This window comes from Sturnus vulgaris, chromosome 2, assembly GCF_052056855.1.
Source record: "Sturnus vulgaris isolate bStuVul1 chromosome 2, bStuVul1.hap1, whole genome shotgun sequence".
Classification (NCBI taxonomy): Eukaryota; Metazoa; Chordata; class Aves; order Passeriformes; family Sturnidae; genus Sturnus; species Sturnus vulgaris.
In genome coordinates this window covers 33287775-33428870 of record NC_142244.1, presented here as the reverse complement: position 1 = coordinate 33428870, position 141096 = coordinate 33287775, and the positions used below count along the sequence as shown (strand labels likewise).

At 45.6% G+C, this 141096-nt stretch overlaps 6 protein-coding genes and 1 long non-coding RNA gene across 10 annotated transcripts in view; 4 read left to right on the top strand and 3 right to left on the bottom strand.

The window, feature by feature from the left end:
* The window catches only part of LOC106859818 (homeobox protein NANOG-like), a 6037-nt gene extending 2285 nt beyond the window's left edge, over positions 1 to 3752 (bottom strand). Inside the window, exons 1-3 of the mRNA XM_088159274.1 lie at positions 3620 to 3752; positions 3174 to 3350; positions 9 to 283 (exon numbers count right to left, since the gene is read on the bottom strand). Coding sequence (XP_088015400.1) covers positions 9 to 283; positions 3174 to 3350; positions 3620 to 3752 — 585 coding nt within the window. The remainder of the gene's footprint in view (positions 1 to 8; positions 284 to 3173; positions 3351 to 3619) is intronic.
* An 18975-nt stretch (positions 3753 to 22727) lies between these two features.
* On the bottom strand, positions 22728 to 33745 carry LOC106859854 (solute carrier family 2, facilitated glucose transporter member 3). The gene is made up of 10 exons (XM_014887385.2): positions 33528 to 33745; positions 30557 to 30652; positions 29107 to 29267; positions 28578 to 28818; positions 28245 to 28407; positions 27419 to 27606; positions 26945 to 27049; positions 26397 to 26498; positions 25960 to 26163; positions 22728 to 25459 (listed from the first exon to the last, which is right to left on the bottom strand). Exons 1-10 carry the CDS (start codon positions 33540 to 33542, stop codon positions 25256 to 25258), a joined length of 1479 nt encoding a protein of 492 aa, XP_014742871.1. The 5' UTR covers positions 33543 to 33745; the 3' UTR covers positions 22728 to 25255.
* A 19341-nt stretch (positions 33746 to 53086) lies between these two features.
* Positions 53087 to 54750, top strand: LOC148224716 (uncharacterized). The gene is made up of 2 exons (XR_015801290.1): positions 53087 to 53363; positions 53872 to 54750. It is a non-coding gene; the product is annotated as an uncharacterized LOC148224716 (long non-coding RNA).
* Positions 54751 to 68234: 13484 nt separating this feature from the next.
* FOXJ2 (forkhead box J2) lies at positions 68235 to 95150 on the top strand. 2 transcript variants are annotated; one of them, XM_014887376.2, is made up of 11 exons: positions 68235 to 69405; positions 83864 to 84216; positions 84728 to 84802; positions 86704 to 86772; positions 87122 to 87262; positions 87630 to 87825; positions 89690 to 90004; positions 90390 to 90491; positions 90951 to 91151; positions 91880 to 91978; positions 92556 to 95150. In XM_014887376.2, exons 2-11 carry the CDS (start codon positions 83884 to 83886, stop codon positions 92642 to 92644), a joined length of 1620 nt encoding a protein of 539 aa, XP_014742862.1. In that variant the 5' UTR covers positions 68235 to 69405; positions 83864 to 83883; the 3' UTR covers positions 92645 to 95150. The 2 variants fall into 2 exon arrangements, with proteins under 2 accessions (XP_014742862.1, XP_014742859.1); XM_014887373.2 differs by having other exon boundaries at positions 68247 to 69405; positions 87627 to 87825.
* A 983-nt stretch (positions 95151 to 96133) lies between these two features.
* Positions 96134 to 106368, bottom strand: C3AR1 (complement C3a receptor 1). The gene is made up of 2 exons (XM_014887377.2): positions 103641 to 106368; positions 96134 to 97638 (listed from the first exon to the last, which is right to left on the bottom strand). Exon 2 carries the CDS (start codon positions 97629 to 97631, stop codon positions 96528 to 96530), a length of 1104 nt encoding a protein of 367 aa, XP_014742863.2. The 5' UTR covers positions 97632 to 97638; positions 103641 to 106368; the 3' UTR covers positions 96134 to 96527.
* A 129-nt stretch (positions 106369 to 106497) lies between these two features.
* NECAP1 (NECAP endocytosis associated 1) lies at positions 106498 to 113156 on the top strand. Its single transcript, XM_014887380.2, has 8 exons — positions 106498 to 106686; positions 107969 to 108069; positions 108220 to 108324; positions 108699 to 108780; positions 109183 to 109291; positions 109378 to 109564; positions 110675 to 110768; positions 110885 to 113156. The coding sequence occupies exons 1-8, from the start codon at positions 106589 to 106591 to the stop codon at positions 110931 to 110933; spliced, it is 825 nt and encodes a 274-aa protein (XP_014742866.1). The 5' UTR covers positions 106498 to 106588; the 3' UTR covers positions 110934 to 113156.
* On the top strand, positions 111811 to 131821 carry LOC148224715 (C-type lectin domain family 4 member A-like). Of its 3 annotated transcripts, XM_088159177.1 has the most exons (8): positions 111811 to 114953; positions 115475 to 115620; positions 117770 to 124254; positions 126963 to 127079; positions 129598 to 129690; positions 130014 to 130165; positions 130394 to 130515; positions 131210 to 131821. In XM_088159177.1, the coding sequence occupies exons 3-8, from the start codon at positions 124188 to 124190 to the stop codon at positions 131358 to 131360; spliced, it is 702 nt and encodes a 233-aa protein (XP_088015303.1). In that variant the 5' UTR covers positions 111811 to 114953; positions 115475 to 115620; positions 117770 to 124187; the 3' UTR covers positions 131361 to 131821. The 3 variants fall into 3 exon arrangements, with proteins under 3 accessions (XP_088015303.1, XP_088015304.1, XP_088015302.1); XM_088159178.1 differs by lacking the exon at positions 129598 to 129690; XM_088159176.1 differs by lacking the exons at positions 111811 to 114953; positions 115475 to 115620; positions 117770 to 124254; positions 126963 to 127079 and having other exon boundaries at positions 128274 to 129690.
* Positions 131822 to 141096: the final 9275 nt, after the last annotated feature.

The following is a 141096-nucleotide window of genomic DNA, read 5'->3' as shown; positions in this document are numbered from 1 at the left end:
CTGTTCACCTGCTTGTAGGTCAATCCCAGGGCCACAGCCAGCTCCCGGATCTGCTGGGGGCTCAGGTACTTCTGGCTCTGGAAGCGCTGGTGCAGAGTTTGCAGCTGCTCCTTGGAGAAAGCTGTACGGCTCTTGGTCTTCCTCATCCCCTCCACGCCATATTCTCTGCCCTTCTGAGACTTAGCTGTAGGCTGTGGGGACGAGGATGATGAATGTGGACTGGTGGCTGAATCTGGTGTGAATTGGCTGAAATTCCCAGAACTGGATGAAGCTGGGGACACTTCTGTAAATAAAAAGACAATGAGAAAAGGTGTAAGAGACAAAACGTTTAGCTGTAAGTGTATAAGCATGCTCCCTGCCTGCTGTAGAACTCCTCGCCTACCAGACAGGAGCTTTCTTGAAGCAAAGGCTTGTGTGACCCTCCTTTCTTCATGTATCTGTGAGCACAGACAAGTGTACTGAAACCAGCTCAGTTCTGTCTGGGATGCTCGTGGCTCCTTTTTGCCAGGCAGAAAAGTCAGGGCAGGGAGTGGTGCAAGAGCACAGTGCACATCGGTTCACAGTGAGCTCTCCTCCTCCAGAAGGCTTCAGTTATATTTCAGTCTGATTGTGGTGTAAAAAGGCCTTGTCATGACTGCAAGCATAGCTCTGGGTTGCTGGCTGGGCTCCCCAAAATTGCCTGCCCAGCAATGCCAAGGCACTCAATAGAGACAAAACATCCTCTGACCAGGGTATACAGTGGGGCAGTGCAGCCAGTGCTCACAGTGAGGGCAGCAGGTGGAGAGGATCAGGCATTAGATATTGGCTCAATCCTGTTTGCCTTTGTCTCCCACCACAGAGACTGGAGACACTGTAGGTGGAAGGACCTATTTGTCTGAGAGGGGCTTTTGGTGAGAGAAGAATGAAGGAGAGAAATTTCACATGGAAGAGGAGAGGGAGAGGAAAGGTAGATTTGTGAAACAGGTGAAAGGAGGCAGCAATTCTGTACTAGGGACATGGGGGACAAAATTCAAGAGTGCAGAGGAAGGCATTCAAGCCCCTTCTCATTTGTCCTGGTACATGTTTTAAGGGGTCTCTGTTGATGACAAAGTTGAGATTAGGACGTAAAGGAAAAGCTTCCTGAACAATCTGGGCTCCTAGTGAAGGCAAAACCTGCCAATATGCAAAGTCATTCAGGCTGCAGCAATAAGAAAATGTGTCGCATTCTAGATTACTGGGGTCTGAGAGAGCCTGAGACCTTCTCAGGCCAACCTGACTGCAGGGCTGTTTTACCAGTCACTACTCTTTCCCCTAACTACAATGATGAATCTGCCCATCCCTCCCTCCTCCAGCTACTCCTCTGCAAACTATCCTGCATGGTCCATCCCCCCTCCTCCTACTAGAAGCGCAGTGAATGGGGCAGTGCCATTTCAGTACACACCTTCTGTCTTCTGAGCCCAACCAATGTCTCCTAACCTCTTTATCAGTCACCCTGAGAGCTGTGACACTGAGATACCCTCCTCAATCTCCAGAACATATGTCCAGAGCAAAGTCCTGATGCCTCCCAGAGGAATGGGCTTCCCACCCGTTCTACAAAACCTTTCCTTCTTCTGTCCTAAGATGAGAGTCTACTAAACAATCACTCTAGCACTGGGGAGTGGGGCCCTGAGGATTGCAAAGGGATTCTGTCTACAAGCAGGAAGAGGCTGTCAGCAGAAGAGGTGCAAGGGCCTGCGGTGGTGTTATGTGCATGGGGCTAAACTGCAGAGCCCTGAGGAAGCTGAACATCAGTGCCCCGGCTGAATGGAAGCTAAAACTCCGTGTGGTATCACAGGATGCTTGGCTCCTGCAGGCTGTGCAGTAAAAACCTTATAGGGAAGAAATGAGTATGCTGGGAACGTGGGCCTGGAAAACAGGAAAGTCTCCTGTTAGACAGGAACCACAGCGAGACACTGTAGAACTAAAGCTCCCCCAGGTTGCTGCTTGACCTGTGATCCAAAGCTCCATGAAACTATCGTGTGCAGCTTGAGCTCAGGACAAAAGTGTTCCCTCTCCCATGAGAAGAAAGTAAAGGAGAGAGGAAGCAAGAAATACTAACAACAGTGCAACAGACATGATGAACACAAAAGCCTGTGACAGACCCGCTCCCACAAGTCCTTGACATCTGTAGGCCTTGACTTCCACAACTGGAAGAGAGAGGTACGAGGGGAGAGTGCTTGAAGATGGGTTTAAAGTCTACATACCAAACCCAACAGGGGCACAAAGGAGTCCATTTGCTTGCTGCCTTTGTCGGGCAGGCAGCATGCAAACAGCTTAAGCCTTTCTCCAAACTACATGGAAGGTAGCCATGTACTGAGTAGCCAGAGTCACTCTGCCTGAGCCTGCAGCTTTCCATAGCAACCGACAGCTTGAAAGTGGCACCTCAAAACCTGGCTCTCCTCCCACCCATTCACCTTGCTAGAGTGTTGCCCTGCTGACCATAATGTGGGACTGGGCGAAAACCTGTTCTTACCAGCTCTTCTATTGCCACTCACTGGAGTGGGAGAGGAATGGCAGGCACAGAAAATGTCACTGTGGGACTTTCTGGTTCAAAAGTGGAAGGTAAAGCAACAAGAGCACAGAAGCAAGATGGAAATAGATGAAAATGGCAAAATGACAGAAGCAGTGAGTAACAATGCTAGATTTAAAGAAGCAGATCTCCCAGCACCCAGTTATTCAGAGCAGGCCTTCGATCATGATTAATAAGCACGTAAGAGGCGCAAGGAGTTTGTAAGGGGTATCACAAGAAGTATCTCCAGGATCTGTTTCTCTCGATGGCACATATGACAGCATTAAACTAAAAGGAGGCGCAGACATTCCTGTACCAAGAACTTCCATAAGAGCAAGCTGTCACACTGCCCTTCAGCCTGGAGCACAGACCTGACAGTGCCTGGACTCTTGCAGGCTTTTTTGAGGTTTAGGAAAATTAGGAAACAGGTTGGCAGTCACCTCAGAGAAGTAGCATGGAAAAGTGGTGTGACTGACCAAGGTCACCCTCCCCCTTGCCTCCCACACCGCAGTTTGTCTAGGTCACACACAAGGAAACCAAGGCAGGGAAAGAGAAAAACCCGCTCAAAGTCATTTGAGCCTGACCTGGGAGCAGAGGTATCCCGGGGATCAGCGATCAGTTCCAGGATTTAGCTGCAAGGCCTTACCTGCTGTGTGCCTCCTCGCTCCCGCCTCAGGACACTGCCTGGCCGCGGCGATGCCCGCGGGCCCGGCCGCTGTGGGCGCTTGCCGTGCCTCGCCCCAGTGCAGCTCCAGGAAGCCCATGGCAGCCCCGCCGGGGCACGCCTGGTACATGGGGAGCAGCGGCAGGGTGGGTCCCCCACCTCACGGCAGATGTCACCTGCACCCCGGGGCAGGTCCCACCGCCGAGCTGAGGTGGCCCCGGAGCGCAGACAGGCCTTTATAGCCGGCCATTCCCGGCCTGGGACCGCAGTATTCGTCGCGGCCCGCTCCTCCGGGCTCTTTGTCATGTTAAAGAGCCTGATCGGTGGGGTGGGGACAGAGCAGGGGGCAGGGAAAGGAGCACACGGCATCAGGGCTGAAATATGTCCCCCTCTGAATTCCTCCCATTCTGCAGGTTCCTAGGTCACACCTGAGCAGGGTCTGACCCTGAGCCCCAGGACAGCTTCTGCTGCTCGCTCCTTTGGCCTCTGCTGGACTTGTCCCGGCTCAAATCCCCGTGAGCGCAGATGTCCTGTACAGTTCACTGCCCTGGGAGAACACATCCCGGCCAGTCTCTCCCACGGCGGTGGACGAGGTAAACCTGGAGGTAAACCTGGTGCTGAGCTGCTCCGAACCGTGCCGGCCAAACCCACAGCCGGCCCTGGGGTTATGGGGAGAGTTCTGAGACCTTTACTTTGTGGCTTGTGTCACATTGACACCCCCCGAGAGCCGCAGAGATCCCCCGCTGACCTGGCAGCACTTCCCATAGTCTTGGTGCAGATGTCAGAGATGGGAGAGGGGGGAAGGAGTAAGAATTAGAGCTGGGGACTAGAACACACCTTTTTTTTTTTTTTTAATTAATTTAGTTTAATTTAATTTTAACTGAGAAGGAATTTCCTTCATACAGGCCTTGGAGAGAGCCAGCTGAAAATGTGCTTGGTCCTTCTTCAACAAGCCTGTGCCAGAGCAAACTCAGAAACACTGGGCAAGACACATCCAACACCAGATCTCACTTTGCAGAGCAGGCTGAGGAGTCTCACCTGGCTGATGTCCAGGGGGACAACCAGCAGAGATATTTTCATTGTGGAGCTAGGAAAAGATCTAGTGCATGTAAGGTGCACAGCTAACAGATTTGCTTGCCCGTGGCCTTTCAAAAGCATATCCCTTCTTTTATTTGTGTAGCCTTGGCTGTGGCCTTTGCCAGGCTGCTGCAGGTTGGTTGGAATAAAGGAGATGAAGAGTTTCCTTTAAGACAGGGTTAGCTGATGTTTCCTGACATATGGCCTACCCAAGGGGGACAGGCACCTGCAGAGCTGTTCATTAAATAATTAAAGATAAGCGAGTGAGCTACAGAATTCAGCTGTGGGCCTGCAGATTGGGCTTGTTTTGGTCCTCTCTCATCAGGAGGTTTTGCTCTACCTGTATTTAAGAAAATTTTATTAGTTTAATCTCAAAAGACATTGTCAGTCTCTCACTAATGTCCATTTCTCAATAGAGAGATAGAAATCCTAGAGTTAATTAAAATATTTCTTGCTAGAAGCAGCCCTGTGTTGTCACCAGAACATGTGCATGCCTCCTGTTAGAAGCTCAGAGCTGAAGGTGCTGACCCACAGAAGTGTAAAATGATTTCAAATGGACAGTCCTTTCCCCACTCTGTACTTCATTACTTCACAAATGCTTGTTGCTGCTTTCATCTCAAGCCTGTGCTCATCCCAAGCATCCCAGCACCTGCCAGGAGGACAGAGAGGGGCACCTGCTTGCTGTGAGTGTTCAAGTATCAGCAGGGAGAAGATACAGACAGATGGGGGAAAGCAACAGAAATAGGAAGTAGAATTTAGATGAGTTAAATAGGACATAGAACACCACTTCTACCAGGACTTGTGCTGCTGCTCTGTGCCTCATGACAGGTCACTAGTCCTGGCTTCCCTGCCTGTAGAGACACTTTCCCATGAGGTGCAGACTGGAGGGAGCTCAGGACTTGGCTAGTCGCTTTAACTTGTCACTGAGTTTTATGTTTTCTGTTTGCATGAAGCACTTTTTAATTTTACAAACTGCAGGGATTGACATATCTCTGCACAAGAACGGCAGGTTTTTATGTTAAATTTACTTGAAAAACTTAAAGCAAAAAAGGGCCTTTGAGCACATCTGCCTCAACAGAAACCCAAGAACATCCTGAATATGTCAATTATGCTGCAACAGCGCCTACAATTTGCTTTGGCTAATGTCTCCCTTCTGAATCATTCTACATTTCAGAGCTGCAGTGCCACAAGAGCTGAGATCACTGTCCCTCACGTCTGCCTTCGAGCCCTAGCCAATAAAGCACCAGTTACATGAGCTGTACAGAGCTTGGGACCCCACTGGGCAGCTCCAGTGCCACCAGTCAAGGTGAATATTATGCTCTCCTTCTTACTCATGCCTGGCCTGTTAGTGTATATTGGTGTTCAAATTTTTCATGGCCTTAGGTGCAGTTAGGATATGAAACCAAGGCAGCAGACTTGGAAGGTATCACCATCTCTTAGGATTGTTGAAGGTGTGGGTGCTGGTGTGGGTTGCAGTGGGTGTCGGTGTTGCTTTTGGGAGTTTCACTTGCTGAGCACTTCACACTTGATCTCATTGATTTCAGCTGCTTCTGAAGGTGTCTGGGATCTTTCCTACAAAGTGCCCAAAGGCCATAATAAACCGGTATAGTCACTTGCACTACAAAGTCCCTCTGGGCTGCAGCTGGGGAGGAGAATAGTGTCACTCCTGGGAGCAGAGCCACCCCCCCAGCTGGACCAGCAAGTGGGGCAGCACGGAGGGAGTCACCTCCCTGGGGGCAGGAGGGGGAACCGAGGGGCAGAGGAGCTGAGGGGACCTCAGGGCCTCATTCCCTGTGGTTTCAGAGCAGCAGCATCTCTGAGGGAGCAGCTAATGTCCCCCACATGTGACACAGATGTGGCTTGGCATCAAACCAAGCCTGGTCTGGTACAGTTTTGTTCCAAATACTCACTGTTATCTGACAATGCTGAATATGGTTTTGGTTAATTATTCGAAGATTGTTAATACAGTTGTTTTAAGAAGAAGGCTTTGATAGTACTGTTTTATAATATTTCTTCTTTTTTTTGAAGCCTAAACAAATGCCCTGCTTTGTTTAAACATTTGTAGGGTTGTTGTGATCGCTATTGATACTAATGGCTTAGTCAAAAGACACTTTAAGAGCAAAAACTGGAAAAATAATGGAGTTTGAAGGATAAGAAGCAAAGTAGCGAAAACATTCACACACTGCAATGTTACTACTCTGTTCCCCTTTTAACCACTTCGTTCATCATGTTAATTCTTTAATCTTAACTTGAATTTGAATTTGCCTCTCTTAAAGCACCTTGCTTTTCTCAGAAGACTTTTCTTTCGGTGACTTATCATTTTCTACATTTTTTCTTTGCTTTGTGTGAGATTGTGCTGTAATCTAGTTAGATACATGTGCTTGCCTGGTGTCACAATGACCTTGTACTCTTTATAAATATTGTTAATGAATCATGCCAGAAAATGAGGTTTTTCCCCTTCTAACACACATGCCTTTGCTGAACTGAGAGTAGGCAGGGGAAAGGAGAATTTATTCCAAAAATTATAAATGTGCTGCTACTTTTTGGGGGTTTTAGGTGTGTCATACTGAGCTGAAAAATTCTGAAAGGGGTAAAATAACTTCCCATTGAGGGAATAGAGCCAAATTTCATTTGGGTAATCATAAAAGGGAAAAAAAAAGGAAAATGATTCCTTTTCTCTTTTTCCAATGCTCTCAGCCTAAGGCTGGTCAGAACTGGTACTTTGCTGTATATAGCAGTCATCCAGAAAAAAAAGTAAGTTAAGACCCCTCAGGGCAGAAAGTTGTAAGGGGATCTATGGTAACACCTACCTAAAAAGAGCTGGGGAGGGTCTAGAAAGTCTGCAAACCTTAAATAACATTCGTAAGTATTTCCTAGCTGCCTTCAATTTTTCCTTCTGTAAATGTAATTTAGGACACAACTTCACATGTTAAGTGCTTTTGGATCATGAAGGAAGGGAACAGAGGGCCCCTTCTCTTAAATTACTCAGAGTAATAAAAGCCCAACTTATTTTACTGTGTAAATTTTTTTAGTAAAATCAGTGAAAGGTAAAAATTAAAATCTGTGCCACACCCATCCATATATGTATACATATACATTTAAGTCCTCTTCTTCTCTCCCCTCCTCTTTTCTGTTTTTTTGGTTTTTGGGGTTTTTTTTCTGTGTAGAGAAAAAATTGTAAGGATAAAGAAATTAATGGGTTTAGTTTCCAACAAAGCAGTTTAGGACAAGCTGTTGTTCATTATTGTGAGATGGATTTTTCTGCTCATACATCCTTCCTGGAGTCCTTCACACAGTCAGGCCCTCAAAGAGAAGTATAGTTTGGCACTTACACCAAGGGGAAGATGAAACTGGAAAAAATGATCTGTCAGTGTTGCCAGCACTCCCACAGTCTCCTGGGTCTCACTTGTAGGATTTTACTTCCCATTTTGCCAAAAAAGGTGTGATCAGTGTAGGCAGAAGGCCTGGACACTATTGCCATATCTACCACTTTCAGTCTCATTCCAGCATCTCTTGGAATGTAGTAGACTCATCTGCTCTCACACATGCTTCACAAAGCCCAGCCTAGCTTCTGTCTCTTGTCTTCAGGTTTAAAAGGCACCTGTGGTTACTAGCCAAAGCAATTTCTCTGGCTACATGGCTACAAGTTATGGCAAATACAGCTAATTCTTGTCCAGCCTGATGCTGCTGTGTGTTTTCCACTTCCCAAAGTGTCTGTCCATGCCAGGCATGTGCCACCAACTAAAAGAGAATCCAGCATCAGAAACAGAAGGTGGAGTTTTTTCCCTATTCAATACGAGTTTTCACTTTGGAGAAATAAGTTTGCATAAAATATTACACCAAGGCTACCCTCCAGATCCACCATGTCTACGTTTCCTGCAATAATGGATCTTAACTGCTGTTGATGTCATCTATGGTATATTTTCTCCTAGAAAGGAGGGGAGGGTTTTTCTAATGCTTCCTTCTTTTTTAGTACTTGAACTGTTTCCCCTTCTCTATAACAAAAGCTATGAGGATTTTTTTATGGTGATTATTGCCACAGCTCCAAGCTGTCTGAAGTCTTGAAATCTCAAATCATGTTTAACCATTTTGCATCACACATAGAATTTTAATCTAAGTGTGCATATGGAGAAAACAGTCTCCCACCACTGGAAAACTCATCTAGTCCTACAGAGATGTAGTCCCTGTGTGACATTCCCCAAACTTCCTCCTAGGCAAATTTTCCAAAGAATTCCCACTTAAGTAGAATTTAGAAAACTGCATGTCCCCATGGCTCCTCTGCCAGTTCAGTTGTCAATACCTGGCAGTACATCCCACTCATCCAGCACTTTGATATTAAGTTTTGACCATGACATTTGAATTGGACTTGGCTCAAGATACGTTTTCCATGTTCCTTCCATGGTTTTCACTCATCTTGCTCCATGACCAGTGGATCAGTGCACAGTCTTATAAGGGAATGGTGAAAAGGTCTTCAGTATCTTGTGAGGATGTGGCAGACAAGTAGAGGGTGAGCTGGTAGGGAAAGCTGCCCATGGAACAAGGCATCAAGAAACTGTTGGGACACCTCTGCAAGGGTGTAAGTTACAGAGAGAGCAGGTGATGGATTTTGGCAGGGGGGAAGAAAGTTAGAGGTTTTTCAGTTGCATTAAATGCAGACAAAGGCTTCCTTAAAGGGGTTATAGGCCCTGGAATATCAAACCTTGAAGACCCTTTGACATATCTAAGGCTGGAAGAAGAATGTAATGTTCTCCTTTTCCAGTCACCGGCTCTGGTATCTGGGATTCCACCAGCCCAAATGTGCCAGGAATTAAGTCTCCTCGGACAGAGATAACATAGCAGAGCTCTGATCAAGGGACTGATATCAAAGGAGCAAATCTTTCAGCCCCGGGGATGAATCATCAGGGCAGTTTATTCCTACCTTTTCTCCTCCTTTCATGTATCAGGTTCAATTGCAGCAAGGCAGGACAAAAAGCTTCGTCATTCTAGGTACTGAAAAGGCAGGGAAAACACAACCGGGAGGAATGGAATTCACAGGTGATACAAGGCTGGGAGGGTGTTGCAAATACCACAGAGAACAAAGAAGTGATGCAAAAGGAACATATCTTGCTTGGGCAGGGAGGAAGAAGAAAAGATGGGGGCTGGTCATGCACCTAAGGAGAAAGGAAACCAAAGGGTAAATATTCAAAGGGAGATGTCTGTAGCACAGCATGGGAGGAAATTAAAAAAATGGTAGGCAAAAAACATGCATGTTTACCAGCTGAGGTATACCAGATTCAAACAACAGCAATATTATTTTGCAGACATTCAAGCATTTGACAAAAATCCTTATAATCTTATTTTCCTGAATGGGCAGACTGAGGCTGCCTGCGGGCTCAGGAAAGGGCCTGTAATTGTACAGCACTGGCCACTCCTTGGTTAAGCAGAAACAGCTTGTCAGTGCAGAAAACCTGTGCTTAAAGCTAAAAGGCCCTGCTAATACTGCCCAGAGTTATGGTAAGATTACCCAAAGGAGGTCACATTCTGTTTTGTATGCCCTGCAAAATGTGGGGATGAGGAGAAAAGAGAAGCCCAGGGAAGAGCAGCAGGCACAGGAGTGTTATAAACCAGTTTCTCTCTGCCAAGCAAGTATCAAACCAGAACTGCAGCATCTCAGCCTCTCTTCTCAGCAATCTGTGGATCTAATCTCTGTTTACACACGGGAGAGATCTGTCTTGTCTGAAGGCATTCCCACTGCTTGTTCCACTCAAGTTACCCTACTACCTACAAAGCAGGTGAGGACAGGTGGAAAGGGCTGAACTGGAAGGTACAATTCTGGGAACTCTGATGAAAGTAGATGAGGTTGTGTGTCACTTCAGCTCCACCAGTTATTCACAATAATCTCACCTGTACAGAGATGAGCTGGAGGACCAAGCTAGGTCTGGTCCTCTGCCTCATCAGTGTTGGTTATGTCAGCTGATCCTTCAGCAGGTTTTCCTGGGACATCAGTCACATCATTGCTGGATCTTAATAAACTATGTTGTCAATGGGTCTGCTTCCCCCATGAAGCTGAATTAGCTCTGCAGGGAAAAAGAGCAAGACCATTGACAAAGCAGAAAGATCATTTATCTCTGAAGCCCAGCTCAGGTAGCTAGGTAGCTCAGGTGCACGCCAGGAGCCACAGAATTGCTGCTGAGCTGCAGTCTGGCTTGGGCTGTGGTTTGGTGTTTGGGGATTTGGGTGGGAGGGAAGGAATTGCAAGTTTTGTGGAGTGGTAGCATGGCACTCATATTTCAGAGTGCCCTATGCTTTGGCATGTCACAGTTTACCCCTGTGAGTTGTCAGCTGCCCTAAAAGACATTTGCTGATAATTACATTGCAAATTAATCTAATCTTTGTGAGAATTATGGGTGTGGGAGTGAATGTCAGCTTTATATATATATATATATGTATATGTATACACACACGCACGGCCTCTTTGCAACTATGAGGCACCTGGGAAACACATGCTGCCAGCGTGTTGCCACATAACCAGGCACGTTTCCATGCCTGGAAACAGGAAAGCACGGAGTCAGCACACTCCAGTGAGGCTGAACTCCATAGCTTATGTTCCCCCGAGGGCACTATGCTGTAGCAGGAATGAGGCACCTCAGGAGCAAGGAAGAAATTCATGGCCCAAAGGTAATCAGCTTGTGGGGATGAAATGTTAAACTCATTGGGAAGACAAGACGAGGTGGGGGGTGGGGGGTTGGCAGCCTGTGAAAATGTCAGCATGAGAAGAAACAGGGAAGGTTTTTTTTATAAGATTGTGGTATTCTTCTGGGAAACTATCACATAGTAGAAGGAAGGACCAAATGTGTTCAGGGGCACAAGAAAATTGTTGAGGTACGAGAGAAGACCCAGAGATGGCCAGGTAATGCAAGCCCATCTTCATCCACACTTTCAGTTTGCCTTTCTCTGTGCCGTTTCGACCCCTTTTTTTGTGGTAGCTGGGCCACTGATGTAGACAAATCACCCAAAGACAGTGTTAGCAGGGAGCATTCAGTCTTTTCAACTCTAGAAATGGAGGCTTCCTTGTGCAAACATGCAGTCTCAGGCCTCTGGCTGCTGCTGGAAGAGACCTTGGCACTGCTTTGCATTATTCCTGCAAGGCACTAAGTACATCAGAGGCAAACCACAGGCTCAGCAGGAATTTTGTGTCTCCTTTGCTACAGAGATCACTGGTAATTTTGTGTGGGGGCTAGATCATTCAGGGAATCTGGGTGAGAACCTTGACTCTGTCTGTTGCAAAGCTGGGCTTGTGTGCATGGCTGTATGATTAGAGTAATTCAGCTTTTGCCTTTAGTTTCCCAGCAGAAGAAAGGGATTTGCAGATCTGCAAGCTGTGATCAAGGCTGTCAGAAGGCCTCTCTAGATGAGGCTGGGCATGTGGACGCTTTGTACCTTTTCATTACACTACTGGCAAGAATCAAGCAGCGTGTGTGCAACCAGAGTGCTCACACCCACAGCTCACACTTCGTATGTGTGCTCAGCATGGCTGTGCTCCAAATCCTTCCTGGAAGCACCAGCTTCAGAGAGATTGGGAACAGGGGCAGTACAATTGCTCTGACTCCCAGATCTTCCGGTCAGCTGGCACTGCAGCTGCCCAGCACTTCCAGTCCTGCAGTCTTTTGCACTGTGCCAGGGAGATTACAACCCCTTTCCCTTGTGTCCCTCTTTCACCTTCTTTCCCTATCATGTTAGGCATGATAAGGACATGAGGAACCACAGTTTGTGTTATGCCTCTGCAGTGTCCTTCATGTCAGGGCACTGCACAAGCAATGGCAACCAGTAGTCTGCACATCCAGTGTGCAGCACAGCTTCCCAGGTGCTATACATTTCCATGGTCTCTATTTTAAAAGTGTCACTAATGTCCTGAACCTGCCTTCAGCAGGACAAAGCATGGTCTCTAAGCTCAGTTTAGTTAATAAAAAGGTTAAGTCCCAGTCAAGGAGAAAAAAAGAAATTATCTTTTCAAGAACTAACACTGTGCACTGAATCTTTGCTAAAGCCTAATTTCTAGTCAGCCCTGATGTTTGTGCTTTGGCTACTCTAGTCTCACATACATAGTCAGTCAGGAAGTGGACTTTCCAGTCACAAGGAAAAATGTTTCTCTTCCTTTACTTCTACTTTTTTCCCCATTTTTATTTTCTTTTTTCTTTTCTCTTTTTTTCCCAATTTCATTTGGAAAAAGAAACCAGACTTGCTTGCATAAAAAGATGGCTCTAAACAATGTGTTTGGAAACACCAAAACCTTACACTAATATGACACTTTTAACTTTTTTTTGTGTGTATGACCAGAGCATGACAACACACACCATTACCTATGAACTATATGATCAGTGTGAATGTCACCCTTGTGTCAGAATGAGAAAAAGGAGGAGCACAAAGGTGGTGTGATGCTGCCCCACAAAAGTTTTGTCTCTTTCATGAAATAAGGAAATATACTGGCAAGTATTTCTCTCAACATTTTTGCATGGAGAAGTTTTTCTGAGATGAACAAGCCCGTGCAGGTTTCAGCAGTGATGGTGTCTGCCACATTGGGCTTTGCTGATACTGGCCTTGGCCAGTTCTGTTTGGATCTTGTCTTACACTACCTAACACAGATAGGAAGATACCTCTGCTTTGTGCTGATGGCCATGCTGCATCAGATTTGCTACTGTGAAACCTTCAGTCCAGCTGAGCCAGCTGTATCTTGCATGCCCATCAGTTCTACCTGCTCGTGGCACTTAAAAGGTCCTGTGCATTTTATCAGTTTCCACTGAGCCCTTTATGCAGGTCGCTCTGAATGGCAGCTGACAATAAATTCCAATGGCTGATATTCTGTGTAAAATGCATGTTTTAGTCATGTTTCTCTTTGAGATCATGCGAAAAGTCTCATTCTGCAGACAATGGTGCATCCTATTTTCTGTTTTGCAGGATGTGAGTAACTTTCTGTGGACGTTGATTGCTCACATCCTGTGGGGCAGTTGCAATCTAGTCTATATGGATCTAAGATACACACTTAATGGTGTTGCTTTCATAACCCAGAGAAAATATACCAATGGTGTGCTTAATTGAAATTTTCAAAGGCCATCCATCATCTCTCACCACACCCAGCTCCCTCATCCTGGTGGTTGTTACAACTTGACAGTGCTGAATTTACCAAATCGAGTGCAATCTCTGTGCCAATATGATGCAACCAGATGGCTGAAAAACTGCTGTGATGCAGCTGGAGATAGCAGCAGGACAGGTCCCTACGAAAAAAAACTCCACAGTTAATAAATAAGTCACACGTGGGTGTAGAAACTCGGTAAGAAATATTGAAGCAACATTTGTCCTTCCTGCTCTCCTCCAGCAGTGACTGTCTACCCGAGTGTAGCTCTGCACTTTTATTTGGCAGTGTGAAGATCTGGCTCAGGTGGATATGAACTTTGCTCACCGACTTCCCTGGGGCCATGCCTTTGCTGAAAATGAAAATATCCAAGTGCAAGGAAGGGCAGGCAGTGTTTTGCCCGAGATCACCCAGGCGGTCAGCAGGAGAGTGAGGTGCGAGCTGGTCCAAGCCCCTGCTCTGCCCAGGAGGTGGCACTGCCAGCTTTGCTGCCTGCAGCTGGAGATTCTTACGCAAACACAGCCCGGCCAGCAGTTCCTGTTCGAACCCCGCCTGCCGAGCACCACCCGTGATAAAACCTAAGTCATCTACCCTGTTCTGTTTGCTCAGCTTTCACCCTGATTATCCCTTCTTCCAACAGAAGCCCGGAGAAGACATTGCACACTGGCACAACTTCTTGCTGCACCCAAGACTCCCAGCTACCTTTCCTCTCCTTATCTTGCCACCCCCCTCGCTTTTCTGTCTTTCCCTACCTCTCATCTCTGATCTGTCAGAAGAAGTGAGTAGATGCTCCAAACATGTGCTGTGTCTTGTAGTATTGCTGTCTTCTTTTAATTTGCATATCCAAAATTTTTGCAAGTGCGCTGGTGTTTTCCCAGCCTTCTCATCAATGGCTATCAAGCTGTGCTTTATCCGCAGGAGAGGCCCAGAGCACACCAAGTCCTGTTTCTAGCTGCTGAAACAAGATTAGCCTTCAGCATGCCACTTATTCCAAAGCTGTCAGCATTTTTTTGTTCATTCCCACCATCTCATTGTGCTTGGCAGCCATCTCTGTACCCACAGAACACTCTTGGATGAACATGAAAGAACTGTTTTGGAGGGAGCATGGTGACAAAAAGACAAAGGCTGCTGGGTGACAGCAAGTGCTGAGCTGCACATTCTTGGTGGATATAGGCTAGAGTTTATTTATCTCCTCTGCCTCATGGCTGCCTGTTCCCAGCCCATCTTGCAGAAGTGATGTGCTGACTAAAAAGTGGAGTCTCACACCAAGACACCTAAATAGTTAGCTGAAACTACCTGATGGCCTCTCCACCTCACTTCAAACAGCTCCACTCATAGCCACACCACTATAGGATCCTCCTATAAAATGTCTTTTCAACCACCTTTGCCTTCAGAGATCTGACCACTCTTCACTGCATACTTCTCTCTCCTTATCACACACAGCTCCCTCCTGCCTCCTGCTTTAACTGCTAGACATGCTGCCAACAAGTGACCCAGTGCTCTGGGTATATGATAATCCTTCTGGCTACCTCACTACAGGGACCATTTCCTCACAGCTCTAGGACTCCATTCCAGAGTCACTCACTGTCTCTGCCACCTTTTCTGCTGTGTTCATCTCTCAGTGATTCACTCCATTCCATCCTTCCTTGGCTTCCTCTTGTTCAGTTCCCTAAACATCATCTTCAATATCAAATCAACCTTGTCCCGACCCACCAGTGCCATGCTGACTACTCTGAGATGGCAGAAAGTGCTTGCTGGGCTTTGGGAATGCAATGGCCTTCTGCAAGGACAGCCTCCCTCATGTCCACATTCATGTAACAACACCAGAGAAGGGCAATGATTTACATGCCAGAAATCCAGAGTTCCAGTCGTGCCATCAGTCACTTTGATTTCCCTGGCCAACACTGTGCAAGACAGCATCTTCAAACCATTTTTTTTGTGCAGGGAATAATTTTGTGCATCTTCAAACCTCTTTTTTTTTTTTTTTTTTTTTTTGTGTGTGTGTGTGTGTGTGCAGCAAGTCTGGTAATTTTGAATGAAACTCATCCTAACTAAGGAAGGAGCTTCACAATGAATTCAAGTGCAAAAAGCACGTGTGCGTGAGCTGGAAAAAAAGATAGGCTATGGAGAAGGAGGATGGCAGCATTACTTGGGTACAGAAGGACAAAATCAGAAAGGCTTTAGAGACCAGATAGAGGAGAAATTTGCATGGAATAGGATGGGTGACAAAGAGATTGTGCAACTGTCCTAGTAACCAGTCCAGGGAAAATACAGGTCTGCTGAGGAATGAGGAGACAAAGTAGTGATGAATGTCTCAGCCTTAGATGAGGCTGAAATACTCAAAGTCTTCCTTGCTATAGTCTGTAGAAGCAAAGCCTGCTCCCAGATTTCCAAACATATCATAATGGTTTATAAAACTGAGGGACAGCAAGGCTTGATGGTACTTAGGGAGGTTGGACATATTACAGTGCTTGAGATTGAATAGAATACAATTCAAGGGTGCTAGGACATTTCTGAAGCTGCTGAAAGAATTGCCTGATGTGATTATGAGGCCAGAGTTTTTCATCTGTCATCCCTGGCAGCTGAAAAAATGCTAATATTACACTCAGCTGTGCAGACCAACCAGGATGAGGGGGTGAGCCCCAGACCAACCATCATTAACTCAGTGCTGTGTCCCCTTGGCACCCAGCGCCACGCGTGCCAAGGACAAGAATGTGGTCAGGAAAGGGTGATGCTGGTTTACCAAGGGCAAACAGACTGCCTTTTGAAATGAAAGGACAGGCTATATGGGTTAGGGGAGAGTGGCTGATGTGATGCTCTTTGACAGGAGTCACACTGTAGGCACAGCATACTCCTTTGGAAGGAGGGGGACGTATGGCAGCAAACCACTACTCAGCATACCAGGAACTGGGAAGATGCAAAATATCCCAGTGATTGTGAATGACGCCATCAGCAGCTCCTCTAAACACCAGGCTGGTGTCCTGTCACATTGCCCAAAGACTGCCCTGAGCAACCTATCACGCTCTTCACACCCTGACACACGGCAGAACACATCAGAAAGAGTAAGTGCTGCACCTACACAGACTGGCTGTCCAACAAAATGTTCTGTAGCACTGAACGTTGCTCTGGAGACGGAAAAAAAGCTTGACAGACTATACAAAGTCATAATTAATTGAACAAACTTTAGCAAATGTACCCCTTTTCATGAGCAATATCTGGAAACAAAAGACGCATCCCCCATTTATTACCACCACATACTTCTGATGTTCTGCTGATGTTCTACATCCACTGAATGTTGCTTTACTTGAGCACGTGATTTGTAGAGATGCATTTGCCCATGAAATATTTGGCACCTTCAAGAGGCCGGATGAGATGTCGATGGAAAATTCATAACCAGGGAGACAGAGTGAGGAAGAAAGTCTTCACAAGAGTTTCAGCTTATGTCTAATGGTTATGAGCTATTCCCTACAAGCTATCCAACAGCACATCTATCTAGGCAGAAGACGCTGGGCCCAAAGGGCCACTGTTCTGGCCATGCTGGGACAGCCAACAGGATGCCTCAGTGCTGAGGACAAGATCTAAAGGAGCAGGCCATACAGGTTGCCTAGCATTTTTCTGTGCACTGGGGCGTGGAACTGGCTGGAGTGATACTGGGAGAGCTGGGTCAGACACTGTGAGGTAGAATAACAAAGTGCAGCATGCCAATATCTGCAGGTTAATATGGATCTGGACTGGCTGGAGATGAGACCCTACAGTAGCTACTGGTCCATTTTCTGTCCCATGGGACAGGGTGCTTCAGAAAACAAGGCATTGTTGTTTCCTTACTGCAAAGTGCCACGTTCAGATTTCTGTCCCAGTCCACTGGGAATGAGGAGGTGGCATTACAGGAACAGACAAGACAGATGAAAAGGAGGAAGCTTACGGCTTCCAGTTCTAGGGTGATAAAACTAGAATGGGAAACCCCAGGTAGTAGGACTATTTTGGAGGAACAGTTGATTTTAATAGGAAAATAGAGAGAAGGAGATAGGGTAGGGTCATGAGGAACTGTTCTCCAGTGTTGACATCTGCTCGCAATTCACTCATAAAAACCCACTGCCTGCCCCTCATAAGCATCCCTTACAGACACTACTTCACATTAAGCACAGGCCTAGCTGTTAAGCACTCATTTTCAGTCCCTCACCACCACTCAGACTCCGGAGTTCTGTAAGAAAGGCAATAAAAACTGTTCTGAGGGTTTCATATCTGTCCGTCAAAGTTTCAGTGTGAATCAAAGGGGCAGACATGGGGGACATAATTTCAGATGATGTTGTTTTAAAAAATGGGAGTGATAGGAAGTCTGGCTTAATCACAGAAATACCTTCTATCCCAGCTGCACTTTTAACACCGTACTACCTTGAGCAAGCAACGGTATCTGTGCAGCCAAAGTGCGCGCACCCACAAACCACACATCAGGTAAGTTTTTATCTCATAAGAAAGACCTGGACTCTAATATGAATCTCAACTGGGGTTTGCAGTGTTGGTGGGAAGCCACTTCAAACACGGTTTTCATGGCCATGCTCCAAAAACCTTCCCGGGAGCACCCAGTTCAGAGAGTCCAGGAGCAAGAGCAGTATAATCCCTTTGGATCTATCCAGATCTTCCAGTCCTGCAGTCCTTTGCATTAGTATCAGGGAGAGATCAACCCTTTCCTTCGTGTTCCTCTTTCCTCACCTTGCCCTTCCAAGTCAAGCTAGATAAGGAGATGAGCCATGCTGGGCTGCCGCACAAGCAGATGTGCCCGGTGACTGCACATCTGGTGATATGCCAAGTGAGTGCATTTTGGACCATTCCCATGTCCCTTTTGGCCTCCAGTCCAGAGAGGGCTGCCAGGAAACTGAGGTGTGTCCATCCTGCCCAGTTCAAGTTGTAATGGCTGGTTATGGATCCTAAGGGCTGTCAGCATTTCCAGGCATGTGTCCCATCCTTTCCTCCCTGTCAACCTTCTCTGCAGAATTCACTCCTTTGAGACTTCCCATGAGCTTTAGATTTCCTCAGTCTCTATTTTTAATTTGTTTTGACCCTGCCTTCAGCAGATTAAAACCTGTTAATAAAATTAAGTCCCAGTCAAGGAAAAAAAATGAAAGTATCTTTTCAAGAGTCAACACTGTGCAGTAAATGTTTGCTAAAGCATAATTTCTAGTCAGCCCTGGTGTTTGTTCCTTTGGCTGCTGTATTCTCACACACAGAGCCAGTCAGGAAGTGAACTTTCCAGTCACAAGGAAAAATGTTTCTCTCCCTTCACTTCTACTTTTTTTCTCCCTCTTTTGGTTTTGCTAGGTTTTATTTTTTGTATGTTTGGAAACACCAAAACCTTACACTAATACAATGCTTTTAACTTTTTTTTGGGGTATATCTGTGTGACCAGAGCATGACAACACTCACTATTACCTATGAACTACACATGATCAGTGTGTGTGTGTCACTCTTGCATCAGAATGAGAAAATGTCAGAGCATAGAGGTGGTGTGATGCTGCTCCATCACTCAACAAAAATTTTGTCTCTGGAATGAAATAAGGAAGCTGAAAAGTATTTCTCTCAACATTTCTGCATGGATAAGTTTTTCTGAGATGAACAAGCCTGTGCAGGTTTCAGCAGTGATGGTGTCTGCCACATTGGGCTTTGCTGATACTGGCCTTGGCCAGTTCTGTTTGGATCTTGTCTTACACTACCTAACACAGATAGGAAGATACCTCTGCTTTGTGCTGATGGCCATGCTGCATCAGATTTGCTACTGTGAAATCTTCAGTCCAACTGAGCCAGCTGTATCTTGCATGCCCATCAGTTTTACCTCCCTGTGACTCTCCAGAGGCATTATTAGTGCCATCTTTCAAGCAAGCAGAACTCAATCTTTGGGGACCAAGAGGCAAAGTCATACTGCAAGCAATACTGTGACTCTGACATAACTGTTTGTTTCAGCTGCAAAGGTACTTGTGGACACGTGGTGGAGATGACACCTCTATTTCTCTTTCCCTCAAGAACCGATGACCTCTTGCCTGTGATTCATAAGCTACTGGAGCCCTATTGGGTTTCATTTTATTTTGAGTGCAGGTCAAGGGCCCATACTTCGGTTGTCTTCAGTCTTTCACATCCTTAATCTCTCACCTGCTTCTTTTGAAGTTCATATTCCTCTCTTTTAGGTCCTATCTCACCTTTTCATACTTATAAATATGTTATCTTCCTTTCAGGTCATGGGCATTTTTCGTTGTTTTTTTTTCTCTTCCCTCATTCTCCTACTACATTGCTGTGTCCATATCCCTCCACACCGTCACCACTGCTCCTAGCTTTCATCCTCTCCTGGTTCTGCATCCTTATGCCTTCCTCAGTGGAAAATTATTCTATTAGCTTTCCTCTAAACCTTGAGGACTCATATACTGGACTCAAAGCAGAGTTATTAGGTTAAGACCTGTCACTATGGGTTTTGATCCATACCAGAGAGAGCACTTTGCAAGAAATAAGCAAAACAAAGGCGAGATAAAGCTAGTCCAGACTCCAAAGGATTTAATGTAACAAGATAATATGCAGGCTGGGTGAAAATGGCACTTGGTGACAAGAATAGAAAGGAAGCAATAAACATCTGAGTTTGTTTGTGATGGAGAATCAAATTTGTTAATGGAAGGCAAATTTGTTTGTAATGTAGAAGACTAAAAAACAGGATGAAACAGAGACCAGAGATGGAAAAACAGGGTGCTGTTTGATCAGGTTGATCACTACATGGATGACCAGTTGCTGGTTCAGAACAGGATCTGCAGTGGTGCCACAATGCATGTCACAGTGACTGGTGCACTAGTATGACTGCCTTACACAAATCCATGTGACTTCTTGCTAAACAGAAAATGGTTGTGCAACATAAGCAGAAAACAGACTTAGCAGGTCAGTCATGTGTCTATCAGGCCTGCTGAAGTTTATGGAAGAGACCGTTCTTGCAAACACTGTGTAATTTAGTGAGGTATAGCATAGAAACAAGATATATCACAGCAAGTGAATTGTTTTAAAAGTTACAGTCTGCCTCCACCAGAAATGGAATACTTTCAAGTAACGCCAATTAAATTGTCATAGCAATATATATTTTAGGAGACAAAACCATATTCTTTCCTTGTCTGACAGCCTGAGTGCTGCCTTTTCCCAGCAGCACATTATGAAGACAACTGTCTCTTGTCTGTTAACACACACTGTAAAGACAGAACCAGGCTAAGTGACAGACCAGACCCCAGGTTTTCCAGCAAGCATCTCACAGGTCTTCAAAGAGTCCTTCTAAAATAAAATGTTAGAATTGTGTCCTTGGTTTGATCTGCAGGAAATCTGGAAAAAAAAAAGCCAGAGAGACATAAATTTTCTGCGCAACAAAATGAGCATTTGATTTACCTGCTGGCAGGACCTTTCTCACGATGTGTACAGTGGGAGAAAAGGTTGTGGTGAGTCACCTCTTGATGCATCGTGGCCCATCACAATGACATTGGCAGTGTGTCCATACCTTCTTTCCTCTCAAATGAAAGCAGTGATGGCACAGTCCCCCACCAAACTAGCAAATGTTCCTTCTCAGAGTAATCCTCAAAGAAGGTGTTAGTGACTTTGCTTGGAGGTAAGACTGCAGTCTCTTGCCTCTCACTCAAATACCTTCCCAAGGGAGAAGCTGCCCCACATTGCCCCAGCTACTGAGGTGTCTAGAATGTGTCCTCTTTTCAGAACACAGAATCAAATAAAGATTTTTGCAATGGAGGAGGGGAATCTGCCTCCAATAATATGTTGTTTGCTGGAGGTATTTTTCCCACGTTTCTTCTCACAGAAATAAATTGCTGTTCTTTGCTGGTATGCAAAGACATTCACCAGAAATAACACAAGCAGGAAGTGATAAATGTTGGTAGTGATGTGACACTCTATTATGCTCCAGCCTCTAAAACAGCACTGAAACCTTTGACGTGGCTGATGTTATTTGGGACCCTTGGGGTTCTTCTGTCCATTCAGCAGCAGTTTAACTCCAAGAAGGCTCCAGTGATTCATTTCTGTGGGGTATTGTGGTGGCTACCAGAACTGCCTACGTGCTCACTTGGCTGTGATGAAGACTTTAAGCTGAAAATAACCCATCCTCAAACCATTTTAATTGGAAACAGGTTTTCCTTTTGAAACTTCCTTATAATTTTAAGAACTAAGCAGATCTAAACCAAAGCCTTGTTCCCTAACTCAAAGCTTATCACAAAAACTACACAAAATATTTAGTGCTTAGTGAATCACATGCTTTGGCCCTAAATAATTTTGTTCTCCACTTCCACTTTTGACAAAGAAAACGGAAATGTTAAGAGTTAAGTTTGAGCTGGATATGCTTATGAGTTTGGATGGCTGGGCTTTATTTTTATAGTTGAGCTAGAACTGAAAAACAATCCTAGACAGATTAGCCCAGGGCACTCCCCAGCTCCAAGGCTCGTTGCATACCAAGCTTAGCAAAACACAAGCATGAGCTAGGAACACACAGCAGCCAGGAACAGCAGCTTTCAGAAAGTCTTCATGAGATCACTGCTCTGCTGAGCTTTTTCAGACTTTACAGTGCTCCCTACTTTTTCCTTGTTTTAGGCTTTAGCAGCCTGCTGACTCTGGAGTTGTATAAGCCATATTCCTGCTCTAAGGGACTCTGGGGTCTACCATCTTTTCCTTCCTTTCACTTCATTCCATCCTCTTCCACTGAAGGCTATTTTGTTCACATATTTTTTGAGAGCAGCCCAGAGACCTGAGCATGGTCCAAGGAATGCTGCAGTCCCTGAGCTATGGGATCAGCTCCTGGGGAAGTGGGTTTACTTCTCCATCCCCCTGCTCCTTTCTAATATCCACTTTTGAGTGTACATAGGCAATCCCACAGGACATGAAGGTCACCTCCCAAACAGAGGGAGTCAAACATCAGCTACGGGGGAAAGGAGTCCTTCTCCCTCGTGGCAGAGAAGGTGAAGATCACAGTGGGAACAGAGCAAGGGCAGAATACAAAGAAGTGTCAGTTTCTTTAGCTCTGGGCAGGATTCATAACCTCCAGACACTTCTCTCTCCTCTCCCTTTCTCTTACACAGGGAAAGTATTTGCACACAAAAAGGATTTGGGCAAACAAGAACCAGAGAAGCACGTCTTTTTAGTTTAAAAACTGCTAAGAAATAATAGTGAGGGAATTAAAGGTGATTTCCATAGAGGCTGAGATAAATTATCACTTCCATTAGGATAAAACAGTAAATCCAGAGTGCTTAGCTACCCAAAAAGGTTGCAGGGTAGGTGCAGTTGACATTTCAGGGTGCAGTTCCAGACTGTGATAAAAGAATACACGGTGACCTATAGGATAAAGGTAAAATTCAAATCAGGTATTTATTTCATATTTTTTATTTGAAAACCAGGAAACAACCACCTTAATAAGCATATAAAATCCATCAGAAATATTCACAATGCCATTACAGAAAAAGAAAACAAAGATACCATGTGAGAAAGGCCTACACATTTCGGTCCAAGCCAACACACATCTGATGCAAACTATGGAATGCTCTTATGCACAGCTGTGGGGGGAATTTCCTAACATACAGATACCCATATAGAAATATCATATCTGGATGTGCTGGAGGGTCAAAGGAAGGGCACAGAAATCTATGTAACTGAGCCAAAATATCAAAATTGGGAGGGAAGTCTTATATAATACTTCCAAGAATAAATACCTGGCATGTCAGCCTGATAAAAAGCTGGGGAAAACTGGATGTAATATGATTGCATGGTGCAAAGCTAGGGCATTTCAAATTAATTCACAGGAAGCATTTAATAGCCGCAGATTTAACTGGTATTTGCAACTGTTTCTCATTAGGGAAGGTAGAAATGTCATCACTAGATACTGAAAATGTCACACAGACCCCTCAGAATACACATCAATGGGAATTTCTCTAACCTGCTCTGAAGCATTATGTTGGCAAGAAAGCTTGGGTTATCCATGCTACAAAAGTCTTGCTGTCATTCCAACCTAAGCCTTTCTTCCTTTTACCACCTCAGAATCTGTGGGTCTGCCTCTCTTCTAGGATATCCAGTAATGAATTCCAGCAGGTTGACCTGAGTTTGACCATGTCCAAAAACTGCAGCTTGATCTCAGAAGAGCAGGAGTTTAAATTGGATCTACCTCTGTGCTACCTTTCGATATTTTGTGCAGGCACGGGCCTGGAGCCTCTCACAGAATGCTGCAGTGATTAAAGCTGTCCCTCCTTGACTGCAAGTGTACCCTGTGTGCTACTGTTTGCCTGCCTGAGCTGTGCTAGCTCGGCAGCAAGGCTGGGGGACACTCAAACTCAGTTGCCCAGGGGAATGACAAGCAAGGAGACGAACATTTACTGATGAACAATTACTGCCTGCCACATCCCTTTGAACAGAGGCACTATTACAGAGCTGTACGTATCTACAAAGCACACTGGTGAGCACCACAACATCATGCAGACCTTCCAGAGACGATATATGGGGCAAAAAACATCTAGCCTTCAACCAAGCAGGGGACTGAGCACTACAGACATTTTGCACTGCTAAACGAGCAAATTCCAGCAGCTCTGGTGTCTAGTCCTGCACCTCTACCCTTATGAACTTATATGTACCACAACTGACCATGCCTGTGTCCAGGAGGGTCATGCTACGTGCCTCTGTAATATTTATAGGAACAACTGCTAAGAAAATACAGCTTTGAAAAATAAGTTTTATTCTCGCACTCCTTTTAATGACAATCTGCAAATTTCAGAATTTATGACTTACTAGACTATAACAGAGAAGCTGAAAAGAAATAAAATTAAGAGAAGGCAGGAAAAATTACCTTCTGGTTTGCAATCACCACCCTCAATCATCCACAGAATGCCTTAAAACCATGTCTGAAAATATAATCCAACAACACCCCTTGTAAGATGCAATATCACACTCTCATCAACACTTGAGAACAATTATTTAAAACAGCCACCAAAAATCCCTAATAACAGAGATTTTGGTGCAGAAACATACCTCTTCCCACAAATATACAGCTCTTCGAAATTCCTTACAGAGGGCACAAATAACTTCAAGGTGATGTGCATAATTGGCTCTGCTGTACATACCACCTAAAAATGCTCAATCTCCTTTACAGCCTTATTGCACCTCAAGTCTACAGCATCTTTTGTTAGAATAGCTATTTCTCTTAAACTTCTCCAATTTCTATCTGTACATTTTTGTACACTGTTAAAAAAATAAATATTTACAAAGTGACATACAAATAAATAAACTGAAGTAAAAGTATGCTTTCAGTCTGTCTATACAAAAAATAAAAGAGCAGGAAAAAATATGCATGTGACTTGGTCCCCTTTTTCCTGAGGCTAAAAAAAGTGCACACTGGATAGGAAAAAGCAAGATGGCTTTTTGGTAAGCTTGCTAAATTCCAGTGTGACACCATATACACGCACACAGAGTAGACTCAAAGGGCTGGGGACTTGTTTAGCAGGTCACTTCAACTCACTACAAAAATAGTAATTAGGTTCAAATACACAATGGTCACTGTGTGCATAAGTATGTTAACCCCGAATGGCAATTTTACATGAGAAAAGTAAAAATATTGCCAGCTCTTCTCTGTTCTTCTGATGTTTGTGGCAGGAAAAGATGAAATTATTTTTGCAAGTGCCAGGTGCTTTCCAGTATGGCAGATCACCCATATCAGATTTGCTTAATGCTGGCAAGCCTGGCAGAATGGGCGAGCATGTGGGTGAAAAGAAGAATATAGCAGCAATTGAGGAGGGGAAAAATGTCCCAGTTCTCATGGTTTTCTTTGCGCATTCCTTTAATGACTCTTTAAGCATGAACGAGTTAAAGAATGGGTGTGTCATGGATCTTAGACAGCTGCTTTGTCCAGCTCCACCATGGGGGTCTTCTGGGGTGACGAGGCGGTGTTGTTTGCTCCTCCTCGTCCTTCAAAACCCCTGGAGATGTCTTCAAAAGTCCTGCCCTTGGTCTCTGGCACTTTGAAGAAGGTGAAGACAAAGAAGATGACCAGGAAAACAAGGAAGATGAGGAAGACATAGGAGCCACATAATTTCTGCATGGAAGACAAACACAAAAGGTTTTATTTTCAAATGACATGTAAGGTCATTTGCTGCTGACAGGTTAAAAATCCAACACCTTTCTCCAACAGTGCCCTTACTGACTTGTTTCTCATCACAGCATTTTAAAAATTGAAATCACATTCCTATGGGCTTCTAAAGGTCTTTAATCTTCCTGAGGGTGACCAAAATTGATGCTTTTAAAGCAAAAGCCCTGATGGGTTAAGATGGCTCTTCCAAATTATTTGTAAGCTGCAACCAGTTAAGACAGTAGAATATAAGGTGAGCAACAGCCTCCAGTAACAATCATAACTCAAACTGCTGGAAGACTCACCAGCCCTCTTGTCAAAGCAGGGACAATATCCAGGAGGGGTTGGGTTATTAAAGGTCATGTAGTCATGTGTCAAAGTATTCAAAGATGCAGATTCTACTCCTGTTCTGGACAGCTATTCCAATGCTGCACTGCTCTCACAACGTTTTATAAACCAAGACTTACCTCTGCATAGGGGAAAAGCATTCCCACCAAGAAATTGGAGGTCCAGTTGGAACAACCAGCTACTGCCATGGCTGCAGGTCGGGGGCCCTGGCTGAAGAGTTCTGCCACAATGAACCACGGGATAGGGCCAGGACCAATCTCAAAAAGAGCCACAAAGCCAAAAGTGGCAACAATGCTGATGTATCTGATCCAGTCCACAATGTCCTGCAAGGGAGCAAAGTATCATCAGCACAATGCCATCTCTAGTGTCACAACTTTCTCAGCTGCACTGTGAACACTCTAGCAGTTCCCAATGTTATAAAATTGCTCTCTCCACTGCACATTTGGCTCTAGCCCCAGCTCTATCTGCCTACAGGGCAGCATTGCAGAGCAAAGCAGATGTGTTTTCTTATAGGTTCGTGCTGGGGTCAGCCTGGACAATGACACTGATCACTCACCTTCAGAGCTAAAGCTACAGTCATAATAGCAGCACACACAGCCATGCCAGCCAAACCAATTAAATGGAGGGTCCGGCGCCCTGCACGCTCCACCAGGAACAGCTGGAAAGGAGAAGGCAGAAGGAAAAAAAAAGTTCATTACTTTTACAGCAAAAGCAGGACAGACTTCCTTGCTCAGTATTTCCTGCACCTCTTCCTCATCTGCCTGTAAACCTCAGAGACCATGGTGACCTCAGTGCAGGTCACCAGGCTGCTCCATTGTCAGCACAAGCTCTCCCACTCTGGTTCTTGCTACTGCTTTCTCTCATCACTCTCTTGCCCACATGCACCCCTTTTCCACCTTCTCTTTCATCAAAAGACAAAGACAACACCACCACCACCTTTTTCTGCCCATCTCTCCTCCCACCGTGCCTTTGATGCACTCTACTCTGGTCTTTGCTCCTGCAGATCAGTGCATAGCCCAGTGCCTTGCCACTGCCTGGCTACTTGTCTGCAGTACCATCTGCCAGGGACGGGCCCAGGCAGGCACACAGCCCTGTTCCACTCACCGACACCACAGTGAAGACTGTGTTTACCACGCCAGCTCCAATGGTGGCATAGACAGGTTGTGTGATACCAGCTCTTTCAAAAATCCCTGTAGAATAATAGAATACCTGGGAAGAGAAGAGAAAGTTTGACAGTCACAATTCCATGTTTGAAAGCATATTTCTCATCCTCTGCCTAACGGCTTGCACACCCAGCAGAGAGTTTCTAATCAGCACTCCATGCTATAAAACAGCATGCTTCCAGGCAAGGTTCATTCACTTGGTGGAAGGCTGCAGTGTCTTGCCAGGGCCTGGTGCATGTGGAGAAACTGAAAGCCGTAATTGCCACTTTCTATCTCTGCCAGATGGCCAAACAGTGACCTCCAATCAAGGCACAAAGATGTTTTGGGACTTACAAGTTCTCTGCACACCAGTAGCAAGTGCAGGTTTAGCCAGAGATAAGGGAGGCGCAGAAGATGAGACAAGAAGAGAACTCACAGCATTGATGCCTGAGAGCTGCTGGGACAGCTGCAGCATGATGGCAATGATAATGGCTTGACGGTAGTTTGGAGAACGGAAGAGCTCTGGAACAGTTGCTTTCTTTTCCTGGGACATTTTTGCACTTTCTTCTTTCATCTCCTGGATGTCTTGAGACACATCTCGATCGCCACGGAGTTTTTGCAGAACTGGAGGGAAGAATCCAAAGATGTCAGGTATGAGACACACGCCTAGAGGCCACAGGGGGTGTGTGTGTCTCATCCTGCTGTTGCAGGGAGGGCATGGAAGGAAGACTGAACACCTCCAGCTGGTGTTGAGGCCTGCAGCATGGGAAAGACCAAGCCTCTAGTAGGAGCCTTGCTCTTCTTTCCAACCCAGAGGTCAGAGTGCTGTGAACAGCACAGAGACCAGGCCCAGGTCCTGCTCATATTGATTGATCTCCAAGCTTATGTTTGGTCCTGAAATTCTGTTCACACTCTTGCAAGAGCCAACCCCAGCCCTCCAAGCTCCCCGAAATGCCAGCCTATTTCCTGCCTTTCAGGAGTAGCAGGCACAGTAGCAGCAGCTGGTCCTGCTACATCCCACCAAGCTAGGTGCCACTCCTCATGTCTTAATCCCACCTGGAGCCTCTGTTGGGATGCCAGGTTTCTCATGCTTCCTGGCATTGGTACAACCTAAAGGATGGGAAGGTAAGCCAGGCCTGATGCCCTCCGGGAGTCACACCCTAATCCACCATAGGCTCCAGGATCAGTCCTGGCCACCCACTCAAGTTCAGTGCAGGCTGGGAGACAGAACACTGCCCTGCCCTTTTGGGATGAATTCTCACCTGCTTGGGCTTTCTCCTCCTCCATCTTGTTGATCAGTAGGAAACGGGGGCTTTCAGGGCAGAATAGAAGACCTATACACTGCACAATTGCTGGGAGGACTGTGAACCCCAAAAGCATTGGCCAAAGTCCTTCAGTGCCCATGATTGCCTCCAGCCCAAAGATCTGAGAATAGAAGAGAAATAGGAGTGACTTTAAACACTTCAATTCCTCACCCTCACCCCAGTATGACAGGATCCACATACTGCACACCTGATGGCAAGTAAAGCCCTCCTTGCCCTTCTCCAGCCCTCCTTCCCCCACCTCAGGGCAGGATCAGGTTGTACCAGGCTTACCTGAGCCACCAGGATGCCCACCACGATGCCCAGCTGGTTGAGGGTGCCGAAGGCTCCGCGGACACTGGTGGGTGAGACCTCACTGATGTACATGGGCACGAAGCCCGTGCAGAGGCCACAGAAGGCACCGATAACAAAGCGGCCAATAATCAACATCTCCACTGCCTTTGCTGCCTTAGAGAAGGCCATGAGAAGGCCTCCAGTAAAGGCCAAGACATTCACCAGCAGCATGGAGTTCCTCCTGCCAGGGTAAAGATGTCCAGACTGAGTTTAAACTGGCAATATAGCAGGATAATCACCAGGAGAGGGGGGTAAAGGTCAATCTGCCCATGATCTCCCATCTCAGGGGTGGGAAGAGAATAGAATGATTCCCATTCAGATCCTGCCTTGGCCTGCTATCCTTCTTTTTGCAGCCCACACATCCTTGCTTCCTCCCCAGACATCTCTTCCCACCTGTCCTCTTCCTCCCAATACTCCTTTGTGAAGGGAAAAGTTCTCCAAAAATCTTGCGTCCCTCTTCCCAACTTACCTGCCAAATCTGTTTACAAATAGACTGACTGAGAAGGAGCCAATCATGCCTCCTACTGAGAAGATGGCCACAGAAAGTGACCACAGAGAGGTGAGGAGTTCTTGGGAGACAGCCCTCCCACTCCTTTCTGACAGGGTTTTGTTGAAAAACGTCCGGATGATCTGCAAGAGGAATCAGGTAGAGAGTTACAATCCAGAGGGAGGCATTTCACAATGCAGAGAGGGGACACTACTGTCCCCTTTCTGCTTCCATGAAAGCAGAGAGAGACCCAAAAAGGCAGCAACAAGTTATATAAGGGAAAGATGAGGACACAGAAGGAGGAGCTTTCACTAAGAAGCAGCAGTATGATGAGGGAGAGCGCTTCACTGAGTGGAGGGGCAGGCAAGGTACCCACAGGACAGCAGTGTTTATTAAGGAAAACAGGCTGTCTTCTGCATATTTCAGATTATGTGAGTCACTGCTGGTTCTTGGGAGGAGGCGGGAGACAGTTGGGAATGAAAGGGAACAAGAAAACATGACCAGTGAGTGGATGGGAACATTTCTGGCAATACCAAAACCCTGACAACAGGGACAGGATTTCTGGTATAGAAATAGTTGGGAGACACACAAGGCTTCACTGAAGTAAGCCTGAAAAATTGTTTATTTTTTACATAATGCTGTCCCAGGGGGATGTGACAGGGCCACTTTGCTGATTTCCCAGGCATCTTCTTAGCTAGTGGGGTAAATTCTGGCATGGGCTGGTGGGGCCAGAGTGCCTGCCCCCAGCAGATGGCAGCAGGACATTAGCAAGGGAGGACTGACCCCATCCCCCATCCCAGTGTGTGAGTTGTGCACATCGCTTCCCGGAGACAGGGTGGATGTGGTATTCATGACTCAGTTCTTGACAGAGGAACCATGTTAAAGTTGCATGAAAACCACATCTCTCATTTTCTTCACCTCTTGTTTCTTAGGCTACAGTCATGGGATGATTTGGTCAAAAGTCCAAGTCACAACCCTTTTACAAGGACTGAATCTATACTTAACACAGAAGGAATGAATAAACAAGTAAAATAAACTTGAAATAAACTAAATTAGGGCAGCTGTAATTCCTACCAACCCTTAACTGTTTTCTGTACACTGCTCTCTACATTACTTCTGCCATGGTTGGTTTATTCTGACTCAAAGCTGAAGCAGCTCACATTCCTCTGCACACCACATATGGCAGATGGAGCCCTCCTGCCCTTCCTGTGCTTCTAATTAAGAGAATTAACCTCTTCGTTTGCTCTCTCTCCTCCCCAAAAGTTTGTCCTTCCTGTTCAATGTTGTGTTTCAACGGGGGTTTTAAATGCCTTACTAACTTCATAAACCAAAACCAAATTATTGGCTGCTTGGGAGACAGTGCCTCTCCTTTCTACACCATTGTCTTCCCACCAGCCCCTCACTCATCCCACTTCCCCAGCTCATTCCTCACCTTCTCAGGTGCATTAATGACACCAGTGTTGTACCCAAACTGGAGAGATCCGATGGCAGCGATGCAAACAGCATAGATAAGAGGTGCTGTGATTTTCTGTGGAAAGAGAGGGAACAATTATTTAGTTACTGTGGCTTTCTACACAACTTGAGTTTCTCTTCAGCATAAACAGCAGCTGCAGCTCATAGGTGCCATGTGCAAGTGCTCTGAGGGCAGGGAATGGGCTTTTATCCAGCAAGAGTAAGTACCAGCAGCATCCCTTGGATTCCCCCTCCCTGGAAAGGAAGATGCAACTTGTACAGCAGGAAAAGTTCTGTGGCTACAAGTAGGAGGGCTTGTCAGGGCCTCCCCTTTATTATCTCCTGACCTTCAGCAACTGTTCTCAGCTCATTAGTAATGAATACACTGGCTGCATTAGTGGCTGTTATTTTGGGTTGATCTGCTTTACAGAAGCTTTTGCTGATCTCTGGCATGTCATGAAAGAAGGGTCTAACTCTTCCCCGAGCCAGCTGACAGGTTCTCATAAATTGAGTCTCAGATCTGCCCATGAGCTACACTGGCAGTCACTCATAACAGTTACAACACACCCGCTTCAGCAACAGGCTTGTTTTTCCCAGGCTAGAGCTCCCCAACCCTGCCCCAGGGCACTGGCACAGCAGCCTGCCTCAAGAGGTGGCAGCAGTTGCTACCAAGTTTCCCATCTATTTTTCTTTAAGCTGTAGCAAGAGTGGGTATTTTAAATGAAGCACATTCCCTGAAGTTTCAGTATACCTGAATCTCTATTAAATAAAATAAAAACTGCTGAGCCCTCAGAGCCATAGAGAAAGCTTGAAGGCCCAACCTCAGAAGTCCTACAGACTGAGAAACAGAAGTGTCAGCAAAAAGCATCTGACATTTTATTCATTTTTAAAGCTTGTGGCATTTAAGCCAGCTCCGAGTGAGGGAGGTATGGGGGAGCAGGTGACTCAGGAGTTGGCACTCAGGCAGCCAGTGCCTGAGTTGGCACAATTTGGAAAGATTGTGTTCCTTCCCGTCTCGGGAGGTTTGGAATATTTTCCAAAAATATTAACAGTTCCTTTTCCAAGACTTTCCAATTATTGTACTTAAGCCTGGCAGAGTAAACTACTTGGTGGGGCCTACTGTCACAGCAATTCTAGTCTCTCACTTTCTAGCTCAGCTCCAGGAGTAGTGGCTCTCAAAACCAACTGCCCGAAGGTTTTGGCAATAAACTTCTGTCAGTGCTCATGCCACCTCCTCCAATCTTTTTGTGTTTCTAGCCTGCACAACCCTCAGACACAGCTGAGTTTGTAAACAGTTCAGTAAACGGAAACTGGGGAAAGGACTCTCAGGCATGGTTCCCCCCCACCACTACATCATGCAAATGTCCTCCTGCCCAGGTCAGTGGTAGAGACAAAGTGGACGGGGGCAAATGAGCATGGAGGTAGCATTCACACCTGAACACACCCTAGGCAGTCCAGGCATTCTCCTTGGCACCCTGCGACTGTTCCCCTCATTTTTATCTCAAGGAAATTTGGCACAAAACCACAAGGACACAAGTCTTTCAAAGCCTGCAGAAATGTATTATAGTATCTAAGTACTTTTGGGACTCCAGGCCAGGTCAACTCTAACCAGCAGGTATGGCAAAGCTGCAAACAAACCCCAGCTCTCCACATGGCTCACACAAGAGCGCCTTTCCCCCAGGACTCTGCTTTGTCATGGCTTACAGTGACCACAGCTGGCCTTTTCCTTCTAGATACTGCAGGGACCACAAGGTGCCTGCTTTGTGGGCACCTCCCACTTACATGGTACATAAATAAGCTACAGGGTTAGTTGTTCTACCCTCGTTCATACTTCCTTCTCCTGGCTGCTGTTTGCTACTCATCTCCTTCCCAACCTCCCACCACCTAGACATCACATGGCATGACCCATCCCCTCCAGTGAGCCAGACTGTGATCTAATGTATGGATCATTTGTTAATACTGAAAGCGCCTCGCTTCCCAAAAGGCAAACAGGGAGCTCAGAAATAGTTCAGTTACACCCACTCTATCTGAAGACTCAAGGCTGAGGTCTGTACACCAGCATGGAATTCAAACCACCACCCCTCCCTCCCACCACAGGCATCAGCAGCACTCATTTCCCAGGAGATGCTCCTCACCGGCTCCCCTCCTTCACTGCCTCAAACCCCAGAGCTGTACAACTTGTTGAGCCCGGCAGGAGCGGCTTCCCCGCGCTTTGCTGAACGACCTTCACCACACGCTCTCCTTTCCTCTGCCTCATCCTCTCACACTGCCCCCATCTCCCATCAATATGGCGATGAGAGCCCCGGCCTCCTCCAATTCTGGCTGTCCCCGTGTTATTCCCCGGCATCCCGCACCAGGTTCCGGTGGGTATTTGCCGTCCCCCGTAGTACGTTCAAACACACGCAGTCATGAGCTCACTCCACTGCTGCACGAGAGCGGATGCCGACAAATATCCTCTCCTCTCCATATGAGAAGGAGGGGAAGGATGTGCTCTGCCACGTTCTTAAAATTTAAAAATGCTTTTGTAAGTCATACTACCATCACCCAAAAAAATGCCTTTCACATCAATCCTCCGTTTAGCATCCTAAACGCTGGGACAAATCGAGTGCGGCACCGCCAGCGAAGCAAACCTCGTGATCAATACCGTAAAACGCGGAAAGCATCATGTGCATCATCAGGCCACGCGCACGAAACCAAAATCGATCTCGCGACCTGCGACAACCTCTCCCAAACAGCGCGGTCCCCCCCACACACACACCCGCCCCGCGGACAGAACCGCCCAAGGGCCGAGCAGCGGCCCCGCCGGGACCACCAGCGCATCCACCCCCAGTGCCACCCGCAGACGAACGCCGGCCGCCGCTGCATCCCTCCCGCATCCCTCCGAGGAAGCGCCCGGCCCCCGAGCGGCGGGGGGAGAGAGGACGAGAAGGAGCCCGCGCTGGCCTCCCTACCTTCTTGGTGTCCATCGTCGGTGGCTGGCGGTGCACGACTGACTGACTGACTGCCTGACTGCCTGACTGCCAGCGAACGGCCGCCCGTGCGCACCTAACGGAACCCGCGAGAGGCGGCGACGGCTCCGCCCGCCCACCCGAGACTGTACGAGCCCGCCCCGCGCACGCCTCCGCCCGCCGATTTATGGGCTCAGCCGCGCCAGGGGCGGGGCTGGGCCCCGACCGAGCTCCAAAACACAGCCATCGCCAATCACGGCCCGGAGCTCCCGCCCCTCCGTGACGGGAATCTGCGTGCGGGGCTGCGGGGCGGTGATGGAGCGGGCCGGGCAGGGCGGCCGGGGGCGGTGGCCGTGGGGCGCTCCCCGTGGGGCGCTCCCCGCACGCCCGCAGGGACCGCACAAGGACCCGCCGCACCTCGGATGCCACGCGCGAAGCGTTGGCTGATGGCACAAGAGATGCTTTCGGCGATTTGCACCGACCGCGGCTGCGTGATGTACAGCGAAGTCTTTATTTATTATTTGTTCTTTAATAAAAATAAATTAAGCTAAAGCAGCAAGGCGGGCAGTGACGGTGCAGGGGCAGCCACACAAACAGCACGGGCAGGAGCCTGAAGTCGGATGCTGTGCTCTGCGGGTGCTCCCACCACCCCGCAAAGCTGTGGGTGAAGTACCGTTCTGGATAGCTGCGTTTTGGGGATTTTTTTGTTTGTCTGGTTGCCAAAAATACATTTTTCACACGATGGTAGAATCTATGGGGGCAAAGCTGAAGCTCGATCTAGTCCCAGACTTAGACCCTTCCTTACAAGGGCATGTAGTGACAGGTCATGGGGGAATGGCTTCAAAATGACAGAGGGCAGATTTAGATTAGGTAATGTGAAGAAACTCTTTACTGTGAGGGTGGTAGGGCACTGGCAGAGATTGTCCAGAGAAATTGGGGATGCCCCATCCCTGGAAGTGCATAAGGCCAGGTTGGATGGGGCTTTGAGAAGAAAGTAGAAAGTGTCATGGCCCATGGCAGGGAGATTGAAGCAAAATTATTTTTAAGGTCCTCTCCTATTCAAACCATTTGATGAGTCTATAATTCAGTCAAACGCCACTGTGCTCCACATTTACTGTCCATCCTTCAGGTCAAACAATTGCCAGTTACTTCCAGGAGAATAATGAAGAGTTGTGCTTTGAATCAAGCAAAAGTGCTGCCAGACAATAAAAGTCTTCACTGAATTAAGAATCTGTCAAGGACTTTGAATCAGAAAACAACAGCAGTTGAGGGCTGGGGGCAAGGACAGTGGGGAGAAAAGCTGACTTGCCCTGTTTTTTTTTATTGTTAGGAAAAATACCTTGAGACCAGATACCACTTTTGCCATCAAATTCTGGGGAACTGGAACAATCCAATTTTAAATTCGATTCTGCTATTTGGTGGTGTCACCTGGCTACACATAACTGGAAATTAACAGGTCAAAGCTTTCTTTCACTCACTCTCAGAAATACCCGTTTATTTTATGGCATTTATCAGGGTGAGTGATAAATACCCTCATGGGGTGTTAATGTGTTATATTTATTTGATAAATATCTCATGGGTGTTCTGTGTGTTGCTCTTAAAATATTATTGCCAGCAGAAAAAGCATGGGATGCCTGCACAGTCCCCCTCCTCCAGCTATGTGACAAAAGCGCCTCTTCACACCCACAGAGGGGCACAGAGAGAACGAGGGCCCCAGCTAACACTCTGCCCCCGCCCCTCACAAGAGCCATTAGCACATCAAAGGTTCCATTTTCATTCACCCGGAGGAAAACAGGAACACAATGCCAGGTGACAACCCAGATTAAGGACACCCTGCCTGGGCAAGCAGCTCGGGAGAGCCATCAATCCAGGTGTGAAATTCATCACAAAGCCGAAGCTGGAGCACCTTTCAAACTGTGAAAGAGGAGGCGCTGCGTACAGGGCACGGACACCTTACAGGATGCACGGGAAGAACATTTTGGGATTGTACAAGACTTACTATGGGATGTTTAAGGGAGGAAACAAAGAGGGGAAAGGGAGAGATATGGGGGAAGAAGGGACAGTAACTTGAAAATTCTTGGCTGACCACCAAGTGTCCAGCACTTGGTTAGCACAGTTTTTAGTATCTCGTTATTAAATCCTATTTTTAGCTCTGTAGTGCTCTCTGTAGGGGTGAGTACCACTGGTGTCTGCCTGTCTCTAAGGGTGAGGCCATGCCAGGTTGGTTCCTGGGGGTCCAGGAGTGTCCTGGCCATCCTGCACACACCTCTGTGTGTGCATACCAGCAACAGGAGTGGGGCTGCAGCCTTGTGCCAGCATCAGAGAGACTGGTGTCTGTTATCAGACTGTCTTAGCCTAGCTCCCACCTTATCATATTTACATGTATATTCCCCACTGCTGGAGCTCTGTCCTGCTCCTCCTGTGAGGTCACTGGTGCTGTTTGTGTCTGTGGATCTCTGTGCAGCGTTTATGTGTGGGGTTATGCATGTACCTACAGGTACTACAGGGTCATTCTTGCTACTGGGAGTAAGGAGCTGTGCCAGCCTCATCTCTGTCCAGCCTAATTCCCTGACACTTTTGAGGAATTCTGGCTCACATTTTTCTTTTTTCCTAGCTTATTTTCCATTTGTTTACAAGCATAGCAAGCTCGGCGTTGAATCTGATCACCCAGCTGTCCCAAACTCTGGCATTAGCTCTGGAAACATTCATTTACTTGTTAGTGTGAGAAATTGCCATATTTGTGGAGGCTTTAAGCACATTCACATTGCAGAGACAATCTTTGGACTGTATTGTTCTGAAACGTCCTCATTCTTTGTTTATTCTTAACCCACATAAGTCTGTTGCAAATGCTGAGCAAACCAAACTTCAAGATTAGATTAAATACATACATAGCTACCGGTCCAGTTTAGAAGCAATAGAAGTTTAGCTGGAAATTAAATCTCTAATACATAATGCAGAGCATCATGGGTAACACGTCTTTATTTAACAGAGTTGGAGAAGTAAACAGTAATGAGAAAGACTGTTTCTTTCTAAAGCTCAAAATGCACCACTGAAACCCCAATTTCCCTAAGAAATGTGAAGGAAAATACCAGTTTCAGTGAGTTTTGCGCCGTGTGCTGATGCTCAAATATTTAGAGTTGAAGTTTGCATCACAGCCTGTTCCTCCTAAATACCAGTTTTGTTTCTGTCCCAGGACACACACCTACCTCCCACATCACGGGGAAGTACCTTTAACACCTCCGTAGCAGAGCTATCTGATGCTGCACCAAAACTATTCATCCAATCTTTTCTTGAATATAATACTCGTATATTATACAAAGTGCAGTAGCTGTGCTAGGATGGAGGCCCACGGCATGTGGGCAGCCAGACCTAAGTTTGCTAGAGGAAGGGCCAGGCAGAACCGGTTCCAGGTAGAGCTTGATGCTGGCTGCCCCACATTAAACACCGGTATCCTAACCACAGAGCTGTGGGGATTGGGAAAGGCTTGTCTTTTGCTTCACAAGCCTTTTTTCTTTTTAGCTTTCAGAACGCTTGCATGTCTAAACTAGTGCATGCCAACTAGCATTTCACTTCCAGGGAGCTTCCATTTTCTGAGGAAAGCTGGTTTAATCAGAGAATCCCTGTCTAACATTAAGCAAGAGCTCCAACAATGGGCAAGCCTGTTCTTATTTTAATTTATCTCAGGGACTGGAGCTGGCATGTGGCCCCACAGAAGCACCTTTCTGTGGCTTTTTGAGAACGTCAGTGGAGGTCCAGCAGGCACAGTTCTCTGGCAAACACATTCCATATACACAAGGCCTTGGCTCAAGGCGCAAATGAGGAGAAGGTGCCAAAAATTAGGCGTTAAAAAAATTAAAAACCTAACATTTTTTGGTCCTGTCCATGCCTCTACAACCTAATGGGAACACAGAGTGATCAACGGGGATTGATCAACCACGGGATCATCACATTGCTGTCTAAACTCTTGGCAAGCTGTATTTCACCTACTTTATTGAATCTGCCCAAGTTGCAGTTCAGCGGTGCTGCCCCATACGACGAAGCTCTTTCCAGTCTCTCTTTTGCTTCCAAATTTGGTGAATCCTATCTCATGTTTCTTCTTATTTTGCCTGAAGAACAAATTCTTCAGAGATAAGAGAGGCAGGGACAAGGAGGATTATTATGCAGTGTTTGCCTTGAGAGCTGATTTTGTGCTTTTCTGTTTGTTGTGTTTATAACAAAAGAGCATTCAGAACAAAGGAGAGAGAATGAGAGCCAGCATGAGCCAGATGCTTCCCCCTCAAGCCATGAGTAATTTTTATTGTTGAGAGGAGGTTAGGAGGAAGGGGGGGAAGAAAAGGAGGAAAGATAAAAGAGTGAAACAAGATGATGGGTGGGATGTAGGTTGGCCTGTAAACAACAGGAGGTTAAGCGGGTGAGAAAAGAGCCAATGGAGAGACAGAAGGCAAAAACAAAAGGACATAATGAGGTGAAGAAAGAAAATACTAAAGCAGATTAGAAGGGCAAGGCAGAGAAAAATAAGTGAAAAGGAAGAAAAAGGCAGCAGCCAAGTATCAGAGGAAAAAGAATAACTTGTGAATAGTCAGAAAAGATGAACAGACAGAGAGGTAGAGGAGGAAGCTGCAAAATTACGGAACTAAAAAAGCACAGATGTAGCCCTGGAGAGATCACGGCAGTGAACCAAAGCCACCTTTAAATTCTATCCTTATCCACGGTGCAGTGTAGGCTGAAAACTTTGGTCGTTAAGCTGGCTGGTTAATCTGATGTAAATTTAAGTTAAAAGTTTTAATACTTTTCACCGTTGCTTGCAAAAGGGGAAGCATCCATCGTAAAAAAAAATCAGCGGAAACCAATATTTAATGCTTTAATAATGATTCACAAAGAGAAACTAACCTTATTAAAAGAATGAATAGTTCTGCAGACACCCACATGCTGGAGAGGAAACCAGCATCCCCTTGAAAATTCTATCCTGGTGCTATGTGAAAGACGTGACAACTCCCTGAAATTCCTCTAATGTTTCCTAGTCCCATTTCCTATAATGCTTCAGGCCTTGTCCTCTTCTTTTGTTCTGACTGGAAAAAGACTCCTGACCAACATCTAGGCCACAAGCCTGCTTTTAATCCTGATTGATGTTAGCTTGTGTTATGAGGCTTTCTAGAAAAAAAAGAGGAGCTATATGCCTGTACATTTGCCTTTTCTTTATTTATTTATTTTAGTCTAACACTGGTCCATATCTCAGAATAGCAGTAATAAAGTATGTGCATGTGACTCCTAGAGAATGTTATAAATATATTTTTTTACCACTGCATTTCTTTTGATCTCTCTCCATTTTTGCCTCCTTTTCTCTGGAAGGTACAGGTGAGCTACAACAGAAACTGTCCCAGAGCCCATGTCCCAGTCGTGAACTGGGATGCTGCAGCATCTGGCATCCAGCATCTGGGGTGGTGGAGACAGCAGCAGAGCCGTGCTGGGCTCAGGGGTGAGCTATCAGGAGGCTGCAGGCTGCAAGAGCAAGAGCATTTGGCCAAAACATGTGCTGTGGGTTTTTCTGTATCAGTCACTGCATCTCACTGTGGTTTTTGCCACTCTGAGCAAGAAACTAAATTTGAAGGGCAATGTAAGAAACCAACCTGGCTAATGAAGTTCAATTAAAGCCCATCAGCATAAGCAGAGAAAAAAAATTGTACCAAGTTGTGAAATTACAAAGAGAATTTCCTAGCAAAGTATTATAGGAAGATAAACCCCGTTTAGGAGAGTGGTTGGACTAGGGGTCGGTTCATGAAAAGGAGAGGAACAGAAGGTATGGGATGGAGAGAATTAGGGTTGCCAGTCATCTGAGCCTCCCTTCTTTTCTTCCTTCTTTCCTTCTTTCCTTCTTTCCTTCTTTCCTTCTTTCCTTCTTTCCTTTTCCCACGGGCTGAGCAGTACATGCATAAGGACCGCGTTGTTTCTGCTAAATCTCCGCAAAAGTAATCTTTACTTGAGATTGGTCAAGGAATGACTATATTCAGGTGGTAAAACGTGATTTCTTAAGGAGGGTGGGAAACTTTTTTTCTGCGGAAGGCATAAGGGGAAACTCTTTGGTACGTGCAGGGCACTGTGCCAGCCTGAGGGAAGGATGACGGGAAGTTTGACGAATGCAGCTCTATGGGCAATGTGCTCTGGCTGCTTAACCAGCTGCAGGGTTTCAGTCGCGCAGATACCGATCAGAAAGCACAGGCTTCCTCACATTTTATGCCCAGCCTGGTCAATCCAGCACCAGTGGAATGGGTGCTGGGGAATGCTGCCTGCTGGCACGCAGAGCCAGTCTGGGCCTGCACCCATGGCACGGAGTGGAGGTGTTTCATCAGTGTGAGCTGCCTTATCTCACGTCCCCATTTCGGCATGTTTCTCACACCCCAACATTAGCGAGACAAAACTACACGCAGGGCCAGCACACGCACCCAGAGCGTGCGGAGCCGAACCCACCCACTAGACCTACACACGCCCCAGCAAACACACACATTAACACACGTATCTCCACACAGCAGCTCAGACATGAACACACACACACACCGGGCACGAGCAGAGCTGCTGATTCACAAACACCGCTTCTGGAGGCATTTCTCACCAAGCCAGGTTCTGTTTCCAGGTGCCTGACCCGAAACACACTGCATTTTCCAGCAACAGAGCGAAGGATTGTAGCCTGGGGCAGAGGGGAACAGAGACTGTGAAAATGGCTGAAATCACATGTAATTACAGCAGCAGGATTCCCACGAAAAGAACAAAGCCCCTGGCTAACCATCCTCTACTCCCCTGCTATTGCAATCTAAAGTTTGCTGTAAACACTCAGTGGGACCTGAGCCTCCCCCTATCCCAATGCGGGCTAACAATGGCTAAAGCAGACCGGCGCACCGGGATTTATCATTCCTGTCCCAGCAGGAGATGCTCTGAGCTGCCCCGGGGCACTGCTCCCCTCTCTCCCCAGCACAGCACTCCGTGTTTGCTGCTCAGTCACCAGGAGCACAAGGAGCAACCCAAGCAGGTCAAAGAAGGGGCCGACGGGAAGAGTGTTCCAAAATCGCACACACTGCTCGTGTGCTGAGATCCAGGCAGAGCAGATGAAAGACGAGATTAAAACGCTCTTCAGGAAAAGCTGCCTTATGTACCCAGTCCTGCTCTCTATTGCCATCAGGGTCAACCACCAGAAAGGGGGCAGAAGGGATTCCAGCATGCAGCCTCATCATCCCATCCCATCCCATCCCATCCCATCCCATCCCATCCCATCCCATCCCATCCCATCCCATCCCATCCCATCCCATCCCGGCAGTTCTGTCCCACTCTCCCTCAGAAACAGGTGCCAGCAAACCAGGGTGGGTATCTCCCCTAAACTGTCCCCTCCATACTTCTTCCTTTTCAGGGGAATATCATGTTTCCTGATTCATGCTCCCTTTTCTCTTCCCCAGCCTCCTTTCTCACCCTCCAGTGATGTTGCCCTGCTCATGTAAACCCATCTGGCTCTTGTATTGCTCCCTCTGGGTGCTCCACATGCCCTTTGTCCTCCCCCAGGATCATTCCTTCACCCTTTCATGGCTCACTTGCACTCCTACACGCGCGTGTACCTGCTTGCCCGTGGCCCTCCTCACCTTTTTGAAAACCAGAGTTGTTGCATTCAGCCAGCCTAGCTGTGCAGGGATGCTGTGCACAGCTGCCCAGGTGTGTTTTGGTGGGCAGGTGGAGGATTCTCTCAGGCCTCTTGCATTACAGTTGCATTTCTATATAAAATGTTCATATCTGAGTAACTTTATGTTCTGATGCATAAACAGACACATAAGGTGTGATGTTGCATACGAGTACAAACAGTAGCATGCCTGAGATTACCAGTGCATGAATTCATAATTTTAATAATATCACCATATTAAAATATGTACATAATACTTTATGTCCATATATGTCCGTTTGCTTTTATTTCCGAGCTTACATTCAAATACCTGAAGATTATTTGCATACATGCTACTTACATACAAAGCTATGTAGACACACACATGATCATGAGTGTATACATAATATATAGCTGTATTTTTGTTTCTGTTTGCATATTTCTGTTTGTTTGCATTCATATATATATATATGTTTTTATATATGCATCTCTGTGTACTGGTAGTCACCTATTCCCTCTTTGAAAGCCTGTATTTTTATTTTTTATTTCTGCTGGGCAAAGTTTATCCAAACTCCAACTTTCACATTCATAAAAATAAAAGCATAATCCTGCAGGAGAACTTCTGTAGGTAATCAAGAAGGACTTTTTTTTCTTCATGATTTGTTTTGCAAAAAATATCACTCCTTACAGTGATAAGGTCTCAAACCCGGAAAAAAGGAGAGCTTGAACAGTAAAGATAAGATTTTGCTGAAAGCATTAAGAAAGTTAATGCTACTGACCAAATTCTCAGAAAGAGAAAGAAATCTGTACCTTTCCAACCAGATGTGAAGGGCAATACTTTTAATATTTTGCATGACCATTTGCAAAAGGGTAGGCCCAAGTGCTGCTCTGCACAGCTTTACAGTGAAGTGTAAGGAGAGCTCCTTTGTACTCCCCAGTGGCAATTCCCTGCAGAGGTTTCTGGGGAACTCACACAGGAGCTATGGCTGCTCTGGCCCAGGCCTCTCCAGAGAAAGCTCTGGAAACTGGAGAGGTCACAGACCTGGCTGCATGGCCTCCTCCTTCCAATCCACGTAACTGCAGCAAGTCCTCTTCCATAATACTTTTGTTTGCTCTGAAACAGCTCTGGCTGTGGCCCTGTTTATCAGCAAGGTACAGGCCACCTGCTCAGAGGTCAGGGGCCAGGAATAAGCTTTGACAAACATCTCCAGTACTGAGAAGCTTTGGATTCAAGTTCCCCAGAGACAAGACAGCTTGTAGGAAACAAGCTCAGCACCACTCCACGGCTTTTGCTCTATGAGAGCAACAGCATCCACGAGAAAGCATCGATAGCATTTGTTCCAGTAGGGGCTTCATTCAGGCAGGCTGTACAGGAATGTAGTGCATGGAAAACACCATCACAGCTGGGGCTGACCCTACTGCAATCTGCCTGAGCAGACTGGCAGTGGCTGGCACAGCAGGGATGAGCTGCCCATCCCACAGCTCCAAGTAGGGCTGAGGTGGTGTTCACAGGGAAAGTCACCACACATCTTTCCAGGAGGCAAAGTGCTTGGCCTCAGGTCAGTGCTTCTGCACAGATTTGTTCCAGTTTAATTGACCAGGTGGGAACAGGGTGCACTTTGTTTGAAAGACATTATACTGCCGAATTAGCTCTCCTGCCAAGTGCATTATCGCTCTACAAACAATGTGAGTATGGGGAAATGCACCTGGGAAAGCAGAGACTAGATGCATGAGGAAGAGTGTAGATTCCTCTATTGATGACACAGATAAGTAGAACTGGCCATTCCCCAGCTCAGCAATTGAACTAAAGAAATTAGATGGCAGGTCTAGGATAGCAAGGAGACACAAGGCAGGGACTACACACTGGACAGTCTAATATCCCTGGCTACTGACAGAGCTACAGGAATGGTAATCAAGGAACATATGGGGGAAACCACCCACGTGGCAAGACTGAGGAACCCATCCTGCCTTTGAACTTTGTATCTTTAGCCAGTGGTCTTCTCCCCAATAAGCACCAATTTTAAACATCGCTAGTTCGCCTTCTACAAAACTGCCCCAGGCAGGCCCAGATGTCAAGTTTGTACCCACTGGCCAAGTGCCTTGGTTTCAGTATGTGACATAACCTTGCTTTAGCCAGCTCTTGGCACCTCCTGCATTTGTGCTTTCATCCTCTCAGGCTGACTGTCTTCTTTTTCCCTTCTTTCTCTTTGTCCAAGTCTGCTTCCATCTCTTTGTGGTTTCTCCATCTATCCTTTCTGTCCTTTTCCCTACTGCTGCATCTGTTTCCAAGCAGTGTACATCTTTCTACAGGCTCCCCCCTCAACATGCATTTCCTCTATGGCCTTCACATCAGTGGCTCCTCCTTTCCCCAGCCACACTCGCTCTCATCATTTTTCATTGCGTGTGCATTCCTCCTCCAGCCTCTGCTGCTGTGATCCCTCACATCATGGTCCCCAAAGGGTTAAAACCACTAGTGGGGGTGGGGAGCTGCCCTTCTCTGTCCTTGATTAGTGCCATCAGCCTTTTGGGAAGCAGCAGGTGGCCCGAGGGAGCTGGACTGCATCCTCATGCAGTCTCTCACGTCCTCATCACTTAGGGGAGTGCAGCAGCCCTGCTATCAGCTGCGCCAGTGCCAAGCTGGAGGGAAGGAGGGAGGCCACGTAAAGCAGACTTTTTGGCAGACACAGACAGTACCACATGTGGAAACCTCAAACACACGAGGATTGATATGGTGAGTGACTGTACTTCATGCAGCTAGAGGGTATTCAGTGTCATTTTTCCTTGTACTCAGCCGCTCTGCAGAGGCCCCTTGGTCCCCCATGCTGCTCGTGTGTTCCTTTGGGGTGCAGTGAGGCTCCTCGAGGCCTTTCGACATTATACCACAGAGTCCTTCCTAGTAATTCTCATTCTGACCCACCTATTCACACACTTGTATGTGCATATCTCAGGTCCCCAAGCAGCTGAATTTCTAAAGAAGGGAACACCTCACAGCAGTCAGTCTGACAGACATCCGCCCTGGAAAACCCAATCTCCCTGGCAATGGGAGTGTGAAGAGACAGACAAAACAGAATTAGATTTTTCAAAAATAAGAGCAAGGAGCAGGCATCTCCTGTCAAGACATCCACACACCCTCCACTCACAAATACAGCAGGAGAACTTAGGGGGTAGAAATAAAACATGCCAAAAACAAAGGGGACCTGGCTGAGCGAGACTAAACATTGAAATTTAGGTGTGATACCAGAGACTATGCCTTTGAGCTAAAGTCCCCCAAGTGAAGGACTGCTGTGTTACTTCTACTTCTGGTACAGCCATTTGGAACCTGATATGGGATAGGGCAGCATCTTGCCAGATTCTCAGTCTTCAGGGGAACCACAGAACAATATATCAAGTGCTTCAAAATATGTGACTAATTGTGCACCCTCTCCCATCCACAATTCATGTACACATAGCACCACTCCAGGAGCACTGTAGGATCTGGGCATCTGACAGTCTTGATTTTTCACAGCACCCCACTGAAAGGAGGAAAGAGCCTTTATCAGATGTAGAACTGAGACAAAGAGAAACAAAAAGCAGATCCCAGTCTGAGATGCCACAATGCTGAGCAGTGTAGCACTGGGACTTTCTCAGTCCCTTAAATGGAAACCAAGGGCCCAGAAGGAGAAAAAAAAATACCCTGGGGAGCCATAACATAAATGACACAGAAGAAAACAGTAAATCCTAGCACTCTCCAGGTTACACTGCAGTAGTTAATCAGAACTGCTGAGAGGTGCCTTCCTTCAGAGGGGCAGCCTGCAATCTCTGCTTTCCTGAACCTGCACTCACCCCTCTCTTTACTGCCAAAAAAAAAGATTCTTGAGTGGTTGCTTTTTCTCTGCTGACAGGGTAGCTCTATGGTTAGTGAAATACCCCAGAACAAGAGACCAGTGTTCAGCTTCTCCATTAAGGGACCCGTTTTCCACATTCCCAGACACAGTGTTCATGGATCCACAAGTTGCTAGGGAAGGACAAACCCACTCACCACGCTGCTCTGAATGCCTGATTGACCACCTCTTGAAGTCCTCAGAATATACATGTGCTCTGCCTAATAAATTTGAATATGCTCATGGTGAAAAAAGACTAGGAGCCAAGATCACCTGCTTTCTGTACCTATGCCAGGTCAGGTAGGAATCAGGCTGCCTTACTCCCAATGCTTCCTTCATTATCCTTTGTATGGGGATGTGTCCCACTGCCTGACCAAGAATTTGCAATCACTAACTTCTTAGGGTCTCCATCATTCCAGCCACCTCCAGTGGTGAGACAGGCTTCCTATTGAGGCTTTTTAAAATGAAAACACACTAATCACCATTGCACTGCATGTCACATCTGATCTCTAGCAGGGATGCAAACAGTATTTTCAGAAATAAAGCAATGACAGGAATTTGCCTCCAGCACATGATAGCCACTGAGTGCAGTTTTTTTTGGAACATGTTTTAGGTGTAGTTGCCTAAACGCTGCCTCTATCCCCCTTCAGATCTCCATAAGCCACTGTATTGAAGTCTGCCTTAACTAACAAGTACCTGTCCTAAGAGCAAGCAGTGGTGGAGTGCAGCCTGTTTACACTGGATTCTTAGCTCCAGTCAGTGTCCTGGCACTAGAGCCACTGTTACACTTCTCTTCTGCAACTTCATCTGTTTTTCTAGACCTTGTGGCAGTGCAGTGACTGAGACAATAAAACAGAAAAAAGAGATTAAGAAGAATTGAAGCAAAAAAAAGAGGAAGGAACTAGCTGTCTTACAGAAAATGGACAGAAAAAGAAAGAGAAAGCCAAGGTGCAGGTCAAGACAACGAAAGAAAGAAATAGCTGGGCAAAATAAATATATTTGCGAAAAAGGTACAAGGATGTAATAAAAATTTAGAAAAGGAGAAATAGAAAAAAAAAGGCTGATACAGAAACATATCTCCTTCTAGTAGGTAATAGATATTCTTTTAATTCTCAGAAAGTTGCATGACAGTGTAAGGGAAGTATGTTCTTGCAGCATTTTTGTGTCCAGTGAAGCAATTAGTTCAGCACTGAGTGACAGGACAGAATGTTTGCAGGATTCCTCCAATGCCTGCAGAAGGATTTTCTTGTTGGGTGAGAGACCACTATGTCAGCAAGTCAGTAATGTTTAGGTCTTCAAAGAGTCTCCTGGTTAAGAAGTATCTCCTGCACTATCCCTGATGTTAAGTGCAGACTGTGCAGCTCTTCCTGCCACAAAGGCACAGGGCACCACAGCCATTCAGCTACCCTATGCCAAGAGTTCAGGTTTCCCTGGGAATTTGGGACCCTAAGCCAAACCACCTTTAACAAGTCCAAAGACTTATCAGATAGCACATTCTTTAGCCTTTCAGAAGAATCACTGGATCAGACAAAGAAGACAATGTGCCAGTCACATGAGACCCTAAATCCTGAACTGACCTAAAAATGCAGTGAAGCTCAAAACTCTCTGAATAACATATTTATCTGCAACTGATTCCTGATCAAGAATTGATGCAAGATTTCTGGGAACACTTTAAAGTGAAATGTAGTAGTAAAATAAATGTCTGCCCACTGTTGCTGTTATCTGATGTTCATACAGCAGCAGACCCAAGCCTCTCTGAATTCCATCCCATTCTGTGCCAGGCTCAATGAAAGATCTGGAATTATTTTCCTATATCAGCCACTCCTCTGATTCTTCCAGAGTTCACCCCACAGAGCTTAGAACATTGCAGAAACCAACAAATGAAACTACTGATGACATGATCTTCAGAGCTTGGAGCCAGCTAGAGATGCATTATTAATAAGATTAATTAGTCCTCCTAAAGGGTCCAGCTTAAATCAGGCTGACACTGTAGAAAGTATTATATGTATAAAAAGAGAGTAAGAGAGAGCTATATCCTGAAGGCTTACCTCAAGATCTACATACATAAGGCAAAAGAAGTAGTATTAATTCTGTTTTGCTGGTATGGAAACCTGACAGGTAGTGACTACACTGTTGGCCCAAGAGAAGATCTGTGATGGAGCCATAAATCAAACTCTGATATCCAGAGACCCAGACCAGTGCTTCACCAGCTAGGCAATCCACAGTCTCCCTCTGGACTAAAAGCAGAGACCATGGCACAGGCAGCTGCTAGGTCTGCTAAAGAGAGCCACTACAAGGGCTGTATGTTCAACGTTGTTTGTTTTCATTCTTGATTTCATGCTCCTTTACTTAGTTGAAGCCTCTGGCACCAACAAACAATTTTCTGGGATGCAAGGAAGTATAGTTATGGATCATAAACCCTCACTTGCCTGCTGGGAATGTGCATAGCTGATGCTATCAGGGGAATATACACATGTCAGATTCTGTCCATCTAGCCCAGACCAGAAACAAGAAAATGACCTTCAGAGTCATGCTCCAAATTTTTGTGGTTAGATGACTGAGAGACTGATGTTGCAGCAGGACACTCTTCTTAAACTAGGAAGAAAAGCAAAGCCACTCACTGGCTGGTGTTATACACCAAAAGAAGTTAGGATACAGCCCTTGGGAAATTGCTGCACAGAGCATAGAAGTATTGTTGAGACAGCCTATCTATGCATCATCATATTCTTACTTTTTACTGAGAGGAATAAGAGCTGCTGAGTACTGTGACATTGTTCCTAAACAGACAGATTGCCTCCTCCCAACAGCTAAGGGAGGACCAACACTGAAGAAAACAACAAATATGCAACCTATTCTTGTAGCCCCGTGGCCTGTTCTCCCTCCCGGGACATTCAAAAGGCTAAACCAAACCTCAGTGGCTTCAAGGGCAGTAAAAGGCCTGCCAGTCACAGAGACACAACATGACATGCTTGGATACCGTACAACCTTTTCAGTCTCTAATTTTGGCTCCCTAATCACCTAATATCTGGACCTGATATAAACTGCTGTGGTGAAGCAGGTTTATACGAGTTCAGTGTACTCTGTGGAGATCAACCCTCTCCTCCTGCCAGGCAGCAGGTGTGGACACTAAACCTGCCCAGCCCCTTCCATCCATCAGTTTTCAAGGTGCCCAGAAGATTGCTTTGGGAGTCATTTTGGGTCCTCTGTTTTCTTACAGAAAGGCTACAAAGATCCAGAGAGATGCAGATGACAAACACACATGGCTCTCAGGCAACAACCTGTGCCTACTATCCCCAGCAGGTACCAACTTTTCCAGTTCCACTCTGTTTTCCCTCCCGTCACAGGCTCAGCTGCAGGGCAGTAACATTTCAACCCCCCCCAAACCAATGAAAGTGTCTGAAAAACCTCCGTGGGGTACCTCTACAGGCAGAATCTCTGATGGAGAACATGAGGCTGATTTTCATTCCATGTAAGATAGATAACTCATGCTTTACATAATGAAAATGCTTATCCTCCTCTTCTGTTGCCTCTGCACCCCTTTCTGTCATCCTTCAAGCAGGAAGGCACTATTAAAATAGAGCAAGTGCTTATGTGCACCAGATGTGTTAAGAAGTGGGAGCAGATGTGGATTTTATCCTCATAGGGAGGATCTTGCAATAGCCCTGACTTCACTCTGGCTCTTCCCCATATGGAAGGGTGCTGCCACATCTGGCAGCAATGAAAGGCGTTCAGGTACCACTCATTCTATGTTCCCTGTATCCTCACGTGTCCTGCAGGAGCCCTGCTAGAGCTGCCCCGCTTTGTGACCCAACAATGGGAATCTGGCAGCTTCCACTAATGTGAAATTAAGACAGACCCACAGCAGTTTAAGTGAACAATAAATTAAACTCCCTTTCAACAAGGAGATGTCACCTATCCCACTCAGTGCACAAATCCTGCAAACACAAGTTATCATAACCTGAAAAATCGGCTGGAGACTAAACACAGCAATCCAACACAGATGAGTCTGCATCTGCTCACCCCAGACACCACTTCTGTCATTCCTACCTTACAACAGATCTCCCACAAACCTCTTTCCCTTGGGGCCCCCTGTGCCTGTAGCATCTCTCTGTTATGCACTTAGGTAATCCTCATGGAGAAGCTCTATTACATTTGAAATCTTTGCCCTCACCACTTGCCCGATGACATTTTCTTCCTCTGCCTTCCCAAGTCCCTCACATGGAACTACCCTCCCATTTTCTAAGCACTTCCCTCAGGGCAACACCTCCTGCTCTGCTCTGGAGATTGTGATATCTCCCAGGCTTCCAGTCTCGGCTGACCTGGCTTGATCTCCAACCTCCACACAGCCTTCCAGCCTCACCTCACTGAGGAAAAGATGAAAGGCAGCACAGCAAAAGGGGGAGCTACATTTGGAGAAGCACAGCTGTGCCATCTCACCCTTTTTCCAGATTTTCTCCCATTGTGAGGAACAGAGGGGCTGATTTCTTTATACCTGTCCCCTGAGAAAGCTTCTGTTTGCTGCCCTCCCACAAGCACTGACCAAACAGAACTGCTCATCCTGGTGAAAAGAAGGCCAAGGAAACTGGAATGAGGCTACACTGCAGACAGTAACCCAGACTCTAGCACTGCTGGGTCTCAGATCCAATCCAAGATCAGACCATCAGGACCTCCTCTCATTTTCCCTCACCTATGCTCTCCTTCTCCCCCAGTCACCCCCAAGAGACTGGGGCAGAGGTGCTTCCGAGGGGATCTCACTGTGACAGGGACAGAGCCAACATGCCAGCACTAACCTGACACTAGCAATCCTGGACAGATGCAGTGTCTGCAAGGTTCCTTGGTTTGCTGTCCTTTCCCTGTTCCCCAGAGGGGCTGGAGAGACAAAAACACTGACCCTACAGGGTTAGGCTGGCTCTTTAAACCCAAGTGGGCTGCAGAGGTTTCCTAGTGCCTCTGGGATTGCCAAAGGGCATTGTGAAATGCATCTAGGAAAACCTGGAAGCACGATAGGGTACTTCCTCCTCTTCAAAGCTTTCCAGTTGTCTTCTGTTCACAGCTGAAGCAACCCAGGTCTTGACTTAGTCCACCTGAGATAAAGACCCTGCCTCTATGTATATGTAACAAATGTGACTACTTTGGCATTACTCTGGCTCATGACCTTTTTAAAAGAGTTACAGTTTTCCTTCTTTCAGACAAGGAGTGTTGGTATCTGCAAGCATGATAAAACATGATTAGTTCTTCTGACAACGCTTACTTCCATCCCATCATGGGACAAACGGGCACAGAAAATGTGACTCTTCTGTTGTGCATAGGATAATTTTAGGCTTTTTATCTGAATTTGTTGAAGTGTAGGTCACAAATGGGCAGCTTTTGAGAACGGTAAACAAAATCCTCTTGTAGTTTTTCATGTGATTCACATGGTTTCAGATCTGTTATAAAAATCTCTTATCAGTCTATTTCACAGTGAATGATTATTTTGATAATTATATGATCTGGTTTTGGTGTGCATGTTGTTTCAAAGTTCCATTTTTTTTTTCCCCAGACTAAAAATGGCTTGGAAAGTGTGTACTTATTACTGATTGAGGTAGTTTTTATTTTATATAGAAACAGATGTAAGGATAATCATAGCAGAATAATTATCCCACTGAGATATACACCAGTTTATTTCCCCTTATAAGTTAGGTACAGCTAGGTTCAATGACAACATAAGCCATTGTAGCCAGCAAGGCCTTAGAACGAGGGGATCTTCTTGGGCATATTAATATCAGTCCAGATAAAGTCAGCCTTGATTTCTCATTAAGTCCTTTACTAAGAACAGTTTGTTAAGGATTGCACAGAGAAACTTCCACAGCAGCAGCAGCAACAAATATTCTCAACAAAGGTCAGAGTTATTTAATGCCCCTGCCATATGACATGGATCAGTCATGCCAGACCTGGAAATAGACTTCAAGCCTTCTAATTTTATAATCCCATTATCTCCTGTTCCCCACCTCCTGGCACTTCTTCTGTTCTCTTGCACCTTAGCATCTTTGCAGCGAAAGCTCCAAGCCAGGTAACGCGATGGAAATGTGCTGGATCCTCCAGCCTCCCCTTCTTACCTCATGCTCTCTCATCTGCCATGTACTTGCTCTCCTGTCCCCTGTCACCCCAAACTTTTGTGCTCTGCTCTGTACCCAGCAATGCCCATTGCCTGCACACATTACGCTGTTGCCTTTGCAACAGTTACTTCATGCATCATCTCTTCTCCATCATCCTTCTTCTCTCCAGCCTCATTTCTTCCAATATCTACCTCCTCCCCTCTCTCTCTGAGTTAATCTAGACTGAGCTTAAGCTGTGATGTTAGCCACAAAAGATAATGTGGTCATTTAACCAGCCTGATATAGACTCAGCAGACTGGCTTTAAGTTATGTTAACAATCCTAACTGAGGCAAGAAATCAGTGAAACACTGATTTACCGCTTTGTATATTTATTAGGTTTTATCAGATTCTGATATCCTTTCCAAGAGTCTCTCCTCGTTTTTGTTCTGGTCATTATCTTTTGAAACTTATCTCTTTTTCCTCCCTTTCTGACAAAAAAAAAAAAAAAAAGCCCACATTTCACAACTTGATCATCACCCTGAACAGGATACAAGCTGCTTCCCCTTCATATGTGTTTATGTTAATGTGCTTGCTCCTTATTCCAAGTTTATCGCTCCTGCCTCAAAGTCAAAGATTATTATATATTTTTTTAAGAAGAACAAAGGACTTCTTTTCCATCTTAGATATGGATAAGGTGAGGCCATGATCCAGGAAGGCTGTGGCTAATCATACAGGGAAGCGAAGAGAGAACAAAAGTGAGACTAGAAAATAAAGCTGAAGTGAAAGCATGAAGGCAAAAGGTTACAGATAGGGCTGAATAAGAGCTAATATCAAGAACAAGGAGGAGGCCGAAGTCCGCCTTCCCACTGGTGCCTCTGGTACCCAGGAATGGAAGGTGCTGGCAAAAACCAGACTGTGTAACAGGATTCAGCTCACTCCAGCACTTCCCTCTGCTGGCCGGTGTGTAGAGCCCCAGGCAGGACACCTAGTCCAGGGGAAGGAGGGCTCTGGATTGCCCCACTTTGCCCTGGGACACAAACCACATGAGGGGCACCTGAACCGCCTCTGTTTGCTGGACCACAGCGTTCTTCAGAGACTAAGGATGGCTGAATTACTGGGGGAACTTAGGTCAATTCTAGGTATCTAGTTCTCATTCAACTTTAAGGTCACTCAGTAGGCCTTTTATGTCCTGCAATGCACACAAATCTACTGCAATACTCCTGCCTCTTTACGGCACCTAAACATTTCCTCCAGTGGCTTAGATTTTCTTACCTCACTGCTGCTGAAAGGGGGCAGAAGCTATGAGGAAATGACAGACAGGAAGCCCCAAAAGGCCAGATCATTTACAAATAACACGTAGGCATATGTATCCATAATGTATTGTGGATTACACTAAATAACATGGAAAAGGGCTATTTGTTTTGTTGTATCCTTTTGAACTTAAATACTGATGTATGGTCTTGGTTTAGCAGACAGCAGGAGTTTCTTGGCCTGCTCCCCAGATATGCATAGATCTGTAAAATTTCCTGGAGCTTTTCTGTTGGCAGTGCAATATAGAAGGCACTATTTGGCAACAGCAGAGATCTTGCTGTTTTGTTGCAGGGGTTCTGCAATGTATGTCATGTCTATTGTATGTGTATTGAAGAGAGTTTCTAGATTTCCTTCCTATGCTGTAAGACTGCAGCTTACAGCCAAGTCATATTTTTTTCTAAGGTTCCCATCTCTAGATCCTTTTGCAACTTCAAATTTCCTTTATCTTGTTTTTAGCTACAAGTTTCAGATGCTTATTCTGGGGTACTTAAATCTTAATAAGCATTCATTTCAACATGTTCATTCCCCAAACCTCCTACCTCTGGCTGTACCCCACCCTCCTCTCCAATGCCCATCACAAAGCTTTCCAGCTGCCCTCCCAGTCAATCCACTCTGCTGCCTCTCCTCACCACAGCTCTTCCAGCCACTCTTTTCCCTGTTTCCCTCGCCAGTCTCCCGTCCTTCCCCCTCCTTCTTCCTTCTTTCCTTTCTCTTCCTTTTCTCTTTCTCTGAATGGCTGTAACGCTGCCAGGACTTGGCAGATGAGCCAGCCCCTGCCTTAGAATTAGCTAAATTAGCTCCATTAGCTGTGTGGTGACGGGGAAACCCCTCTTTCGAAAGCTCAGCCCTGCCGATCCTGGACACGAGATCCTGGCCGTTTCCTCAGTCACTCCTCTGTCTGACGCTGAGCCGAGGCTCTGAGGTGTGCAGTGATGAACTCTGACAGCTATTTATAGGGTAAGAAAATGCGCCTGCTGCCTCAGGAAAGCAGCTCAGCCGCTCACTCAGGCAGTGTTTGCTAAGCGGTGTGTGTTCAGTTTGGGAGTAGGGGGAGCAGAGCTGGGATCTGGCAGCGCTTCCCTCCCTCACCTGTTGCAGAGACGGGCAACATAGCGGCGGAGGGCACGGGGGGATGGATGATTTATTGTAGTGTTTGACAAACATCTAGCTGCTTCCTAGAGACAATAAGTGGAGGGGATGGAGGGAAGAGCAATCCAGTTCCCATGGCAACCGTGCTCAAGTCATTTGAGGTCAAAATGATGACCGAAGCTGCCAGAGAAAGCGAATTTTAATGTGAGGATAAATCCCACATCAGTGACCGGCATGACTCAGTCTGCCAGCTCTGGGTGCCTGAGCAGCCCTGCACCCCCCCAAACTGGACTGCACTGCTCCCCGCTATGATGCTTCTGGGGCCCTCTCAAAGCCCGATCATCTCTCTCAAAGCCTGCCCTGAATTCACCCCCAGCTATTTCTGTTTCTGGGTCACCGAGATCACATCTGCACAGCCACCAGCGGCTGACTGCAGTGTGGGCTGGCACATCCTCGCTCCTCTGGAATCGTGGGCAGGGGCTGCCCACAGCCGTGAGGCTCAGCCCACCAGCCCCACCACCGGCCAGCAGAGCCTCAGCTCGCCAAAACACCGCCCCGTCGCTGTCCTCAAGGGTCCGACTTCATCGAAAGCCATCGCGTAGGCGCCTAGTGACGACAAAATCACGTCAGCTCTCATCTTTTTTTGCAAAGCAGCTGGAACTGCAGGATGCTGCCGCGGTGAAACGGATTTCTGTTGCCATCTGGTGGAACTGAAGAGTACTTGGAAGTATACACAAATTACCAAGATCCACGCCCCGCTATTCCCTGAGAGGAGCTTGTTCTTCTCCATTGGATTGGGCTGCCCAGGGAGGTGGTGGAGTCACCATCCCTGAAGGTACTCAGGACTTGGCACTTCAGTGCCATGGTCCAGGTGACAAGGTGGTGATTGGTCAAAGGTTGGACCAGATGGTTTGGGTGATCCTTTCCAACCTAAATGAGTTTGTGACTCTGTTTATTACACAGGTCTTTACTCGGGCCACATCAAAATTTCCTCACTTTAAAAGGGAGCAGGGGAGAATGTTAACAATATTAGATTAGATTAGATTAGATTAGATTAGATTAGATTAGATTAGATTAGACTAGATATCTAGATTCCAGATTATACCTGCCATTGCAAGTGTTCTCTACAATTTTTAATTAAACACTGCCAATTTTCTTGACTACTCCACATGCTGTAATCAAGACTCTCTCTTATCCCCTAAACCCTCCAGTTTAGCTTACCCTAAATTAAAAATCTTCCCTCTGCTTCTGAGAATTGTTGAATGAATTATCCACAGTTGGTCAGTTAATGAATGTACAATTACCAACCTCATCTGGCTGTTGCAGAAATCTCCTTAAAGGATTGCACCCCTGCTTATTGAGGAACATATGAACCAGAAGCCAGTCTCAGACTCCCTCTCTGTCTAACCCAGGTCCCTATCCCATCTTTGGCTTAGGCCTCTTGAAAGGCAGAGTTCGTTCATCAGAGGGTTTGCCCTGACACGTTCCTTTTGTGGGCACTATTGCAGCTCCTGCTGGAGCTGGCTTACACTGCAGCACCAGCATTTCTTAGGGCAGCCACAGATTCACACTCTTGTCAATTCACTACTCTTTGGTAGAGAATAATTCCCTTCCTGTTTAAGGAGGGCACCAAACCATTGGACTGCATGGACAATGCAGAAGCAGGACTTCCTAATGGCATTTGATTGTAGTCCTGCTTTGGTTTTTGCTCCCACCTATGCTTAGCCCTGCCTTTGTTGTGCCTTCTCTCATGCCAGTCCTTCTCTTGCCCCTGCTCCCTGCTACAGCCCAGCCACAGTCTGCCTGCTGGAACTACCCAACCTTCCTCATGACCATGTTGCTTAAACTCCAACAAACCGCCTTTACCAGTCAGGCAGAGAGCCCACAGAGAGTTTCCCACTCTGTTGTTCCCACGGGCAGGGGTGACTCATGACATCTTGTCACTCCCAAGTAACTTAGCTGATGAAATCCCAGCCAGCCACACTCCAGCTCCATGTTGGTGCTCCAGCACCAGCTTTTGTTCCATGTGAAATAATCCGAGGAAGTGCAGCAGCTCCTTCACTAGCCCCATCTCAGAGCTGAGCCTTCCGTTGCCACACAGAACTTATGGTGGCCACTAATGTTGTTTTGGTGCTGTTCATCTTTCTCATAGGTTGTTTTTGACCCAGTCTCCTGTGTCTCCTTGTACTTGCCAGACACAGGATGTGGGTGAGGGCCCAAACAAGCCCTCCCCTGCAGAATGTGAGGCATTGCTTTTATTCCTTTATTTAGATCCCAGGAGAGAGCAGTGAGCAAAAGCAGCACTCACAATATTAAACCAAAAGCAGAAGGACTCTGTGATATCTGGCAGTACTGTGACCCTCAGCATGGTCCCAGAAAGGAATTCTGCAATGAAGCCACCCCACTTCCAACAGGGGCCAATTGGAAAAGCCCTGCAGCAACTGGAAAAGCATCTGTAAATATCCTTCAGTTTTGTTTATTTATTTTTTTGTTCTCTATATCAGTTCTGAGGTCCACTCAGTGGCAGTGATTTTCTCATCCAGTTCTCTACAGCTTCATGTTTCATCTTCATGTTCAATGCATTCACAACTGCTACCTGAGGCCACAGAGCAGAGGCAGGCACTAGAGAATCACACCACAGACACAGGCAGCCCAACCGACCTGTCAGTCCACCACTTGCTCCAAAATGAGGAAACCTCATCCCACCACTGTATGGTGGAAGTGAATCACATGGGTCTGAAAGACACAGGAGCCTCCACAAACTTCACAGACACAGGATTTCATTGAGCATGTGAATGGTTTTCTACAATTTATACCAGGAACAGATCTTCAGTCACTGTACGCTATTCTGTGAAAGAGATTAGTTGGTTACAAAACAGTAAATGAAATGGCGGCTGGGAGTGTTGCCCACTAAAATCTGATTATTAAAGTTAGTTAGCAGCCCAATAGAAATTGTCCTTACAGTTCTGTACACAGTTTAGAAATCAGCACATGGGAAGGAATATTCCAGAAGGAAGTCTGTCTGCAGCCAGACTGTTATAGAGGGTAAGAGTTTAACACTCTGGCCACTCCATGCCCAGTAGCCTCAAAACCAAAGAAGTTTAATCTGCTGCCAGAGTGAGCCTTACTCTCTGAGTGGGCATTGAGTCAATTTCTCAACACTTTGTTCACTTTTCATGTGGCACAATTACTTTAGGCTCTCTGCATGGCACCAAAATAATTTGGGTCAAGAGCAGTTTAGGCTCAAAGTTATCTTTCGCTAACGTGTCTCTGCATGTAATGTTTGATTCACTGTGATGACAGAGTCAAGATTATTTATTCTTTTTTAAAATTTCCTTTTAGAAAATTAGAGCTTGCTGCTGGTTTTGAGGATCCAAGTTACTGGAAGCACTGGTTAATAGGTTGTATATTGCTCTACCACATTTGTGCTCTTCTCCACACCTCCCATTGATTTGATCCCAGACATGAAGTCTCCCTAACAGAATCAAAGCCAGTGCTGATTTGAAACAAAGCCAGGTTACTCTGAGTGCTTAACATAGGGTTCTTTGTTCCCAGAGTTTCATCTACAGATATCCACGTTCTTTCACAGCTGGAAAGGAGAGCTTCCTTAAATCTTGTGCTACTTACCAAGAACTAAAGAGGAAATACTGGGAAATACCTCTTGCATTGCATCCCTGACCTATTGGCTTGCATATGGCAAAAATCACTACAAATCTCGAGTCAGGAAAGCACAGTTGCACCAAATCCAACAAGATACAAACAGAAAACAAGTATTCCAGGCCAGAACTGGTCATTTTGGGTATATAGCTACTCATATTGTTGACAGTAACTTTTCCAGAAGCTGCAGACTAACTTACCTCTCAATATTTTGCATCGTCCCTGACTGCATGCCACAACCTCAGCAATGCCATTTTAAGCAATCCAGAGCAGAACTACTGGCTCATACCAATTTTTAAGAAGGACTGAGAATGATTGACATTCAGATTTCAAATCTCACAGACTAAAAAAAGCCAACTGGTGTTAAGGGACTCTGCAAATGCTTCTTACCAATTTGTTATCAGGTATCAAGTAGTCTCTCTTCCTGACAGACTCCTAAAGGAGACAGTATTTTTGGGAAAGCAGTCATTCAGAAATGCACTGAAAACCTTACAAAAGCCTTTATAAATACTTCCACCCCCCTTCTATTCATCCTGTGTTTCCTCAAATACTTGAGACAAAAATCTTCTGATTATGCTCAGGAACACAGTTGTCCCAGCTCCTCATTCCTTGGACAGAAAGACATCTGATCCTGGCTATTCCTATAAAGCAACAACTTTAGAACATAATTAGCAATGCTGTCAAAAACCCCTGCAACTAATTAGGATCATGCCTGGCCCATGGTAAACACCACCTGAAGGAATATCTTATACTTTCAAATGTGGACTAATCAGAAAGCTTGAATAGTTCAGACAAGAAACTGAATTAAGTTAGAGTTTCCACCTCAGGCTGAGTGAAAGAGTAGGACAGCAGATGACTGTCCATGAAAGGAAACATTAGTCCATCCCTTTCTTGAGCTCTGTATCTTCATTTTAAATTCAGTTATGTTTCAGTGTGACTCACACATCTTTGGGACATTCTTTGCTATCCTCTCACCTGGGCATCAGTCACTTAACAAATAATTCGGCATCTGTAGCCAGGACGTTCCCCCTCAGACATCTCAACATCTTGTGGGGACACAACCCTAACAAATGCTCCTGCCCCAATTCTATTGTCACTGTTGACAGTATTAGACACTGACGAGAGCTGTATAAATTTCCAGTCTTTTCTGAAAGCTAGTGAAGCATTTGGCTGAACGACTTCCTTCAGTGACGAATTCTCCAGTGTAATCTCATGATATGGAAAAGTGATCCTCAATTTTCACTTCCCAGCTTCATTGAATGGTCCTTTTGTTCTCATATATATGATACAGACAGAAGAGAAGCTAAGCCTACTTTTCCTACTCTAGCAATTATTCTATAAACTAGCTGTCCACTTTAATATCTCTCCTTTTCAAAATATCAATCTCAGTTTTTCCAATGTCTCAGAGTTTTTATATGTCTTAGTGCTCATGTCACTATTTCCTGAAGTCTCCTATTTGAGTGCAGATTTCTGTGTTGTCTCCAAAGCATTTATACAACATGGTCCTCAATGGTGATGACATCTAATGACTATAATTTTTATAGGGTAACTTAAACCCCACAACATCAGCCCTTGCAATTGCACTGTTGAGACTGAATTTCAAATAATGTTGTGTTGTCTGGTCACCTTCCCTGTACAGGTCATTTTAGGAAAAGACAGTACAGAAAGTCCTTAACACTGGAACTTTTTTCCTACTGTTCACCCTCACTTTGGGGCATATTTGTTTTTAAATTTGTAGCATCCTCCTAATTAAAAGCTCCTTTCCCTATCTGTTGATTACCATGAAGTGTGTCTCTGGAACAATCGGATCCTTCCCCAGCCTTCACTTTACTAGGCAAAGTTTTACGCCAAAGGTCTGGGGCTAGGATCTTCATTGTCCAGAAGATCCTAAAAGCCATTCTTACACCTGTTTTCATTTGCATGAATCTTTATTGAGAATGAATGATTAGAACTATTCACAATCTTCTCTATGAGACTTTTTACATAGAATATTCTCTTGATACTTTTTTGTATACCATTTCCCTTTTAGCAGTTCATGGTGTGTAACCGTCTAATACTCAAAGATCTTTTTTTCTCCTCTCTCTCACTCCAGTTGGTGAGTTCCCAGGAACAAAAGTTATTAGTCCCTATATCCATGGTAGTAAATTTTGCATACTTGAATCTCATCCAAGATTTCATTTCATCCATCTTTCAGGATTCATTTATAACATCCTGATCATTCTGTCCTTGTGCCATCTGCAAATTTCATCCTAAAGCTCTTTTTATTTATGCCAAGGCCATGAATTCAAATATGAAACGAGATAAGGCCCCACAGTGTCCTCCATTAGTAATCCCTTTTCCCTATCAAGATTCTGCTTTTGTGGAGCAGTCTCAAAGGCCTTTTAAAAATCTAAACATATCAGATTAAATGTTTCTCTTTTATTAACTTCTTTGTTGATGCATCCCGAAAACGGAGCAGAGGATTTATGAGATACTCTTTGCTTAAAGAATTAATCTTGGTTATCAGGATCTTCCAGGTGTTTTGACATATTTTTAATTACCATTCCGACCAGCTTTCAAGAAAGAGATAAAAACTTCACTATTCTACTTCCCTGATTCATCCCTAGCACCTTTTACAAAATTGTGGGTACTGTGTTGGGTCTGTGTGGTGTTCTCTGAAGCTCTGGTACCATGGCAGCTTCCCATGACAGACCATATATTTTCCTAACCCAAGAAGCCCCACTACTATTCCCTTGAAGTTCTCTGGAATTCTTGTAGGTATACCATATTGTGTTTTTAAATTATCAGTTTGATCCAACATTTCTCATTATGAACTCTTAGTCTTTGAAAGCTGCTTCATTATAAAAAACAGAATGCATGCAGGACAGGAATACAAAAGTCTCAAAACTGAAAGTGTATGTGAAAAAACAAGGTTTTTCTCAATTTTTCTCTTTAACCACCCTTGATCCAAACACATCCACTAATTGTTCCACAGGCTTCCTGGCTCTCATACCCAGGAAGAGTCTCGTTTATCCTTTTCATTCATTTCATTGTTTGCTCTGCAACTCCCTGTTCTATCTTCCCTCCTAATTATTAAATGCTGCAAATGCAAGCTTCTCCCTACTGTAAATTTTGAAGAACCTCTTGCATGACTCTGAAATTACAAGTTAAGTCACACAGGTATCCTATTTTCCTTTTGATCCAGAGGAATGCTTGTCATCCACGACTATTATTATTGCTGATATCATAGGTATCCGCCAGCACTTCTAAGGATTTTAATCTTTTACTATTAACTCTGATGTCTGCTTCTCAGTCAGAATGCAGCAGCATGAACTGCTCATTAGTTTGAGTTATTGCGATCAAACTTTATATCCTGTCTGCATTTTCACACCATCTGCTTTTGAAGTGGCAGGTAAGCTGTTAATCAGACTCACTCTGCTTCAGTGTCTGTGAAGTGTACTGAGTCTTTGAAAAGTGACTTCAGGTGGTTCTTCATTTACTGTTTCACGCAACTTCTGTCCACACTTACAGGCAGGCAGAGCTTTCCTAGCTGCCAGTTCTGAGAATGTATCCACAGCTTTCCTTTCCTGGAACCACTGCCCAATATGAAGACGCAAACTTTGATACACAAAACAAGGTTTTCCTTTAAGGACAGCTACCAGTTGATCTTTTGGTTGTTCACTATAAGCTTCCAAAACTTAAAATACAGTTTTGTCAATTCAAAAGGAAGGAGCAGCATCCAGCTTCCTCTCTCAGAGACATTTTTATTCTGCAGGGCTAGCAAGGAAGAAAGCCAGTAAAAATTACTTCAGCTTATCAAGTCTAATTAGCCAAAACGCACCTAAGCATCTTAACTGCTGTGTAAGAAAGTACCTTTTCATGCAGGCATTTCAGAGGAGAATCACTTTCTAACTTTACTGCACTTCGTATTCATTGAGCCTGTGATAATACAACATATAACCTCTGTGAGCTTTGGGGCCCTAGAATCTGACCTTCAATATCAATCTGTCTGTCTGTCCAACGACTGAAATGTTTCCCTTGTGAGTACTTCACCATCCTTATAGTAGTAACACTATGCAAATCTTTTGAGTCAGGAAAGTGCAATTATCATGGAAATAAATTTTTTTTTCACGGAAAACTCTTCAGATGTTCTACACTGAAAGAAAAACAGCGTGACTTGAAAATGTATGCAAAACAAATTCATTCACTGACACTCCTTTCTCTTCCTAAAAAAAAGCGCCTTTGTCTCAGTCAAGTCTTCTAGAACAAAGCACAGCAGACCCTAAGCCAGTGGAAACACTTGTGAAGACCTCGACACCCTGGTCTGCCAGACCATGATGGCCAGGGACCTCCCCAGGGGTCCCCTGCTCTCTATCCTTACAAGCATCGAGATCACACGGGAATTTGCATTTAAGCACTACTTAGAATCCGCTCCTGCAGACTCTGACAGCTCCGACTTTACCCTCCAGGTTTTTCAGTTTGGACAGAAGCTCCAGAACAAGACTCCTGCGTATGATCTTCCTCCACCAACCTTTCCAGATGACCTTGTTCCCAGAGGACACATTCACAGTACAACTCGGCCACAGGGAACCCACAGGAAGGCTGGGGCAGACCAAGAACATCATGGTTAAAGTATTTTCCCCAGCTTGTATTAGATCTGTATCCAGACTGCTGCCTCACTGCACTGCTTTCTGTCAGAGACACCACAATCTGAACACACAGTTAAGCATTGTGCAGCAAGTATTTGTCATTTTGTATCTCCCTGGTATCTCCCATGTACTGCCTGAATGTCCTAAAGACTTGGGTTTATAATCCACCTGTTTTTGTCTCCGTGAATATTTAATCAATCATTCACACACAGAGGATAAGCTTCAAGGGGAAAAAAATGCATTAGAAAACAATTATCCAAAGCTGGATAACAAGAGCATTTGCCTAGGATACGCTGGCACATCTCTCTTTCAAACAGGGCATTTGACCTTGGAACACAAAAAAACCAGTCTCCCTCTGCTCATGATCCTTGGGAATGAGCCCTACTCTGTTCCCGTGCCTATCTACAGCCACTGTGCCTGTCTGAAAGATCAAGGGAAAAGCGGGTGAGCCAGGTTTAAACCTCTGCTAAAAAGCCATGAGCAGAATGAAGGTCCCTTGCAGAGATCTAAAAAACCAAGAACTCACGTAGGGTTCATGAAAATAAGAGACCAAATACAGGAGACAGACTTTATTTTTGTCCTTGCAGAGGGAAAGGTCACAGTACAAACTAAAGATTTAAAAGGCTTAAGAGAACCAGAATGAAAAGAGACATTACAAATGCACCAATTAGGGGAAAAGCTTCAGTTAGAACTTGTGCCTTGTCACTCATCAAAGAATCCAATTACGAGACCAAAACCAGGCTTTGTTAGTTCTGCAATTCACAGAACTACCTGCTTCAAAGCACATTAAAGTGCAGCTGCAGCCTGAAAAGTGACTATCACAGCTACATGGGATGGCATGGAGCCTGCACCGAGTCTTGCAGGAAACAAAGACCCAACCTTCAGTCCCTAAGGAATGAACATAGGGACTTTCCTCGTTTCAATAAAGCCTCCCTGTATTGGAAGCATGGCCAATGTCCCTGTCTTGGACTTCTGAGTATTTCAGGGAGAGTCTGTACTGTTGCAGGTCCTATTTGAAAGCGGAGGTGGGCCTGGAAGAGACAGGACTGTCCATGTGGAAACCATTTTTGTGGGCAGCGAGAGACAGAGGGGCTTCTGTCCACCCAAAACATTCCACTGTCTTTCCCAGTGACTAAACCTCTGGAGCACGGCTGGTTCGGGTTTGGCTGGCACTCCTCATATAGAGAATGGCTGAAAAACAAACCGCACCCCACTGCCGAGAGCCTGAGTGCAGTGTGTGGGAAGGGGACACACTTCACCCTGAGAATTCTGTCATAGCCGCTGTGCGAGTGACTAAATTCAATTTAAAGGCTTGCAGGACCAGAGGACGTAGTCTCGAAATGTGCCGGGGGCAGTTTAGGTTGGACAAATTTAGGTTGGAAGAATTACTTCACCAAAAGGGTGATTAGACATTGGAATGGGCTGCCCTTGGAGGTGGTGGAAGCGTTTAAAGAACACTGGACGTGGCACTCAGTGCCATGGTCTATTGCCACGGTGGTGTTCGGTCACAGGATGGACTCGGAGATCTCGGGGGTCTTTCCTAACACCGCTGACTCCGCGCCTCCACCCACAGCCAGAGCAGCGCGGGCCGCTGCCCTCACACACAACATGGACCCCCCGCTGCCATTTCGCGGGCGCCACTCCCCACGTGCCCCGGACACGGGGGACGGCCCCGCCCAGGCCCTGACGTCACGCAAAACGCATGCGCCGAGCGGAGGCGGGAGGGGGCGCCACCGCCCGAGGCCGCGGGGCGGGTCAGACGGAAGCGGCCGAGCCCCGAGCAGGAAGTGGCCCCCGCACGCACGCCGCGACCAGCGGCCCCCGGCTGCGGCCGCACGCGCGGCCCTTTGTGACTCATATGACTGACGCGCGCGGCCGTGACCAATGGCAGCGGCTCCTCCCTTGCCTGCCTGGCCCCGCCTCCTCTCGGGCCTCACGGCCAATCGGGAGGGCAAGTTCGCCTTCGCCGCCATCTCCTCCTTGATGGATGGGTGCAAAGGCCAATGAGATCTCTAGCCCCGCCCTCGCCTCCCGCCAATGGGCGCCGAGCAATGCGCGGCTCGCGGGCCGGGGGCAGCCAGGGAGGGCCCGGCTGGACGCCCCCGCCCCGGCGGAGTCGCCACCGCCGGCCGCGCCCCTGCGCTGGGGGCAGCCGCCCCGCCCTCCCCGCCGCCACCGTGAGGGGCTCCGGCTGGCCCTGGCCCCGGACAGCCCCGCTGCCCGCCACACGTTCCCTGGCTGGATGCGACACGGGGCGGGGAGGAGCCGCCCGGTCGCTGCGTGCGGGGGCTCTGCGCGCTCTTAAGGTGGCTCGAGGGCCCGACGGGAGCGGGACCGGGATAGCCGGGGGTGTCCCTGGTGGGACGGAGGAGGGGCGCGGCAGCAGCGGCCGGAGCCGCCTGGTGTGAGGGCGGCGTGCGGGGGAGGCTGCTGGAGAACTCCCTCTTGTCCCTCAGGGTGTGGGAGCAAGGTGGAGGTTTGTACCGGGTGATAAGGGCCTGTCACATGAGGATTCCTGCTGCAGAGACGGGGAGCGGCGGCTGGAGACAGTGTGTGCCTTCCTGTGTGTCCGAGGCTGGGCCAGCAAACACGTCCCTCGACGATTGTCCAACCTTTGAAACTTGGGAGCTCCCGGCAGGTGCGGTTGGCACTGGTGGAGATATAAGGTACATTGGCTTTCTTGTAGTTAGGATCCTAAACGTGTAATCGAACCGCTGAGTTTTAAACCACCAGTTTTGGCTTCTTGATTGTGTAAGATGCATCATTACACGCATAGATATATCATTTACATAGAGTACACCAAGAAATTATTCAAGATACACAACGTGAGTAGCCAGTAAAATTTTACATACGGGTCTACAGAATCACTGAGTCTGTGAGGTGGCAAAAGACCTCTGAGAACATGGAGTCGAACCTTTGACTGAGCACCACTATAGCAACTAGACCATGGCACTGAGTGCCACATCCAGTTTTTCCTTAAACACTTCCAGGGACATTGGCTGCACCGCCTCCCTGGGCAGCCCATTCCAATGTCTAATCACCTTTTTCTGTGAAGAAATTCCTCCTGAAGTCCAACCTAAACCTTCCCTGACACAGAGTGAGACTATGTCCTCCTGTCCTGTCTCTTGTTACCTGGCAGAAGAGGCCAACCCCCACCTGGCTGCCCCCTCCTTTCAGGTGGTTGTAGAGTGAGAGGGTTACCTCTGAGCTTCTTCTACAGAAAACTAAACAACACCCACTCTCTCAAGTACAAGTTCTTGTAGTTTTGTGCAAGTACATAAACAAAGATTTTCCTGGCTAAAAAGAGTCTTTTTAAAAAAAACCCAAGCCAAACACCAAACCCTGTCCAGGGAGAAAAAACTTCTTAGGATATCTACCTGCATGTTACACAGGATAGCTGAGATGCCTGTTTATTACTAGTTGCAAATGGAAGGAACAGTCCTTCAGCCAGGATGTGGAAGAGAATTCCTCCCCAAATTACTGAGACTTTCAGTGTCCCAATTGCCAAAAACCAAAGCCACCTCCTACACCTTCCTGGATGCAAGAAGCCCCAACTGCCCGCTACCCATCTGTCAAAATTTATAGATCTCCTTAGACAAATATTAACAATTCAGTCATGCGCAAAGCCTGTGGCATATTGAAAAAATTGGGAGAAGGATAAAATACATTGAATGTAATGTAAAAATAAGCTACGTGGTGACTAGTTTACTCTTTTTCCCCATGTCTCCATCTGCTCTCCTCTGTGTTCTACTTAGCTTTGAAAGGCTTTGGGATGTGTCTTTGTTCTCTGAATGCTGAATATGATGATGGATCACTACACATTTATCTCTGCATTTCTGCCACACTGATCCTTTGCCCTGCCTCCCTAGGGCACTTTTTGTGTTGGATGGTAATTTTTGCATTTACATTCTTACAAGCAGTGGAACAAGTTAGTTACATCATACCTTTTAATTGTCTATAAAAAGGAGGCAGTACTTCAGATACTCATTCGGGGAGAGGATCCTGAAAACCAAAAGGAAAAATAAGTAGGGAACACACATCGGATGCCTGGCACATGTTGAGTCCAACCACAGCTTTTTAACACCTCTGCAGCTGGCTACAGATCAAACAGCTTGCAGATACCACCCGTCTGCCTCCCAGCACAATGATGCTCCTGCCTTGTTTCTCAGTAAAGAGTAGTCTGAGCACTGTATGGACACAAATCTTAGCTAGAGGGGGACTGGGGAACTTGGAGTAGCAGACCCACCTGAAGACCCCCTAGCCCAAACAGAAGTCAAAAGAGAGGCAGAAGAACAAGGGAGCTGAAGCTGAACTGTTCATGCAGGACTTCAGTGAGGCTGGGAGAAAAGAGAATAGGACAGAGCTCTGCTGTGGAGGTGGGAGGGAAAGAGATGGTTGTTGGCCCCTGGTAATTATCAAGAGCACCGTAATGGGGATCTGTAGTGAGATAATGTGAATAGTATAGGGAAAAAGGCAGGAAACCCTTCTTGACAGAACAGATAGTAACATGGGGAGGAAAGTTGTAACCAGAGCTTCTGGCATAGGTGCAGAAAAAAGGGATAGTGTGGGAGAAGGAGGACAGAGAGAATACTGAGAGGATGGAGGATGATGACTGACTTCCTGAAATGAAAGTGTGGAACTATGGCACAGGTTTTGACCTGTTGAAGGAATGCAAGGAGTCATTGCAGGAGCAATGGTAACCTCAGCCCTGCAAAAGCAGTAAGTCGTAAAACACCTCCTCTACTATCTCAATTTCCATATTACAGTTTCCAGAAGGAAAAAAAAGATTTTCTCAGAAAATTATATTTTCTCTCAGTATGTGTGCTATTCTCTACTTCAAGTCTTAAAGCAGTGCTGCCATTTGGAAGGATGCAGATGTGAAACCACACACAAAAAGATGAGATGATCAAATGCAGGGCGACTTTCCGATAACTGGGATGGGGGCTCCAGGGAGGACTGTTTCGGTCGTGCTTTTCAGATTGAGACATCAAAATGATCTGCCTACGACAGTGGCCTCAGGTGTGTGGGACACCAGGCAGCACCTGCTCCTCCTCACACAGGCAGTGTAGAGTATTAGCTCTTATTTAGCAGGCTTTCCTGCACAGTCCCCTTTAATGTTATAATGGACTGCTGCTTTGGTCTGCATCCCTGAGACACATCAACTGGAGACTCCTAGAGTTTGGCCAGCTGGGTGAGAGCAGGACAGCACTGAGTGTAATTACGAGTCACAGAATGGGTTAGGTTGGAAGGGACCACAGTGGGTCATCTGGTCCAGCTTCCTTGTTTTAGCAGGGTCATCCCAGAACACATTGTGCAGGATTGCATCCAGAGAGTCCTTGAGTGTCTCCAATGAGGGAGACCCCACAACCTCTCTGGGCAGCCTGTTCCAGTTGACAGTCAGTACAGTGCAGTCTACTTCCACAGTGAAGAAGTTCTTCCCTGTGTTCAGGTGGAACTTCTGTACGTCAGCTTCTGCCTCTTCATCCTAGTGGTTGGCACCACTGAGAAAAGCCTTGTTGCATCTTCCTGGGACTCCCACTTTAGGTATTTACACATGAAGTGAATTAATGGGGTTTCCTGTATGGTTCTAGCTGGCTGTAACACACAGGAGAGATGACAATGAGACATTTGACAGGGTTGTAGTAGAAACACCTTTAAAATCTGATGATGTCTCTACAATAGGTTGTGGACACGCACAAGGCTGGAGGGAAGATTTCTAGAATGGAGAGCTGCGTTGTTTTGGGGTGGGAGTTGACTCGGAGCATTCATGGCTGAAGCAGGGCACCACTACTGCACGGCCGGTGTGAGCAGCGAGGGTCAGCTAGGGCGCAGACCCCGACCCAGGGCGGCCATTTGTGAGCCCCTGTGCCGGGGCTATGACCGGCTGTCGCAGGGGTGACCCCGCAGCCGCTGCACCCCCGCTTAGAGCGGCGAAAGGCGGCTGCTGGCAGCGGCCTGGGGGCGAGGGCCGTACTGCCGTCTCCGCGGTGAATCGAGCCCCGGTGCCAGGGATGGCCTCGGCTAGTGCCGGCGGGCGGGCAGCTCTTTCCCTGCACCTGGCAGAGCGGGCGGGCAGCCGCAGCTCTTTCGGCCCGGCGCCTCCTTAACCCGGGGAGGCGGGGGCGGCCGCGGCCGGGGGGAGCCGGGGGAGGCGGAGCGGCGGCCGGGGAGGAGCCGGGGCCTGCAGTGGAGCCGCAGCCCGGAGCAGCAGCCGCGGGAGCGGCGGGGCCTGGAGAGAGTCAGCGCCGCCCGGGCCGGGCCCCCCGCACCGGAGCCCGGGGAGCCCCCCGGGGACGAAGCCGCGGCCCGGCGGAAGGCGGCGGAGGCGCCGCGCAGCCCCGCGCAGGCCCGTGAGCCGCCGCGGCCTCCCGTGGTAGCCGAGCCCGGGCAGGAGGAGCTGGGGCCTGGGGGGAAGCCAGGGACAGCGGCCGGGGTGGGGGGACACCCCCGTAGCCTGCCGGGGTGGGGGAGAGACCCTGCCCGCTGCCCCCCGCCCCGTCCGCAGCCGCGTTAGGCAGCCCCGCGCCCGGTGTTGGGATACCCCGGCGGCCCCCGCAGCTGGTGAGGGAGCTTAACACTTGCCCCCTTCCCCACTAACAAGCCAAGGGTGCGGAGGCCCCCGGCACCCAGCCCTAGTAACTATCTAGAAGCAGGTCTGCTCTTCCTTGCTTGGAGCAGAGCTTTCTGGAGCTCCTTCGGTACTTGTTAAGGGGAGAGGTGTCCTCAGACCCCAGTTTCTGAGGATTGTGAGAATAACCTTTACTGCCTACTCCTTCCTGCTGCTGAGGAAAGTCTTCTCCCAGGCAGAGCAGAAGCCCTTCCCCGGACCAGCTAGTAGCGGGAGTCTTTACAGAAGAAATCCTGTATGCCCAGGAGTTCCCAAGACAGAAATAAGCAGGAGCTCCAGATACTTACATAGTAATTTTAATTATTTACATCTGCTTAGCAGGTGATAGAGCAAAACAAGGGAGAGAAAACAGAGAAATTTAGCTATTCTTTCCTTTTCCAGTTGCTGTTAACTGGAGATAAAGGTAATTTCCAATACTGATCTCATCCTCCTTTATCCCAAGGAAGATCCCTCATCTCCTAATCCCAAGAGGGTTTTCTTCAAATACCCCGTGCAAGGAGAGAAGACACACCTCCTAGTTACAGGGAGAGGAAAAGGCAGATTTCACTGATAATATCCACAGAGAGAGCAAGAATAGTTTTAGAGAAAGAGATTTTTTTTCTCCCCTTACAGGCAAGGTATACTTAGAGAAAAGAGATTTCTAGGTAGGCAGATTGGGGAAATTGATTTTCTGAAATAATCTGACCATCATTGAAAAGGCTTTTTCCCAGGGGAACACCCCTTTGGTAGTTAGCTGCCAAAAGGGAGAGAGGATCTCCATCCCGGGATAAAACCATCAGTTTTAGGGGACTGACAATCCCAAGCAGATTGTTTTAATACTCAAGATCCTGGTTTCATCCACAATCCTTTCGCCCTCGAAATATTTTTTGAAGAAGCCCTTGGAATAGCTGACAACAACGGTCTGAGTATGGGTCTCAGAGAAGGAGTGTGAAGGGCAGCACCCCAGCAACCAGCACTGAAGATAATCCACCTCCCTCCAGAAAATCTTCCAGACAGAGTGAGTGACCACATTATATCACCTCTCTATTCCTAGCTGTCCTGTCTCACCTTCTGTCCTTGTTTTTTGTGTCTCTTCTCATCTCACTGTATCTGCTTGCTTTTAATCTTTCTGTTTCTGAACCTTTCCCCACCTTCTTTTTCTGTGTGTCTTTCTCAGTCATTTAGCTCCCTTATATGCTATATGGAATTGACCTGATTCTTTCCCTTAGTATTTAGCTTATGGGAGACCTTAGCCCTATTTAATTGTAAGAAGCCTCTCTTCCCTTTCCCTTCTGCTTTCTTTCCCTGGCTTATTCATCCTAGACTCAGCCTTAATCATCACTGGTGTGAATTAATTTCTGTCATTTAGGGGTCATTGAGAACAATAATCGTGGCCAAAAAAGCTTTGAGGAGACAGGAGCAGTGATTTGTAGTGCCAGTGTCCAAGGATGCACCCGTGGGGTGGAGTGTCAGTTCTCCATGTGGGTTCTACTATGCTTGTAACTGTGGGAATAAAATCATTGTTTGGTGCAGACCTTGCTATGCTTGGGGTCTGAACCTACAGATCCTCATGCAAATACTCTGAGATGTGTGTCCTAATGTACCTAAGGGACTGTGGGATGAATTCTGGAAAGAGTGCCCTTGAGAGTGGGTCCTGTGGTGCTCAGGGACCTGGGAATAAAAGCTGTGACAGTGCTGGTGGAACCTGCTCTGAAAACCAAAAGAAGCCGTTCCATTGCCACCAGTCTTCATCTGTGTTTTATGCTGCGTTCAGGGGCTAGGAATGTGAATCCTATTGCTGGTGCTGCATGAGCCAAGCTGCTGCTTTTTGTAAATGAGGCAGTTAATTCCCAGCCACAAATGAGTATTCTGACACCAATGTAGTGATTTCCTGAGAAATCAAGTCTAAGGGAGACTTCTTCTCAAATAAAGCCAAAGCAGATTCCAGTAGCAGAAGAATCTTGGATATCTCACCTGAGGTGTTACTGGTTTTAGTGAGATAACAGTGAAGAAATACAAGAATCAAAGGGCCAGGACAGGGAGCCCTTTTGGAGAGCAGTGGTTAAACAGGGAGTCCCTGAAGAAGGAACTCCTTGGTGTATATAATGTGCTTGCAAGATCAGACAAAAGATGCCAAGGTGATTCCCCATTTTGGCAGAGAATATTTTCAATTATCCATAGCTTCATAAGGTGGCTCTTTCTAAGGGAAGGCTGAACCACCAAGTGTACATATGTTCTGGGGGTACTGTTAGATGCCCTCCTACCTGTTGCCCTATAGTTATGCAATCAGCCTGTTTTGAGTAGAGCTGTTATCTAGCACAAGGGAAGAGATAACTGAGGCATTTTGGCCTTTGTACATTCAAGGGGATAAACTGACTTTTCATGCTCTTGAGGTTAATTTACCTCACGCTGCCCCCTTCCTCACAGTAATGACTTGACATTTTTCAAGTGCCTTTGCCTCTGATGGATGCCAGGGCACTTTACAGAATATATTTGTCAGCCTTAACAAAATTCTACTCTTCCAAAACAATTGCCTTTCTGCATAAGAAACTTTTTTTTCTTTCTTTAATGATAAAGATTTTGTATTTGCTGCCTGAGCTTTAAATGTTCATTACAGAGATAAAAGACTGGAAATGGTGTGCTATAGACTAATTGTTATTTATTCGTTAGTTGCTGACAAGGCATTCAGTACTGACTTGGACACCAAATTAAAACAGTCTCTGCTCTAAAGATCTCATAATCTAAAAGACAGCTATATAAAAGCTGGGACGTACTCATACATTTTAGAGCACAGCTCTTCAGAGTGATCATGGTGTTCACATCAAATCTTTATCACAGGTGAAAATGCAGCTTCCTCTGAGGTGGAATACTGCAGCTGCTCTGCACCATTTATACAAAAATATCTGTACAAGAAAAAGGGAGAGTATTATTTATCATCATGGAAGTGTAGAGTACTTTATAGACACGTTTAAATGCAGGTGTTATAAGAGTTAACATTAAGAATGTTAAACCTGACCACCTAAAAACAGACTTTAAAAACCATATTAATGTACCAAAGCAAATAGCCTCATTCTTGTAAATGCCGAGGAACATAGAGTTGGCTTCAACAGAAGCAATAGAGTCTTCTACATATGAGGAAAAAGACACTTAGTTGTGTGTATATGGGTTTGTAAATTTAAATTTGGAGATTCGTGCTTCCAAAAGTTGACTTTTTAAGTTGAAGCAGTCTGATCCTGTCCTATGGGCACTCAGTTCCCATCTGAGAACTGACAGTGTGGCATTTCTCAGGTCAAGCCCTTAAGCAAAATGAAATGAGACTGTCTGAAGAGTTATGGGAAAAGGATTATGTTACTGAAAGATCATGAGGTTATAATACTGTTTAAGTATGTGTTCTATAACTTCTTGGGTTTTATCTTGAAATGTAGTTTTGTAGGCAAGTTTCTAGGACAGAAAAAAGAATCCAAAATGAAACAGTTGAGGCGTTGGCATCTAATTTTTCAATCCAAGAGAGAGTTGTGACTACTGTAGTCCTGGTTTGGGTTTTTTTGCTGTTTTTTTTCCCCCTCTAAAAATACAGCTAGATGTTGATGTCTCTGAAGTTTATTCTTACCACCCAGATACAGGTTACAGATTACTACCTCTTTCCCTAAGCTTCAGCTGAATTTCATATAGTGGGAGATTCAGTCTGCATCTCAGTTTGGATCTTTGGCCCTTCAAATGTCAGAAAGGAGGTGTGGTTAATGGCAACTGTGATATGACAGCTGTCCCTCAAGAGCAGGACTGAGCTGATTATCTCATTTTACACAGCTGTCAGACAAGAATTGGATCTTGGTCATTAGCAACCAAAAGATGAAAAATGATTCTGGCCTCATTTTTCCATTTGCTTCTCCCAGTCTTGGGTAGAATAGTAACCAGTGATTTTCACACAAAACCTTCTATGTTGTATAGTACTCCATTTGCAGAATCTGTTTCTGAGTGATGCTTCAGAACTGAAACTTTGAAGGATACTGTTTTTGGTTTGGGATGCATCTTAGAGAAGATGAGTAGACAGCCTAATGTGATAGCTATCATGTTTGAGCTCTCCAGCTGTGTTAACTCTGGAGCCTAAAGAAAAGCCTTTAATTTGCTGTATTGTTGGCAGTTGCAATGTTAGTTTAGCAAGGATATCCAGTTGATGTGTTCAACCTCCAAATGCTTATTGTCTTTGTAGGAGGCAGTATTGCTGCTTGCTATCTGTTTTGCTGGTTTTGTTTCCTTCTTCCTTCTAAGGGATATATGATGAACATAAAAATCTATAACATGTTTCTGCCCTGAACTCGTGTTTTTCACTTTTAAAGGCTGTCTATGTGTATTACTGAGAGAGAGCAAGCATGCTGCAGTATGTTTTCACAATTAATTAATTGCAAATTTTCATCTTAAGTTTGAAGTGCAAATGCAAAATACTGTGAATGTTTCAAAATTTTGAGATCTCACAGCCAGCTTTAAGATCAATCTAATGATATATCCTGTGGTGCTTTGCCAAGATTTGGACTAGATTGTTGTTTTATTGCCCAGTCTTCCTATTATGTACCTGATACTTCCTTAGGTAGGCAGCAGAGATTTTGGTAGTGCCTGACCTTTCCTGAATCCCTGGGCTTCACAGCATCATGTGGCACTCATGTTCCTCTCCTGCACCTTTAAGGCCCAGTATGTTTCCAGCCTGCCTGCTTCTTGACTTGCATTTCCTCCTACACCCACTCCTCCTCTCAGTTGTTCCTGCTCTTTGCATCTCTTTTTTTCTTGTGGTCCCTTTGGCATTCTGTCCTATGGTCCTAGAAGTCTAAAGTGCTGCTTTTCTCTTCATCAGGCAAGCATCCCTCATCTTCTCTCTAGGATTCTTCATTGGCAGGAGTCTTTGACTGCACCTCAGGCTCTGGTCTGTCTTACCTGCATTTTGACCTCTTCCTGGTTACCTTTTGTTAGATTATGTGCCTGTGGACACATAGGATTTTTTGTCTGAGGTTATCTCAAGAAACTTCTTTTTTTTAATCACTGAAAATATCCAGTTCTGCTTGGCTGGGGAATGTCATTTGGTCTCCATAGTCCAACTCAATTCATTCTCCCACCCTCCCTTCTCTTCTAGCCTCTCTCCTTCCTCAGGAATAGCTAAATTTTAGTTTGAGTAAAAAAACCCTTCCATTACATTCTCTGGTTCCTTCTAGCACTTAGAATCTTGGTTTTCAGAACTGGGCTGAGCATTTTGTGCAAGGCCCAGTACCTCATTCCTCATCTTTCTGAGCTGGTCAGTTTATTTGATGTGAAATCTAGAACTAAGTGAATGTGTGTTCTTTTTTTGGCCTTTTTTATGTATAAGAGACTGAGTAATGAGAGACAGGGTGAGATGATGAGTGAGAGCTTTTATACCTCGAGGAAAAAATATTCGCTTTTTTTGTTTTTTACCATTAGCAATTCAAATTTTGTTTATGCTCTCTGCTCTATAAAGACTGTGGCTGATTATAGCAGAAATATGTAATTACTGTTAAAAGTTCAAATCTGAATAATTGGGAAAGAATCTGAACACTTTGTGGTCACAAATTAAAGGAGCAAAGTTCCTGAATTCTCAAGTTTCCTCTAAAAAAACTATTGTTAAGTAAAACCAAGACAAATTCTCCCTCCCCATCAAGAACTTTCCGAGAAAAATAAACAAGCTGCTAAAACAGTTATATCTGAAATTCTTTTTTTCTCTACCTGAGCAAAGCAGACAAGGTTTGAATGTAGAGAGCTGATCTAGGTTTTGGGAGAGCAATGTTCTCTTCATGGTTTTGCTACTCCTTTGCTGGGTGACCTTGGGCTGCATGCTTCTCCATGCATGGCTTCCCATTTACCCTGGAATAGGTTATTGATCCTTTATAAGGGTTCCAAAGTATAAGGATGAAAACCACTTTATAATGACTGCTTGCTCTTGCTGCTGATTGCCTTAATTACAATGTGATATTGAACTTGAAACACTATATGCCAGTTTTTGTGGCATTAGGAAACAGCAAAAGCCCCAGTGTATTGTTGTTTCATTGAAGGACTAGTTACTCCAAAGTTGAAAGATTCTGTATCACACCATTGAAGGACCAGTTACTCCAAAGTTGAAAGATACTGTATCATTGTGTGCAGTCTAGAACGGTTATGTAAGTTGACTTCAGTGCAGATATTCTCACTCCCTTGAAGCTTCTCCTGAGATCTCTAATGACCTTTTCTTGGCCAGGTCTCAGGGTCTCTATTCCATCTTCATCCTTCTTGGCTTCCCTGCTGTTTTTGACACTTGATCATGCCCAGTCTTGAAATCTTGTCCTCCCTTGACTTTTGTGACAGTATTTTCCTGGTTTCCCTCCTAACTATTCTAGTCATTCATTCAGTAGCTTCTGCACTAAGCTACTTACCTCCCTCCATTTTTTTTTCCATAAGTTAGACACAATGACCCACTTGTAGTATCCTCTCTTTGCTTTTCTTTACCTCCTTCATGCCAGGGATATTAAATTATGCAACTTTGCATACTACCTTTACATTTTTTTTAAATTAATTGCTGCAAGTTTAAGACCCCTGAGGGCCAATATGGAACTCGAGAAAGCTCCTTTGAGATTTGCCTTTGTTTCCTGCTTTCCTCTGCTGCAAGCTTCCACAGTTGGGCATATAACGTGTTCTTGCTCTGAATATACAGCGTAGGACTCATCTTCCTGTTCATGGCCTGAATCTTTTGCTGCTTCTTTGAGTCTCTTTGGGTAGCCTTTGTGCTTATTCCTTCATTTACCATTGCTGTTACTGCGGAATGTTCTTGCTGGCCTCTGACAACTGTGTTACCTTTTCATCTTGTTAGCAATACGATTGCTGAAGCTGTCCTCCTGGCATTGCCATCTCCTCCTTGACAAGCCTGTGCTTTGGCTATCATCCACCACATAAGGTTCCAGCTTGTTGTGCTCACTCTAAGAGGCCTTCACGTTTGTTTCTCCCCTATCTGTCGCTGTCCCTTACTGCACTGTCCTTTGCTCTGCCAGCAACACAAGCGTGACGTTGTGCTTTTTCATTTTTTGTGTGAACATCCATCTCTTTGCATTCTTCCTCAGCTGACTCATACCTTGATACACACAGGAATATTGCCAGCCAGTAGAGGCCAGACATATTGGAAAGTACTTATTTCATAGAACCCTAGAATCATTAAGGTTGGAAAAGGCCTCTAAGATCATTGGGTCCCACTGTTAATTGCATATTTGCAATTAGTTGTTTTCAAATATGCAAATAGCCATTATTTGCATTTTTGAAAATTATTCAAAGGTCTGATACTCAAATGTAGTCATCTTACTGTATGTACTACACTCTCGTGAAGAAGGTTGATTACAAACGAAATACAGATTGTCATGAGCAAAGACACAACATCTTGAAGAGTGGAATGTTCAAGGTTAGAGCAGAATAATATTTACTTGCAGCTGCAAGGTGACAACTGTGGCAAGCATGTGTGTGGAAGAAAGGGATTTCTTTTAGTGTCTGTAAGGAGATGAATAGAAGATTTAGTTTCAGGATGATACACAAAATGGAGCATTTTGTGAGTAGGATGCAGAAAGCCAAGCAGCAGTACTAGTGTTTTAAGCAAGGAGAAACCATTAATGGGTGTGTGTTCTGTAGCAGTGTGGTTTTGAATCCTCTTGACCTTCAAGTGTGGTACAAATCTTTTCAAGTTGTGAGCCAGGCCAGGGATTGTCAGGTATTTTGTCTACTGGAAGAGAGTTCTCTGTCAGTTTGAGAATAACAGCTAACAGAATAATAAAAAGGAATTATGTTAAAACAGTGGTCGAGACTTAATTTATAAGCCTCATGCAGTATTATTTGATTCTTCTGATCATTCTCCAACTTCAATTTCAGCAGTGCTTTGCTCTCAGACTCCTCTTTAACAGGCTTCTCTGCAGTGCTTTGGTAATCTCAACCCTGGGAGCTTGTGCCCTATGTACATTTTGGGCACGTGGTATACAACTAATCTACGCTTGATACCGATTTCCTTTTTTCCTATGAATTCAGTACAGAGTTCTTGCTACTGCTTGATACCCATTTCCACAAGTGGGTTGTGGTTGTTTCAGCAAGTATTGCAGAGTTCATATTGACTAATCTGTTTTCAGTGGTTCAGTATTTGGTGAACAAGTTCTGACCACTTGCAGTCAGATTTTCATTTTCCCTATATGTGGCTGACTTTCCTTTCTCTATCATAGAAGCTGTCATTAAATGCAAGGCTAACAGTAATTTTTCACTGAGACACATTGTTTAATGTGAATAAGAAGACAGTTTTTGTTTATAAGCGTGTTACATTCTTTTAACCTGGGCTAATTCTGTATGTCTTTGCAATGCTGTGCAGATTTTCTGAGCAAGATAGTCTGCATGCTGATCTACTTCTGATGTTGTCTCTAATTTCAGAGACAATCTGGGTATTACATCAGTGTTTGCATATCTTGTGCTGCAGGTTTATTACTGAACGTGATTCTGATAGGCAGGTAAAATTGAAATCCTTCAGCTTGGGGGCTCTCATAGGGCTAGGGGAAATACCTGCTTTTACATACTGTTTCTCTACCACAGACTTCCCAGTTTCCAAGGGAAAATTTCATTTCAGATATGTGCTCATAAATTTGACTTATTCCGAAACCAGTTCCCTATACCATTCTCAGTGTAAGAGTAATTGTTCTGTTAATATTCTTAAAGCAAATGTCAAAGATTTCTCTCCTGCCTTGGCATATGCCTGGAATTACAGCTCCTACTTCCAACGGTGAAATATTGTGTAGTGGTACTGAGGGTGGAGGGATGCTGCAGAGACACTTCTGCTGTGGTGATGTATTTTCATTGCACTTCTTCAAAGTACATGGTTTACTTTTTACTTCAAATCTGTTATTGGGAGGGTTGTCATGGGACATTTGGCTTATTATTAGAATAAATCTTTTCTAGTAGTCTTATTACAAAGGAAATAATTTCCAGCTCAGAAGTATTTTATGTATACCAGTATTCTCAGTATCATTTACTTTTTCTTTTGACAGGTGTTACATATTCTCCACTTTACCTTACACAGCGTCATAAATAAACAAACTGGTCCTAACTTTGAACACACATTTTCAGACTGTCTAAGGGGTATCTGCAATGTTTGTGTAATATTTCTCAATGCTTTTTTTCTTGTATGTTTATATAGCAGACAACAAAAATGTTTGATTAGTTGGTCTTATTAAAATCTGGCAAGGCCCTAGCTATGCTCAGTCCTAGCCTGTTATGCCCATAAAGATGCTGCCTCCCTTGACATGAGCATATTTCAGACTTTGGCTATAATGCCATCTGTTGATAAGTTTAAATAAGCAGGTCAGGTTTTGTAAACTATACCATTTGTCAGTTTCAAACAAAGCTAGGACATAATTGCCTTTGGAATTGAATCCTGATACACTTCCAGCAGGAGGGTTTGGGTGACTTTATAGTTCTCAAAAGACTTAATGCTTCATTAGTATCAAAAATGCCTGCATAGTCAGTGCTATTCATTTACTAAATTCAAAATACAAATTTATAGCCTGCTTGTGCACCTTTCACCAAGTGGAAGGAATCAAAAGGTCCTATGATAAATGTGCTATCATTATATTTATCTAATCTGTAATGACAGTGAAAACAAATTTTCTTTTTATTTTTCTTTGAGACTTAATATGAACCTTATTTTGTTGAGATTTCTATTTATTAAAGGAAAGCCATATCTGTATAACAGTTCAATTATAACAAAACAATTAGTCCAGCAATTTACATTAAGCTATACAGGGCCTAAAAGCTTTCATCTTTCTGTAATTGGTAATTTTCAGTACCATCTTAGTGTTTTGTGTAACCTTGAGCAAAATTTCCATTCAGGATACCATAATGCCAGTACTAGTGTGCTCCATGAAATAGCACTGAGCATTCAGAGCCGTGCTGTCTTGCACCTGCAGTAGTTTGGAGCAGGGCTGTAAAGTCATGACCTGACGCATGGACAGGTGCACACTGTGACAGTTCATACTCACAGGGAACTCCACGCCGTGTGCTTTTAGGTGACAGTAGCTTCCTTTGGATCCCTTTTTCCTTTGTGGATCATGATTAGTGAGACCCACATGCCTCCTGTTACCACATCTACAAGCCTGTAGTTACTTGGGATAACATTTTTGGCTTGTTCCTCTGCTCCCCAAAAAGGGAAGCATGATTCTAGGGTATGAGAATTTGTCTTAGCTCCTTGCTCGAGGGACAGGTTTTCCTCCTTTCATATGGCACTGCAGACAGAAGGGTGCTGTCAAACTACAATGCCTTTCTTTTGTCACTAACATGACACCTATCATTTCTTCCAGGTTAAGTTTTGTTTTATGAACAATACCCAGCAGCCTCTCTTCCTTCTTCATTTGATTCCAGAAATATAAACATTTTGTGAAGGCTTCTCACAAGTAGTTACCAAACTGATGGATAGCAATTTCAGTCTGGGCAGATAATCAGTATCCTCTTTTCTTATTTCCTACATGAAACAAGTATTTCTGTGATAATGTTTGGTTACAGAAGATCAGATTTTTAAGTGTTTTATTCCGTCTGTCTTAGTTTACACCACCTTCTTTATGAGGGAAAGTACATATCTTAAAATGTCAAATTTCTCTTACTTCTAGACTCAGCAAAATTGATTATTTTCCCATTTTTGTATTGGATCAGGACACAGGAGTTTTTGAGTGTGTAGTTTATACGAGTACACCTGAACTGCCTTTTTTGTCACCAAAGTAGAGGCTCTCCATTTCTTCATGCATGTGGTATTCTTATTTTGCTTTTACTCCTTACATTATGACACTATTTCAGGAAGGTTGCAGCCAAATAGTCCTTTTTTTTTGCCAGTTTTTTTTTATTTGTTAAATACCTTAGAGCCTAGGGGTGTCTCTGAGTATGTTAGATCACTGGGTCTTTGTTTCAGGCACCTAAATAGAAGTGGTCGTTTATTCATAGGTGTTCTACAGCCATGTCTGTCATAGCTTGGTGTAGTCTGTTTTGTGTTTTTTTTCTCTCCAAGTTCATGTTGAGAAACTTGAGTCTCCTTTAAATCTCTTTGTCAGAGCGTTTCGTTGGATCAGAACACTAGCAAATAAAGCAACAATGAAAGTAAACACAGAAAAATGTAAATGTAGAGATTTATTCTAGAATAGGCATCTTCTGTGGGCAGTGCACAGCACGGTGCCATTCACTGTATGTCTCCTTACTTCAGTCCTAACTGATTCTGCCTGACCAGCGTTTGAATCCAGCCTTAGAGAATGCTTCAGGCTGTAAATGTTTATTAACTGCCTTCAGGGTGACCCTTCGAGTGTTGTTCCCCACATCTCATATGTTTTTCTGTCTTGATAGGCAAGTAGTAGTGTTCCTGGATAAGATCTGAGTGGCTCAGAGCGAGCATTTGCAAAGTAGCAAAGTACAGATTTCTTCAGTGCCGCTAAAGGATGGCCCTTATTGTCTCATCGACAGAAGCCTGGCTTGCATTTGCAGCAGGAGCTTCCATTTGCTAGTTGCAAAGATTCAAAGTAAGGCAGTAGTTTTCCTGGAAAGCTGTAGGGAAGTATAACTAGTCCCAAGCGAATTAGTGGTTATTAAAAGGTATTCTTTAATACATTTTTCTTACGAGTTGGACAGATTCTGTTTAACTGTACTTGGGGATCAGTGCTTGGCTGGACTTCCTGCATCTCTCTGACCTGTCTGACTTGGGATTGTACTGTAACTATTTAGCACTTGAGAAAGGAAGACTGCAGTCACCTTCCAGCTGTTGATGGTGGTTATGACCTTGGGTACCCTACCCTTCCTTTTTAGATTTAGCCAAATACATAAACAGATCGCATTTACCTTGTAAAGTGGGAGATTATGAATTCTGCTCTTTGACTTCCTTTTTACTTCTTAAAAATTAATTCTGAGTTGCTAATGTGGTAGGATGTTTAAAGCACCCTTGCTTTCAGTTCAATGTGTTTATTAGTTATTACTGGTTTTTTTTCTTTGTTTGAGTGGGATCATAAGAGAAGAGTTCAAAAGATTTGCCAGGCAGTCAGCTGGGAAAGGAAAGTTGGAAGAATTATCAGCTGCTCTGGTTTGGCTGCAGTCTTGTTTTATCATACCATTAAGTAGCGTCAAGCTGATGCACAAAGACTTGGGTCAGGTGAACGAGAAATGCAACATAAATTAACAGTAATATTTACTGCATAGCAAGTATTCTTTTAAATAATTTAGTAGCCAATTACACAGAATTATTGTTGCCCTGAAAGTGTTCTGAAATTGCCACCTTAACTAATGTTTGACTATGCCTGATTATTACAGATCCCATATTGCCAGCATATCCAGTAACATGATCAAGTGAAAACTTGGGAAAACAGGTCTTATTCTACTGCTTTGAAATTTCCCATGTGATTGCTATTTTGTCTTGAGTCTTCACTTTCTGTCCTAAATTACTGTCTAACATATATGTTCTTAAAAAGCTGCTGTGTTTTACTGAAAAGTGGTTGTTTCAGTACTGGGTGACAAGTGCATATATAGACACAGGGCTTGGTTTGTTGGTTTTTTTTAAAGATTTTTGGATTTTGTTTTCTTGTCAAAGATTTTTATAAGCCAAGGAATGAAAATATTAAATTTCTTAGTGTGGGTGTAATCTGACCCAATTCTAATTTTGCTTGTCTCACTGACAAGTATATTTTATACAAATGCACAAAAGCTTGTGTATTTGCTGATGGGAATGTTGTATATCAGCCTTACATTTTACTTCATAGCCAATCATCCCAGATGCTCTACTGACATAACCTGGGCACATCTGAAGCTCTGTGAAAACAACAGTACTTTTTTCTTTTTCTTAAATTTCTGGTGTTTCGGATTGGTATCTTAATCTGCCATAGGCTTTTATAACCTAATTTTCTTGATTTCTGTGCTTGTCTTAAAAAAAAAAAAACAAACAAAAAACAAAAAATGGGGAGGGGGAAGAACAGAGATATCTTTATTTATTGTACTTTGGAGTTGTATTGTTAGTGCAACTGATATTTCAAAACGGTTTAACAAGAAGCAGTAATTTTTTTTCTGCTTGCACCATAGAAATAAAAATTTATATGAGACACACATACAAAATGAAGCGTTCAAATTAACATTTAGTTCATGTTTGTTTTCTTCCAAGTGCAATACTACTTTTAATGGTCATATATTTTACCTGTGGCGTAAAATAGGGGCTTTATCTGTGAAGTTATCATGTAAATGTAGCTGTGTTTTGATTATGTGGTGGTCTGTCCAGCCCACATAGATAAAACTATATTGTTGCTTTTCGCTTGTATTATTCATGAAGGAATAGTCCTGCTATTTTTTTTTTAATTTGTGTGAATTTCAAATGTTTGATACTAGATTAAATCAGTCAAAATGAGTTATTCAATAAAGCACGACTTGAGGGGGGTGGATAATGGAAAGCCTTTTGCAGCTTGGATCAATTAGTTAGTTATGCAGCAAGTAGTCATGCCTGTCCTAAGTGATAGTGTGGCAGATGAGTAGATAGGTAAGTTAGTAGCTGATGGGCTTTTCCTTTCCTCCACAGACATAAAAATGTTTCCATTCGCCATAGGTGCAGTTGTGCTGCAATTGTACTACTCAGTCTGCGGGTGCCTAAGAGTGTAAGTGAGGATGTTAGCTTTGCAATTAGGACGTGTTTCCTGAGGCCAGGGCTGTGAAGCCACTGCCTATGAGGGCTGAGGGATGGAGTTTGTTGGGGTATTGTGTAGGAGTTTGAGCCCTAAGAGATGTGGTGAACACATGCATGGAAATGAAAGGTTTAGTGCGTATGAATGCGTTGGAGTGTGGACTTGATTTCTTCAGTGCTGTGAGAGCACTGGAGTGCAGAAGTGAAAGGTGTCATGCATATGGGTGTGGGGGAAGAACGGGTAGCTTCAGTGTCAGAATGCTGGGTGCATCTGTCTCTGGATCTGTGCATCCACACTGTGTTATTGTCAAATGCCTATTTTTAGAACGAGTATCTAATTGGTATTCATGCAGATGGGTGTCTCCCTGTCTCATCTGATCCACTCATCTGAGTGATGCACTCAGTGGGAGGTGTCTGCTGACGAATCTCCTTAAGCAGAGTGTGTTCGTGTCAGTCTCTTCTCTCTTACATGTATGCAAGTGTTTTAATTTGCTATACATACATAAGTGTGTTTGTTTGCCTTGTGTATGCTCCAGCATGCTCAAAGACAGTACCATTCAATCTTCTGGAAAGACTAATTTCAGAAAGGTGTAGGACTTGCATGCCTTTAAGACATGATTCTTCTCTTTATGCAAAGAGCAGTGCAAGTCATGGTCTTGGAAATGTAGCTACCTCAGTCCAGACTTCAAGGGATTGCTCCCAGTGTAGTAATGCAGCCAGTTGTGAGTAGGAATGATGAACTTTCTGCTGCCTTGCCTACTGCAGTGGACTACAGAAAAGTTAGTGTGCTAAGTGTGAAAGTTCATACAAGTTCATGCTGCTAAATGTTTTCTTCTTATAAAATAATTGTTACATAGAAATCCCTGTATGCAACTGGTAGCCAGCTGTGTTTTATTTTTATGAGGAGAAGTATATAATGTTTATGAGATAAAAAATCCTGAGTCTCTTCCTGCAGCAAACTTGTGTGATTTCAGACAAGTAAGTTTTTTCTGTGTCTCAGAATTGGAGAAAATAACTTGCCTGCTATATTGTGAATGAAGCAGGATTTAAATCAATATATATATATTTAGGAAAAACTGGCTATGGTAGGCAAAGCTTTAACTATTATGAGCTTAATATAGTCTGTTCCAACTTGACGTGGTAGATGTAATTATCTATATATAGTATTATGCATGATCTTGGTGTTTAAAATGAGGTATGTAATCCTAGCTCTAAGGAATAGGATTCATTATAATGTCACCTAATGCAAAAAGAGAGGCTAGGCCTTGGAGAGAAATTAATTTCCCCTCAAATTAGTATAGTCCTGACTTTGCAGATGATCTAATTAAATTGTAGTTTGTGTGTGGCATGAATGAGTATTCCCTTTTAGCTATGATTTTCCTCTTACCTGACACCATAAACCTACTGGGTTACAGGTAATCTTGGTGAAGGGTACCAAGGTTATATGGATTATGTAGTAAAGGAATGAATGTGAAACACCTGCTGAAAGGGCTCCACTTCCCTTAAACAGATCTTGGATTTTTACCTGGGAACAGTGCCCTGAGTAAGACTGCCCTAGCAATGTTACCATCAGTGTTAAAAAGCACTGTCCCAGCTGCTCTCAGTAGGGATGGTCCTCCCTGAGGCACAGTCATAGGCCTTCTGGAATGGTTCTGGCTAGCTGTGAATAAGGTGCATGAAGTAGGTATTCATACAGGTATTTGTGATACAGAAGAAGAATTCAAATGGATGTTTCTGTTCTTAGGTTTCACCTTGTTTGTGTCTCAAGGGTTTTCTTTCCTCTCCTTTCTCCTCACAGATATTCCTGCTTCCAGCACCATGGCCTCTGACCTGGAAAGCAGCCTCACTTCCATAGACTGGCTCCCACAGCTTACTTTAAGGGCTACTATTGAAAAATTAGGGGGTTCCTCACAAGCAGGACCTCCAGGGTCTGCCCGAAAGTGTCCCCCAGGCTCACCAACAGATCCCAATGCCACACTGAGTAAGGATGAGGCAGCAGTGCACCAAGATGGGAAGCCACGTTACAGCTATGCCACTTTAATCACATATGCCATCAACTCATCACCTGCCAAGAAGATGACACTTAGTGAGATCTACCGTTGGATCTGTGACAACTTTCCCTACTACAAAAATGCTGGTATTGGTTGGAAGGTGAGGGCTTGCATCACTGAAGTACCCTTTTTTGCCTAATTATAAGGCTTACTTTCTTAATTCAATGCAAAATAGCCTCACTGATTAAAATAAGATTGATATCAAACTAAATTGACCAACTGGGGAAAAGGCAGAGCCAGAAGTCAAATTTTCTCTGAGAATTTTGTTGAACATATATGGTGGTCCATTAAGGAGTATGCACAAAACCTACCACCAACAACCAAGAGAAACAAAAAGAAACCCCCCCCACAAACACACATCACTGCCATCCTCTGCATCAGACTGATACTATTTTTGTTGCACCTTCTCTAGGTGTAGAGGTGGTTCAGCCACATATTACCATCTTAATCCATCCCTTTCCACATCCCTTTCTGCCCCATTCCGGCAATATGTAGTGAGCTTTAGCTCTTAAATATGTACCATCCTGTTTTCTCTACCTGCTCTAGGGCATACTCAGAAGACTGTATGTTTTTGTTGTAGCACTTACCTGTATCTTTTACTCTCTCATCAGAACTCTATTCGTCATAACCTCTCTCTGAATAAATGTTTTCGAAAGGTGCCTCGACCAAGAGATGATCCTGGGAAGGTAAGAAATCTGCATGCTCCTGGGCAAGCAATTTTAAACTGCAGGGAAATAAGCTGGGGTTGCCCTTTCTAACTCATGGCTGGAATTTGAAACCTAAAGTGTAGGCAAAAATGGAAGCAGTAGTAAGATTTACTGCAGTCCTTTGGCTACAGAAGCGTTTACTTAAAGGGAACCTGTAAAAGAACTTTGAGTTTTAGTAATTATTTTTCTTATCTGTGATCTTCAGTTGACTTTAAAGATATTGGCAGAGGTCAAAAGTGTGATTGAATATACTTCATTAGTTTTATTTCTTTTTCTTCTTTATCTTTGTGTGTAAAATGTAGGTATAGTCCAACCTGTTCTAAGAGGACATAGTGGTTGCTGGTGAACAGTATGATATGGCATCATGGATTTCATGGAGGCAAGATCCATGGAAATGAGAGCAGAATTGCTGCCTATAGATTGCAAAGTATTAGTCGTTGGAAAAACATGTCATCATCAGATGGTTTAAATCTGTAGAAATTATTTACAAGTAAAACTCAAGAATTTAGGAATATATTGGCTGGGGACTGGTAAAGGTCTGATAGTACACATAGATTGTAAAGGGGAATTGCTAGCAAAACCAAGACTTGGCATATTGGCATGCAGATATTATTGTCCAAAAAACCCCACAATCAAACAAGCAGGAGGAGATGGTAGGGGCAAGAAGCTATGTATTTAGATGGAAAGATTGTCTCTTCCGCTTCATCCTAAAATTTCAAGAAAGGACCATTTGCTCAGGCCTTTATTTCAGGTTATATTTAAAGGACTGTGTGGTGCTCAGTTGGCATCTATAAATGGAAATAGTAGGTCTTTGAGGATCACAGCTCAAAAATACCATTAATTATGTGGCTTATTCCAGGAAATCCTAACTGACTTAAGGGTATATGTTTGCAGGTGTTCATTGGCATGTTGGGCTGGGTTTATAATGAAAACCTTTACCTGTGTTACCTATGTGGATTATTCAGATCTCGATGGGAGGTTAAAACAAGCTGAATCCACTTTAGAGTTCTTTTTATACTTAGTCAGAAGACAACACACATAATTATAGACTATTTTATGTTGAAAGGGAGCTCTGGGGGTCAGCATGTACCCCTATCATCTCCCAGATGGGAACAGTCACATTAGGCTGATGACATCTGTCAAATTTTGAGTATCTCCGGGCATGGAGATAGCAAAACTGGGCACTTGTTCTAGTGTTGCACCACCATCATTGTGAAGAAATTTTTGTTTATATCTGACTGTACTTTCCCTTGCTGTAATTTGTTGCCTCTTCTTGTGCTGTATATTTTTGAGAAGAATTTGATTCTGTCATCTTTTATAATATCCTTGTGCAGTTGAAGACAGTGGTTTGATCTCCTTAGCTTTTTCTTGTCCAAGCTAAACAGACCTCTCTGTACATAATTTGTTTTAGTTCTTAACCATGGTTTATTTCTTAGCCATCATGGACCTTCTGTGGATGCTTGGAGTCTCACAACCATGAAAAAGAGCAATCTTTCTGGCTCTCTCTGCCAAATACCAATGTTGAGTTGGTTATCATCAGTTAATCATAAATTCAGTTGTGAGGAAGCCATTAAAATGAGTGTGCAGGCCCAAAAGAGTTCACTTAGCTTGGATTGAACCATCATTTTATGTCCTGTCTCAAGAGTGCTGGAAAGTAGAGGATTCTGCCTTCCACCAGTAGCATTGTACCTCATAGTTCAATGCAGCCTAGTGTAAGAGAGGAATCTCTTGCCAGCACCCGAGTCTTGGTTGTCTGAGGTTCTAGAGCATGGTCCTTGTGGTCCTAATGTGTAGTTGGTGCTGCATTCCTTGAGTCAGCAGCCTTACTTCAGGAAGTTCTGTGATTTCATTATTCATTCACCAATGTGTCTTTATGCCAGGGCTCTTATTGGACAATAGATACGTGTCCAGATATATCTCGCAAGAGGCGGCATCCTCCAGATGATGACGTAAGTGTTTTTCTTTCCACACAGCATGGAGTGGGCTGGGAATTCCCTTCCAGTACCAGACCATCATAATGTTTTGGGGTCAGGGTGTGTAGATGGGGAGTCAAAGGCCAGGACTGAATGAACTAGTGTGTATGTCCTGTTGATTGCCTGTTGTTGCTGCTATTCAGTAGTAAAGTTAATCTTGTTTGAAGTCCTTTATCCTGACTTTTCAGTGACTAAGGCCCAGTCCTCCTCATTTTTAAGCCATGAACTTCTACAGCGGGGGAGCTGGCTTCCCATCTGCAGTTTCACTTCTCCATCTGTTTTTGATTTCTGCTCCTTTCCTTTTCTCTTTCTTCCCCATCCACAGATACCACAAGACTCTCCAGAGCAAGAGGCAAGTAAAAGCCCCCGAGGGGCTGTTCCAGTCAGCACAGAAGCCTCATTGCCACCTGAGGCCACCCCTCAGATGTCGATCCAGAGCACCACCCCCATTGCTAACTACAGTCAGGTGAGCCACGGGGAAAAGGATAGAAGTGGGAGGAAAAGGAGAGTGGGAGGAGTGCATGAATGGAAAAGCGAAGTGGTGAGGAGAGGGAATTGTTAAAATTGTGATATGGAGGCAAAAATAAAAAGAAGGGAAGGAGCTGAAATCGCAGAGATAGAAACTAAGGAGGAAGTGAATTTTAGCCAAGGGTTGGATGGGGATAAGGATAAAGGCATAATGGTTTAAGCTGAAGAAAAGGCTGGAGCCATTGTGCTATGGTTGGTGTGATGTGGGATATCAGTATGTGTTCTGTGTGTATCTAGTTTGATCTCTCTCTCAAGCTGCAAATCCTAGTACAGGCTAAAGGCCTTATTTCTCTCTCCCTTAGCAGAGTGCAGGGCCTGTGGATGTTGCCTCTACTGTAGCAGGGGGACAGGGCCGTGAAGGGGCCGATGTGCCACCTCCGCTGTACAGTGCCAACCATGACTTCAAGTTCTCCTACTCCGAGATCAACTTCCAGGATCTTAGCTGGTCCTTCCGAAATCTCTACAAATCCATGCTGGAGAAATCATCCTCCTCTCAGCACGGTGAGTAACTACGTGCGTCATGTGGGGTGGGCAGGTATCTGCCCACACAGTCTTGTCCATTTGGCATCTCTCAGATCTTTCCTCGTTTAGGAGCCTGTGCAAACAGACTTTCCTTCTTTGGCATGCTGTAATTACTTCTGCCAGGACCCAGATAAGAAATCTGCACATCCTTTATGCATTGCTCCCCCTAGTTCTATCAGAATAAAAAAGCACAATGATTTAAAAATGCCTTGTGTTGATACAAATGCAAATACTAAAATGGCAGAAGCTGAGAAAAATGAAGTCCTGAAGAAAGGCATGTCAGAGAAACATTCATAGTCTGTCAGGCTAGAAACTGTAAGAGGGAGGGGATTGTTGTATCTGGAGTTTCCCGAAAGGAGAGTGGAAAACCATCATTGCTCAGGTCTGTTAAAAGTAGGATTGTACAAGGCCTTGGAGAATTGAGCTTTGTGGATTGAGAGTAGAGAAGAGAGGGCCTGCAACTCCATTCATATCTTGCATTTCTGAAATTGAATAAGCAGCCAGAAGAGGGCAGAATAACTTCAGGAATTAGATGTCCATGGAAAATACTTCAGAAAACTTAAAGATCTTTCTGCCTTCAAACACTCTTCTTAATATTAATCTGATGTAAAAAGGAGTATGTTGTTACATGAGCCTCTCACCTGTGCTATCAGCCATCACACAGTGCAGGCAAAGGTTGCTACTCCAGAAAGGGCCTCCTGAACTTGAAGCTTCAGTGAAATAAAAATGTGTATACTTTTACTGCTTTCGTCATGCTGGCACTCCTAGGAGGAGCCTGTTGTGTGAGGTGCTGTAATATGAGCAAGCTAGAAAAACGTGGAGAAGGACCTTGACTTGGTGTGTTCTTCTGATTTTACAAACTTAGCAACTGTCTATTGTTTTTTTTCCGTCCAAGTTGTAGACTGCAAGGCAGTGTAGGAAAACTTGCAGTTTTTGAAAAAATTTTGTTGGCAACTTTTGACTCAGGATGGCAGTATTCATCCTTTTGGTCCTGGACAGTAGTAGGATAATTAAAGGATTGATGTTGAATCTAATGAAAATGTGAGGCTTGCTTGCAGATGGTCAAGTAAGTGTACTCAAATGAAGAAGTGAGTAGCTCAGGTTAATGGGATACAAGTGCCCCTGACTGGTTTTCCACAGAGGTTCCCCAGTGTATGGGGAGAATGAACAGGGAAGCTGACATAAGAGAGATGCTGAGCTCCTAGTGTCAGGGAAGTATGGAAAATACCTGATGCTCTCACATGTAGGGGTTGCCTGAAATACAGGAGGATAGAAATGACACACCTAGTGAGTCAGGAGGAATGAAAGTAATAAATGAGCCCTGATGTGTGCAGTCTGCTCTTTGTACAAAAGCAGAGTCTTTTATGATCTCTTATGATCAGTGTGAGAAAAATTTTTGAAGATTCCTGAACAAGCTGCTTGTAAGAAGGGAGCTGAAGGGAGTCCTGGGAAACAGCAAGTCAGATGTTTTAAGTTACCCATTTTATAAATGTTCTACTGTTTAAGTATGCTTAATGGTCATTTATAGGAAAACATGTGCGTGACATTACAGGAGAGGTTGGGTTACTTTGGTAAGTCTAGGAAAAAATTCAGGGAGGAACTTAAGTGCCAAACGCTGTATTAAAATCCTTCTGGTTCTTTGTTGTAAAGCCTTTTGTTTTGAACAGTCTGGAGCACAGCAAAGGCATAACTGCACAGGTGATGGTTGTTGGCAGCCTGTAGAGGGCACTCCAAAAGCTTCATAAATAGCGGGATGAGCAGTGTGAAATTAGAGCTGGGTAATGTAAGCAAAGGTCTGATCCAGGCTCTCTTAAAGCTCCCTCCTTTTTCATTTACTCGGCAGGTTTCTCTTCCCTCCTTGGTGACATGCAGCCCTCCAACCACAATTACTACATGTACCAGCAGCAGCAAGGCCCCTCCTCAGTGGGTGCTGCTCCCCCACTCCACACTCCAACCCCAGAGGGTTGCCCATCCCAAGGAGGAAAGCAGCAGGGTGGTGAAGGTTATGGCCCTCCACCAGTGATGTCCATGCACCCACCCCCGATGCAGCATGGAGGTTACCACCAGCATCAACAACATCACCCACACTCCCACCCACAGCAGCAGCCACACCAGCAGCAGCAGCAGTCACAGGCTTCAATCAACAATGCTGGCTTTGGTGAGTCAGGGGCAATGGATGGGGGAAAGGGAGCAGTGAGGAGTCCCCAGACAGAAATCCCACAAGTGAATTTTTCCTAAGTAGTGCCTACTTGTGTGTAGAAAATGGGGGAAAGCCAGATATGGTTGAAATCTGAGAAGGAAATTGTTTTCCTACTGGAGAATGGAGGATATATCAACCGAGGGTTTGGGATTCTGTTAAGGGATGCAGCATAAAGTCATTGCCTTAGTGAAAAAGGAGCTACTACCTCTGGTTTTTCAAGGGAGCAAGGATTTCTAGCTGCTGTAGCATTAGGCTCTTTGGTGAAGAGGGGCCAATCTTTTTATATTAAGGCTGGAGGGAAAGGGTGACCTGTACTGTACTAATCTTCTGTGTTTCATTCCAGCATTTCCCCCTGATTGGTGCTCCAACATTGATTCCCTGAAGGAAAGCTTCAAGATGGTAAACCGGCTGAACTGGTCTAGCATTGAGCACTCCCAATTCTCAGGTCAGTGTTGGCCTAGTGACTAAGGCTAATGACTCAATGACTAGGGCTGTAGTCTAGAACATGCAAGTGCTGTGCAGGGATTGTTTTTTCACTGTAACTGTGGCAAGTGCCTGGATTTCTCAGTGATTTACCTGATTTTTAAGAAGAGGTGTCCTACTTCATGGGTTCTGTTAAAGATCCTGAAGCACTTGAATGAACACTGCAGGATTTGGGGCAGGGAGAATTAAGTCATAAAAGTATGTCAGAAAGCTTACAGATTTTTCCTTCCAACTCTTTCTTGCCCTATCTGAGTCAGTGTGACAGTATCCTAGATGTGGAGCTCTTCAGGAATCTGGTGACAGATTTGAAATGATAAAATTTGGTTTGTGAGAAGGTAGGATTTAGGGACAGAAGACTGAAATTCTTTGCTGGGAAGACCACAGTGTGACTGTCTTTGACACTCTCCTCTATCCCCTGTAGAGCTCATGGAGAGTTTGCGCCAGGCTGAGAGGAAGAACTGGACGCTGGATCAACACCATATTGCCAACCTCTGTGACTCCCTTAATCACTTCCTTACCCAGACTGGTCAGCTCCCTCATCTGCTTGGCCCACAGCAGCCCCCTCGAATCTCTGATTCTTGTGCCCTGAACAGTGGCAAACAGGAGCAATCCATGAACCAAGGTAATTAGGAGGAGACTAAAGTGGCGTGTAAAATGAAGGCCCCATTCTGCGAGTCTCCTAAATTACTTGCAGCCTTACCAGACAATGCAGCACTGAGCCACTCAGAGCTACATTGTCAGAGCTGTTCATAGCAACTCAGCTTTCTGTGGCTTTAAAGAACTGGAATGTCCTATACCTGTTGTCTGGACAGACTTCTGTTATGTGATGCATACAGGCAACCTCCAGGCAGGAATATATTTAAAAGGCAAACCTGGAAGAGAAGAGGATGGTGTGTTTTAGGTGACCAACAGAGAGAAATGGCAAGGTAGAGAGATTGCTATTCCAGATGGCAGGAATAGTAAAGGAGAAAGCCTTTGTACCCTTGTTGGAGAAATACTGTACAAAGAGTAGAGGATGCATTCTCAGAAGGGGATATGGTGGTCTTGATAGAACTGTAATGGTGTGTGTCATCTAGTACTGAACTAAATGAATGGTATTGAGCCAGCTTGTGGTGTTTCTGGATGAAAATTTTCTTCTTTTACAATAATAGAGAAACTCCTGCTGGTTTCAAGATCAAGATCCCTGACCAAGCTATAGCTTGGAGTTAGGACCCAACAGCTGAACATCTCCTCAGTATCCTGTGGGTCTGAGTGAGTTGCTCTGTGGCTGAGCTGCCACCCAGTCAGGGGCCAGACTTCTGACCTGAACATTAACAGTTGTTTTTTTTGTTAATTCATTTCCTTTCACAGTGAACTCCTATGGTCAGCCCCAACCTCCCCATCTCTTCTCCGGGCCATCTCCTATGTATCAGATTTCCACCCAGGACTCGCCAGGATATAATCGCCCAGGTAAGGGATGATGTTAAGGCATATTACACCAATGAACATTAGGGACCTGGTTCCCAATCCCTTTGTGCATTTCTCCCAAAGCACTTAGTAATCAAATGGAGCACTGTGGGTAGAGAGGGAGCATGGACTGCAAGAGACCTTCCGTTTAGGGTTCTGTTATAGCTCTGGAAAAGTTTAGGATTTCAAAGGCCTGATTTCTTTCACTTCACATAAATAGTCCTCTAGCTTAGCCTCGCCCTCAGTTAGTTGTTTGAAGACAACTGTACATGAGATGCTTCTGTTGAAGAAGTTTGAGCTTGTGCTCTATCAGCAGTCAGCTATGAGGTACATAAAGGAGGCTGAAACTTAACTTCTGTAGAAGCTGCTGTGGAGAATTTCACAGCAGAACATTCCTAGATACTGATAGATGCTGACAGAGATTAATGCCAGTAGTGTTCTTGCTTGTTAGACTGTTGGAAAGGAAAAGGCCCAAATCACTTGTGGTTTCTTTTGCCCAAGTGCCACTGTGAAAAACATGGAGTTTTGGATTCTAACTGTTCTCTTTCCTTTTTCTTCTTTTTTCTTGTTTTTGGCTCAGCTCATCATCTGGTCCCTCGGCCTCCAGTGCCTCCTCCAGGCGCCAATGAGGAAATCCCCGATGATTTCGACTGGGACTTGATCACCTAGCGAGTTACAGACTTGATAGCCCGTCCTTTATGAAGGACGTGGGAGGGGAGGGGGACATGGGGTCAATGGTGTCAGCACCACCCTCCCCAGTCCTCCCTGCCTTGCCTGTATATAGATATATATTCTCTATCTCCGCCAGAGAAGCCACCGCAAGATGCTGCCGAAGATAATCCTTCCTTGCGTCCTGTTTTATCTTCTTTTCTTCTTTTGTTTATTATTATTATTGTTATTATTATTATTACCAATAATTGAGCACAGCCCTCCCCCTCCCCCAGTGGCCTCGGACACATCGGATCGGCTCTTTCGTGTTGCGCAGTGCCCTGTGGAGGGCGGGAAGATGGGTCCTTGGTGCCATGAAAAGACCTTGGAAGGCTGAATCCTCGAGTGCATCTTTCTCTGCCTCCATTATTTTGCGTTTAACAATCCCTCTTTCCCTTCAAGGTGGCCGGTGAATCTGTTGTATTGGCTACTGGAGTGAGAGAGCCTAGTGGACCCTGGGAGCCTGTAGTTCTGTTGTTTCGTAAATGTTGTAAAGGTCAGGGGGCTGAAGGGACACTGGAGGGGTGATCTGAGCTCTGTGAACTTTGTCGCATCACAGGAACAGCGAGAAAAGAAGTGGTGTTCCCAAGTACAAAGAGAGGGTAATCCCTGAGGTAGGGAGAGCTGAACTTAGCTGGGAGGGCAGACCTGAGTTTGGAGAAAGGAGAATGTAGTAGAGATGGTATTTCAGCAGAGAAGTTGGATTTCAGAGTGTGGTGCCATCTGTGAAGACTGAGAGATTTTGAGGGAATCCTGACCCATTTCCTACACCGCCTTTTGCAGTCTCTAGGTGAAGCCTACATACCCATCGGGTAGAAGAAGCAGTCAGGGGTGTCATATGTGATTCAGCAAATTCTGTTCCCCAGAGCTTTTTATTTCACCCCACACCCCTTCAAGTCCTTTTTCAAAATATGTAGTGAGGCTCTCCCTTTTATATGCAAATTTGGAAGTTTTCTCCCATCAGTATTTGTCCAATTGTTATTTGGTCGTCCACCCCTCATATTTCTTCGGAGGCTGTCCTTGCCTGATGTCAACAACAGGAATGTGTAGGTGCACGTCCTCTGTCAGTGGTTCCCACTTGTTGAATGGGCTCATGGTGGGCAGAGGAAGCTGCTGTGCAGAGTGGGGCTGAATTGGGGGCTGCTGGTCAAGGGCTGGACCCTCTGGTCAGGGACTGGGAGGCCCTTGCAAGCAGATTTTGTAACAGGGGCAGTAGGGGAGAGAGGGTAAAGCAGGGCAGGGTTTTGAACCAACCTGCCAAAGAGTGTAGTATAAAAGGGAGGAAGGAGGGTGTTTCAGACTCCTTGCAGTTCAGATGGGGAGATGATGTAATCTACTGTAAATCCTGAAGGATGAGCTTTGTCAGCATGTGCAAATCAGGAAGGTGGAAAAGGTGCAGGAACAGGAGTGAGCATTGAGATGCTTCCTCCCCGAAGTTGTGTCCTGTGTTCCCCTTCTTTTCTCGTATGGCTCTGTTCTGTCAAACTTCTTGTTTCCTCTTAGTATTTTGTAAAGCCTCCCTCTGGCCCTTATTCCCTATTTACCACTGAAGGGAATAAATGTGGAAATAGACTATCATGGCTGCTTGACAGACCCAGAGCACAGGAGTAAAGTAATAACCTCTATTCTGACTGCAGGAAGGTGGGGAACTAGCACTGCTTTTTAAATTTGCTGTAGGGATAAACCAATTGGAAATTGGATTGTTGTCAGGGAAGTAGACAGAGTCTCATTGCGTTGGAGGGGGAAACAACACTTTTTTTTTTTTTTTTCTTTTTTCCTTCAGATTTTTTTTGTGGGTTTTTTTTTTTTTTAAGTGTGTGTTTGGGGGGGAGTTCGTCGTTGAGCATTTCCAAGAGAAATGAGGAATCCCAGACAGCTTCAACATGGAGTCAGCTGTTATCTCTGCTGCCTCAGGATGTGGGAATGATACAGCTTGGAAGCATGTGTGATAGGTCTCTGTGCACCAGAGACAACAATGAGAGACAGCTTATGGCAGGTGCCAGTTAGTGTTTTGCAGTGGACATTACTGAGAGCCAGCCCTGTGGAAGTCTGAAAACACCACTGGAAGAAAGACAAAACAAGATGGCTCCTTCTGCGTATCCAAGTGCTCCTCATTTGCATATTTGCCTCATTTGCGTATTAAGTTGTGCCTCATTTGCATATGTAAATACATGCCGGTCAGTGTGCAAATTAGCCTCGTTCCTCTGCCCCTGAAATCAATGTGTGTTGTTAGTGCGTGGTAAGACATCGACGGATGGGAGTGGAGCTCTGCGGGTGCGCTGGCACCGGCCTGCAGGCAGGGCAGGGGGGCCAGCCTGGCCCACAGAGGGGTCTTGCAGGCCTCTCCAGCCCAATGTGGCCCCCAATGCTTTGTGTCAGTGGTCAGGGAGAGAGGGGCGTGGTCTCACGAGTTTATTTTTGTGCATGCTTTCTTAATAAAAAGAAAAAGTGAATGTTTATGGTTTAACTGTTTTGGTGCTAGTATTGATTTTTTTCTTCTAGCGGCGCCTGTCAGGACGGCTTGGTTCCCACCTTAAGAATTTGGGTGTGGACATGGCTAAATGGACAGCCCACACCTTGGTGCTCTTTAGGTGGAGACTTCTTAGGATGTTAAGAGCTGAAGGTTCTCCCAGCTGGCTGTTCAGGGCAGTGAGATCTGAGAGTCTTTCAATTCATGCTCACCAGAAAGGCAGAATGAAAACTCTACCAATCCTTACTGTCCTATTTGTCATACTATTTGCTGACCTTTCTCTTTTAAGGAAGAACTAACACAAAAAGGAGATTTTAAACTGCTTCCATAGAGTACCTAGTAAATATATTTCTGCTTTTCAGGAGCAGGGAATATTCAACCTTGGGAACACCCCAAATAGCCTGATTGGATGAAATTTTTCTTCACTGGAAGGACATAAGAAGCACGTCTCTCTTGTAAAGAGAGCCTGATGTGACTGAGCGACAACATGGTCATTCCCACCTTCTTGGGGTCAGATTGGAGGTTATCACTTCTCAGTTCCAGGGTTTTGCCAAATGGCTAATAGTCTAGTAATCGCCCAATCTCAAATTCTGCTCATGTGCCACCTCAAAATGCAGTAGGTACATTTGGATAACATCAAATGGCCTCCTAAAAGGGAAATTTGGGACTCTGGTAGTGGAGTGAGTGCTGGGGAGACAGTGAATGTGCACATGCTAATGAACGTAGGTACAGCATGTACATTGACGAGTTACTGCCAGACACTGATGTAATTGCCAGGACAAAGAAATAGATTGGGCGTCTACCAGGGCACAAAAGTCAGTTCAGTGCAGCTGACTGGGGCAAGTGCTGTTCTAGTGCATGGCTGTAAGGAAATGTAGCAGTACCCTCTAGGGCAATCTTCAGATATTCCTACACACACCTCAGAGCCTTAGTAGAGTCAGAGGAAAGATGTGATGACCTTCCAAGAAGCAATATCCACGTTAGTTTTATCTGCACTTTATCAGAGACAGGAGATGTAGAACACAAACATATACAAATAAAGTTACATTCTTACCTCAATTGAGAGGTTCAACTACATCATTCCCACGACAAATCTTAGCCAGCCCTGCTTTCTTAAAATAGTCTATGTAAGTTAAAATACTGTGTCTTCTGCTTCACCAGTCATCCCTCAGATTATTACTCTTGGTGCTTCCAACTTCCTATCTCTCTAGAGTAAGATACAGTTATCTGTCATGAGCTGAATGATTGCAGTGTCCTGGGTTGGAGCTGCAGCTTAATCAAACATATTGGAGCAAAACCATCTGCTAAGTGGAGAGTAATTGATGTGTAGTGCTGTAGCTTGCCCTTTCTACAGTGGTGATAGGAAGTCTTGCATTAGAAGGTGCTGATAACGTTCTTCTCTCCTGAAGTCTGGCTTCTGTGAAGGTTTGAAGATGTGAGTTCGTCACTGAAGGCACCTTCCAAGATTCTTTGCACTGATTGCCGTACCTTTGCCCTGAAGTTCTGTCCCACAAAAACATAAAGCAGGGGATTGATGCAGCTGTTGGCATAGGCAAGTGCTATAGAGAAATGATCCCACAGGATCAGTGACTCCTTCCATCCTGTTCCAAGACTAGGTACAATGTGGAGAATCCCAACTATGTGGTATGGAGCCCAGCAGATGAAGAACGCAGCTACCACGAACACGATTGTTCGCAGTGTCCTGTTGTGTGGCTTGTGAAACTGATTTGCATGTGTTCTGAAAGCAATAAGGGCGTAGCAAACTGCCATTATGCCAAAGGGCAGCACAAAGCCAAAGACAACCCTAGTGATGTTTATTACCACCGATGCAAGGGCTATGGAGTCATTACCTTCATTGGTATCTCCCCAAAAGTCACTACCATTGTAGATTTCGTATTCCTCCCATAACTCATTTACAGATGCATTTACAGGATCATCTACGTAATCAACTCCAAAATTGTACACACACTCCGTTTTGCCATCATAAGTGCTTGTCTCACGGTAGTAGAAGACAGGGCAGCAGAAAATGAAGGCCAGCATCCAAATGCCACTGCATATCAGTGATACAAATTTCACTGTTCGGTGGTTCTGACACCAGACAGGTTTCATCACCAGGAGACACCGATCAATGCCGATGGCCACAAGTAGGAAGACACTAGCAAACATGGTGAAGATTATGACTGTTGGAATAACTTTGCAGAGGAACCAGCCATAGGGCCAGTGTTCATGGAGGGCCAGGTGAACAATGGAAAAGGGCAAGGACAAGCAGCACATGATGTCAGCCACAGCAAGGTTTAGGAACCAGACAGTGTTCACAGACCTTTTCATTTTCAGACCAGCTACCCAGATCACCAACCCATTGCCTGGGATACCTATGATGAAAACGATGGTGAAGACAGTAATGGAGACAATTGATTCTGATGCATAATATACAGCAGCCTCTTCCTGTGAACTGCTGTTGCCCAGGACTTGAGGCATTCTGCAGCTACAAAACAAAAAGCAAATTAGTAGCAATTCACATCCTTGGTTCTCATTACCCACGCAAACACAGGGTGGGGCTTTCCTCTGGTGAGCCACGGGGTGATTGAAAGAGGGCTCTAGGGAGCACGGCAAACAGGAGCGGGCAAACAGAGGCAAGGGGAGGCCCTTTATGCAGCACTTCACGCAAGCAGGGCAAACAGGCAGGGTTGCAGGTTTCCTGCTAGTGAGAGGGGTTTTTCCTTTGTTGTTTGTTGTTTTTTGTGGTTGGTTGATTTTGGGGTTTTTTTGTTTTGGTTTGGGTTTTTTTTTGTTAGTGATGGTTTTTACAGGATCAAAAACTGCAGTTAGTAAAAGTGCATGTAGCCAAATAGAACCCTCCAAAAAGCATGCATCTGTCCAGACCCCTTCCTGTGTAGAGTATTTGAGCTTATCAGTGGTACCAGGGGGCGTTGCAGAATAAGCCTGCCTGCGGTGTGAACAGGTGAACAATCTCCTTTCATTGGTGGCCGAGCTTAGGGAGGAAGTAGAAAGGCTAAGGATTATTAGGGAAAGTGAAAGGGAAATAGATTGGTGTAGTTCTGCCTGTCCATCCTTGAGGGAGGCCCACCAGGAGTCAGAGGACTCACAAACCTCCCACTGTCAGGCAATAGGAGGATACCTGGGGGATGAAGGGGAGTGGAAATGGAAAGTAATAATAAAAATTTCTCCCAACCCCCATCACCTACCCAGGTGCCACTTCAGAATAGGTATGAGGCCCTGGATCTAGAGGGTCAGCTAGATGGTGTAGAAGAAAATGATCTGCCCAGTGAGCCTCCCAATTATGATTCATCTGTCAGATGGATCACCACTTCTAACATCAAAAAGAAAAGAAGGGTAGTTGTGGTGGGTGACTCCCTTCTGAGGGGAACAGAGGGCCCCATATAACGACCAGACCCATCCCACAGGGAGGTCTGCTGCCTCCCTAGGGCCCGGGTACGGGATATTACAAGAGATTTGCTGGGCTGATTCGGCCCACTGATTATTACCCATTGCTGATATTACAGGCTGGCAGTGATGAGATTGAAAAGAGGAGCGTCAGGGCAATTAAAAGGGACTTTAGGGCACTGGGTCAAGTGGTTGATAGAGCAGGAGCACAGGTGGTGTTCTGCTAGGTCCCTTTGATGGCATAGAAGAACGGTGAAAAGAAAAGGAGAGCCCATATTATCAAGTGGCTAAAGGGTTGGTATCATCAGCAGAATTTTGGGTTCTTTGATCATGGGGCAACTTTTTCAGCACCTGGCCTGCTGGAACTGAGTGGGCTCCATCTCTCTGTTAAGGGCAGAAGGATTTTAGCTCATGAACTGGTAGAACTCATTGAGAGGGCTTTAAACTAGGGTTGAAAGGGGAAGGGGGTGCAGCTGGGCAGTCTGGAACCAGGCCCGAGGGTGATAAGCCTGAGTTAGAGGTGAAATCAGTAGCCCAGCTGAGGTGCATATATACCAATGCATGCAACACGGGTAACAAACAAGAGCTGGAGGCCATGGTACAGCAGCAAAGCTGTGATATAGTCACCATCACAGAAACGTGGTGGGACAATTCACATAGCAGGAGCAGTGCAGTGAATAGATACAAGCTTTTCAGAAGAGACAGGAAAGGGGGAAGAGGTGGAGGGGTGGCCCTTTATATTAGGGAGGCTTTTGATGCCATAGGTATTGAAGCTAATGGAGTTGAATGCCTATGGGTAAAATTTAAGGGGAAGGCCAACAAGGCTGACATCCTACTGGGAGTCTGTTATTGTCCACCCAACCAGGAAGAAAAAATGGACAACTTATTCTATAAGTAGCTGCAGAATGTTTCGGGATCACCAGCCCTTGTTCTTGTAGGTGATTTTAACCTACCAGACATCTGCTGGGAACCTAATACTGCAGAAAAGAGGAAGTCCAGGAAGTTCTTAGAGTGTGTGGACAACTTTTTGTCACAGCTGGTGAGAGAGCCCACCAGGGGAGGGACTATGTTGGACCTGTTGTTTGCAAATAGAGATGGGCTGGTGGGAGATAGGGTGGTTGGAGGCTGCTTGGGGCATAGTGATCATGAAATTATAGAGTTCTTGGTATTTGGTGAAACCAGGAGGAACATCAATAAGACATTTAATCGGACTTTCAGAGGACAGACTTTGGCCTATTTAGGAGACTTATTCAGAGAATTCCTTGGGAAGCAGCCCTTAAAAACAAAGGAGTCCAGGAAAGGTGGGCATGTTCCAAAACAGAGGCCCTGAGGGCACAGGAACAGACTGTTCCTGTGTGCCAAAAGACATGTTGATGAGGCAAACGTGCAGCCTGGATGGGCAACGAGGTTTTGAAGGAAATTAGAAATAAAAAGAGGATGCATCATCTTTGGAAGGAGGGTCAGGTCTTTAAGGGGGATGCTAGGGCACGTAGGAGAACAATTAGGGAGGCCAAATCTCAGTTCGAACTTAATTTGGCAACTTGTGTAAAGGATAATAAAAATGTTTTCACAAATACATTAATGGCAAAAGGAAGGGTAAGATCAACCTTTGTTCTCTAGTGGATGAGGGAGGAAACTTAGTAAGTGCAGAAGAGGAGAAGGCAGAAGTGCTTAGTGCCTTCTTTGCCTCCGTCTTTAGTGGTAAGACAGCTTGTCCTCAGGACAGCTGTCCTCCTGGGTTGGTTGATGTCAGGAAGCAGAACAGTCCCCCTGTTATCCAGGAGGAGGCAGTCAGAGAACTGCTGAGCCACTTGGATAGTCATAAATCTATGGGACCACATGGGATTCATCCCAGGGTGATGAGGGAGTTGGCAGGTGAGCTTGTGAAGCCGCTCTCCATCATTTTCCAGCAGTCCTGGTTCACTGGTGAGGTTCCAGATGACTGGAAGCTGGCCAATGTGAAGCCCATTCACAAAAAAGGGTGGGAAGGAGGATCCTGGTAACTATAGGCCAGTTAGCCTGACCTCAGTACCTGGTAAGGTTATGGAACAGTTTATACTGAGTACCATCATGCAGAATTTACAGGATGACCAGGGTATCAGACCCAGCCAGCATGGGTTTAGGAAGGGTGGGTCATGTTTGACCAACCTGATCTCCTTTTATGACCAGGTGACCTGCCTGGTAGATGCAGGAAAGGCTGTGGGTGCTGTGTACCTGCACTTCAGCAAGGCCTTTGACACTGTCTCCCACAGCATACTCCTGGACAAGCTGGCAGCCCATGGCTTGGACAAGAGCACTCTTTGCTGGGTTAAGATCTGGCTGGATGGCCGGGCCCAGAGAGTGGTGGTGAATGGTGCTGCTTCCAGCTGGGGATCAGTCACCAGTGGTGTCCCTCAGGGCTCTGTGCTGGGGCCAGTCCTGTTCAATATTTTCATTGTTGACATGGATTGAGTCTTTCATTGGTAAATTTGCAGATGACACTTAGGTGGGAGCGTGTGTTGATCTGTTGGAAGGTAGGAGGGCTCTGCAGACAGACCTGGAATGGTTGGATGGATGGGCAGAGTCCAGTAAGATCAAGTTTAATAAGTCCAAGTGCCGAGTCCTGCGTTTTGGCCACAATAACCCCCTGCAGCGTTACAGGCTGGGGCTGGTGTGGCTGGACAGTGCCCAGGCAGAAAGGGACCTGGGGGTACTGATCAACAGCTGACTGAACATGAGCCAGCAGTGTGCCCTGGTGGCCAAGAAGGCCAGTGGCATCTTGGCCTGTATCTGGAATAGTGTGGCCAGCAGGAGCAGGGAGGTCATTCTTCCCCTGTACTTGGCACTGGTGAGGTCACACCTTGAGTGCTGTGTCCAATTCTGTGCCCTCTGTTTAGGAAGGACATTGAGATGCTTGAACACATCCAGAGGAGGCAACAAGGCTGGTGAGGGGCTTGGAACACAAGCCCTGTGAGGAACGGCTGAAGGAGCTGGGGTTGTTTGGCCTGGAGAAAAGGAGACCCAGAGGTGACCTTATCATTCTCTACAACTTCTTGAAAGGTGGCTGTAGTCAGGTGGGGGTTGGTCTCTTTCTCCAGGCAGGAACTGACAGAACAAGAGGACACATGAGAGTCTCAAGCTGTGCGAAGGGAAATAGGTTGGATATTAGGAAAAGGTTTTTTATTGCAAGAGTGATGAAGTACTGGAATGATTGCCCAGGGAGGTGGTGGAGTCACCATCCCAAGATGTGTTTAAAAAAAGACTGGATGTGGCACTCAGTGCCATGGTTTAGTTGAAGTGTTAGGGTATAGGTTGGACCTAGTGATTCTGTGATTCTCCTCTCCAGATTCTTCTCTTAAGCTTTACTGAAGCATCCCTGAGTCAGGTGACAGTACAGAGCTGTTAGGGTACAAAGGCATTGGCCTGCACAAGTTTGTTACTAGTGTGCCTGTTGTATACCTTCATCATTTTTGTGGGGGCTAAGTTACATAAACCTGCTATTCAAACAGGGGGCTCTATACAGTTATGTACTCCTATCTCTATCATCCCTTTGATTTCCATCTGGTTCTTCTTAGTCTCCAAAGTGGAGCTCTCTATTCATGTGGCCATGCTGTCCCCACGTGTGTTTCCTGACTGAGTTCCTGCTTCAGAAAGGCAAATCAGCATTTTTAGTTCCCGTTTCCTTTAAAAGAGGTGATTTTTTCTGGCATAACTGGTGACGTACATTTAAGTTAAGAAAGCAATGCCTGTCTTTCTGAAATAACCCTGCTTCACTTTCTGAGCATTACAAATAGAACAGGCAGGACATAACTCTGTTGGCTAAGGGATATTTTAGGGAAGTGCCAGTGACCACTTCCTTTTCCTTTGTATGTGTTCTGAGCTGTCTGCTGGTTCCTTGGAAAGCTTATCTTGACCAGGAGAAAGACAAGACACTAATGGTTTAAGATTTTATGAAAGATAAGAAATGAATGTTTAAGAAGAACAGGCAGGTATTTACTTGTAGAAGTAAAAATAAAAATACAGAGTAAAGTTCCTGAGCCATTTTAGATATGAGGTGTCTCACTGCAAGACAATGAAGCTGACCTACAGCATACTTAAGTGACATTTTACCATAGTAGAGGAAAAATGTTCATTGCTCAATTATTCTTGGACTTTGTAAATTTAGAAAGGAAAAGAGAACCACCATAGACAAGACAGAAATGAGGAAAAAAACCCTGATCTTCATCCTTTAGGCATTAATAGAATTGTCTATAATACTCCTGTTAACGTAACCCTTGCTGAATTGATGAAGGCAGTTGTGTTACTGAAAGGTCCCAAAAATGTTACCAAAATGCAAGGAAACTAAATAGGGAAGAGCTGAATACAGCCTGCAGAAGCAACTGAGAAGGCATTAATAAGACAACTGACCCTCTTTTAACCTCTATTATGCCAGTGCTTAAATACTAGTCAGAGACTGTTGTATGCAGGACTAAATATAAATGTTATTTAAAAAAAAAATCAAATCATCAATCTCATTCTTGCATAACATGCAGTCTGAAAGTAAAGCGATGCCTAAGTGTTTGAACTGCTTCACTAAGAATGAAATGAGATAAACAATTGTAACAAACATTGTGATTTATCAGTTTTTGGTAATATCTCCCAAGAGACTTGTAAGTGAGGGTGACCTGCAAGGAAAGCTATGAAAGAAGTTACTGGAAGGCTTAACTTAAAACTGGAGGCTTAATTTAAAACTCACAAGTTTGTTCCATTTCCTGTGGTCTTGCTGATCCATGTAGAAGCAACTTTTAGAGGGACAATTGGTGAACAGTGCTGCAAGAGTGGAACCCTGCTGCCTCCCCATATAGCTACAGAAAATGCTATGAAGAAGACAGGGAAACAAGGAATGCTGCAAAATAGTAATGCAAGTCCTACTTCAAAGTAAACTGAGGGACAAATCAATTAGAAGATACTGCCCACACTATGTTTTCCAGAGAGTTAAAAGGGTTGCAATGTGGTTTGAAAATGGAAGGGGGAACTGGAGGAGGGAGAGAGGTTTTCAGGAGTGAAGAATAATAAATGGCAAGTAGATGAGGAAAGCAAAATTCTCCAGCTTATCATACCTACCTGAGTGCAGCAGCTATTTCAGTGTGTTGGAGCAAGTACCATCAATCCTGTCTCTGAAGTGACTGAAAAAACTCTCACATGACATTTTAGGAACTGCATTTTTTTTCTGCATGCGCATGTGTGTGCCAAGTGTGTTCTTTCACCCTGATAAAATTACTCATTTGAATATCATTTCAAGACTTAGATATCATATGCTCATAAAATAAAGAGTCAAACCACAGGAAGTTCCTCAAAACTGTCAAAATAGAATAGTGCTCTAAATAAAATACTAATAGGAAGCATGGGAACGGTAATCACAGACATATACTTTACTATATTCTGTATGACAACTGAATGACATCTTGCCTGTTGACACAATGTGACCTTTGCTGGAAGTAATTCCCAAGTCCAAACCCTGCCATGTCGCTGTGAAATATCTGCTCTGTTATTGTCTTGTAGACACTTCTATGTCTTAACAGGTCAGCATGTTCACCTAGCTAATCCCATTTCTAGGATTCTTACCAATCCAGATCAGCTTCTGTCCCAGCTTGAGACAGTTTACTTCATCAAATACTGAATACTGAACTCGGCAAACCATGACTGGTCTTAACAAAAGGATTTAAATCTGCCTTTTACTTTTCAGGCTATTAAAAGTCTATTCTTTAAAAAGGAACTTGACTGACAAAATGTTAGAAGTGGTTAACCGAAATGCTGATTTGCACAAAATATGGCAAGACAACAAAAATTGAAGACTTCCAGGGCAAGGCATTTCTAGTGCTCAACAAGGGACTTCCCCCACGCCCGTCACAATTTGGGAAATCAAGACTGCTAGCAGAAATGACAAAAGCCCAGACATACAAGAATCAGCCTCTATTTTGGTTTTGGTCTGGAAAATGAACCGTGACAGAGCAGATTTTTGCTCCTGAGTATGTCTGTGAAAGACACAGATGCTGCCTCCAACACAAAACAAGAAAAAGGAAGAACAGGCCAGGGCTGAGCTGTAGCCACAAAGATAGACAGGCTATCAGCAGCCTGCCAGGAAAATTCCTGTAGTTTCATCTTATTCTCTGCTGCCATCCTACCACGGGGACTCCTCGGGCCCAGACAGGCAGTGCTGATAGGAGCACTTAACCTTATTCCTTATGGTCTCCTCTTGGCTGAGGGGCACATAGCCTGGTCACCACCATGGGACCTGCCAGTCAAGCCCTACTTTGCAGGATGGTCCTTAATCAGTTCTATCCTCCAGGTTCAATATGTTCTATTTCAAGATTTCAACCTCTCTGCTGAATCCTTAAAAACAAACAAACAAACAAAAAATTAAAAAAAAAAAAAAATTTTAAACTTCAGTGGTTATTGGCAGTGCTTTGTATTTTTTTGGTCCAAAGATGCTTGTGTGAACCAAGCAAGAGAATGTTATGTTCTCTGCTGGTCAGGTCTCAATGGAATTGAATGGGAGATATACTCCTGGTGTTCTGGTGCTGCTTGTAAGTCTTTCCTCACATGCCTTGTAATAGCTGGCCCTTTGCCATTGCCTCATCCGAGATGCTCTCCTTCTAGAGAGACAGTAGGAGGACTGTGGCACGCTGAATGACAGCACTGTAAAGAAGGAGGTGAAATTTAATACTGTTAATTGTGAATCATTGAACTTGGAAAAGCAACTGTAACTTATGCACATGGAGGGGTGTACTCCCCGTAAGTTATTAGCGCTCAATGAAAAAACTTAGCAGTCACTGCAGGAAGTTCTAATGAAAAATTAGGTCAACAAGCAACTCTACCCAAAAGGCAAATGTAAGTTTCTTCTTGAATTCTGAATGCTGTATTGGCCCTTGAACTCTAAAAGTTATACAACAAGAAAAAATATAGAGAATGATGACTAGATAGACATGGCTGGGAATGGCTCTGTCTGCATTAACTACTACTATTCTCTCCTGGGAAAACCAGCAAACAAAACAAAACAAAACAAAACTCCCCAAGAAACCACACATAACCAAACAAAAAACCCAAGAACCAAATAACAAAAAACCAACCAACCAAAAACCACCACCATCCCCCCAACCCAAAACCTCAAACTTAGTGATGTTTTAGTGATTATTATTTTTGCCTCAATACTTCCAGGGATGGTGACTCCACCACCCCTGTTCCAATGCTTGACATGGAATGCTTAGACATGGCTTTATGTAATTTTTAAACTTTTCTTATGCCTTTTCTTGCACTTCTCAGAGTAAACATTGGTACATTTTGAGACTCGGTCACAGGATGCTGCACAGCATTAAACTTCAACACCAGTCTCCACTGAGAAACTATCATTGAGTGGTTTAAACGCCGCCAGCCTTATCATTATTGATAAACAAACCAGTATCTACACCCTTAACTTTGGCCACATTATGGGAGAAGACCCACTCCTGAAACTAAGCTTTGCATAGCTGGCATTTCTATCACTTCCAGCAGGAAAACCTGTCGTGCTTCGTGCCGCATGTCCTTTATGGCTTACTCTTTCACCAAAGAGCCACCTAACCCCCGCACCACAGAAAGAACACTGACGCTTAACCCGCCAGGTCCGCCCCAGGGCGGCAGGAGAGCGGTGCCCGGGGATCCAGGGGAGCAGGCCGACACCGTGTGGCGGAACAACCACTCGTGCTCTCCCCGCCACCCCCCGCTGCCCGGCACCGGGATGGCGCCCCAAGCAAGCATGGCCGCGTCAGCCCCGCCGCGGGACCTGCCAGGCCCCAAGATGGCGCCGGCCGCCGCCGCTGCTGTGTCAGGGGCGGCTCCAAGATGGCGCCCTCCCGCCCCCGCTGCCCGCTGCCAGCATCCAAGATGGCTCCATCCGCTTCTCCGACGTGGCCCGCGTCTGGCCCGGCCGCGCCGGCGCCCCCAAGCGGTGTCTGCCCTCATCAAAGATGGCGGTGGGCAGCGCCGCTGGTCATTAGGCTCCCGCCGCTCGCTCCTCGCCGGGCTTCGAGGCCGAAATGGCGGCGGCCGAGCTGGAGTACGAGTCTGTTCTCTGCGTGAAGCCCGATGTCAACGTCTACCGCATCCCGCCGCGCACCTCCAACCGCGGGTACAGGTGAGGAAGCGTGCGGCGCCCTCGATCTCCCCGGCGCGGCCCGGCCCGCCTCAGCCCCTGCCCGCACGGCAGCCGCGGGCTGGGCTGTGCCGTGTCGCGTCCTGGCCTCGCCCCGTGGAAAGCCGTGCCCTGTGGCCGCGAGCAGGTCTGGCCATCCCCTGAGACGCCTCCAGCCGAGCTTTGGAGGAGCCGCCGGCTGGAGTTGCCTCATGTGGGCAAGCGGTCAACGCCTGAAGGTAGAGGAGCCTCCTCTCCGTGCTGTGGAGGAGCAGGGACTGACTGTTAGTCAGGGGCAGGAGGTCAGGGCACAGCTCTTGAAGGCAGAGCTGACGTCTGCTCCCGGTTTGCTGGGTTCCCGGGAATGTGACGCTGATGTGCTGCAACGGCACGTTTGATTTGGCCTGGTGGCTCTCGCAGTGGCGGGGAGGAAAGCAGGAGGAATTCGGGGTAATTTTTAAGAAGAGGCTGCAAGACCAGCAGTTAGAAATACCTTCTCTGGTCAGCCAAAAGCAGCAGAGTGTGACTTTGTAAGATGTGCCCACAGGCCTGCTGGAGAAGCGGGTTTGTGTACTCCCCGAACCTGACAGACTGTAGGCGGATGTTGTGCCTGGCCAGGGATGTCTGTTTCCAGTTATAAAGTCCTGTAGATTTTACAGCACCAAGCCTGTCAAAGTTCAGGAAGCATTTGGACAATGCTCTCAGGCACATGGTGTCATTTTTGGGGTGTCCTGTGCAGGGCTAGGAGTTGGATTCAGTGATCCTTGTGGACCCCTTCCAACTCAGAATATTCTGTGATGCCGTAGGTGTAGTCTGTGGCAAAGAGTGTGATGGGTCAGTCAAAATGTCTGTGTGTGTGTTTTGCCTGGTGTCAGCTGCCTGTACTCTGTTATTTTACAACAATAGGGTAGAATAATGGAGTGTTTTTAGTGTGTTACTAATTAATTGTTGGGGTCTTCCCAATGCTCACAAAAGTCACTTTTGTGGATTTCCTGTTCAAGTGAGTTTGGGGGCTTCTGTCTCCCTTCTTTTGCAAGCTTATAAAGGTGAGGAGTTGATGTTCTCTGGATTGTGTCTCCTTCCCTTTGCCCAGAGATGCCAGTCAGAGTTGTGTGTCAATTGGCGGCAACAAGAGAGAAACTGAGACCTCATGCCTTATATTGGGAGGGAAGTGCAATGAGATATCTATGGGGGTTGACGGTTTGGGAGAAGAGACTTCTGCTGAGGTGGCTGGGCAGAATTGGAGAGGTTGACTATGGTCAGTGATAGCTGCTCTTCCTTTCAGGGCATCTGACTGGAAACTGGACCATCCAGACTGGACAGGGAGGCTTCGTGTCACCTCCAAAGGCAAAACTGCTTATATAAAACTGGAGGATAAGGTTTCAGGTAAGGGAAGGGCTGTGCCTTGGCAACGCTGCGACTGTGATTGCTGCCCGTGGGCCTGTGTTTCTAAGCCTGCCCAGAGCTGTGCATGGCAGCCCTGGCCTCACTTCAGGAAGGGTTCGCTCTCCTTAACACCCATTTCTTTGTCTGCAGGAGAACTTTTTGCCCAGGCTCCTATAGATCAGTACCCTGGCATTGCAGTGGAGACTGTGGCAGATTCCAGCCGCTACTTTGTCATTCGAATTCAGGATGGGACTGGTGAGTTGGGGGCCATTGTGTGTGCCAAGTGCGAAAGGTGGAGCTAGGAGTGTGCCAGGAGGATGAAAATGGTGTTGGGAATGCTGAAAAGGCCAAGTGGTGTGCCTGGAGTCTGAGGGCAAGGTAAACAGAGGGGGTTTTCTGCATTGCGCAGAGTCCGGGGGCTGGGCTGGGAAGGAACATTTGTTTTCCAAGCACACCGTGTGGGAAGAAGGGTGCATCCTGAAGGCTAGGGACAATGAACTCCTTTGATCTGCTGGCATCTAGCTGCAGGTGTGTCAGAGAGAGGTAGCACAGAGTTTTGTAGGACAAGCAGAGGGTTTTGTGGCCCAGTTGCAGGGCACCTCCAGTGACTCCTCCTGTCTCCTTGCTAGGACGAAGTGCTTTTATAGGCATTGGCTTCACGGATCGGGGTGATGCCTTTGACTTCAACGTCTCTTTGCAGGATCACTTCAAGTGAGTTTTGCTTTTCTGGAATGCTCTTCTTCCTCTGGCCTGTAGAACGTCGTGGGTGGTGGTGCATGTTCATTTAGCACAGGTTTCCTTGGGGTGGTCCTGAAACCCTGCTCTGGCAAGGGACACCTGTGTGTGCTGCCAGCTGTCATGCAAGCTGAGAGCCCCTGCATGGTCAGATCTCTAAGTCCTAAGCTTAGGTCCTGTGATGCTCCAGGTGCAGTGTTAGACAGCCTTATGGGTTTGTGGTGGTCCCAGATTTGTGCTGAGTGACACCAAGAGTAGGGAGGTAGCTGGTTTGACAAGGCAAGGTAGTTTGGTGAGATGTAGAGAGAAACCACACATTTTTCTAAAACACTGTTCCTTTTTGCCACAAGGTCTCATGTCTTCCTCTCTTCTTTTTAGGTGGGTAAAACAGGAGACTGAAATCTCCAAAGAGTCCCAGGAAGCTGACACTCGTCCCAAATTAGACTTAGGGTTTAAGGAAGGGCAGACCATCAAACTAAACATTGGGGTAAGCAGACCAGTTTACCCTGCTTCTTTCTCTGGATGTGCTGATGGAGACTCTTCTTTACGCTTCCTTTTTTTTTTTTAATACAGAACATGACGTCAAAGAAAGGAGGAGCAGCCAAGCCCCGTGTGTCTGGATCAGGGGGCCTAAGCCTGCTGCCACCCCCACCAGGAGGCAAAATTTCAGTCCCTCCTATACCTCCCCCTTCTTCCACAGCCATTGCCAACCATGTCACACCACCACCCGTGCAGAAATCCAGTAATGCGAGCAGTGCAGGTAAACCTTAGCACTGAGCCAACAATCTGTCAGACACTGCTTCAGCGAACCTGTGTTCAACTTAGTGCCAGCAGTGCCCTCTGAGACACTGTGTGTCCCAAGGGTTGTGGTCTCTTTGGCAGCTCTGGTGTCCCCAGTGCAAGAAAGATGTCGACCTGTTTTACTGAGTCCAGAGGAGGGCCATGGGAATGGTTAGAAGGCTGGAACACCTCTCCTGTGAAGAAAGACTGAGAGGGTTGGGGTTGTTTAGCCTAGAGAGGACAAGGCTCTGGGGAGACCTTTCACTATGTAAAGAGAGCTTGTAAGAAAGATGGAGAAAGACCTTTAACCAGGGCTTGTCGTGGCAGGGCAAAGGGTAAAGGCTTAAACTGAAAGAGCGTAGATTTAGAATGGATATGAAGAAGAAATTTTTGCCCTTCATTGGAAGTGTTCAAGACCAGATTGGACGGGGCTTTGAGTAACTTGATTTAGTGCAAGATGTCCCTGCTCATGGCGTGGCAGTGGGACTAGATGAGATGATCTTTAGAGGTCCCTTCCAACTTAAATCATCCTGTGGTTCTCTAACAGTTAAAGAGGTTGCTGCAGTCTTCTGGATGCTGTGCTAAAAGTGGGACCATGGAGAGGTGTCTGGAGAGTTGATGATCCCTTAGTAAAGGCAGAGACTTCAGCAGTGCTGTCCACAGATTTGAGTGAGAAGAAACCATAAGCTTCTGGGTAGGGCTCATATGGCCCAGTGTGTGGTTTGTACTGTTAAGGTGGTGCCTGTTTGGCAGCTGTTATGATTGCTGAGCTTGGGTTGAGTCTGAGCCATATGTCTGCTGGGAGAGGTAATAAGTGACAAATGTGTCAGATGGTGTGCTGAGTGGAGACTGAATAGTTCCTGAAGACAGTGTACCCTTGCAGTGTCAGCTGGAGGTGTGCACATTCAACAAAAGGAGATGCTGTTATAACAAACCCGTCAAAAAGTCTGACTTTTGCAGGGAGGGTTGGAGTCCCTTCAAAGATTTTCTGCCCCCACATCCAGGAGTTTGTTTAAGGTGACAGTTAAAATGCCTGTAGGGTTTTCTGGATAAGCCAAGGTATTTTTTTTCTCTCTCTCTTCTGCCTTAGATATTCTTTTAGACTTAGATGCTCCTGCAGCTGCATCCAAGGCACCAGTATCAACTACCACGGATCTCTGGGGAGACTTCAGCACTGCATCCAGGTAAAGTGTGGTGAATAGAACACAAGAAGGGTAGTGTCCTGATGGGTGTGGGAAGAACCAGAAGTAAAGAAGTCTTACTGGATCTGCTAATTTGGTTTTCCTTTTTTTTATTTCAGTGCTGTTCCTAATCAGGCTCCTCAGCAGTCCAACTGGGTCCAGTTCTGAATGATCAAAGCAGTGGAATGGGACAAACTGATGACCTAGAGGCACCAAATGGGATCAGAGGGGGCCACAAACCTCTCTAGTCTTCAATCAAATTGGGACAATCCTTCATTTTTAGATCAGACCTTCACTTAAACTTACTATTTTTGATCCAACTGAACCTAAAGAGAACATATTGACTCCTCCCAAGATGGGCAAGGAGGAAAGAGGTAGCCTTATCTCTTCCATCCACTTGGCCATTACATGGTACATCCTAGCTCTTTTTACCTGTCTTTCCTTACAGGGAAAGCAAGAGTCTTGAAGAGAGTGGGTACAGGAGGAGGCTAGGTAGGTGCCTCTGGGTTCCTTGTCCTTCAGATTTTCTCTGGCTAGGCTGTTGCTTTTTGTGGCTGCTTTCAGTAGTGACTGCAGCACCTACAGCTTGCAGTGCTGAGGACAGCTGCATTTGGCTACACCTGCTAAATGGAACCTCTAAGGAGATAGGTCTTGCCTCAACGCAGAACCCTCTTGGATTAATGACATCTGTGGTGAGGAGTGACCCTCCCCATACACACACTACTCTTCTGTCTTTGGTGCAATTCTTGGTAGTGCTGCATGTCCTCGTGCTCCTGTGGGAGGAGTCATGCAAGTCCTTGAGTAGACCTGCTGCCCTAGTGCCGTAGTTCCAGGCGGGCACCCCATCTCGAGGCTCCTGATTTAGCTTGCAGGTTCACTGGAGAAACTTCTCTCATTTTAACTCCTTTCTCCCCAGGCAAAGGCCTCACTGTCACTGAGCTGTTTTAACTGGAAATAGCTTTAAGATAAAAAAAGCCCGTTTTTACAGTTTGGTAGTTACTTGCACTAGATGGCAACCAGGTGATTCCCACCACTCAGCATTTCATGTTCCTGCATCACTGTCCTGAGCCCTGGCCTTGTGTTATGACTTGGCACTGTGTTACAAGTATTACATATCTACAAAAAGAATTATGGTGGGACACTAGATTATTCTCTGATGAAGGGACAGTCTCCTTCCCCTTTTCAACTCACTCTTTTGAGCAAGAAATGTATAGTAGGCTCAATCCTGAGATCTGTGGGAGCAAAATTCTCCTGCCTGTGTTCCTTATTATGACTTCTTCTGAGTCCAACTTTCAGGGATGTGAGCTGGTTATTGGAACTTTTTGTTTTTTTAATGTGTCCAAGCCCCCTCTATTTCCTGTGTGGTTAAGGGAGTTAGAAAGAGGTAAAAAGCCAAGACTTTCTACTTTTTTTCTTTGGGAGAGTTTCCTGAGGCCCTTCAATGTGGACACTACTTCATCTTTAGCAGCTGTGGATGTGATCTGGGGTGTAAGTCTTGGTTGATTACTCTGGGTGAACTCACAGGGCAGGCTGGAAACCTCACAATGCTGAATTGCTACCCTTCATGCTGGCACAGAAGCCAAAACACCAGCTGGGAAGGTGGTCTCAGTGACTTTTGGGGAGCTGTACCCAGTTACTGGAACACTAGGGCTTTGGTGCTTTGCTGGAAGGCTTCTTCCTGTTTTGAACACTCAACACAGGAACACTTTTGTGTCTCTAGCACACCTTCACGAGGGAATGTTTCCCTTGGGTCAAAAATTTTCTAGTGAGGCTTTTAAAAGAGTAGTTAGACATATGCACCTTGTATTGGCAATGGTCTTCTGTCATTTTTGTCTGGCTACAGTGAGGGCATTTTGGAGACAGTTTCACTTAGACCATCCCTCTGGGGAGCAACATTCTTGAAATACCTCTAAAGCTGCTGCAGTTCCACTTGTGGAAGTGGGGACCAGACTGCTCTTGGATGTATTTTAAGTAGTCATTTAACCCTGATTCCCTGGCTCTCTTGGTGTTTCCCCCTGTCAGCCCTCCCCTGCCTTCATAGTCACTCCTGCAGTCTCACTGTACTTCATCTTCCTGCCTCCTGAACTTGTGGATGGCTGTAGTCTGCAAGCAGCATCACATTCTCTACTGGGTTGGCATTTTGTTTTCTTTGTTTGCTCACGTCCTTGTAAGGTCCTGTCATTTCAACTATGTATCAATTCCCCAACCAAGGAAGTTCATGGCGCCAATTAATAACTAACTAGGAGCCTCTTCTGTATTGTCTTAGTATTCTGGAGATAATATATTATGTATTTGAAAAGCTGAAGAAGCAAAAATTAAAGATATATGTATATAAAGCATAAGATGTACTGGTGCAAATGGTAATTAAACAAGTAATACTGGGGAAAAGAATGTCATGAGTCTTCTAAGTTGTCAAAATTGGTTTTGCTTTGGAAGCCTCCAGGTTGAAAGTCTTCATGTCTCCAACAAGATCCTGACAGCCTACTTATCCTTCTGCATATATCTGTTGAGGCCCACAGACTGGACAAGAGCAACTTCAGGAGTGATGGATTCAGGCTCTTTCTAGGCAAAGAGGTAGGAGTGTGGAAGAAGGACACAAAAATGACACGGCTGTTCCAAATTGGGAAAAAAACTCACACAGTACCAAACATGAATCAACAACATGGAAACAGGCCTGAGCGTAGGTTCGTGTGGGACTCAGTAAGAGCGTGGATAAAAATGAGCAAGTGAGAAGACTTGGCTGCACTGATATTTAGCATTTCAGACATTAAAGGCTTCTACAGCCTGCAGATATTTTCAGAAATTATTCTTTCCATGCTGGTAGATGGGAAACAGTCTCTGCCTACTAGAGAGATGGGCAAGGTGAGCCGAGTGGTCCCTTTGTTAGGGGCAACAAGGACAGGCTGCCTGGGAAGAGAGGAAGCAGGAAGATGAGTCACAGCAGGGCAGGCAGGGGCAGAGGTCTCACCAGCAGAGAAGCGGTCCTGAAATACCTAAGCACAAAGATCAGAGCAGGTTAGGATGAGGATTTAGATAGCAGGGTATGTGGCCAGACAGGGACATGGCCAGGCATGGCTGTGCTAACTTAGGCAGGGACCAAGTGTCAGACACTCTTGGCTATGATAAGGCCAGTGTTGCTAAGGTTTCTCAAAGCCAAACACCTCTATTACTTAAGCTGGACCTGAGTCCAGCCAGTCCCCCAGGAGGTGAAGAATATGTTCAGGGCCCTGACATTGTTCTACCAAGCCTGCTTGCAGCCATCTTGCACAGCATGCTTGCTCCATGTTCCTCTGCCAGACAGCAAAGCTGTGTATATGGCTGTGTTGAAAGTACAATACAAGTCTTGTGGCCTGGGTAAAGATAAGAAGTCTTAACCTCTGAAGTCAGCTATTTGAATTGTCAAACATTCTACCGTCTGTAGTGGCTGGGGAAAAAAAAGGCATTTTTTCAGCTCTAGCACCAAAGCTTTTACCCTGTTTTGGAAAATAGGATGGGTATGTTGTATAGGTCCTGGCAGGGAAAAGATGAAGCATTTTACCTATAAGCTATGGGGGAGCTTCTCAGACTTTTCAGTAGGTACTTGCAGCAGAAAGAGTTGAAAAGCCTAAAAGGGTGTTTCTCCAGAGCAGGAGAGTTTTCAGATTAAGCTCACCTAAGGGAAGTGCTGGGATATACTCCTCTTTGTGCATAAAGAAGCACAGAAGACTGGGAAACAGTACATGAAGGAGAGCTTAGTCCTATGTGGAGATCTTCCCAGGCCCTATGCCTTTCCTCAGAGCAAGACCTGCTAGAATGCACACCTTGGTGAGTCCTGTGAAAGTTTTCTCTTTCTTCCAATTGGGGGCAGACTGCAGCACATAGAAAGAATTAGGAAACAAGTGTCAAAGGAAAGATCCCATTTTATCTGTTTTTTGGTTGTCAGTTCTTCTGTGGGAGCTGTAGTTGAGGTGGGATGTGAGTATTTCCCTGCCTCTTCTCCCACTAATTATATTCTGTGTTCTGTGACTTTGTGTCTCAGAGCCATGCAGCAACTGTTCGTACCACAGCCAAGCAATATGGATTGCAGACACAAACCTGCCAGATTTCACAAAGCCTTGATGCTGTGTTTGGACTCCTGAAGAAATGGAGAAGGACTGTACATTGGAGGAAACCAAAATCCCCAAAGTCTTCCTGAGCTTTGATAATGAGGTAAAAGGATCTGAATCTGAACTTACCCTGCTAGATCAGTATAAACCTACAAGGTTCTAGGAGGAAGAGCAACAGGGCTGTTAATGTATATAAGCAGAGTACTGTGGCCCAAGTGATTAACACACGTTATAATGCCTCCAGGTCTAGGTAGCCTGATGAGTACCCATTATATTATGTGAATAGACTCACTCTGGAGACTTACTGGTCTCTTTCTTCCAAGATAACAGCTCTGTCCATGCTAACAGGGAAAGCACATTGCAGGATGACAGCTTAATTTTGCCATCTGCCATTACCAATAGCTGTATGTCCCCATCCAGAGCTGGGGCTCTGATGGACATTCCTTGAAGCTGAGCATGGGAAGATCAGCCATCAACAGCTGGGCCATGTAGTGGCTCCTGACCAGAGCTAGGTTTTCCAGTCACTGCTGGGATCCTGCGGTGGACTTCTTGCATCACCTGTGTTTGGGGCAGGCTAGGCAGGTAACTTGCAGTGAATGGTCTGCTCTCCATTTTCTTTCCCAGGCATTGTAGGATGGCACCTCCTGTGTGTTGAGGAAAAGCTGCTTAGTCGACTGGCTTTTCAAGCCTTGAAGCAGTCTGAAGAGACATACCCTAAAGGAGGGAGCTGCCTGTAACTTACAGCCTTAGTGTTCAGCCTTATGTGTTAGGTATGTACAGAGGTGTGGCCGCTCCCTGCCTTCTCAAGCCTAGTCTTCCAGCCTGGCTGGTTGGCTGGTGACATCCACGACCAGGCGTTGAGTTCAGTCTCACCGTGTGGTGCCATCTGCTGCCGAATTCCTTTGTTGCGGCCTTTCCCGCGATCCCTGGGCTCAGCCATCGTCTCCAGGGACCCACCATCTCCAGGGACTGGCTGGGTGCCTAGCAGCCGAGGGGGTGGTGGGTGGGATGCAAGCAGACATCACCTGAGACCTGGCTAGTACTGGTAGGGTGCTCTCTGAAAGGAAATCATAGCTGGTGATTTGTAGTTTAGCAATGGTGGAACTAAAGCTTCCAAATGTAGCCATGTCCTGCTGTTCTGTCCTCTGTGCTTCAGTGTCCTCATGCACAAACACGGTATAGTAGGGCTTGGAACTGAGCTGTCTCAGGGCAGGCACAAATCCCCTGTTGTGGTCGGTGTGCATACAGGTATGGATGTCTGTTGTCTTTAAAGTTTGGCCCAGAGGAATGGAACTCCTCCTAGTCTTTTTTAAAGTGGTGGCTAAGCACATGAGTGCATGTTTATGGTGTTAAGCAAACTGTTCAAAGATGTGTGAGATGCTGTTGGTAGTGCTACACAAACCATCCTTTTGGTTAACTGGCAGGAACAAGGAGCTGGATTCCAGTGAGAGGTAAGGGGTAGGACAGCATTTTCCTTTGCAAATATATGCTAAGTGGCTATAGATACAGGTGTATGTCTGGCCCAGAGTTAGCGGCTGCTGTCACCAGTACCTAAAGCTGAAGTCAATACCATGGGTACATGTATAAAGTATGTTTGGAAATCACTCTTTATTGGGTAGAAAAGCCCATCAGCGATACATCCCATACAGAAACAGGGTTACTGTAAGCAGATAGCCTGCCCTGGGTAGCCTGGTCTAGTTCCAAAAGTAGTTCTGATTTGAGCAAGGTTTGAACAAGATACCTCCAGTCTGAAGTATTTCCTAGCACAACTTTAGTGCTCAGCTGTGCTGAGGTGGGTCCCAGACTGGGGCAGCAATGTGGTGAGATGTCTGATGGGGGGTTGGTCAGTGGAGAGGAGTGCTGAGATCTGACAGTCATCCTTCACCTCAGAAAGGCCAGAGGCTCTGTCCTCTGACCAGGATGGTGTGCTGAGCCTGTCCTGTCCAGTTTTAAAATGCTAAATATGCAAATAACTGTGATCTGGAGGCAGAGTCTAAGACGTGGGCCGTGGTGCTGCAAGCCAGCGTGAGTCACCAAGGAGCACTTTGACCTCTTAGTCAGTCCCAGCCAGCAGGGAGAGAGCAGCAGGGGCCCTTTGCCCTCTGGATCAGTGCCAGCTCTGTGCTGGAGGCTGGCACCCTGGAGTGCCATTTGCCCACCCTTCGCTTCCCTGTGCTGACTTCAGTGTCCTGGCACGGTAAAAGTGGGTGACACAGGTACCTGGAGGATGTGCTCTTAAAAAAACCCCTACCTTTCCCCATCTGACAGTGTTGACATCTGTGTCATGAGGAGGTTCCTGCTTAAGGTTGAACCCCGAGGCTTGGGGCCTCCCTGCCTGGCACTAAAACTTTCACATCATGTTCCATTGATGATGTGCCAAGAAGTGTTTGGTTGAGCTGACTGTACTCCCTGGATTTAGTTCAGATTTCTATGGCTGTTTCCAGATGGCTTTTGCTTTGTCCCATCCTGACTGGACACGTGGCATGGCTGCTCTGGAGGCAAGTGGTGTCCCCTCACCTCACTGCTGGCCATCACAAGTTGGGCTGGGAGGCTGCAAACGGCCTGCAGGGCTACCTTGGCCACAGGGTAAGGGGAGGACAGGCCACTTGCAGTCTTCCTGATAAATCCACCCTTGAGGATAGGAGGGGGTGAGAGAGCTCTGCAGGGCTGGGCCAGTTTGTGCTGCTATTCCAGTGCCACCTGCTACAACAGCCGAATCAGTACAGCTCTCCCCAGAACCTCCCAATGAGAATGTTTTTTACTGCATTCCACTTACATGCATGAGAGGATGTGGAGGGAAACAGTTTAGGTTCCAATAAGAGTGACCCTAAGGTTACAGCGGGAGTCTGAGTGACCTTATGTGACGGTTCCATACTTGCTTGGTGACTGTGTTTTCCATTTTATTGCCTTTCTTTCCAGTCCCCCCATTCCTCCTTCAAGAGAGGGAAATCAAGTGCATTCACCTTACTGGGCAGAGAGTAGCCAAACTGAATTCAAGGCTGTGGAGATCTGTGTGGTCTTTAGAACTGGAAATGAAGCATGAAGAATTCTTTCTGTGGAGGGGTATTACATGGCCACAGCTTGTGCATGCGAATTCCTTATGCTCACTCCAAGATAAACTCCACAACCCCACCTCTGAAAACAGGCCACTGGGTCTGACTAGGACTTGGGTCTGGCCCAGGTTTGAAGTCAGATGTGGTGCTGTGGCAAGCAACTGCAGTATCTGGTTCTGATCTCCAGCCTTGAGACGTGGGACTCAGATTCAAAAGAGAAAGGAGACAAGGGTGCAATGTTCCCAAGTAATGGCATAAAACAAAGCTCTGAGGTAACTGTATCTGAATGTGCCCTCTTTGGCTTTGATTTGGTAATGTGTTAATTGGGGGAAATAAATAAAACATATTTTTGCTCTTCTGAGGAAAATCCTCTGTTAATGCTACATGTAAAGGGGCAGGTTGGGGCTTCTTGTTTCTTTGAATATTCTCTGTATCATGTTCTTCCCTCTCTTACTCTTTCCCTTACACCTGAGGGATTTTGGTAGCCTATCACACTAGAGTGAGCACACGAGTTTGCCTTCCCAATTATCACTGAATTTGAGCTCCCTCAGCTCAGGTAACTTTGGGACATGATGTCTTCTGCTTGAAACCCTCAGCACTTACTGAAACTTGGCAGGGATGTGGCCAGGGGAGACATGCACAAACTGTTTTGGGGAGGAACTTTTCTTTTTTATCACTCCTACTTTTCTTTCATTCCCCTGTGTTCTGCATGGCACTGTAACTGCATTTTGGGAACTTGCTGATCAGTGGCAATGTATTAGTGTCACACTGGGTGGTTCTGCTCAGGATTCCATGTCCTGCCGACTCAGGCCTGTCTGTGGTGAAGTGCTGCCACCTGCCAGAAACTTGTGTGGCTGCCTTCTATTTAATCCATCCCACTCATTGCTCTCACTCCCCTTTCCTACTGTCCGTTCAGTTCTTCCCTGTTTCCTCTTCACCTCTGGATGCTCAAATGTCTTTTTCCTGTGTTTTCATAGCTCCATATAAGCCATTTTTTTCTTGGTCTCCTAGCAACCTGTATGGAACCCTGGTTTATCTTCTATCACTAGAGGGGGTGACAGCCTTCCAGAAGAGGCCTCCTCCCTGCAGCTCTGGACAGTGTCAGCCTTGGCTGAGAAGGGCATAAGGTGCCTTTCTTTCAGATCCCAGCAGGCTGCTGTGCTCCCACACTGTCCCCTGGAGCAGTACAAACTGGAGCCCGCCACCCCTCCCGTCCCTAACCAGTTCCATGCAGCAGGGTACACAATAGGATTACTTATTGCTACACTCTCTCTAACCAGCCAAATCCCTCAGGAGCTCTCAAGGAGCTCTTGCTGCCTGAATCCCTTCTGTTTATTAGTTATCTGACATGCCTTATTCACTGCTCAATGTCAGGCCTTGGGTCCCCTTTCTCTGTATTTCAGTGCTCTTTTTATGCTCTGCTCCATAGTCTTAATCCTTGAAAAGGAGCAAGGTGGTGTGGAGAGGGAAGACCAGGAAGGTGGCATGTATTCACTTGTGATGCTCTTCTCAGCCAGGTGCAGGGATATAAAGCCTGAATCTGGTTTAGGTTTTTATCTAAGTGACCTGGAAGTCTATGCTACCTACAGGTGCTGTAAGAGCAGGTGATGCCAGGACTGTAGGCAAAGACCCACAAGAGGCAGGATTTCATTACAAGAGTTACATTGACTCTCCTTAAAGTACATCATACTTATACACATGTCCATCAATTAATTAGTTATATTAGAGATGTCAAACCTTTAACTTCCTAAATCTCCCTGAGACTTCTCCCCTTCCCCTTCTTTGATATGTTCCCTGCCAGCCTGGGATTTGCTGATTAAAAGATAGTTTAAGGCAGAAGGTGACCCACTGCTATTAGCAGCTGTTTCACCTTTGAATTTCCTGAGAATTCCTGAGACCATCTTTCCCAGACCTGCTAATTCCATATGTTTTGCACAATCACTTTTATTTTGGGCAGATCCTTTGGTTCCTCCACAAACCAAGATTCTTGTGTGTGAATTTCACCAATTTATTCCGTTGTGACAAATAATTAATTTAGCTTTGTTTTCATGTCCTTATTCTCTCTGACTGCTTATTTTATACCCTGCTCTTCAGTTGCCCTCAAGGCAATATGTAAAATATAAAAGGGTTCAAATAAGTTCTGACACCTTTGGCTTTGTTATGGTTTTGCAGTTACTGGAGGTCACACTCATTTCAATTTTCCTCATTTGGCTGCAAGGGCAGCTTGTTGAAAAATGCATATTGATAATCCCTTTGGGAAATAATTTTAGTCATGTCAGCTTCATTTTACCTTTTGTCAAATCTTCTAAAGAGGGTCTAGGTATTTGGGTGGCCAGTGTGATGTCCCTATGTAACCTCCATGTCACTTGTGATGACTCACAAGCCTTCAGCTCAATTCCCTCAGCTGCCCCTCTCTATTCGAACTGGCTTGTAAGAAGTGTGTCATTTCCCCTGCAGCTTCCACCACAGCTCTGGTCAATTTAAAAAAAGGATTTCTTTTGGAGTGTGTGGGGTCATACCTTTAGGATTCGAGTCCTACCCTTTGCCTATAAATTTGAATTTAACTCTTCAGGTTCAGCTGGATTTTCAAAAGAAGTAAGGCATGTTCAATAGTACAGTTTCACCTGCTTACATGGACCTGCATGCTAAACCGGGTGATGCTGGTTGTGGGGTGAAAGGCTTGCAGCTATCACCTTCTTCAAATCTCACTGACAGGTACAGGAGAAAGAGCATTAGTGCCTCTGCTGCCTTCTCTTTGGGTCAGGGACAAATGGTGCCCGTGGAGCTGGCAGAGCAACCAGTAGCTGGAGCATGAGTAAGGAGGGAAAGCAGAACTGTAGGAGTCCCAGTAAGGAACTGGGGCTTGTGAGGCATGTGGGAGCTGAGAGCATGGGAAGAACCTGGTGCTGTGGGGTAGGGCTGAGCTGAAAGACATCTATGGGGAAACACAGGTATTGTGGGAGGACAAGGGAGTGAGCAGAACACAGGAGAGGGAGGGGAGTAACTGCAGAACAGCAGTGAGAATGCAAGGAAGCAAAACATGAGTTTTGGAGGGTTTTAAGCAAGTTTTTTTTAAATTATTTTTTCAGCACCACAACTAACTGCAGGGTCCAGCCGTTCCTGTCTCCCACTCATTTACATGCCTTTGGTGCATATGAAATTCAAAGGATGAATTTTTCCCTCAGGAATATCATGTGATTGTTGTTGCACATTGGCTCAGCACTGCATCCTATGGAACTATGATTCAGGGTTTAATTTTGATAGCAAGCAATAACTCTGTTGGCTGACAAAGAAAAATTGAGCTGTCTACTGATGTTTGAGTGCAGTCTAATGTAATCCAATAAAAAGGGCAGCTAGAGCCTGATTTTGCATTTGAAATGCCTCGGCTGTGTTCGGAGATGTGTTTCAATGGAAAAAGCTCATGAAGCTGCTCTGTAACTTCCTTCTCTGACTGCTGATTGTGTTTCCTGTTTCTTCACAGTGGAAATATTGAAACCCTACCAGCAAGTAAGCCTTTTCTACAGAAAAGGAGAAAAGGCAGCAGACTGGGTCTGCTGAGGCTTGGTTTGGTGGGGACAGGAGGAAGCATGCAGAGGATTGCTCTGAATTCTCAACAAGAAATTTGAGGGCTTAACAAGATTTCAGCAGCCACTTAGGAAGGCTTAATTCTAGTGAGAGGGCCAAGACTGAAGACAAAGGATATTGCTGGAAGGATGTTGGAAAGGGAAGCAGGCAACATGCTTGCTTGAGGCTTCTCTCCTGCAGCTGTTCTTATTCTTGTGTAAAAGTCACCTTCTTTGCATACAATACGTAAAGGAGAAGTAAAGTTTGCTCAGGACACTGTCACGATCCGCTATTAATACAGAGCGGGGGTTGTGATGGTTCTTTAGATCTTAAAGGTGCAAACAGGCAAAATGCAGGGGACAAAATCAGTTTATTCAAAAGCAGAAAGTCAGTTTATTCAACAACAGCAATGCATTTCATCAAATGCCAACAATTCAGTTACGGTAGAGGGGAGAGGTATAGGAAACAAAGTATAGGGAGAGGGGAAGGAAAGGAAGGGATGGGAAAATAGCTACCAACAGACGAGACGGGCGTCCTCACGGGCCAGCTGATAGATGAGTCTTCGTCTGTGGGGAGATCTCAGGGGTCTTCTCCAGGGGGTAGATGGGTCTTCATCAGTGGAGAGATCTCAAAGGGTCTTTCTCAGAGGGTCCCTCTTTTATAGTCCTTCTCCAAAGCGAGTGGCCTCTGGCCAAGAGGTGGGAAGATTTATGGACCATTGTGTGGTGCTGCAGGAGACAGGTACAGTCAAGCAGTCCTCAGTTGGTACAACACAACCTCTGGTTGGTGCCACAACAGCACAATTCAGTGAACACAATACACCAGCACACAGTCACGGGCATCCACCTGGCCTGGCCAGGAAACCATTGTTGGGAGTCAGCCTGGGTGGGGGTCCTCGAGGTCTCCTTGCGACGGACGGGAGGCAAAATCAAGGGGAACTTCGGACCAACCCTTACAGACACACAAGACACAAAGAGGGTCCTTGGTAAAGACATCTAGTTACATATGCCCCACTCTGTTTAGAGGCAGTTCTCCATAATCTGTGTTCAGATTCCCTTTAGCTTCTGCCACATTGTTCCCCTCTGTTGTCTGGTGCGTGTTCTTCCTTCTACTGCCCTATCCCAGCTTCACCTGTGCTCTGGTTACCCTCTGTGCTCTCTGGATGTCCTGTGAGCATCTCATTCGGCTCTGCCATAAGGGAATTCCAGCTAACCAAACTAGCCAGCTTCTTCCTTCTGCTTGTTTTGGAGACCTTGTTGTGGCTTTCCAGCACTTAGAAGGGGCTTATAAGAAGGATGAAGAGAGCTTTTTGACAGCAACTGTAGTGGTAGGATAAGGGGTAATGGGTTTAAACTGAAAAAGCCAGATCTAGATTAGATATAAGGGAGAAATTCTTTACAATGAGGGTGCTGAGACACTGGAACAGATTGCCCAGAGAAGTTGCAGATTCCCCTTAATTGAAAATGTTTAGGGCCAGCTTGGAAGGGGCCTGATGTAGTGCAAGATGTCTTTGCCCATGGCAGGTGGGCTGGTGAAGATAGTCTTTGAAGGTGCCTTCTGGCCCAAATCTTAGTCCTATCTACTGACTGAATCCTCCTCACCCTGCATGACTTACTGGCATCTATTCTCAGAAGTCCTTCTGATTTAGAATGGATGTCAGCAGCCATTTCCCTTGTCTCTTTTCAAGATCTGCTCCAGTTTGAAATCAGACTAAGCACTGACATTTTGCCCAAGGCAATATCAGGTCTTTACCAGAAAAGAGATAACGGAGATAAATGAGTGTTGGAGAAGTAGCAGAAAAATGTAAACCATCCCTTTTCAACCTCTGAAATGGAGCCTGAAGCCAGCACTGCTCTGAACTTCCACAGGCTGTGAATCACGTTATAATAGAAAAGTTTCTGTCTGTACTCTTCCCAGTAATCTCTCAGACCATCAAGATATTTTTTTTTTAATTCCACTTTGCTTGTTCTCCTCCCTGACCCCAGCCTGATCCTTCTGTTTCTTCATGGATATATCAACCTTCTGATTATTTCTATTTCTCTGTCTAAGGCTACAACTCCTCAGTCTCACTTCTACAGGAACATTTTCTAGTCTGAGATTTGTTCTAGTGCTGGCTTCCAACTGGGACAGACTTTGAAGAATGAGACATAGCTGCTACATTTGATGTAGCAAATGCAGCTTAACCACAAGGGACAAGTTGAACAGAATGCTTTTTGTGCTGGACTGCAGGTTAAACTGGGCTAGGACCTGTGATAGCTGCAAATGTGACAGCAATGGTAGAAGTACTTACAGACAAAGAAAGGCATGAAAATATGAGAAGATAGTGGAGTAAAAAAGTTTAAAAAAAAGAAACCCCATGAAAAGGGTCTTACAAAGGAAACCTATCAGCTGAGAATCTGATATGGGAAGGAGGAGTGCAACTTCCTTTTCAGTTGTGAGGTTCTCATTTTTCTTTCACGTCTCAAAATCTTCCATGCTGCCAGGGCTGATTTCCTGGGCTAAGAAGCTGAAGATCTCTTTGGAGCATTTCTGAGCTCCCAGGAATTCTCAGGTTATCTCCAGTGCTTCCAGTGTTCAGCACAGCCTTCTTTGATGGGCAGAGGGTGAATGAACAGATGGGGAAGGCTCAGTAACCTATTTGTGTCACCCTCTGGAAACAAGGAGCTAAAAGGACCAGTTTTTATGTGGCAAAACTAAGGACAGGGTCACACTGTGATTAAATGGCATCAGAAATCACCTATGCTGAGGTGAAATTCAAGAATGAATCACCGGCTCCAGTGGTCAAAGGTAAGGAATGAATGGGTTATTTGGGAGAAAGGGAGCTGGAAGGAGTGGGGCTGAAGAAGAGGGAATGGAGATTTTTCCTTCTGTGACACTGGTTCCTACCTGATCTTGATGGATTAATGAGAAAAGGGAGCTAAATGATCAGGAGACTGAAGGAGTTTTGAAATAAGAGTCTTGAGGACCGTCTCCAAGAGGAAAGGTGAATGGGAGTTACAACATGAACAAGAATGACTATTGGGAGCACAAACTGTAGGTTTCAAATGAGCATTCATTAAGGAAGCTGTTTGGGCTCCCTCAGTACCCTACATGTTATGTAGTCCTGAAAGAGTAATTTTTGGACCATGCTGAGTACCAACAGTAGAGACTGTGGTTTATTATAAACAGTCTGATCTGTCACAAAGGTGGAGGGGCTCCCAAAGCAGCAAATAAGCCCAAGTGCCGGCTGCTCTTGCCTCTGAGTCAGACTACAGATTGCTGCTTGTGGAGAGGGTAGGAGAATCAACATGCCTGCTTATAGTAGAGCAGTCAGTTGTACTCTGCAGCTTCATGAGAAGTGGTACTGGCTGCAGAAACATAACCCCATCGTCCATGGCTGATTGAGAAAGAGTCCTTGGAGAAGAGAGACCCAAAACTTGAACAACCTGAAATATACAGAAGAAGAATTATTTAAGATCTGAAGGGAGATCCAAATCTGTTATTGATGTCTTCCACTCCTGGAAAACATTTAACACACTCAACAAACAATTTTTTTTTCCTATTAAAAATTGCATATGTAAAATGGTTCTTTTACTAACTGCTTGCAAATTTAAGGCATATTCAGGTCAGTAGCTACTCCATAGTCATTATGCCACAAGTAGGAACTCATTGAGATGTTCTGTGTAAGGCTCACTGCTTCTGCCCGACACACAGGATCCTACACAACAGCAGATTCCAGGGCAGTAAAAGTATGTGTGCATAAATCAATGAATGATGATTTTTAAAATGAAATAAATAATTACTGCTGCCTAAGGGTATTAGCTTGCCTATTTACAGTTTGACCTCAGTTTTACAATCCCAAACAGAGAAGGCATCAGCTCCAGGTTATTCCTTGCCTGCTCTGAGGCATGAGTCAGAGAAATAAAGAGTGTACGTAGTCATGTCTGACTTGAAAGCTCATTGTTTTCAATGCACCAAGATTAGTTGGTTCTGGATGTAGTTAGCATTTCCACTGTGATGAGGTGGGGTGGTGGAAGTTCCCCATCATTCCAAATGATTATTCCAAACATATCAAGTCTGTTGTGTTGTGATCATGCTGGACGTGTTACAGATCACAGACCAGCTGTGGAAAGCATTTTGCAGGGAGCTCAAGATTACTGCACTTCAATTGTGTTGCTGAGGTGCACAGCATGCAGTGCTCCCTGTGCCACCTGGGTGTGAGTGTGGGATGCTCAGGTCTGACTGGGCACAGGTTGAACAATCTCTAGATGTGCTGAATATCAAAAAAATCAGTTGGACTGGTTAGAGCTACTCTGAAATTGGACTCCAGATCATGATGAGGGCTTGCTTTCACTAAGGAAAATGCTTTGGCTAGAAAAGCATGATTTGACCAGGGAAACGTGGACCTTGCCTGTCCACACATATTTCCTCTCCAGATAATGAAAGATGATGCCTTTTGCCCTGCTGTAGCAGTCTCTCCCAAGCCTTTGGGAAGTAGTCAGAAGGCTTCCACAAAGAGCACGTTTCTGACAGTCTTGCTTACTAGGCATGTCTGGCAGGCACACTTCATGCTGAACAACGAATGAAGGCTCTCTAAATCTTATCATTAATAGCACTCTCTCCCAAAATGTCTTTACTCCTGTCCTGCAGTGAGTGCTGCTGTCTGTTTACCCTCCTGTTTGCCCTGGCTTGTGTACCTGCCACAAGCTAGAACAATCCCCTAACACGTGTTTGCTTCTCCTTCCCCGTGGCCCATTCTCCCGCCTGCTCCCAAACCTCCTCAGTGCTGGCAATATCCCTCTAGACAAGAGCGAGGTCCTGGCAAATCTTAATCTGAGTACTTTACTCAGGCTGCTGGACACAGACCTCTGTTCTCCCCAGACATCCAGCCTAGCACAACCTAGCTTTATTACAGCAAATCTTTGGATCCTGACGTGGAAAGCAGAGATGGAAGGAAAAAACAGATCTTTTAATCTCCCAGTGATGATGTGCCATCATAGCCTTGCACAATTTTTGTCTCCCATCCTCACTCAGATTACACCACCTTTCTGCACAGGAAGTCCAAAATACTAAGAAAGAACTGAAGCAGGCTGAGAAAGTTTTCTGTGAAGAAATCAACATGAAATCTGCCCTTGTATGTCTCAAGTATCATGGTTTGAGCAATGTTGGATTTGGCAGCTTTGGGCTCAATCTAGAAAGACGTTGTTTCACTGCAGATTTTGAGGTCCTGTGAAGGGTCACCCCCAAACACCAACAGTTGTCCTTGTTGGCACACTGGCTGGGCTGGGAACACCCTCAATGAATTTGACTTTTCTCCAGAAACCACAGACATTCCCTGCTCTGTTCCAGTCTGCCCTTCTCCCAAACCTTTTAAATTCCATATAAAAAATGAAATTATTTTCATTTTCTTTTGAGGAGCTCTCCCTTGAGCAGTACATCCTTTGTATGTGGACTGTGGACTGACGGACCCATAGTTGACTGTGGTGTTTTATTTGGTGTGGTTCCATCCCTTTTAGCACCTCCTGAGACAAAGAAGCCTGAGCACCATCCCCAGAAATATCCACTCTGGCTGCCATGGTTGATCTCTCTGCTGCTCCTCTTGGTGTGCTTTGCCCTTGTTGTCGCCCTCCTTGGTGAGTATGTGCAGGAGACGTCTGGGGGGAGTGCTGGCAGAAAAGTAGAGAAACCAGGGTTCATGGTGGTCTGGGCTTTGTGTAAGGTCTCAGGTTTTCCTGCCCTGACTTTGTATATGTCTGCATACATCCCAACAATCTTCCACTGTTTACCCTGCAGCCTTGTCAGCATGCCCAGATTGCACATTCCAATCTTGCATGGCCTTTTTGGAACTCTGGAACAATTCTCTACCTTTATTTCCCACAAGAAGAACTCAGTTACATTTGGCAGATGGGAAAACGTGGAGACAGAAGCACAAGTGTCTATACAGGCAGCTGAATCTGCACTTAGGCTCTCTAAGGTGCTTGGATAAGCTTTGTGTTCTAGTGCAAAAACGTGGCTTCTCACAGTCCTGGCATCTCCAGGATTAACTGCACAGTGCAGTTAATTAACTCTCACTTCTTTTTAGGGTTGATTGCAGAACAATTCCTTAGAGGTTTTTCCTGGACATTCTGTTTGTGAAGACTGTTTTATTCTCATTTTCTATTAAAGATAATTCATTCATGGCATGTTTGCTCAAGTTGTCCATAACCACAATGGATTTTGGAAGGGGCATCTTATTATGATAAATCACTGCCTTTCCTTTTGCTGCCCATAGTGTCTGAGTCCAGAAGTTTGTATTGCTTTGTTCTCACACAGCACTCAGCCAAATGGTTGGGAAGTTTTAGGCTGGGATGTTAGCATCTGATACCTTCTGATACACATGGAAGGATTTAATTTTTAGTGAATTTTTACTTATCCAAATTAATTGATGCTACACAAGATTTTGGTTTAGCAGAGTGATACAGCATTTAAATGAAAAACCAGTACAAATTGCATGTAGCAGACAGTGGCCACTGCAATGCACAGATGGATCACAATACAAACAAGATTTTAATTGCTGGTCATACAGGCATGGAATCATAGAATCATTAATGTTGGAAAAGACAGCTCAGGTCATGTAGTTAAACTGCTAACCAACCACTGCCAAGCCCACCACTAAACCATGTCTCCAAGTGCCACATCTACTTGTCTTTTGAACACTACAGGGAATGGTGACTCCACCACTTCTCTGGGTAGTCCATTCAATGCTTGGCCACCTTTGAGTGAGAATGCTTTTACTAATATCCAAACTAAATCTTCCCTGGTCCTACTTCAGACTATTTTCTCTTGTCCTGTTGGCTGTTACCTTGGAGAAGGGGCTGACCCCCACGTGGCTACAACCTCCTTTCAGGGAGATGTAGAGAGTGATAATGTCACCCCTGAGCCTCCTTTTCTTCAGGATAAACACCACCAGATCTTTTAGCTGCTCCTCACAGGACTTGTGCTCCAGACCCCTCCCCAGGTCCACTACGCTTCTCTGGACAGTGCTCCAGCACTGAAATATCCTACTTGTTATGAGCGGCCCAAACTGGACATAGTTCTGCAGTGTGCTCCACATCAAGACCTTGAGTGTCCCCAAATACCAGGACAAAATAGGGGAGTTTAAGCCAGCTCAGGCCCATTGCTTTCTTCAGGTATGTTTTTGTTAGTCATTCAGTTTTTTACACTATTTTGCACTAAGGTATACACTTCCCCTGTGCTGGTTTGGCTAACTGAGGAAGATGCTACCCCCTTTTTGATCTCTAAACACTTGATGAACACTTCCACAGCTGACCAATTCCCTCAGCTAAATAAACCAAATGCCAACATCCTTTTCATCCCCATTATGTAGGGATAAGGTCCACTTTATTGGCAATGGGGGTGGTCTGTCAGATATTGCCCTTGCCCATCTCCTCTCAGCCTTCTTCCATTGCAGCAATGCACTCATCAGGCAATAAAGCCACTAGGATTGTTCTACTCATAAGTAAACATATTTCTAAATTAGATGATTGATGAAAATAGGCACCTGGACTGTTAAGCACACCCTGATCAGCTCCTAATCCATACTCCTGAGTGTCTGAGTTCCTTGTAAGTCCTTGGGATTGCGGCTGTGGCCTTTCACCAACACTGCATTATTCCCCACAAAATGGAGCTAGTAAGTCCTAGGATTGTGTGCTCCCCCCTGGTTGCAGCAGCTCCAGCTGGATGTGATTCCCTGCACCTGGACTGTGTGCTGCTGGTGGAACAGGCCCAGCTGATGGGAGACTCCTCCCAATGCCTGTTGATGTGTAGTTTAGGAAGAGACAAAGTGTGACAGTGAGAGAATGCTTTGTAGGCTGGCAGCTGGGCTGTAGGTATGTGCATGGCAGAGTGGCTGTGGTTGGGTGGGATCAATCCTGCCATGTGTGTGGCATGTCCTCAGTGGGATGTGCTTCCAGGGATCCTTCTGCTGTCTGACTTGGAAGACGATCTCTGTCTGGCTGGGATGGCAGCTGTGCCTCTGGTTTGGGCCAGGAGAGGTGGCAGATGGGACAATGCTTGGTGGGGAAATGGTGGAAGGAGAGTCAAGGGGCCAGAGATGCTGTGTGAGGAGCTGGCAGGAAGGGGTAATCCTGCTGCCTTTCCTCTCCTTTGCAGTGGTTCTCTTCTGGCACAGCACTGACCAGCCCAGAGCCCTGCAGCAGCAGTTCTCGGAGTGGAAGTGTGACTCAGCAGTGCCACAAGGCACAGGTCAGTACTGGCAATGTCCCCTCTTCCCTGGGGCTAAAGGCCTCAAGGAGGCTGTGCCAGAACAACTCAAACCACATCACCAAAAGACCTTTGCAAGACATGAGACCCCCTTACAAGGATTACCATGGCTTTGGGCACACAAAGCTCACTGGTCATACCCCAAAGCAATGAGAAAAAATGTCTGTATTATCCCTGTTTTTCAAGCACTTTCTGTCAGGAAAAGTCCCTAAAGAGAACATGAGGACTGTCCCTGGAAAACTGGGATTTTGGCAATCACCATCTCTTGTTAGTAGCCTTCATCTCTCTGTCCTCTCCCTGCACAGAACGAGGCTGGACGTGCTGCCCAGAGGGCTGGAGAAGGTTTCAAAGAAGCTGCTATTTCCTGTCCCTTGATAAGATGAACTGGGCTGAGAGTGAGCAGAACTGCACTGGGATGGGCTCCCACCTGGTGGTGATCAACAGCAAGGCAGAGCAGGTACATGCAGAGGGCCGAGAGAGGGACCCAGCAGGCAGAGACACAGTGCTGGGCCCTGGAGGGGACTCAGAGCCCCTCCTTGTCCTGCAGGGGAGGGAGAATGTCCTGTCTGCACCTCTGCAGCACCAGTCCCCCTCTGCCACCAGCCTCACCCCACAGGGAATCCTGATGCCTCCCTGTGCTCAATCCTGCACCTCATGGACATTGTACTCCCTGTCTGATTTCCAGGAGTTCCTCTCTGAGCAGATAAAACAACCTCCAGAAAGAGAGAATTTCTACATCGGTCTGTTTGAGGAGGAGGAGGGTCAGTGGCAGTGGGTGGACGGGACTCCATTTGATGTGACAGCAGCGTGAGTATCTCTGGATGAAGAGTGTTTGGAGTGAATCCTGGTAGGGGAAGAAAGTAGGAGAGATGTGAGGTGCATGAGAGGAGGTTGTCACCACACTTCCTTGTGAGAGATCAAAGATACAGCAGGCCTGGGCTGTGTAGGACACCAGGGTCACATGGCCCATCTGTGCTGGATATTGGTTATGAATTAACTTCCTATGACATGGAAGTCAATGCTGGAGGCATAGAAAAACCTTCACCTTGCTGTCAGCAAGAGCCCTTCAGAAGCCTGATGAGCAGCCTAGCCTGACCTCCAATCACTGCACTTGTATGCACAAAAAGGCCTGTGCTGAAATGCAGGGAAAGAGATGGGGCACAGGGAGACAGCACCAGGACTGTCCTTGCTATGTCTTGCCCTGGAGGCTGACACAGGACTCTGCTGGGTGTGAGGTGCATGGCATGAGTGGTGGTGATCAGTTCCCCCCAGCAGGATGGAGCGGGGCCCTGTTGTGCTGGAAGGCTGTGGGAAGGAGGCAGGTTTCCATGTGACACTGCTGCCAGTGGGATATGGAGCAGGAGCAAGGGCACTGCTTCTGCCCACAAATCAGCACTGGGAATTTCTGTCTCTTCCCTTCAAGTCTTGCATCCCACTGTGTCCTTTTCCAGCAGTGCTTTACAGTGGACACTGGGGTGTAACCAGCCTGTCTCTGTCCCAGGTTCTGGAGAAAAGGAGAACCAAATAATGGCCTTGATGAGAACTGCACTGTAATCCATCGTCCTGTACAAGCTCTCAACAACTGGAATGACATCCCATCATCACGTACCAGTATTTATCGAATTTGTGAAGCTGCAGCAGTAACTGTGTGATGGAAATACCCCAGTCCTGAGAAAAGCTGGGAGCTGAGCTACGAACTGGGAACAGCGCTGGATATTCTGGGAGGGGTGGGGAGCCCTGATACATCTTCACTCTGTGGGAGGGGACCATGTATGTGTGGGAGTAAAATGAGCTTTGTCCAGCATCCCCTGTGCATGGGGTGGCTCAGGAATAGAGAAAGGCTCAGGCTCTCCAAAGCAGGTCCTGTGTTCCTGTGTCCTCTTCTCTCTTAGAGGGTCCAGGAGCTTCTGGCTGAAACAAGATGGGCTTCTCCAGGAGGAAGACACAGGAATGGAAGACTGATATCCACATATTCAATGTCCTTCGTCTCCTTGAGCAGAGGTGTTTGCTTTTTGTTGAGTCACATACAAAATGTCCTCTAGTTGTCCTGGATTTGCTGAACAAATTCTGAAACTTAGACAAGACAAAATACAATATCACACCAATGCAAAAAGGCTCTGTGCTCTCTGTGCATATCTCTCTTATCCATTTCCATCTCTTTCCTGTGGGGATATAATCCGCCAGTTATGGAATGGCTTGGGTTGGAAGGAACTTGTAAGGATAGTCTAGTTTCAAGCCCTCTAGGTCATGGGCAAAGACTCCCTCCACTAGACCAGGTTACTCATATCCCCATCCAGCCAGGCCTTGAACATTTCAGGGATGGGACATCCACAGCTCCTATGGGCAGCTGGTTCCAGTGCCTCACCACCTCACAGTACTGTATTCCTTCCTAATATTTAATCAAAACCTGTTCTCTGTCAGTTTCAAGCCATTCCCACTTGTCCTATTACTACATTATTGTGCAAGAAGTCCCTCTCAGCAAGGCTATTTCCACTCATGTAGTAATAACACTTGTAGGGATTTGACTTAATTACATAGGATAGAGTTAATAACAGAAGCAGATGTGAAGAAGTGTCACAGGCAGCTTTGAGAAAGCAGTTGTCAGCAGAGAGTATTGCTGGTATCAGGGAACTGGAGAATTGCAGTGCTGCAAATGTCCTCCCTTCCCTTTCCTGGTGTCCCAATCTCCTCCACATTCACAGTGCAGTTGTGTATCTCATCCAGACCTAACTCCTTCTGTGATGCCAATTGAGTGTCCTGTGGTGGGAACATGACCACTGCGCTCTTCCCAGCCTCTTTGTGTCTGAGATGATTCTGCCCTCTTCCTTTGGTCTGGACAGCAGCAAGTGATAAAGTAGGAATGTAAATGCAAACAGCTGTGTGAATTGAATAGCTGCAACTATTTGAGGGGCATTTGCCACAAATTACCTCTGTTAAAGAAGAACATGACCACCAGCCTAACAATAACCAAGGCATTAGGGATAGGCTTCTGAGGCACACAAGCAGTGTGAAAACAAAGTCTAGATGAAGCAAGAACATTGTAAGAGAGAGAGGAGAGAGAAGTGGGAAGGAAGGAAGGAAGGAAGGAAGGAAGGAAGGAAGGAAGGAAGGAAGGAAGGAAGGAAGGAAGGAAGGAAGGAAGGAAGGAAGGAAGGAAGGAAGGAAGGAAGGAAGGAAGGAAGGAAGGAAGGAAGGAAGGAAGGAAGGAAGGAAGGAAGGAAGGAAGGAAGGAAGGAAGGAAGGAAGGAAGGAAGGAAGGAAGGAAGGAAGGAAGGAAGGAAGGAAGGAAGGAAGGAAGGAAGTGGCCATTGAGCTCAGGGTGCTCTGCAACTTGGCCACCTCTGTCTGTAAGAAGCTCCCTGGCAGCTGAATGCTCTGGGTGACCTCGCTCATGGCACTGAGGGGTGCAGCAGGCACAGACCCACAGCTCTGCAGTGTGACAGCGTGGGCCTGTGCTTTCACCTGTGCTTCACACACTGCTGGAAGAGGGGTGGATACTCATGAATCCTAAGTGTCCAGCGGGAAGTGTGTGGGAACAGGGAAACCCCTGCTTCCACAAGGGGATGTGTTCTTGCAGCTGCACTTCCTGGGGGGCTGGTGGGAGATTGCATGTTACACAAGTCATGGGAATGTGTTTTTATGTGGGGAGGGGGCTTGTGAACATTAGTTACACAAAGATGTTTTGAAATGCAGGGTCTGACCGTGCCTGCAGCCTGTTATGCACAAAAGAACAGAATCAGAGGATGTCTTCTACAGAGAGCTCAGGCTTGTCCTCACTTGTAAGCAGTTCTGTGTCCTGATCTTCTGATGCTTCACCTGAAATGTCTATGTTAAAAGCTCTCCTATTCTTGTGTGTCTGCACCCATTAATTCCTCTCCACAGGGAGAAACTATGTGATGGAACATGAGAAAATTCTATGTTCTCTTCTCAGTCCATTCAGAGGACATTGGGATGCACTATGGATCCTTCATCCTTAGGGATATCCTTAGCAATATTAAGCTGCAGGACTTTAGTCCAAGTCTCCTTGAAAATTGCTACAAACAACAAGTATGGCTGCAGATTTTGTAGTCATACCAAAGGCAAAATTCCTGATCTGTCATGCAGAGTTACTCTGGTACCATCCAGTGATCCTCTCTGGCCTCCAGCAACAAGAAGGCAGGGCATACTGAACACCTCTGCCCAAAGCTCCATCCTCTCTTCCACTGGAATTCGATCAAAAGAGTGTTGGCAAATTCTCTGTTGTGCTCTGGATTTCTGGGCTCAGGGTGCACATGGGCACTGCCCACACTGAGTCACACATATGCTCTCCTGTCATTTTTAATTCTGTTTTGTAGGCTGTGCTCAGTGCTTTTAGCCCTTTGCTAGGAAATGCTAAATTTATCTGCCCGGGTATGTATTTTCACACACATGGACCGTCAGCAGGAAAGAGCAGGCAGCAGAGAGGGAAGGCCATGTATGACCTGGGAAACTACCAGAGGCTGTGCAAAGGGAGATTGTGTGAGCTGCAGTGATGCTCCCCTTCATTTGTTTTCCTTTGCCTCAATGAGTTTCTGTTTCAGTGTGTATTGTGTGAAATGTCCTGGCAAGATAATGATGGAAGTTGCTCAGTCTCCATGTGCTGTGGGGTACACCCAGTATATGGCTTGTTCAGAACATCAGATTAGAGCCACTGAAGGCCCCTCACCAGAGTGGGAGGAGCCCTGTGCAGGAGGAAGGCTGTGTTTGTGGTGACACTGGTAACAGGGACCCTTGGAGAAGAGTGATCCTCTTGGAGAGATGATGAACGGCCAAGGGAGACTCAGTCCTGGAACTGCAGGTAAGCCCCAAACCTTCCTTCCTTTCTGTCCTCCTGTCCAAGGAGTTGGGGAAAGACAGGGCTGGCCTGGATCCTGGGCATGGCACGGTGACCGACCTCCTCCAAGGAGATGGGGCTTAGGACAAGAGCAAGACAACAGATGAGGGAACTGGGCAGTGCCCAGGCTGGCACGATGAACTTTTTCCTGGAGTCAGGGGGAGTGGAAGTCCAGACAGACCATGCCCTGCTATTCCCTTCAGTAGTTTATCTGCAAACAGTGGGGCTGAAGAGTGCTATCCTTCTGGGATTCCCCTGTCACGATCTACCAACATAGAGTGGGGGTTGTGATGGTTTGTTTGATCTCAGAGGTGCAAAAAGGCAACAACGGGGGACAAATCATTTTACTCACAGCAATGCATTTTTATTGAATGCCAACAACTCATTTGCGATAGAGGAGAGAGATATAGGAAATGGAGTATAGAGAGAGAAAAAGAGGGGAATGGGGAAAAAGCTACCAACAGACAACAGGGACGTTTTTGTGGGCCAGCCAATGGACGGGTCTTCATCCATGGGCGGATCCCAAGGGTCTTCTCCAGAGGATCACTCTTTTATAGTCCTTTTCCAAAGTGTGTGGCTTGTGGCCATGGAGTGGGAAGATTTATGGATCATTGTGAGGTGCTCTGAGAGACAGGTGTACTTGCAGGCTGCAGTTGGTACCATGACAGCACAGTCCAGTGAGCGCAACACAGCTGCAAACAGTCCCTTGGCAAGCATCCACCTCAACCAGGCCAGAAAACCATTGTCCAGAGTCAATCTGGGTGGGGGTCCTCGGGGTCTTCTTGCGATGGTCATGAGGCAAAAACGAGGGAAACTTTGGACCAACCCTTACACCCTGGTAAAGTGACGTGACCATGGGAGTCTTTAGCTAGCTCTTTTACAACACCAGCAGCCAGGCCAAGGTTTGTGGAACACCTCCAGGATAAATTCACCAGGAGCTAAACTTCAGAGGTGTGGTGCTACAGTGGGATTAGCTTTACCAGCGTCAGGGATTAAAGTAAAAGAGTTGACGGATGCTCTCCACCTGATATTCCAGAAGGCCTTTTAATCCAGAGATTCAGAAGCAAAAGAGAAAGAGAGCAGCTCTGCAGTACCTTATATACAGGCCAAAACCGGTGGGCAGGTGCAAACAGCCAGCTAATGGGATAACCTTAGGGGAGGAGTGAGGGGAGGGTTTACAGAGCCAGTTCCAATGAGAGCAAAGGGGAGGGCAAAGGGGAGTGGCTTACATCGGGGTGGATATAACTTAGGGAGAAACCAACTTGGAGCAACATAGGGAGGCCTTTGGAAGCAACCATTATCAGAAGCAACCATTACCCGGATTATGAAACTGAAAGCTGGGGGTAACACAAACACTAACAGCAACGTCTCCCCCTATCTTTTTCTGAAAGAGGAAGGATCGAGGTTACATGCTGATTTTGGGCGTAAGTCCTATCACCATTGAGGTGGGAGGCTGTTATTAGGAGAATCCTTAGCATCAGGGTTACTGGCATTGGCTTTTCCTGGGTCATGAACATAAGGGGTCTCAGTAACATTAATTTCTGGAGGGGAAATGGTGAGGTGTGCGGCAGTGGAAAGGCAACTTCTTGTTAATATAGCAATGGATATTACAACAAGGAAAACAATTACAATAAACCAAACAATGAATTTAACAATGGAAGAGAGGCACCCAGTCAACCCCCACCCTGAGAAGATGTTCCCCAGCCAGTCCTCTGATTCTTTTTTTAAGTCAATTATTAGTTCTTGCATTCTTCACAGGGATGCGTGGACGTCCTGTGCCTTTGGTGTTACGTTGAGGCAGCAGAGACATTCGAACTCTTGACATTCATGTCCGTGCAGCAGCAGCAGGAAGTCAATTGCTGCCCGATTTTGCAGCCTAGCTTTCTTAGTGATTTCTCTGTCTGCTAGGAGGTCACTGATTGCGGTTGTTGTTAAATTGGCTTGTTTCACTACCCAACACTGGAGGTGGCCAAATTCACCTAGTGCTTTAGCAGCTGCAACCTATGGTAAAAATAGAGACTGCATCTCTTTTTTAGCCAAGATGAATGAATAATTTCTGATCCACAGTGTTTGTCTAAATTATCAATGCTTCATTTCTGGATTCTCAAATTGTTTTTCTGTTGCCAATCCATAATTTGGGTTTGGTTGAGTGTGAACAGCGACAACCGCCCAAAGGTGCATGGACCTTTGAGCAGGCAAGAGGAGATACCTGCCTAAGCTCTATTCCCACAAATGAGAAAAGTACCTTTTTCTAGTCTCTTTGGTTGGTGGCCATCTTAACATGTTCAATCTTATCGCACCGCCTCTTAGCCTGGTAATCTTTCTCAGGCTGGAGAACATTGGTGTACTGGTCTGTGTGGTGCCTTGGTTCACAGACAAACTGAATGCAATAGGCTGCACTAGAAGACCCTAAAATTTCAAGTTCTTGTGGTTCACCATTCTTGTCAAGCTTGCCTACCCACTCTCACCACAGCATGAAGGGGTTGTAAATGGGCAATTTATGTTCATAGGTCCTGCTTGGTGTTCAGTAAACTATGTGGGTGCTTTGCTATTTATGGGGTTTTTTTATGTTCTTTCAGGGTACTCCTCAGGTTTAAACGGGACCCTCACTAGGCAGGTTGAAATAGGATTTTCTGCTGCTGCTGTAGACAGGAAGGTATGGTCTTGTTTAAGGGCCTCTGCTAACATAACCCAGATGTTTTTCCTGGGTTGATGGACAATCCATGCAACAGAGGACTAGTTTAGGGCAAACAGGATGAAACAAATTCCAATGAGGGCATGGAGAACATGACTTCTTCCTAAAACAATAAAAAGTTTAACAAAGATGTCTTAGGTTCCAATACAGGATGTGACCAAAAGTATGTATTCTATCACCATCTATTGAAAACAGGTGGGGCAGTGACCTTTATTTCTGTGGGAGATATTCCCTGCTAATGGGCCATCTGTTAAAATCAGGTGGGGCAGTCATCCTTATCTTTTCCACAGCCCATCCTTCCTCCAGGAAAATATAGTCATTGAGACCCACTGAATGACTGATAAAATTACATCATCCCATTGGGACCCACTGTATGACTGATAAATAAATAAAATAAAATAAATGAATAAAATTAAATCATCCCATTGTGAGATGTTCCAACCTGGGGAGGAGCCAAGCCTTTCCTACCTGGATAAAAACTGAGATCTGGAACATTAAGGCAGCCTTTTCCCACTGGATTCCAGAGGAAAAACTGGACCTTTCCACATCATCACTGGACCTTCAGAGGAAAACTGCATCTTTCTACAGGATCACTGCTTCAACTAAACCACATCTGTCATCCAGGAGGACTGCAGCCACCATTTAATGGGACTGCTACCAACACCCTGAATGTCAGTGGGTTTTTGGGTTTGTTTTCTGTAATACTATATTCCTATTTAAATTTTTGTAGTAAAGAACTGTTGTTCCTATTCCCATATCTTTGCCTGAGAGCTCCCTTAATTTCAAAATTATAAAAATTTGGAGGGGAGGGTTTACATTCTCCATTTTAAAAAGAGGCTCCTGCCTTTCTTGGCAGACACCTGTCTTTTGAACTAATAGATTTTGGCACTCAATGTGGGGCACGAGGGCATCGAGAGAAAGAAGGACTAACAGCTCTTAGGTAACCTGTTTTTTTGTGTGCTGGATATAGAAACCTCATTGGGTGGCATCATGTGGTCCAGCTTACCCTGGCTCGGGTGGAACGTGGTCGTGGCTGTATTCCTTCCATTTGCAGTCCCTTATCTAAACATGGGCCCTATAACTGAAGCTACTGTGGCAGTTATCCAGTTTGCTTTATGGGTTAATAAGGTCAGGTATTAATGGATTTTTAACTTCCTTTGGAAGGCAGGTACATGGATGCAGGGCTATCACACTCTAACTGTATGTTTTCGGGGTCACTTTACTAATGGTTGTCCCGAGGGGTACAATGCAAAAATGTGTATTCTATCACCATCTGTTGAAATGTAAGAGGGGGGCTGATCCTTATCTCTGTGGGAGATATCTTCTGCTGATGTGCCATCTGAAAAAATCAGGGTGATGATCATCGTTATATTTTCACAACCCATCCTTCCTCCAGAAGATATCTTCTGTTAATGAGCTATTAAGTCCTATTGTATGACTGATAAGATTACATCATCCCATTGGGAGATGCCCCAGCCAGGGGGAGGAGCCAAGCCTTTCCTACCTAGATAAAAAACTGGGGTTTGGAATGTGAAGGCAGCTCTTTCCACTGGATTCCAGAGGAAAGTCGAACCTTTTACACATCATCGCTGGACCTTCGGAGGAAAACTGCACCTTCTACAGGAGCACTGCTTCAACTAAACCACATCTGTCATCCAGGAGGACTGCAGCCACCATTTATTCGGACTGCTACCAACACCCAACTGACAGGGTGTCAGGTTGTACTCTGACTCTGTTGGTGGTTTTTCTTTTGTATTATTGCATGTATTTTATTTTTTCTCTTTTTTTCCTATTAAATTGTATTACTGACTTGGAGTCTCTCATTGGTTTTACTTTCAAACCAACACATTAATTGGCTCCCAACGTGGGGCACGAAGTGTACTGAGGAAAGTCAGTATTACAATTTTGTTTTCACCATGATTCTCAACATGCTTACATGGGTTTTATATCTTGCTCTCTATATTTTTCCACACATGGGGAACTATCTGCCAGCTGTAATGCTCCTGTGTAGACCAGGATATGGTATAAAAATTGCTTTACTGTCCTATTATGTCTACTGCATGATAACCTCTGAGGCAATGAACATAATCCAGAATATATACTCGACTTTGTTTGCTTGTCCTAGTCTAGGTTGCTACATCTGGGGTTTTAACAATCGCACCCATCCCCTGGGGGGAGGGGTAAAGGATGATTTTTTCCAATCTTTCCGGCCTGATACAGTAGTTTTTGGAAATGTTGAGTTCCCGCTGGATGCTAAGGACAGCATAATATTGTTGTTAGTTCTGCTTTGTCTCCTCTGCACAGCCTTTACAGCCTACAACATGCTTAGAAACAGAACACTACATGGCGTATTGATGCGTATTCTTGAGGAAGAGGAAAAAAGAAACAAATCACCTTCGTCCACGACTGCACAGAATGTCACAAAGAGGAGAAGTACCAAACAAAAAGCAACAGTGTCCGTGTCTATGCAGACTGCCATAGAGGAGGAAAAAGCCAAAAGCAAAGCAACAGTGTCCGTGTCTATACAGACTTGCACAGAGGAGAAAAAAGACAGAAGCACCATCAGCATCTCCACACAAACCATCACTGAGCCAGAACAGCCTAGACCAGTAGCAGTTGCCCCCGTTCAGAAGAAGAAATCAAAGAGCAAATCAGTTCGCATAGTGACTGACGAGGACGTGGCAGGACCTTTGCACCCAGCAGAAGTGACAGAGCCAGAAATCATCACTCGCTCTCTATCCCTGGGTGAGCTGCGTGACCTGCAGAGGGAATTCACCCGCCAGACAAATGAGTCCATCCTGACCTGGCTGCTCTGCATCTGAGACACTGCAGTCAATGACACCATTCTGGATGGATGTGAAGCCAGGCAACTGGGATCTCTGTCCCGGGATGTGGTCATTGACCAAAGAATCGGGAGAACCCAAGAAACCCTCAGCCTCTGGCAGCAACTGCTGACAAGTGTGAAAGACAGATACCTTTTGTAAAGAAGATCTCCAGGTGCACCAAGGAAAATGGAGCACAATAGAACAAGGTATCTGATGCCTGAGGGAATTGGCCGTGCTGGAGATCATTTTCTCAGAAGATGAGAGATTTCCTAAGAGCCCAGACTGTGTCAGGTGCACGTCACAGATGTGGTTGAGATTTGCACGACTTGGACCAGAGATGTATTCCCGTTACCTGGCAACGCTGCAGTGGAGGGAAGGTGAGGACATGGTAGGTGTCTTGGCCAATAAACTAAGAATTTATGAGGACACTGTCACAGCCCCATTTTGTACCCATGTCTCATCCGTGGAAACAAGGCTGGTGGAGCAAGTCCAGAACTTGATTGAAGAGGGCCATCAGAAACAAAAAAAAGAACTTAAAGAAGAAAACTACCAGATCTCGCCAGAAACAGCAAAAGTTTCTGCCATTAAGAGCTGGTGTTCCTCAGCTAGGGAGAGAGGACACATTCCATGAGGTAACCTCTGGTTTTTCCTTCAGGAGCATGGAGAAGACATGAGGAAGTGGGATAGAAAACCCACCTCCTCTTTAGCAGCCTGGGTACATGAGCTGAAAAGAAGGATACCTAAAAGAAGAAGCTCATCTAGAGTCAGTGCTGCTCCAGTCTCTCGTGCACAAAACTCTAGAGAATATCAGAATGATGATATGACTGATCCTCTTGAAGGAACCACAAGAACCTATTTACAAGAAGAAAGCAACGTGTACCAAGACCAGGAATAGAAGAGCCCCGCCTCTAGCCAGGTAGAGGAGAGGGATAATCGGATCTATTGGACTGTGTAGATCCTATGGCCTGGCACATCGGGCCCACAAAAACATAAGGCTTTAGTTGACACCGGCCATC

Coding starts and splice junctions, on each gene's coding strand:
- LOC106859854 (XM_014887385.2), bottom strand. Junction 29,268..30,556: donor TCATTAATGCACCTGAGAAG/GTGAGGAATGAG, acceptor TTCCTCTTGCAG/ATCATCCGGACGTTTTTCAA. Junction 26,499..26,944: donor CAGTCTTCACTGTGGTGTCG/GTGAGTGGAACA, acceptor TCTCCTTTCCAG/CTGTTCCTGGTGGAGCGTGC.
- FOXJ2 (XM_014887373.2), top strand. CDS start 83,884: ATGGCCTCTGACCTGGAAAGCAGCCTCACTTCCATAGACTGGCTCCCA. Junction 86,773..87,121: donor GGCATCCTCCAGATGATGAC/GTAAGTGTTTTT, acceptor CCCCATCCACAG/ATACCACAAGACTCTCCAGA. Junction 87,263..87,626: donor CCATTGCTAACTACAGTCAG/GTGAGCCACGGG, acceptor TCTCTCCCTTAG/CAGAGTGCAGGGCCTGTGGA.
- C3AR1 (XM_014887377.2), bottom strand. CDS start 97,631: ATGCCTCAAGTCCTGGGCAACAGCAGTTCACAGGAAGAGGCTGCTGTA.
- NECAP1 (XM_014887380.2), top strand. CDS start 106,589: ATGGCGGCGGCCGAGCTGGAGTACGAGTCTGTTCTCTGCGTGAAGCCC. Junction 108,070..108,219: donor ACTGGAGGATAAGGTTTCAG/GTAAGGGAAGGG, acceptor CTTTGTCTGCAG/GAGAACTTTTTGCCCAGGCT. Junction 109,292..109,377: donor CCATCAAACTAAACATTGGG/GTAAGCAGACCA, acceptor TTTTTAATACAG/AACATGACGTCAAAGAAAGG.
- LOC148224715 (XM_088159176.1), top strand. CDS start 129,387: ATGTGCTTCCAGGGATCCTTCTGCTGTCTGACTTGGAAGACGATCTCT. Junction 130,166..130,393: donor TCAACAGCAAGGCAGAGCAG/GTACATGCAGAG, acceptor TCTGATTTCCAG/GAGTTCCTCTCTGAGCAGAT. Junction 130,516..131,209: donor CCATTTGATGTGACAGCAGC/GTGAGTATCTCT, acceptor TCTCTGTCCCAG/GTTCTGGAGAAAAGGAGAAC.